Source organism: Python bivittatus, unplaced genomic scaffold (genome assembly GCF_059951505.1).
Source record: "Python bivittatus isolate LINGU-HERP-01145 unplaced genomic scaffold, Pbiv_v1 ctg000390_np1212, whole genome shotgun sequence".
In the NCBI taxonomy this organism is placed as follows: domain Eukaryota; kingdom Metazoa; phylum Chordata; class Lepidosauria; order Squamata; family Pythonidae; genus Python; species Python bivittatus.
Genome location: NW_028277070.1, coordinates 3,126,020 through 3,267,641, shown reverse-complemented (window position 1 = coordinate 3,267,641; position 141,622 = coordinate 3,126,020). Strand labels below are relative to the sequence as shown.

General features: G+C 46.6%; 5 protein-coding genes across 5 annotated transcripts; 4 read left to right on the top strand and 1 right to left on the bottom strand.

Annotated features, from left to right (window-relative positions):
• The first annotated feature begins 3,593 nt into the window (after window positions 1–3,593).
• Window positions 3,594–15,369, top strand: LOC103053194 (2'-5'-oligoadenylate synthase 1A-like). Its single transcript, XM_088143846.1, has 6 exons — window positions 3,594–3,850; window positions 7,008–7,290; window positions 7,867–8,036; window positions 10,282–10,505; window positions 11,749–11,896; window positions 14,265–15,369. The coding sequence occupies exons 1-6, from the start codon at window positions 3,671–3,673 to the stop codon at window positions 14,310–14,312; spliced, it is 1,053 nt and encodes a 350-aa protein (XP_087999972.1). The 5' UTR covers window positions 3,594–3,670; the 3' UTR covers window positions 14,313–15,369.
• A 13,033-nt stretch (window positions 15,370–28,402) lies between these two features.
• ISG15 (ISG15 ubiquitin like modifier) lies at window positions 28,403–30,604 on the top strand. Its single transcript, XM_025173663.2, has 2 exons — window positions 28,403–28,539; window positions 29,603–30,604. The coding sequence occupies exons 1-2, from the start codon at window positions 28,537–28,539 to the stop codon at window positions 30,188–30,190; spliced, it is 591 nt and encodes a 196-aa protein (XP_025029431.1). The 5' UTR covers window positions 28,403–28,536; the 3' UTR covers window positions 30,191–30,604.
• Window positions 30,605–33,399: 2,795 nt separating this feature from the next.
• On the top strand, window positions 33,400–52,139 carry P2RX2 (purinergic receptor P2X 2). Its single transcript, XM_025173665.2, has 12 exons — window positions 33,400–33,637; window positions 37,811–37,946; window positions 38,939–39,010; window positions 43,654–43,720; window positions 43,873–43,966; window positions 44,584–44,664; window positions 45,674–45,812; window positions 47,698–47,828; window positions 48,917–49,007; window positions 49,162–49,227; window positions 49,303–49,380; window positions 51,336–52,139. The coding sequence occupies exons 1-12, from the start codon at window positions 33,507–33,509 to the stop codon at window positions 51,438–51,440; spliced, it is 1,191 nt and encodes a 396-aa protein (XP_025029433.1). The 5' UTR covers window positions 33,400–33,506; the 3' UTR covers window positions 51,441–52,139.
• A 6,861-nt stretch (window positions 52,140–59,000) lies between these two features.
• On the bottom strand, window positions 59,001–114,994 carry POLE (DNA polymerase epsilon, catalytic subunit). Its single transcript, XM_088143845.1, has 49 exons — window positions 114,872–114,994; window positions 113,079–113,214; window positions 112,473–112,553; window positions 111,739–111,783; window positions 111,148–111,240; window positions 109,974–110,128; window positions 108,180–108,321; window positions 107,564–107,644; window positions 107,192–107,299; window positions 106,346–106,456; window positions 104,041–104,126; window positions 103,448–103,567; window positions 102,369–102,501; window positions 99,823–99,936; window positions 98,208–98,420; window positions 97,240–97,347; window positions 96,557–96,685; window positions 95,020–95,122; window positions 94,772–94,918; window positions 93,794–93,939; window positions 92,910–93,058; window positions 91,780–91,872; window positions 89,312–89,456; window positions 88,589–88,746; window positions 88,171–88,366; window positions 87,322–87,536; window positions 86,999–87,101; window positions 86,733–86,813; window positions 85,802–85,924; window positions 84,614–84,832; window positions 82,875–83,084; window positions 80,700–80,843; window positions 78,877–79,017; window positions 76,342–76,495; window positions 76,149–76,255; window positions 74,782–74,958; window positions 73,860–74,083; window positions 70,582–70,802; window positions 69,593–69,797; window positions 69,329–69,502; window positions 67,965–68,090; window positions 65,786–65,918; window positions 65,376–65,562; window positions 63,680–63,811; window positions 62,388–62,581; window positions 61,649–61,849; window positions 60,940–61,065; window positions 59,708–59,797; window positions 59,001–59,541 (listed from the first exon to the last, which is right to left on the bottom strand). The coding sequence occupies exons 1-49, from the start codon at window positions 114,958–114,960 to the stop codon at window positions 59,428–59,430; spliced, it is 6,882 nt and encodes a 2,293-aa protein (XP_087999971.1). The 5' UTR covers window positions 114,961–114,994; the 3' UTR covers window positions 59,001–59,427.
• A 453-nt stretch (window positions 114,995–115,447) lies between these two features.
• On the top strand, window positions 115,448–125,618 carry PXMP2 (peroxisomal membrane protein 2). Its single transcript, XM_088143844.1, has 5 exons — window positions 115,448–115,644; window positions 121,241–121,345; window positions 122,344–122,506; window positions 124,063–124,182; window positions 125,142–125,618. Exons 1-5 carry the CDS (start codon window positions 115,535–115,537, stop codon window positions 125,208–125,210), a joined length of 567 nt encoding a protein of 188 aa, XP_087999970.1. The 5' UTR covers window positions 115,448–115,534; the 3' UTR covers window positions 125,211–125,618.
• Window positions 125,619–141,622: the final 16,004 nt, after the last annotated feature.

Genomic DNA, 141,622 nt, shown 5'->3' with positions numbered 1-141,622 from the left:
AGCACTGACCTTGGATACTGCAGGAATCGGGGGAAAGTATGACTTTGATATTTAAGGGTGACTAATGCCTGCTGCTTTCAGGGACTGGGAGTGAGCTGAAGGCAACATGATGGGGACATGGCAGAAGGAAAATGGGGAGCAGGGTACTTTGTACGACTGTAGTTAGGGGTGAGTGGAGATACAGCCCTGGGAGTGTGCAGCTTCACTGTCTTCTCTTGCATATCTGGGTCATGTCTGAATGGGGTTGTTGACAAACTGGAAAGAAAGTTGGGGCCTATCTTTCATATCTAGTCTTAACTCCAGCTTGTTTGTTTGCCTGCTTATTTATTTATCAGATTCGTAGACCACTGCAATGTCCAAGGAGTCCTTGATCATTCACAATAACAGCTGTGCAACTCACCTAACAACTTAATCCTAATAATAATAATCCTAATAATAATAATAATAATAATAATAATAATAATAATAAGCTTAATCCTTGCATCTGTTTCAGGCAGGAAGGATGAGAGGGAGAGAGAAAGTAGAAAACGTGCTCATGATAAAGATGAGGGTACGTGGCTTGGCCAAAGGGAGGGGGTGGCTCAAGGATACAGTTTTTCTAAGGGGTGGAGCTTAATTGCTCATTATGGCTCCCATTTTGACTTTTTTCATCTCTGTGCACCTAATTCAGACCTCGAACCACTATAAAATTTAAATGTGCCTAAAGGCTGGATTCACATGAGGCATCAACCTTGTGAGGTAGTCCAGACAAGAAGCACACTCAGGAGTACTAACTCTACCTTTATTGTAAGGTTACATTAAGAGAACCTTGCACGTCTGAAGGTACATTTCTCCCCCCTTGCCTTTATAGTCCAAGAAACTAGGGAAGTCTCTTCTGAGCCATTTGCTATGCCCCCATTCCTTCTGCGGGCTCAGCTGCCGCTTATCCGACCGTTGCCTAGTCTGTAGCTCTTCCTCCTGTCCCAAGGTCATTCATTCCCACAGACCATTACAGGAGGCATAAACCCAGCCAGCTGTAGTTTATTGAAAGCGATTGAACAAAACTGGTGTGGTGCAATGTGTGAACCCAGTGGAGGATCGCATAGCTTGTTTGGATGAAGCCATCTCTTCTGCTTGGCGAACTCGGACAGCCCGAGTGGTATAGTCGTTCCTGTTGGGTGGCGCAGGTTCTAGCTCACACTCAACCGCTGGGTGACGTAGAGCCGGTTACAATCTCTCTCAGCCCAACCTATCCTGCAGGGTTGTTGTTACGGAGGAAAAAAAGGGGAGGGGAACGCAGCGCACCCCACCTTGATCTCCTGGAGGAAAAGGGATATGAATAACAGAGGTGAATATGTGTAGCTCTGAAGATGTTACCTGGCTGGATAATGAAACGTTTGGAAGAAAAGAACCAAGCTCAGAGAGCCCCAAGAACTCCACGGATATGAATAAGTTTGATTTGTACTAATGTACGTGGTGAAATTCCTGCCAATTGTGATGCTTCTTAAAACCATGATTAAGCACACCATGATTTAGCATGACATATAGCCCAGCCAAGGGGTATGCACGTGGTATAAATTCCTATTAAATTATTTCTGGCAAATGTTCCCAAATACCATGTAACCTTTGCCCAACGTGCTTAACCAGCTCAGTGGAAAACCACACGCTAAATTTGATGTGTTTCAGCTTGGTGCTGGCCAAGCTGCCTTACTTCTGGGTGTTGCACGAACCTCCAAACGGGTGAATTCAGCCCTCCAGCTTAGGGCTGTCCTACCCAGGCCGCCACACTCCTGACAGCCACTCGAAGGGGCAACTCGCCCTCCTTCCAGCCCAGGTCGCCTCCCTCGCCAAGGTTAGCGGGAAGGCCCCCTCCCCTCCCCTCCCCGTCCCTTTTCCAGCTCCCGGGCACAGCTGCCTCCTGACTTCCTTTTTCTTTTGTTTATAACTTTATTAAATTTTAAAAGAAGAACAGTAAAAACTAAAAAGTACTAATATTAAGAAAAAGAATAAAAAGATTAGAAAAAAGGGACAGTAGAGATCAAGAGTGCAGAAAGGAAGAAAGAAAAGAAAAAGGTGACTTCTGACCCTTCTTGCAACAGATATAAGTAACAGTATACATCCAATTCTTATTCTAAGGTTAAAATGTTAACTTCCATTATTTCTATTACCCCATATTATTTCGAATCATCAAATCCATACAACATAATTTCATTTTTTTCTGTTTCCCACAAAAAGTCCAAAAAAGGTTTCCAGTTAGCATTAAAATTACACAATGTCTTATCGCGAATCAAAGCTGTCAGTTTCGCCATCTCAGCCAACTCCATCAGCTTCACCACCCATTCTTCCACTGTAGGTATATAAGAACAAAGTTCCATAAGTTTTTTCCAATTATTTATCCATCAAGTCCAAAAGGAAAGTCTCTGGTTTTGACTGAATATTAATCTTTAAAACGTCTCTATAAAAATATGTATCTCATTCCAATTTTTTTGTTTTTTTGTTTTTTTACAAGTCCACCAGAGGTGATAAAATGTCCCTTCTTGTTCACATTTCCAAATATGTTTGAAATACCTTTGTACATTTTAGATAATTTTTCTGGTGACAAGTACCAACGATATATCATTTCATAAAAGTTCTCTTTAAGATTACAGCACAATATGAATGTCAGTCCTTTCTGCCAGATATTTTCCCATTGTTCCATCTGTATGTTGTAGCCAAAGTTTTTAGCCCATTTTATCATGAAGTCCTTCTCTTCTTCATCTTCTGTCTCTGTTAGAAAGAAAGCTTACGAGGTTCATCTCCAAGCTGGGAATAAACACCAGGCGTTTGCTTGAAGGAGAGAGAAGACTTCATTTCCGAGAGCCAGATATCTGCGCAAGACGATCAGCTGTCGGGACGGCTGCATCGGGGCTTCCCAGGAATCCCCTTTTATAGGGGCAACCCTTAAAAGGTGCAAAGGGAAACCCGCCCTCTAGGATTCCTTAGATTTTGTAGAAAAGCCGGGCTTCCGAGAGAGAGCGCTCGCCGGTGAAATTGATCGGGGAGCAATTGACTAGGGAGCATCCTAAGGTCGGGCACCCTGCTGCGCTGGGGTTTCCTGCGTTTGCCTTATCTGGTGTGGTCTAACTGGAATGTAGGAAGAAATCTTTTTATGATCCGATTTTGGGGTTTAAGGAATGTTGGCCCTTCCTGCCAGGTCTTTAGTTATTTAATTTTGGGATGAGGGGAAGGACTCTTGATTCTTTCTGTTATGTCTTAATCTTTTTAGGCGAGCCCATTCTTACTACAATTTAGCCATAGGCTTTGATTGCTGTTTAAGATAAGTGATGATGGCATGAGACAAATGGAAAGCTCTGAGTTTCTGCTAACATGGGCGAGGGGGAGAATTTGATTTCCTTCTCACATCTAGCTTCAGTAAAAGTTTATACATCTTTGCAATAACATGTTCATCGTTAGTACATCATTCGCCTTCAAATTCAGTCTTACCATATTCAAAACTACAGGTCCTTTTATCTGTTTTAAATCTTTCTTGGACCGTCCATAGGAAAACCACTGGCACATGTCTCCTTCTGATACCGCCTCCTGACGTCCTCTGGGCGTACCAGCTCCGCCCTCCTGCCTGGAGGGAGAAACGAAACCAGAGTGAAGGGCTCCACCCGGCTGGCTGGCTGTCCACGGCACCCACTGCCTGGCCATGGAGACTCTCCGCAACGTCGAAGCAAGGAAGCTGGACACCTTCCACGCCAGGTACCTGCAACCCGAGGAGGAATTCCTCAGAAAGGCACAGGGGGCCATCCATAGAATCTGCGAGTTCCTCAAGGTGCGCTGCTTCCACGACAGGCCCCGGCTCGCGAAGGTGCAAAAGATCGTCAAGGTGAGCGGCTTGGCGCTGGGAGGGGGAGGGGGAGGGGGACCCGGGCTGGCCGGATGGGGAAGGCAGATGTTGGGGGAGGGCGACCCCACCCAGGGAGAAGAGACGGAGGGGCCTCCTCTGACCGCTAGGCAAGCTTTCCTGATTTTTTGTTTTTTGTCTGGAAAAATCCGGCGCGAAGGTGCTACCACACACTGGGCTGGAGGCAGCCTCCGAGGAAGCCAGCCCGCCCCCCCCCCCCCCGCCTCAGCTTTGCTTGGGTAGTTCATGAAGTCCGGGAAGAGAACTCCCACCAGCCCCTCTGCTTTCCAGTGGACCTGATATCTATGTGGCCAATCTCCCTTCTCCCACATTTTGTGAATAGGGAGAAGCAGCCCCTGACTTCTGGAGATGTGAGCGTCAGAGTCTGCAAGGCTCAGTTCCCAATCCCAGTAAATCCTCTGGAGACCGATTCGTCCCAGTAAAGGCTTCTTTATTGAGAAGAAGCACACAGCGTTCCATGGATTGCTGGAACGGAGAACCCCACGCTCGGAGGCTCCCTTTTAACCCCCGTCTCTGCTTTCAACTTCCACGTCTACTTTATGGCCGGAGTAAGCAAACATTCTAACTAGGTTAACAGCTCTAATAACTCTACTAGTTGGCTCCAATTGACAGTGGATTGATTGCAACATGCCGCCCTCCAAAAAGAGATGTATCTTCACACAGAGAACATGGTCAGCAAAATTCCATTTTCCCTGTTTCCCAACCCACCACGGACGCCCATCGTTTTATCCACGTCGCCCCCAAGATCAGCGGGTGGGCGGCAAGAGGAGCAACTAAGCATTTAAGCCTCTCCCGGTGCGTCCCTAATTCCAGTTCGAATTCCTCCGTGCCGTATTGCACGGCTCCCCCTCCCGCCGGGGACCCATCCAGCTGGTTGAACACCATGAGGGTTTTAAGTCTTTTCACCCGCAGTCCTAGCCCATTCACCGACGCCGGGCTGATTAAGCCGTGCGAACGGCCGGTGCCCATCAGGGCAGTCAGCTGGGCTTTGCGCCCCGTCCCGAGAGCCCTTCTCTTCACTTCCACGGCTATAACGCTCACCCCGTCCTCTGCCTCGTCCTCATCGTCACGCCCCCCCCGCCCCCCGCCCAGCTGCGCGCTTTGGATTCCGTGCGCGAGGGGCTTTCCCCAGCGGCGCCTCTTCTCCCGGGGATCCTTCCTCGCAGGTCGCTGGATCCGCGAACTGCGCTTCAGCCCCCGCGGTGGCGGTGCCTCTTTTCCTTTGACTTGGCGGTTTGGCGGCTTTCGCGGGGGGGGGGGGCGGCGGCGGGGGGGCGGGTTCTTCGCCTGGGCCGGGCGCGAGGGGCTGGGCTTGGGGCAGCCGGCTGCAAAATGCCCCCTCTCTCCGCAGCGGAAGCAGGCGCGCTGTCTTGGACGGGCTGGGCAGGCGTCCTCTCCGGGTCTCGCGATCGGTCTACCGGGCGCTGTTGAACAGGTGGCCACATTCCTCCATGCAGATGGTTACGTGGGCCAAGAAGCTTGCCAGCTCCTTTGGGTCTCCTCCGTATCTCACCATCAACCCCCATCGCTTCAGGAGGCCCTCTTGGGGGGTGCCAGCTGCGCGGATTGAGGCTGAGCAGCTGGCACAGCTGGGGCTGGTGGGGCGGGTTGGCCCGACGGAGCGGGTTGGGCTGCGGCTCCTGCTGGGGTAGGGGGGATGCCCACCCCATGCCCCCCGGCATCTCGTCGCCGTAGGGTGCCACCGCTACCCCCGGCTCCTGGTCTCAAGGCCCCGCTGATCTGTGGAGCAGGTCGCTCATCCACCACAACTCTCCCCTTACGGTGGTGACATCTGCTTGCAGCATATTCACGGATCCCTCCAGGGGGGTCATCCGGGTAGGCTCCCCTCGTCCCGTGGCCGGGGACCAGCGCTCATCGGGCTCCATCCCCAGGAACGACATCTCCCCGAAATCTTCTTCCCTGCGCCACACTTGGGCTTTCCTCCTTTCGCGGTCTGACACCAGCGTGAGTCGGCCTGGGGGTCGGGAGAGCGTCTCCAGTTCCTCCTCAACCTCCCTGGTGGCTCCACATTCCACGTTCTCCTCCTCCATCCCGGGCAGCCGCTGCTCGCCCGGGGTGCTTTGGGTTTGGGATTTCCGTGATGGTTGCCCTCGGCTGAAAGAAACCCCCTTGGTGGTGAGGGAGTTTCAGCAACATGCCAGAGTCTGCAAGGCTCAATTCCCAATCCCAGTAAATCCTCTGCAGACCGATTCGTTCCAGTAAAGATTTCTTTATTGAGAAGAAACACGCAGCGTTCCACAGATTGCTGGAACTGAAAACCCCGCGCTCGGAGGCTCCCTTTTAACACCCCTCTCTGCTTTCAAGTTTGTCCTTTTCGCGCCTTTCCTCGGATCTCTTCTTGATCTCACCCTGCATGGCCTTGTAAATTCCTGAGAACCCGATAACATCCCATCTGTCTCCGCTGTCTACCTAACTCCCCCCACCCCTTGTTTTATGGCAGGAACGAGCAAGCGGCTTGTATAAACTGACAATCCTAATAAAATAACAATTCTACTTTATGGCCGGAATAAGCAACCATTCTAACTAGGTTAGCAGCTCTAATAACTCTATTAGTTGGCTCCAACTGACAATTGATTGATTGCAAGGATCCTGACAGTGAGCCTGCTAGCACCGGCAGGGTTGACACAGCAGCCGCCAGTCTAACTTATCAGTGTGAGAATTCACTCTAACAAAATCCTTTCAACTCCTGGTGACTTCATGAATGCATCCATACTGCGGAGGGGGTGTCACTATAGTGTAGAAGTGGTTTGTCACTGGTTTCTTCAAAACATTTTTGCAACTTCTCTGTCTATCCTGCAATCTTAGGATTTCCTAGTGGCCTCCTATCCAAGTAGAGCAAATAGATTCTGGGGGCCATCAGCTGGCTTATCCAGTGGGCAAGGATGGCCCTGATGCCAAGACCCCTGGAAAAAATGCCAGGCTTTATATTAGGGAAGTTGTTTTTGGTGGGGTGCTAGATAAAAAAATCATCGTCATCGTCGTCATCATCATGATGATGATGTCAAATAGCTGATTGAATCTGCATATATTGTGCATATCTTTTGGTGCAAATGCCCAGGAGACTCAGTGTGTGAAACCGCCCGTTTGTCTTTCCCAGGGAGGGTCGCTGGGAAAAGGCACAGCAATGAAACAGGGTTCAGATGTCGACCTGGTGGTGTTTCTGGATGTCTTCAGAAGTTACGGAGATCTGGAAGAGAAGCGAAAGTGGATCATTGAGGAGATTGAAAGGCGGCTCACAGAATGCCAGACAGAGCTGAATCTGGACGTCCACTTTGAGAAGTCCAAGTGGCCCAAGCCTCGTGTGCTTCAATTCAGGTTGCGTTCAAAGAACTCAGAGGATTGGATTGAATTTGATGTCCTGCCGGCCTTGGACATCCTAGGTGGGTTTTCTTGAGAGCAGTGAAAGCCACTCCCCAGCTAGAGTTGGCGAGGGAGCACCAGGCGGGTGGAGAATATTTAAGCCTGCTTTTCCTTTAAAGTAAATGGGAGTCGCTCAAGTAAGTGATTCAGAAAGCCCTCAAGACCCATTCTCTACTGTGGTTCTCACAAACAAGCTGGCACTTAAGAGCAAGCAGAAAAATTCTGCATCCTGCAATCTGTTCTTGTTCAATTATAGAGCAAAACCTTTCTTCCTTCAAAGGAAGAGTGAAGGTTGGTGACATTTTTCTGGGTGGAAAGGGCTGTCTTTACACACATTTTGTGACAAGGTGCCCCAGGAGGGGGTGTCATCCTGGCTTCTACAGTTTTCCAGCAGTCCCAGCAGGGGGGTCACTTCCCTGGGCCTCTTCGGGAGCAAAGCTGTTCTCATTGCTAGTCCTGCCTTTCAGAAATGGTTGAAGAGTTCCTTTTTCCACTGGAAAAACTGGGTGAAATTCTCTGCCCCATTTGTCTGTCCACAAAGGTAGTGGAGTATTTCGAGAAGGCTTTTGAGGCCTAACTGTACTTTCTCTTGACAGGCCAATATGATGGCTCCAGGCCTGACCCTCAGAAATACATCAACCTGATCCCTGCCAGCAAGCATGGCTATTATGCTCCCTGCTTCACCGAGCTGCAAAAGCATTTCATCGTTGATTGTCCAACCAAGCTAAAGAACCTCATCCGCCTGGTGAAATACTGGTACAAAGAGGTCTGTGGCTCAGGGTCCCAATACGTGGAACCTGGTTTCCCCACGAGTAACAGTTTCTAGGAGAGTAGCTGAGTCAGTAAAAAAAAATCCCAGCCCTTTGTGGTCCTATAAACAATGTTATTGCATTTTGATAATCGTCACAGCAACCCTTGGCCGAAATTGAAGAGCAAAGAGGGGGATTAGTAATTGGGTGGGAGACCATCCCAGGGCTGCAGGCTAGCAAACTACTTCCATTATTGTTACCATTACTTTTCTTCTAGGATGTTTTTTTCAATTTTCCGTTTAGCCAACAGCTCTGGAATTCCCAGATCACCCAAGGTCACTTGCTGGAAATCCAGTTTAAAATTCAGTGCTGTACGTCTGTTAAACACAGTTGGAACCCAGCACTACAGAACGCAGTCTAAAAAGCCTACCTTTTAACCCCTTACGCTAACAAAATGGGACCACCCTCCATTCCAGCAGCATCTTAATGTCAGAGTCTGCACAGCTCAATTCCCAATCCCAGTAAATCCTCTGGAGACCGGTTTGTTCCAGTAAAGATTTCTTTATCGAGAAGAAGCACACAGCGTTCCATAGATCGCTGAAACTGAATTCCCCATGGCCAGAGGCTTCCCTTTTAACTGCCCTTCCTGCCGGTTTCCCGCTTGATTCCTTTCGCACCCTTTCTCCGATCTCACGGTCATCCGACCTTGCTCTCACCTCAGACCTTGATAACGGGCCATCTGGCTTTTGTGGCTTATCCCGTGCTCCGCTCCCTTGTTTTATGGCAGGAACATTCCTGCAAACTAACATCTAATTTATAGCTATCCTGAATAAACATTTGATATATATCAATTTCTAACAACTCTGCTCTTTGGCCTCTTGACGATTGATTGATTGATTGATTGAGAGGATCCTGACACTTATAGTCCAGCCCACGGGAAAAGCCCACCCTTCTCTGTGGCCGTAACAAGATGGTTTCAGTGGCAGCTCCTGGATGTGTTGGGGGGCTGCACCCAAGATTGTGAAGACATCTAGGGAGCTCTGGGGCTGGAGGTGAGGAAATCCGATTGCTGAGCCCAGGAACCAAGGAGAGCTTGATGATGTCACATACTGTCCTTATAATGTCAGAGATGTTTGAACTGAAAGGAGAAAAATGTAAGAGAATTGAAGAAGTCTGGGCATTTACAAGGAAGACGTTAACCCTAACCTCTGCTTCAATGATTTCTTTCATTTGTTCAGTGTGAGTCCACCAAGTTGAGGAGAATAATGAACTGTAACTTAAACTCTGTTCCTTTACCAAAATAGAAAGGGGATGTGATTATTGTGCTCCTCTTTTAATTGGGGGGGGGGCTTTTATTTAATTAAGCAGAAAAGAGTCGCAACTCAAATTTCAGGGAATCCTTTTTGAACGGAATTTGGTTTTGAGTTCATACAAGCAAGAAATCTCAGATTGGACCTTGCTGGAGTCCCTCCACCTTGCTCCTGGTCATCCTCCTTTCTCTTTCCTTCCGTAATCCCCAGTGTTAAAGACTTTTCAAGGGAGCTGGGTCTTTGCTTAATATGATCATTTGACCCTGGTCATCTGTGCCTGGAGTGAGCACTCCGGATTGATTTCTTCTGTTGATTTTTTCTTTTGTTTATCTTCTTGGCTGTCCACGGTATTCTCGGGAGTCTTCTCCAACACCAAGAGTGTCAGTACTCTTCCTTTCCTGCTTCTTCAAAGTCCAGCTTTCACTTCAGTAGAGTGCCATTGAGAAAACCATTGCCTGCACCATTCTTGATCTTCGTAGGTATGGACCCATCATGGCATTTGAATATCTCTTCCACGGCCTTCATGGCTGCTCTACCGAGTGCTGGTCTGCAGCATAGTTCTTCGTGACTTGTTCTTTCACTGCTGATAGCTGATGCTAAAAAGCAGAAACTCTTCCACCCCTTCAATACCTTCACTGTCAATTCTAAGGCTGGTTGCTGGACCTGTTGTCATTAGTTTGATCTGCTTTATATTTAATCTTAGTCCTGTCTCTTCACTTTGCTTCTTGACTTTCAGTATTAGAACTTCTAGATCAATTGCATCCATTTTGCTTCTCACTTACTGTTTTATGTTTTGGGAAAAATGATTAGCACCGTTTTAAGACAGATACATCTGTCTTTAAATGATGCTAATTAGTTATAAGATAGCCATAGATGGATTGTCTTTCCTGTTGCTTCACCATTCAAATACTGCAGTGGGTTTTTATCTAAAATGCTTTTCTATATAAACTAGTTGCCTGAGCAGTCACTACCCCCAAAGTATGCGCTTGAGCTACTGACTGTCTACGCCTGGGAGAAAGGAAGTGGAGGAACCAAGTTCAGCATGGCGGAGGGTTTCCGGACAGTCCTATGGCTCATTGAGAGACATAAGCAGATCTGCATATACTGGACAAAATACTATGATTTTGAGGATGAGACCATCAAGCGGCACTTACAGACCCAGCTCCGTAAAAACAGGTCAGTCTCCCACCTTGGATTCCAAATAAAAAATCAGTGATGAGATCTGTCACGTGGAGAAACTCCTGCAACAGCTCTTAGCTAGTTTCAAATTGGAGTAAAAGGCAAAAAACTCATTGAGCTGTTGCTTCCTTTGGCTGGCTTATGCATCAATGTTTCTTCCTTTGTGGGGTGGGGAGAGCAAAGCAGTTGTGATACAAAACCTGCAGAGCAATGGGAAGAGAGATTGGGGTTTCCCCCCCCTAGCTTCCCCTCTCTCCCTGCAAAGATGTCTTCAAGGATAATCATGAAGTTCTAGTCACAGTTTGACTTTCATCTGATACCGTTTCTGGACCTGGTGGCCATTAGAAGACAGCAAAGAGACACAGCAAGCTAAGCCACAAAATAACAAAATAAATTTCCCATGTTATATGGAGGCTGTCATTAAGGATTTGACTGGCCTGGTAGGATGTGTTGGGTGAACACCTAGCCTTAGTGATGTTCCATTTAGGAGCTCGGTTGTAAAGGCTCCCTGGAGAGGCTCAACATAGGAACAGATCACAGACCCAGGTGTGTAATTTGGGGGGTGGGGACAACAGATAACATGGTGCAACATGGTGCATGATGGCAAACGCTATGACATGTCTGTTTGTCACAGTTGTGGGATATAATGGCAGCGCTCGCAACACGTGATGGAAGTGGGAGCAGAGTCGTCATAATGGAGATTCCTCAGTCCAAGGGAGGGGGAAAGCATGAGAAAGAAACCCAGAGTAACTCTGCCTTGAGTATGCTAGGTGTAAGCTGGAGAGTTGGTTCAACAGCCTTTCAAGATTCTGTTCTATTGCCTTTAGCAGTCAAGAGCATTTCAGAAATTCAAGTGGTTCCTGTTTCCCGGCCTTGAAGGGCCAATGTTGCCTGACAATGTCATGGCAAACAGGTCATCATTTTGGCTCAGATTGTGGATTTTAGCAAGGACTTCTTTTTAATTCCCTCCAGAATCCAAGAACTGGGATATTTCTTGAGTGGGCACTGCTATGACTGCCCACTCAAATCAGCACAAAAATTAAATCTGATTTCATTCGATTGACATTTAATCTGCCTATTCTCTAATGAAGTATTTAATATGGTTTTCCACTTCTTTCATGTTAAAATCTAAATATGTTAACAAACTTGGGAAATTTCCAAGGGCCTCCAGTCACGAGCAGGTGTCACCCATCTGTTCTGGTTGTGCACCATGGGTATAACTTTGTTTATTGGACTTTAGGCCAGTCATCCTTGATCCAGCGGATCCGACTGCAAACATTGGAGAGGGAAAACGCTGGGATCTGCTTGCACAACACGCGATCTACTATGCTTCTCTGCGATGCTGTCGGAACCTAGATGGTTCTTTTGTTGAACCCTGGATTATGCCGGTGAGGGGAAAAAATGTGAAGTTGCTTATTTGCTGGGTTTCTCTGGGATAAACCTAGAGCAGGGTAGGGTCTACACAGAGGTAGGTACTTCCTTCCTGACTTACTGTACTGGTTTTTCCCCAGGTAGAAGGGAAGAAACATTTCATAAATTGGCATCTTGCTTGAATGCCATCCAGTTCCACATCAGAGATTCAGTCGTGTTGCAGTCATGGGATAAGGAGTAGAGTGAAACCAAAAAGCTGATGTCAAGGACATCTGGAGGGGGAGGCAAAAAAGTCAAGATGGTGGTTGTGACCATGTGATTAAAACCCTGCCCATTTTTTACACGCAATGCCCATAAAAAGGGCATGAGACTGACTGCATTGTGCTGCATTATACTGTATCAGTAATTCAGCTGCAGAATAAGTGGGCGTGCACATTGCTTTAGCTCCAAGATTTATATACGTTTGAGTATCGCCAGCAAAAACACATATTTTCTGTCCTTTGCAAATCAACCACTGACGAAAAAGGTGCTGATTTATTTAAAAAAGGGTTGAGACCCACATACCTGTACCAGTTTTTTGTTTTTTGTTTTAACATCCTGGGGAGTCTCCCTAAACACAAAGTAGATTTTGCAAATAGAAGGTGTGTGAGCAGTTTCTACTGGCAAGTTGTAGTATTGCTTGGTGACTTTGGTTCAAGTACTGTCATCTTGGGCCTTTATCCCCTTAAGTAAGCACCCCTCCCAGGGTTGCCATGGCCCTGAGACCATTCTGCCCACAAGTGTGTCTTTGCACTCTTTCCTCCCCAAATTTTATCCGCGGTGTCCATGCACAGCTTCATTTACAAAGTTCACTGCTGCTTCACTTCCCTGGGCACCCTGAAGGCAAAGTGAAAAGGTGAGTGAAAACTCAGCTCACCTTGGACAGTGAAGCACGGCCTGCTCAGGCGGCCATCCAACCCACCTGGAAGGTTGTGGGCTACTGGCAAGAGGGGAAAAAGTCACAGAAGGTGGTGATGGCCACCTACTCCCTCACTCCCAGAGGAATTGAGCTCAGTTTGAAGGAGAGAATATGTTTACCTATGTTGCTCCCCCACCAAAAAAACCCTAAAGTCTTGGGAAATATCCATTAATGAGGAACTGGAGGATGACCTTAATTTTCCCGTCCAGAAATTATTTTCCCCCAAAAAAAGTTCCAAGGTGAAAGTTCACTTCCAGGAATAAACTGATTTAAAGCTACAGTATATGACTTGGATTCGTACAAGCAGCTAAACCAAAAGCAATCAAACGACATTATTCTCCCTCAAATTCAAAGATAGAGGTTCACTTTCTGTCGGCTGCAATACTGCATGATGAAATGCACAGACCGCGAGAGGGGAAGATAGCAAAGCTCTTTCTCCCGAGGGAAGCCAATTTCCCCCAGAGAGCGGGAGGGTTCACACACACAAGCGGACTCTGCAGAAAAGCAAATGGAATTTGCCTGAATGCATTTGAAAAAAAATTAAAATTAAAAAAGGGAGAATGGATGCATTTGAGATGGAAAGTTAAAAGCATCAAGATAACTGCCATACAAGTTGCAAGGTGGCCTGGGGTTGACTGTTGCGGGGGACGGGGGGACTGGGCACAAATTAGCTAAGATACAAACTGAACTTCCCTTCCTGTGGTCAAATTCGGTAAGCTGTACTTAGCCTCAGCTGAGTTTGATGTATTAATCCAAGCACTGTAATTCTGGAATCAGGTTTTCCTACCTTAGTGTTCCGTGTGACGATTAGGGTTAGTTGACAAACCACCGTGAAAGCAAGCCATGGTAAACTTACCCAACTTCCAGCACGGGGGTGGAACTTCCAAGGGAGACTCCTGAGATTTCTCTGTGGTGCTTTTTCCCTCACTTCAGGGTCTGGCCAGTTTGCAGTTTCCCACTGTAAAACATTTGAACAGCATGTGGCTTGTGCTCTGAAATGGGATGTGGGTTTGTTTTATGGTGTCTCCCCAGAGCAGAGCTGGGCTTTTCTGTCAGGTTCAGCCCAAAGAACTCCAAGAGACAATGCAAATACAATTCTGTTGCGTTTATTAGCTACAACCTCCAGACAGAAATCTCCCCAGACTGAACCCCAGTTCCCAAGCCAGCCAGCCCCAACACCGTGAATTCCTCAGGGAGGTGCCAGCCTCATCTTCTTGAACTTCCCACGCTCCTGCTGTGGACTAAGAACACGCTTATCTCCCTGACCATGGCCTTCATAAGTCCATTCCATCACATTTTCCTACATTAGAATTGTTGAAATCCAAAGCTTAGCTCTCCAGGTGCAGGGTGGTGATAAAGGGATAGATCTCTCGCAGAGTTCCAGACATCACCGAATAACAACTGCTCGACTTTTGTGTCTTTTCCAGCTGGAAGTGCCTTGGGAGCAAGAACACTGGAACTGCATTCTACTCTGAAGAGGCTCCACGTGGATCTAAAACACTGGGATGGGAAACAACCGAATGGCACTCTACGTTCCCTTTGGCATTAAAGCACTTCAGGAGCTCAAACGTAAGGGGAAAATCAGAAAATACACACCAAGCTAAAGAGACTACCTGAAACTGATGAAGGCATGATTTTAAAAACCGTCTTAGTTTGAGGAGTTCAAGATATGGAAGATACCACCGTTGGTGGGACATGTCGGGGGAATCCAACAATGAAATTCGTCATTGCCATCCAACTTAGATTTGCATTTGGTTACTTTGCTTCTTACAGTTGTAATGCTCATGTTTATATTAGTGCATATTTTATATATTCATGTTAAGAAATTGCATGTAAAGGTGCTTACTTTAAAGACACGTATCAGGATGTTACTATATCTGAGGAAAATTGCAAGGAGTGGAGTTTGGTGGAATCATGATAGACAGACCAGGAGCTTGTGAAATCCACGCTGGGCAAGATTTTTCTCTTTTAGATGTGTTGGGTGTCCAGATAGGCCATAGATCAATGCTATATGGGTCGATTTATTCAAATATATTCAATAATATATTCAAATATATTATTCAAATAAAAGAATATTCATTCTTTTACCTTTAGGATTAATTTCAATCATGCTTTAATCTCAAGGTTAGCTGCCTGGCATCACAAGAGAGATTGTTTAAAGTACTGAAGAAATTCTCAACAAAGGCCAATTACCATCTGAATGGATTACAGAGAAAGATTGTTCTGTGTAGAAAAAAGGAATATAAAATTGGCTTATTCGACCAGGGATAAAAGGGGACATGTTGTTATTCTGGCTGGTTCTTTTTGGATTTGCAGATATCTTAACTGGGGAAAAAAAGTGGTGCTTAGGTTCTTTTCTTTATTGTTATTTTATGTATCTTAATTTCATAGTACTTAAACTGGCTTTGTATTTAGTTGACTTTTTACTTTAAGGAAGTTTGATCTTGTTTTTTTCCAAAGGAGAAACTATTTGCCTTTATCATGCTAAATTTCTTTTGCTATGCTTTGTTTAATAAACCTTTTCCGCTTTTACCTCATTTATGCATTTATTGCTTTTGAATCCACCAACGTCCTGCGCATGTTTTAACAGCAAAACATTCTTCAAGCCATCTTGCAAGCATTTGTGCATGAGTTTAAGTGGGGGAAACTTGTCTTTTCTGTCCGGCTGTTTCTGCTCAAGCCCAGAAAATGAAAATCCTTCTCTTTTCCTCGGTCCACTTCTTAATTTCCTACAAGAGTATGGAAGGTTATTAGAAACCTGCAAAAATCAGCTAAAGTGGTTTGTATGTAGGCCTTGTTGTACAACGGAGTACGCAGGTCTGCAGTTAATCACATCATCGTTTCTCAGCTTTTCTATCTGACTTTTCAACTGGCATTTAGCAGATCCTGCGCTGAGCAGGGGTTGAACTGGCTGGATCTCCAACTCTGGTTGTATTTCTGAGAACGCATGACTATTTTGGCTAGTTTATGGGACCATCCCTTCTGCAAAAACAGCGACACGTGGTATCTTTTGAGGCTGCCCTAATGATTATAAGGGGCTCATTAGAGTTAAGGGACCCAGAATTCATGCTGCCAACAGCAATGGAAATGTCCAACAGTGCATATTTTACTGAGGTCAGCTTCTTTGGGCGTAAAATGGGTTATCTGTGAGACTGCCTTTGTCTGCCCGTCAAACAGCTGAAATATGATCAGCTCCCTGCAGGTCCCAACTGCACGAGAAGGCCGTCCGATGCCTTCGATCGATCGCTGCTCTCCTACCCCAGGCTTCCCTCCCCTTGGAGATCCACTCTGCTCCTTCCCTCCGGGAATTCAGGAGAGCAGTTAAGACCTGGTTAAGGGCACGCTGGGCTCTGGATTTCGTGGGTGGGAGTTTCTGTTTATTTTCCCTCTGCATAATTGTGTATTTAGTATATTTTATGGGTGAGAGTTTATTACATTCCAAGTTTCTTTCCCCCTCTCCGATGTCTTTTGAATGTGAGCTGTCCAGAGCCTTCAGGACTTGGTAGCATATAAATAAAGTGGATAAATAAATACGTAAACTAACAAACTCTAGAGCTCTGTAGAACTTGAATAGAGACGGCATTTCTTCCTGCCTTCATTTACTTCTCTCCTGGGGCTTCATCCAGCCCTTTCAATAGTCCAGGAACTACCGGCAGACCAGAGGGGGCTCCTGGACAAAACCTGAGCCTTTCAGTGTACCCACAGAGGACCTCCAAAAATTGCCATCAAATTATTTCTATTTTCATTGAAATGTTCAATTTTTTTTAACTTGCGTCCATATACAGATACATTTTTATCTTCCCATCAAGGAAAAAACAAAACAAAATCAAAATGAGAGAAGTAAAACATGTCACAAAGCAACATAGAAGGCAGCCCAGTTTTTAAAGACAGCGTTAAATCTCAACCGCACCGTAATATCGGTTAGTCACTCCATTATGGCCATTATGTTAAGGGCCAATTTATAATCAGAAAGTAAACACACATCGTTGGTCCAACTTTCTAAGTCTTGGAGATGCTGACTTTCCATCGTAACCACATAAAAACATCCACCCAAACTTGCTTTTCTTCTGTGAATTATCTATCTAACTAAATCCAGCTGGGTGACCTTGGATCAGTTCTTCCCTCTCAGCCCTAGGAAGAAGGCAAACTACCTCTGAAATTGCTGCTTAGAAAATTTCAGGGCCTTGTTCCACATTCACCATCAGCCTATCTAGCTACCAGTCATCTACCTGCCTACCTTCTCAACTGGCTAGCCGGCCTTGGCTGATTTTGGAAAGCTAACCAAGTTTGGATGGGGTTATGGAAGGGAGACAACCAGGAAACCCCAGGGATGTAGGCTAAACTGAAATGTTGATTGGAAGAAGGCAATGTTAAATAATTTCCGTAAGTTTGCAAGAAAACTGCACGGCTGCGTCCACAGACTCCCCAGGAGCCAAGCTCAGTTCAAAGCAAACTTTCCCCTTAGTTATACATTGCATGCCTTCACGTAGACCAGACTCACCCAGCGGATTGTGCAGTTCAACGATTGAACTGTTTTTCTTTATCCACACTGCAGCTTTAGTCAAAACGGCGAATTCAAGGCCACGCTGGCTGAGATTTAAGTTGTCATTGTGAGAGAAATGGTTGTGTTATATGCCTTGCTGGGAAAGTTAGTGCAGAGCTAGAATTCTGTCCTATGACCCAGGGGTATTGTATAATTTACTGATTTATTGATTTATTCGATTTATATGGCCGCCCATCTCAAACAAGTGACTCTGGATGGCCAACGATCATAAAATCAGTTAAAACCAAATTACAAACACAATACACTACCAAAACAAATGGAATATATACAGCAGCTGAGAAAGTTATAATCCATAGATATCAACGTAACGAGGAAACAGGGCCCTTCAGCATGCTTGGTACCCGGGCCCAGGCACATAACCAGGTCTTCAAGGCCTTATGAAAGACCAGCAGGGTTGGGGCCATCCTAACCTCTGGAGACAGAGGGCAGGCGCCACAGCAGAAAAGGCACATCTCCTAGTCCCCACCAGCTGACATTCCTTGGCTGATGGGACCTGGAACATGCCGGACTGAATTGGGCAGGTAGAAACAGCCTGGGAGAAGGTAATCCAGTCCCAAGCCATGAAGGGCTTTAAAGGTGACCATCAGCACCTTGAATTTGCACCCAGAAACACACTGGCAACCAACGCAGCTCACGAAGCAGCGGTGTTACATGTGCCGAGTGGCTGACTCAGCCCCCGTAACCTCCACTGACCCTGGCCCAAGACTGGAGTCCAACGCAGAGCAAATCCAACTGACTTTATCCACTGGATGGGCAGCATTTTCCTCACAGAGACCCTGTAGGTGTATCCCAGAATTACTCCCTCCAAGGAGGGTCCAAGTCACCCAAAACAGGGCTGCAGGGTGGCAATAAGGACGGAGAAATAATTATGTTTCGCCACCCTGACCTCCACGAGATGGGCCCTAATAGTGGCTCCAGCTCGTGTTCCATTGTCTTCGCTCTGTAGTTTGCCAGCAGCGCTCTAGGTGTCTCTTTGCCCTCTTCAACTCCCTTAGTTCTTCCATAAACCATGGGATCCATGGGTGTGAAGAGGCCACTCATCCAGTCCAAAGCCGCAGCCATTCTTCCATTCCAGGTGGCCACCAAGGCTTTGGCCAGACCATGCAGCAGACCTTGCAGAACAACCCAAGCTCCCTCTGGAACCCAGTCAGCTCCATCAGTTGCCTGGGTGGGCCGATCTTGTAGGCCCAGCCTCCTTGTGGTGGCACCGGAGAACTGGAGGCTCCCCAGGGAGTGATCTAACCATGATAGGAGAGAAACCAGTATTTCTTCTAAATCCAGAACACCCTGCCACTGCCCCAACCGAAAAACCAGATCAGGTACATGACCACTGTTACGTGTGGGGCCCTGGATGACCTGGGACAGGCCCATGGCTGTCATGGTGGTCATGAACTCCTGAATTACCTCAGATTCTGCCCCCAGAGAAGGCAAGCTGAGGCCCCCCAAGACCATAAGCCTGGGGAACTCCACCGCCAACTCAGCCACAGAGTCAAGAAGCTCAGGCAGGGAGGTTGCTACACAGCAGGGAGGTTGGTACAATAGCAACAGTCCCAACTGATCCCTGTTAGAGCCCAACTTAACAAATAGGGTCTTGCACCCAGCAATCTGAGGAGCAGCGCCCCTGGATGCCTTCCAACTATCTCGGATGACCACTGCCACCCCACCGCCCCTACCCTGGGGTCTTGGCTGGTGCCACACCCAGAACCCAGCTGGGCACATCTCAGAAAAGGGACCCTCCCCCCTTCCTGTCCCAGCCAGGTCTCAATAATACACGCCAGGTCAGCCTTCTCATCGACAGTCAAGCCATGAATGAGGGTGGCCTTATTACAAACTGACCTGGTGTTCAGCAGCAGCAGCCAACACCGTGATATGATGCATGTAAAAAGGAGGTAGAGCTTTAATCATGTGATTGCAGTCACCATCTTGAATTTTTTTGGGCACTCCCTCCCCCGCAGCCATACCTGATGGCAAGGAGTCTTTTTCCTCCAAAACACAGAACTTAGCGAGGACCTTAGACCCTAGACTCTGTAAGGTTCACAGCTACCCAGAAAACTTGAAATCAATCAATCAGCACAAAACAAAAGATTTCAAGCAGGGACTTCTCTAAACAGCGTTTTATTTGGCCAAGCAAAAGTCTGGGTGCTCACACCATGCACCAAGAGAGAGCAGGGTGGCACCCCCTTGCAGACAAAAACACAGTCTTTTATAGTATTCTTAAAAGGGCAGAACTAATTAACATTATAATGAAGATGAGTTTTTTTCTTGTGCCCTTATATGGTTTGGTTCTCCTTTTCTGGTCAGTCACCTACTAAACATTCCTGGCATTCCTTTCCCCCTGACCTCTCCTCAGCAGGTATCAGTTTACACAAAGCCCTTCACCTCCAAAGCTGGAAAGGTTAAATTGAACTGTCAGCTCCGTTCCTCTGCTTCTAGGGCAAGACACGCATCGAAGCACACCCACCCTCTGCCTGAGTCCAGCCAGCAAAAGGTGGCTTATCAGCTCTGTGGGTCACGGTTTGCACTTTCAAACGGCTATCATCACAAGGAAAGTGCCTTGTTTTTTAGATAATTCTTTTGGACATATGTGATATCCAACAGAATTAACAGGGTATATGAAGCCAGCCCTTCTGGTTTGCCAGCCACGCTTTCAAGCTCAGCACGCTGTGTGCACCGAATTGCCATGGCTTTCTTAGCATGCAAGTTTCTCTAGCACACTGTGGCTTTGTCAATCAAAGCACGAGAGAGTATTTTATAGTCTACCGAGTCCCTGCTCTCCCAACCTGCTTAATCTGAGAAACAGACAGTGGCGTGTGTACTATTTCCCACACCAGCTTAGTCAAACCGGATTTAAAAACTACTGTACATCTGAGCCAAGGCAGGGCTGTCTGATTAACAGCTACCAACAAACCGAAACTAAAATCAACTGCAAGTAAATTAAGCATTTTGGGGGGGGGGGGTCTGGGAAGGGCTATGCCAATGTTCCTAAACTCTACAGCCTGGGAATTGCTGCAAATTTCTAGATAATGTCAGAGTCTGCCCGCTCAGTTCCCAAGTCCAGTAAATCTCCTGGAGCCCGGGTTGTTTCCAGTAAAGATTTCTTTCTTGAGAAGCACCATACAGCGTTCCATAGACTGCTGAGACTGACCCTCCCCAGCCAGGGCTCTCCTTTTAACCCCCCTCTATCCTATTTTCCCGCTTGATTTCTTCACGCCTCTTCTTTGGTCTCACGGTTGCTCGGCCTTGCCGGTGCCCCGAGGCTAGATAACACCGCATCTGGCCTTTGTTGTTTATTCCCCATCTCCCCTCTTCCTTTTTATGGCAGGAACAAGCGAGCAACTACATAACTTATGATTCCTTCCTAAACTAACATTTGTACTTACGAGCTAATTAGCACGTGCCTGTTAAAATGACAAATTTTCTAATAACTTTCTCATAGCCCTTTGACAGTCGATTGCGCAGATCCTGACATACAGCCAATATGTTGTTCATTGCTATTGTTGTAGAGCAAAAGCAGAAAGAGCTGAATGGGAATCTGATGGACAGCGCAGGGCTTCTTGACTGCTGGCGCCTTCCAGCTGTGCCACACTACAACCCCCATCATTCTCAGCTAGCACGGACGCTGTAATAAAACACATCAGAAAGCTGGAGGGGGGGGGCTAAAGCAGGCTCAGAGTGAAGTAGCATAAAATCTATAATAGTGCTGAACTTTTAAAGTGTGTTTTAAGCACTTTTTTCATATGAGAACTAAAAAGCTGAAGGAATGAGAAATGATAGAAAGATACAGTAGGCAGGAGTGGGGACGATTTGGGTGGCATTTAAGGCTCTTTTGGGGGAGAGGAGAGTCACTGCAGAGAGTTGACGCCACATCGTCTGCATAGGCACGAACCACCTCCCTTTTTTCTTTAGAAAAGGAGATTTTTCTGTTTTGAGCTGCATTAGATCTCCCTCGTTTGCCTATTTCCAGTCTCAGAATAACAGGGATCCAATTCTTTTACTGAAATTCTGCACGGTAGCAGGGAATTTCCAGAGACCCCTGTCCGCACCGGTGACAGAAGGAGTATTCTGCATGTCAGGTTCGGTCAGCACGGGGCTTCAGGGAAGCTCGCAGCCAGACCACGCGGAATCCACCGGCGGCAGCTAGCGGGGAAAAGAGGAACTGAAAGCGCCGCTAATTAACGGGCCACCTGCGCCCAGCCAAACAGGAAAACCGCAGCGGAAGTTTTAACTATGAACTGATAACGGCGCGAGCCAGCAATGAACGGGGCCGCAGGCAGCGAAACAAGATCGCAACGCAGCACAGAACCCGCGGGCTTGCACGTAACGGGGAGGGGCCAACCCAGCCGGAGGGGGACTGGCAATCAAGGACAATGGACCCTGACCGAACCTGCCATCATGGACAATCAAGGGGGATTATTGGGGGGCCGATAATCCACAGCAGCAACGTGATCGCGGGGCGGGAAAAAAGCGCGGGAAGGGGGGAATATAACAAGCGATGCAATTGTACCAAGCCAGTCCTGGCTTTGCTTGTGACTACTACGTTACGCATGAGTAAACCTTCTTTGTGAACCACACGTGTCACGAGAGTTTCTCTGTCGAACGGGGCAAACCTTACATAAAGCCAGGACTCACCGTTAGCGCTACCCGGTACCACCGAGGAGCGTTTCCTTTTCCAATACAGGCATGACCAGCGACGAGGAATCCGTGGGTCAGCTGGAGCACGAGGAACCCAGGCTCGAGGAGGGACGGTCGGAGCCACCCGGGAGCGACGGGACAGCGGCCAGGACCGGGCGCCCTCCAGCCGAGCGGTGGTCGATGTGCGTGAACCAAGGGCCAGACGGTTCAGGCGTCACGATGACCCGAGGTTCAGGGTCCCGGAACCGCGAGTGGGACGAGAAGTTCGCCCGACTAGAGGAGAGAGTTGAGCGGCGCCTAGACGCCATGGAGGCGATGCTCCAGACCCTGCTACAGAGAGTGGGACCACCTGCGGTGAGCGATGGGGGGAGCAACGGGGGTGGCGGTCCGGCACCCCAGCCGGCACCGCCCACGATGCCCCGGTCGGTGGACCGACGGGCGGCAGACGCCCTGAGACTTCGAGGCATCACTGGGAAGTTCTCAGGGGACCCTGAACAGCTGCCGCATTTTTTGACGCACGTTAGGGGGTTCATGCAGAGGGGTGGTCACCTATTCGCTAGGGACGAGGATAGAGTATCCTACGTGGCCGAGCTGCTAGATGGCCAAGCAGCTAGCTGGGTGATCGGACTATATGACGCCAACGCGGCGGAACTGCGGAGTTTCCCGGACTTCATGCAGGCGCTCCGGGACAGATTCGAGGACACATTGAGCGCCAAGCGGGCGGAGGACGACATCCTGCAGTTCAGACAGCGGGGCAAGTCGGTATCGGAGTACGCCCTGGAGTTCCGGAGGTTGGCAGAGAAGCTCACGGACTGGCCGGAGTCCCTGAGGGTGAAGTATTTTAAGAGGGGGCTCAATCCAGAGACCCTGGAGCGGGCACTGGGACGGGACGACCTGTCCACAGTGAAAGATTGGATCTGGCTGGCCGGAACGGCGGAATCGGCATGGCGGCAGATCCAACAAAGCGCGAGGCGACGGGACCAGACGAGGGACCAGCCGAGGGAGAGAACCCCCGAGGAAAGGCGGAGCAGTCGGCGGCAGTCCACTGGGGGGCGAGAGGCGACCAGAGCCCCGAACCTGTGCTTCCGGTGCGGAGGCAGAGGCCACCGAGCAGCGCAGTGCCCGACGGAGCGGGAAGGAGCCCCACCACGGCCTGAAGTCAAGCCCCCGCGTGCGACCGGGAAAAGGGCCGGCGACCGACCGCGGAAGGGGGCAGTGGCGGCGGTGACCGAAAAAGGACGCAGGGGGTGGTTGACCCCGGAGACGGCGTCCTCCGGAGAGGACTCGGAGCCGGCGGGAAACGAGGCGCGCTCGCACTGAACGGCGTCCCAGTGCGAGCAGGGGAGTCGAGGCGCGCGGACCCAATCGGAGATGAGGACTGCCCTCCGTTCCGGGTGAGAATACACATCCGGGGGGGTGAGATCCGGAGGGGAGGCACAGCTGCGGGCGCTACTGGATTCAGGCTGCACCCACTGCTTGATGCACCCAGCTGTGGTCTCGGGGCTCGGACTACAGCTGAGGCGCCTCCGGGAGCCCATTGCATTCAGCCAGCTAGACGGCACGCTGGCAGGGGGGGGGCCAGCTCAGTATTACACCGAGCCGGTCCAGATGACGATCGGGAGTCACCGGGAAGAACTAAGATTTGTGGTGGTCCCGGTGGCCGACTACGCGGTGGTACTCGGCTTGGCGTGGCTGCGGCGACGGAACCCACGGGTCGACTGGACGGCGGAGGCAGTGCGGTTCGGGGTCGACAGACCGGCGAAGTGCGAGAGCAGAGGGGACCGAGCCGTGGAGACGGGTGCGGCCGCAACCACAGACGGGCAAGTGGAGGATCCGAGACACCGGGAGACGGGGCGAGAGCAGACGGAGCCTGAGACCCGGGCGGCAACAGCAGCAGCAGCAGCGCCGGGACCCCGGAGACTCGCAACGATCCCGAGGCATGGGGAGGCAGCGGCGACTGGCGAGACAACTGCAAAGCGAGAGGCAGGGTCCGGGGAACCCATGACGGGCGGCGGAATCCCGAGGCAGTATCGAGACCTGGCGGCAGCGTTCGGGGAGAAGGAGTCCGACCAGCTCCCTCCACACCGGCCCAGTGATTGCGCCATCGAGTTAGAGCCAGGGGCGACTCTGCCTAAGCCGAAAATGTACTCCCTGTCAAGGAGGGAGATGGGGGCTCTGCGGGAGTTCATAGACAAGAACCTAGCGCGGGGATTCATCCAACCCGCGAAGTCACCATTAGCGGCCCCGGTACTATTCCGGGAGAAGAAGGATGGCTCGCTTCGAATGTGCGTGGACTACCGGGGGCTGAACGCAATCAGCACCGAGTACAAATACCCCCTCCCCCTGATGAAGGACTTGATGTCGCATCTGTCTAAGGGGAGGGTGTTCACAAAACTGGACTTGCGCGAAGCCTACTTCAGAGTCAGGATCCGCACAAAAGATGAGTGGAAGACGGCGTTCAACACGCCGCTCAGAAGCTACCAATTTTCCGTGATGCCGTTCGGATTAAAAGGGGCCCCGGGGGTATTTATGCAGCTAATAAATGAGGTGCTACACGACCTACTCTACCGGGGCGTCCTGGTCTACCTGGACGACATCCTCATCTACACCGAAACCCTGGCGGAGCACGTGAGCCTGGTGCGCACGGTGCTCCAGAGACTGCTGAAGGCACAGCTGTACGCAAAGCTCTCGAAATGCGAGTTCCATCGAGAGCAACTAGACTACCTCGGCTACCGAATATCCAGCCGGGGAATTGAGATGGACCCGGCGAAGGTAAAGGATGTCCTGGGCTGGGAAGCGCCGCGAACCCGGAGGCAACTCCAAAGCTTCCTAGGGTTTGCGAACTTCTATAGACAGTTTATCCCGAACTTCGTCCAAATTGCCCTTCCCCTAACCGACCTGCTAAAGACCAAGGGCACTGGGAAACCCCCCAAGCCCAGCATGGCACTCGCGTGGACTGCAGAATGCCAGGGGGCGTTTGAGGAACTAAAACGGCGGTTCACAGCGGAGCCGATCCTGCGCCATCCCGACCCAGACCGGCGGTTTATAATCCAAGTGGATGCATCAGACGTGGCAACGGGGGCAGTCCTGCTCCAACCCAGCCTGGAGGGGGCCATCCACCCGTGCGCCTACGCCTCCCGCAAATTCACCGAGACGGAGAGGAGGTGGATGGTGTGGGAGAAAGAGGCGTACGCGGTCAAGTGGGCGCTGGCCACGTGGAGGCATCTACTGGAGGGGGCAACTGAACCGTTCGAGGTGTGGACGGACCATAAGAACCTCGAGGCCCTGAAGACCCCGCGTAAGCTATCCCCCAAACAGGCACGGTGGTCCCAATACTTCGGGAGGTTCAGGTTCACACTGAAACACATCCCCGGGAAGCGCAACTTCCTAGCAGATGGACTGTCTCGCATGCCCCAGCACGCCAGCCTACGGGAGGAGATCGTGGACTCCATCATCCCTGCCAGCAGACTGGCTGCAAAGGCGGTGACCCGAAGCCAGACCAAGGGGGAGCGACGGGACGCGGCGCCTGAAGTAAGGCAAGGGTTCGCGGAGGCGGTGGAGCGGGACGCTTGGCTCAAGCAGAACCGAGAGGCGCTAACCAGCCAAGAGGGGTTGTGGTGGCACGAAGGAAAGCTGTACGTGCCCGAGGGTTGCCGACGGGAGGTCATGGAAAGAGCCCACGACAGCCGGAGCGCGGGGCATTACGGCTTCGTAAAGACGCTCCACTTAATCCGGCGGCAATTTTGGTGGCCCACGCTCCGTAAGGACGTGGAGGCGTACTCGGGGGGTTGCCCGGTGTGCGCGACGGCGAAAGGGGCCAAAGGCAAACCTAGAGGGCTACTCCAGTCGGTAGCGGAACCCGACGGCCCATGGCAAGAGGTCGCCATGGACTTCATAGTAGAGCTCCCGGAGAGTAAGGGGAAGACCGCCATTTGGGTGGTTACGGACTTATTCTCTAAACAAGCGCACTTTGTAGCGTGCCGGCGAGTCCCCACGGCAGAGGGGTTGGCGAGACTGTTCGTGCAACATGTTTACCGGCTCCACGGCGCGCCCCGATGGGTCGTCAGCGATCGGGGCGGCAACTTCATCGCGCGGTTCTGGAGGGAGTTCCTGAAGCGGGTGGGGACGAAACAAGCCCTTTCTTCCGCGGCGCATCCGCAGACGGACGGAGCCACGGAACGCCTGAACGGGGGGCTCGAACAGTACCTGCGCTGCTACGTGGGGCACCAACAGGACGATTGGGCGGAGCTACTACCATTCGCGGAGGTGGCATACAACAACGCCGTCCACAAGAGTACCGGGTTCTCTCCGTTCAAAGTAGCCACCGGGAGAGATTTCGTCCCCATGCCGGAGCTGCCTCAGCCGGAATCCCAGATCAACTCCCTAGACGCCTGGTTCGCCCAAATCGACGAGACCCGGCGAGCGGCGCACGCGGCATTGCAAAGAGCCAAAGCCGACTACAAGAAACACGCGGACCACAAGAGGCTCCCCGAGGAGCCGTGGAAAGTGGGGGACCAGGTGTATCTGTCAACCAAAAACCTAAAGACGCACCAGGCATCAAAAAAACTCAGCCCGAGGTTTGTGGGGCCGTTCCCCATTGCAGAGGTCATCAATCCGGTGACCGTCAGGCTGACGCTCCCGAAAAGCCTCGGAAGGATCCACCCGGTGTTTCATTGCAGCCTGCTAAAGCTGCACCAGCCGGGGAACGCCTGGCACAAGACAGAGGGAGTGCCACCACCCATCATGGTCGGGGGGGAGCAGCATTTCGAGATCAACCAGATACTGGACGCCCGGAGGCGCAAGGGGCAGACCCAGCTCCTAGTGCAATGGAAACATTTTCCCAAGTCCCACAGCGAATGGGTGAGTAAAACCCACATAAGGGCGCCGGACCTAGTGCGGGACTTTTACAATAAATACCCCGGGAAACCGAAATAGAGCCGGGGGGGCGGAGTTGTCTTCAGGGGGGCGGCATGTCAGGTTCGGCCAGCACGGGGCTTCAGGGAAGCTCGCAGCCAGACCACGCGGAATCCACCGGCGGTAGCTAGCGGGGAAAAGAGGAACTGAAAGCGCCGCTAATTACCGGGCCACCTGCGCCCAGCCAAACCGGAAAACCGCAGCGGAAGCTTTTAACTATGAACTGATAACGGCGCGAGCAAGCAAGGAACGGGGCCGCAGGGCAGCGAAACAAGATCGCAACGCAGCACAGAACCCGCGGGCTTGCACGTAACGGGGAGGGACCAACCCAGCCGGAGGGGGACTGTCAATCAAGGACAATGGACCCTGACCGAACCTGCCATCATGAACAATCAAGGGGGACATTGGGGGGCCTAATAGTCCACAGCTGCAACGCGATCACGAGGCGGGAAAAAGCGCGGGAAGGGGGGAATATAACAAGTGATGCAATTGTACCAAGCCAGTCCTGGCTTTGCTTGTGACTACTACGTTACGCATGAGTAAACCTTCTTTGTGAACCACACGTGTCACGAGAGTTTCTCTGTCGAACGGGGCAAACCTTACACTGCAAAGGTACGCTTTTCACGGGGAAGGCATTTTGCATCTCACTTCCTCTATGGGGCAACGTCTTTTGCACATAAATAGGGGAACACAATGACTCTGGTGGAAATCACCGTAAAGGAGGCTCATCCAGACTTCTGAAATGTGGCTTTCTTTTCTTGCTAGCCAGCTGATCAGCATCCAAAGCTAGCTGGCAGGAAGAGGACCACCACCCAGATGGAGGACAACTGGCCTGCTCTGTCCCACTTAAAGGAAAGGCAAAGAATGATCTGCAGCGGCTTCGCTCCTGTGACCCAGCAGCTGCGGAATCCTCGAGGATCAAGTTTGCCCACCCAAATCGAGGGACCAGTCTGGCCTTGAGGGAGAATGCTGCACGTTGGCCTCTCGCTCTGGAGGAAACCGGACTGAGGAAGGCTTGGCAGGAATAAAATGACATTGAATTGACTCTTGCACGGCCAGCAAGGAAAGTGGGTTGATGGACTGAGTTCACTTCAATTCCAATTCCAATTCCGTCAGGTTTGGGTGTGGGTCGCCTACAGTCCACGCGCCCCACGCCTACAACCCGTTTTGCACTCGCTCGCTTTTTTTGGGGGGGGCAGGCCCTAACTCCCCCTCCTAAACAGGTGGGACTCCAACCTCCATCATCCCCTGTCAGCCGGAGCGTAACGCCCCGGGCGGCCTTAGAGAACCCCCACTGGCTACCTCTCCTGACCGCCTAAGACGCCGGCGCTCGCCCCTTCGCCCCCGGCCGGGAAAATCCCCTCACTCGCTCGGCCGCCCGGCCGCTCTCGCTTTCGCTTTCGCTTTCGAGTTTCGTTTTCGCCGCGGAGGAAGGCCGCGCGGCGCCGGGCGGTTTTGTTTTCCGGCCACGCTCCGCCCCGCCGGGACGCCTCGAAAGCCGGGCGGGCGCTATAAAAGGAGGCGGGAGCGGCGCCGCCAGCGCTTCGTGCGGGGCGGACTCGGGCGGTTGAGGCTGCGGCGCGCTGGAGATGGTAAGCGGGGCTGCCGGTGGGTTTGGCGATCGCTTGTGGGAGGGTTTTGGCGTTGGGGGTTGCGGTTCTTCGGGCTCCTTTGAAGGGCGCGTAGAGTCCCGGGGCGATGAACGATGACTGCAAAGTGCCTCGCAGGGACGCAAATCACCCCGGCTCGCTGAGCGGGTCGGCCGGCTAACTCCCCTCTCGCTGCGCCCCCACCCCTCGTTCCCCAACTGCGTCTGCTTCTTTCTCGCCCCCCCTTCCCACCGCCTCTCCCGAGGACCCCTTTGCAGAACTAGAGGGGGCTCACGTCCAGCAGCCTCCGGCACCCTCCCCTTAATATCGGGATTCCTCCACATCTTCTGAGCTCTTGACACCCTGATGCCAAAGCCTCCGCCACCACTTTGTCCTCCCCCCATCCTCCCCCGCCCCGCCTTTGGGGGTGGCTCCTGCTGCCGCTGCCACCTGGGCCAGCGCACCCCCGGATCGCCTGCTCTCCTGCGCCCGCCCCGAGACGAGCCCCGGGCCACCGTCCCCGCAAGCAGAGACCCCGCGCTGCAGGCGGGGAGGCCCCCGCGCCTCTCTCTCCCTCTCTGTCCCCCTCTCCCCCCCCCCCCGTGGCGGAGCAGCACAATCCCACCTGTTGCTCCACTCCTCGCTCGGGCTTTGCACGCCTCTCCGCTTCCACAGGTGCACGCAGTCCCCGCTCCGGCCGGGGTCCGCGCGGGCACTCCGACGGGCCAATCCAGTGTTGCAGGTTGGAGGGTTAGGAGCTTCGGAGATCAGTTGCGGGTTGTGGTTTTTTGACCTACTTTTAAGGGTGAGTTGGGCTATAAAAATTTTGAGCCTCTGGCAACACGGATGATAAGGACATGGGGTGAGTTGCCCACTGGCTGTGGAAGCCGGCTGCGCAGCTCTGGCTGGAGGATGTGGGAGGAGCTGCGGTGGAAATCCTTGGGGCTTCTCTAAGCTGGGCTGGGGCTCTTGAGCTGCAGGTCCTCCTGAGGAGGGCTGGCGGGGCGGGCAGTCGCACACACAACCCCAGCCAGGATGAATCTGATAGCCTGTGGTTGTTTTCCAGGCACAGCAACTGAGCGTGAAACTTCTGACGGGCGAGATTCACTCTGTGGATTCCTCAGCCTGCAGAACCGTCTGGGATTTCAAAATCCAAGTAGGGCGCAAGACTGGGGTGCCGCCCTATCAGCAGAAGCTGGCTTGCCAGAACAGCACCCACCTTAACCTCCAGGATAGCTCCGCGCTCTCCCAATATGGGCTGCAGACAGGAGACACCCTCCTGCTCATGGTGAAGAATGAGGAGTCCATCTGCATTTTCCTGAGAAACCCCAACGGCAGGACCAGCACCTACCAAGTCCTGCCTTCTGATACGGTGTCACAATTCCGGGCCCGAATTCGAGGGCAGGAGAGAGTCGAAGATAACCAGTTCTGGCTTACCTACGAAGGACAAACGTTGGATGATCACCACAAACTCTCCTATTACAACATTGTCCCGAATGGCATCGTTTCTATGAATCTGCGCTTACGGGGTGGGGCGCTGAAGCTTGGTGGATGGTCGCCCCTGGAGTCCTCAGTGGTCCTTCACGACTGCTCGCTCTGGTCCTCTGCTCCCCATCTAATCTGTGCCACTGCCAAGCAGCCTCCCTTGCTTTAGGGCTCAGTTCCTGGTGACTGTAGAGAAGTGTTCCCTACCTTGACCTGATCTGGGTAATCACTGGCAACCCTTACAGCTTTTGTCCCTTCCCCCTGTCCATTGACCTTTGCTTTGCTCAACCACGCCAAGCATTAACTTCAAAATATATGAGCCTGCTTTAAGTTGCTTCAAGAATTCTCTAATGTCAATATCTGGTGGGAACAAATTTGCTTGTCTCCCACCCCCCCAGCCCAGTTTTTTTGTGTGTTAGCCCGAGGGCAAGGAGTGCCCCTGTTCTTGCCTCCTGTACCTCGATTGAGAGTTTTCTCCATCTTTACTGTAGAAGAAAAGAATTGTACTATGTAGTCATTCTTAGCTCTGCATTTACAGTGACGCAGCTGCAAAATGCAATTTGACAAATAAAACATTAAATGTTCAAATAACAGATGCTGTTCTTTTTTATCAAGGTGTTTGGGAGTTCAGTGGTATCTATTTCTGTAATGCAGAATTCGACCTTGGTGCCTTGGATATGGAGTTGGGGAGTGATAGAACTTGACCTGGTGGGTGGTTGACTCGGTAACATTTTCTGGGCAATGGTGTCCCCCATCCAGTGTATCCCAAAGAGGTTTGGACTTTGATCCTAAGCTTCTTGATTGACTTTGGGCCCATAACTGGCTCAGTCAAGCTTGCCTTGTAGGGTCGTTTTGAAGCATCTTTCCAATGTTTTAGACTCAGGGATGGAGGGGTAATAAAACATTACGGTGGGGAGGAAGGGTACCATTTTGCTTCTGAATGGAGTGTTGAATTACTGAAGATGAGCAGTGGGGGAAGTGGGAGGAGTCCCTATTTATGGAAGTCTGGAGTGTATTTATTTATTAAATTTATCCCCGCCCATCTCCCCCAACTGGGGGACTCTGGGTGGCTTACAGCTCATTAAAGCAATAAATAAATGCATAGATTTTTTCTTTTGCATTTAGATCTGTTTCTGGAACTAGATTAGGGGCCATCTAAATTTGACCCAGCACGTTTTCTGAGCATTCTCAGGAATTCAGTTCCACAAATAGGAAGGAAATAGCCGCTCGGTTAGATGGCTCAGGCTAGAATCACGTTGAAGGGAGTCACATTAAACTGCCTAGTGGGTTATTTGGACAGAACACATCATGTGAGCTCAGCAATTGTGTTCCATTATCCTGGGTTGTGCAAATGCAGCTGGGCAACTATTCTAACTACCTTGAAGCTGCCTTCTGGTTTTGTGGGGATGATAAATGGCAAGTGATCGCACGGAGATCACTTTCTGTTCCACTACAGAATAGAAAGTTAAATCTGGGAATTGGAGAAATTGCACATTTCTGGGCCAGCCAATATCGTGTTTCTCACCAAGGAGTTAGCAGGACTTCTTCAGCTACTTCATGGAACCCCTTTATGGCTTCCTGAGCTGACCATGGGATCCAAGAGGAAATGTTGGCAGATTAATCCTCAGTCATCACAATCCCTAGATTCTTAAATCAGAAGGAGCCTGGTACAAATTTTATTAAAAGGCATAAGCTTCATAAATTGGTGAGCATAATGAATAAATTCAATAAAACAAATCTAATAAAATGGTTTAGTCTGAGAAGGTGGTACCAGACTCCTGATTTTTAGCTACCATAGGCTAACATGGCTTGCATTTTACCATGCCTAGAGTTTTCAACAACAATCACTAAATAACTTAAGTCCTTTTTTTTACATGCATCAATGCACATAAAATGGGGGTGGGTCTTCAATGCATGGTCATGACTGCCACCTTGACTTTGTACATTCCCAATGACCATGATGACAACCCTAGGTTGTCAATCTAGTTCAGTGTTTCTCGACCTTGGCAGCTTTAAGTTGTGTGGACTTCAACTTCCAGAATTCACCAGCCAGCAAACCGGCTGGGGAATTCTGGGAGTTGAAGTCCACACAGCTTAAAGCTGCCAAGGTTGAAAAACACTGATCTAGTTGACCTTCAGTATTTGCTATGACTGTAGGCCAGGCTTCCTCAACCTTGGCAACTTTAAGATGGGTGGACTTCAACTTCCAGAATTCCCCAGCCAGCAAACCGGCTGGGGAATTCTGGGAGTTGAAGTCCACACAGCTTAAAGCTGCCAAGGTTGAAAAACACTGATCTAGTTGACCTTCAGCATTTGCTATGACCATAGGCCAGGCTTCCTCAACCTTGGCAACTTTAAGACGGGTGGACTTCAACTTCCAGAATTCCCCAGCCAGCAAGGGGAGTTGAAGTCCACCCATCTTAAAGTTGCCAAGGTTGAGGAACCCTGCCATAGGCCAAAGTTGAAGTAGGTGGGAAAATCCATAATGGGTGGAAGCTTACAGGGAAAGATCCAAACTTGAAATGGGAATTTCCTGACTGTGAGAGCTATGAAGCAACGGGAGAGCCTGCCTCCTGTAGCCATGTTTGTTCCATCACTGACGGTTTTGAAGAAAAGATTGGACAGCCGCTTGTCTGGAATGGTCTGAGGATTCCTGTCTGGGCAGGGGCTGAACTAGATACCTTCTGGTCCTAGATACCTAGATACCTATCCTAGATACCTTCCAACCCCAGGATTCTATCATTCAACGCATTCAGATATGGTCTTTCTCCAGGTATTGATGAAATCTCTCCATTGTATGCCTGCTCCATTGATGGATTGGATGCAGGGGAAAAGAGAGGCATTAAAGCAAGTTTTAATTTTAGTTTGTATCCCATTGATTTGTTTACTTCCTTACTTCCTTTAGTTGCCAAAGCTAAACCAATACATTCATTCTGGGTTTGCTTATTTAGCTTTAAAGTTTCTATGAGACAGAAAAATGAATAAATGTTACTGAATGGAATCAGACAACGCGAACAATGAGGTTTTGCTCATTAAAAATGAAAAAAGAACACTGTTCCAGATGGTCTTGGGAAGGGAATATGGCCATATGGGTGCGTACTGACACCGACTTGGCGCATAATCATTGCAGGTATCTGTGCAGATTATGGAGGGTGAGTCGTGGACGGGTGATGTGCTGCTCTTCTGTGGCAACAGAGGGCACTCCTGCCCCAGGGATCAACTGATTGCAGGAGACAAAGGCACGGGATATGTAAATCCGACAGCTTCCCATTGAAAGAACCCTTCCCTTGGGTGGGCCAGTATGTAAAGCGAAGGGCGGAGAGCCTCTTGCTCGTACATCAGCTCCCTGTGAAGTTGTAGCCCTGCAAAATCCTCAGAACGACTTGTGGGAAATGTGGCCTCCTCACCCTTAAAAGGAAAGACATCAAGAGTGGCCAGAGGTTTGAATTTGCCTGTCGTCTGCCTACTCCAGCACAGGAAGGGTCATGACGGGCTTTGGAAGTTTTTGGAGGGACTTCTGGAATTATGAGACCCCCAAAATGATTGTGGTGAAGAACCATAACCTAGGCATCATTTACAGGCTGATCCAGCTCCTGATCCTGGTTTACTTCATCTGGTAAGTGTTCCCAGCATCCTGGGGGAGATGGGGGTGGTATTCAAAGATGCTCTTGGCAGCTACTGTGGTGTGCAACTCAGCAGGCAGCTTGACCCAGGTGCATAAGCAACATTTAGCCAAGGAAGCACATGGGAATGTGCGACTTACGTATGTGTGTAGTTATTTAATATCACAAGAAATAATTCCAGCAATATAGCGCTGCGGATTTTCCGGACATTGTTCTGCAGAATGTTGGAAAACCACTGTCTAGCTGAGAGATCCTATAAAAATTGGGAGCTATTATTTTGATTAATTAAAAGATTCATCATATTTTGATAGAGAATTTTCCAAGTGAGTCACTGCTTTCCATGTAACTGGGCTGAACCTGAAAAACTTTAGAGGCGACCTAAAGTTTCCTACCTAGACCCTACATATCAAGAACAAAAATTCATCTTGATCTGTTTATTGTCGTTGTATTTTGCCTTTTCTCTGTGCAATTATGAGCGGAAAGGGGGGGAGTTGTCCCTCCTTATTTGTTCCCACCCACCACCTTGCTGATGCTCTTCACACAACATGTTTCACCTGATTACTAAACGAATTCACGTTCTGGATTTGCACACTGCATACAAATTTTTTCCTAAACAAAATGAGCTGGCTCCGTCTAGCACACCCAGTCACTGCAAACGTTTAACCAAAATTAAAACTAAGCAAGCGTGCAAGTGGTACGAATGCAGCTTGAACTGACCTGGGTAAGCAGGTGTGTGAATGCAGCCACTGAAGGAGAGAGAGAGAGGGACTGGCCCAGAGTCACGCAGAGAGCATCAGGACAGGGGTAACTTGAACCTGAGTCTCTGCAAGGGCTAAATGCCACATGAACCAAGGTGGGTGTGAGAGATAATGGGGAGGCTGGGAAGGGAGGGGAAGGGAAAGCAGACAGACAATTCCCACATACAAACCTGGGAAGAAGCAGTTCTATGGGACCTAGGAGAAATACCTGCTCTGTTGCTGCACCTGCTCTTTGGACAAAGCTCCCCCAAGATGCAGGGGGCCTGGACCCTTTCTTCTGGGCATTGGGCCAGGATGGTACTCAAGCCTGCTGGGTTAGGAAAGGGAGCGACTGTTATGTCCAGCCTTGGCTATGTATGTATGGTTGTGGTTTTATATATTGCTTTTATGCCACCCAAAATCATAAATTACAAGCTGAGTGCTCTTACAAATCCAATAAGCAAACACATAGATTACTGCTCAGCCCAGGTAGAGAGGAAGCTGGGAAGAAGCATTGCATAACATTAAAGCCTTAATGAATCCACTGAATGAGGGAGGGGAAATTTCTCCTGCAATTTCCAAGATTCTGTGTTTACCCCAGATCAGCATGAAAGATTCCTTCCTGAACTCCGTGTAGGCCTTGCTTCCTTGATCTTGCTGTGCTACCTAGGCCTTGATACGGGGCACCACCAGCCAGTCAATCAGGAAATCCTGCTTCTGGTGAAAGGAAAACTAGCATGCCTCCCACTTCTTGGCTCCTATGGAAGTCAGCATTGAGTGCCGCACAACAAAAGGACGGGCACAACAAAAGGACGGATCAGGCACCGGAAGAGTCTTGTTCCATCTCAGGCTGAGTCACTTGGAATAGACAGCTCAAAACTCAACGGGCCAAACTCAGTACCAGGTGCTACAAGTGACATCTTGATTTCCTGCATAAACACGTTCGATCCAGCATTCAGTGGGGAAAGTGATGTAACTGTGGCGTCCTTGGGGTTCTCTGAGCTTGGTTGTTTTCTTGCAAACGTTTCGTTACCCAGCTAGGTCACATCTTCAGTGCCAGAATGGAACGGGGTTTGCTGTCTGTTTATATACAGTGGCATGCCCTGCCAGTGCTGGTGGGGGTGGGGGTTTGGTTTTATTTTATTTCCCCCCCCCCTCCAGTAGTTCCTTGATTAAGATACTGCTTACTGCTTGGATGTCTGGTGGTAATCTTGGTGTTAATCTCTGCTTATCTGGGTGATGATTGCTGGCAAGGAGATGCTCTGGTCTTTTGTTTCCTTTCTATTGTCTCCTTTGAATAGTGTGTAGATGTTGTTTATCTCTATGTGCCTGTTGATGGCTGCCTTGTCTGAATACCAGGCTTCCAAGAATTCTCTCGCACATTTGGATTTAGCTTGGTCTAAGTTGCTGACCGTTTCCCAGTCAAAACTATGGTTGAGTCTGTCCAAGTGTTGTGAGATGGAGTTTTCATCGTGTCTTCTGACTGCCAGTTGGTGTTCATGGACGCGCTCTGCCCGCCTTCTGCCTGTCTGTCCTACATAGTGTTTGTTGCAGTCCTTACACTGTATGTTGTAGATGACCCCTGCTTTTAATTCTTGGGCTACGGGTTCTTTTGGTTTGCTTAAGATGTTTTGGAGGGCTTTAGTTGGTTTGTGTGCTACGGAGATGCCATGTGGTTGTAGTAGTCTGTTGGTAGTTTCTGAGACACTTCTGATGTATGGCAGTGTGATCCTTTTCATAGCTTGTGTGGGTTGTGTTGTAGTAGGTTGAATGGTCAGGCACTTTTTGATAGAGTTGCGTGGATATCCATTTTGTTGGAAGATGTTGTATAGGTGGTCTGTTTCCTTTTTCTGCTGTTCTGAGTTGCTGCAATGCATTTGTTTGTGCTCGCTTGAATAATGTTCTTACACAGCTCCTCTTGTGGGAGGTTCAGTTGTTACTTTGGTAATGGAGTACTGGGTTAGTGTGGGTTGTCTTCCGATAGACTTGGGTTTCTAGTTTGCTGTTGCTTCCTCTGCTGATGAGGATATCCAGGAAGGGTAGCGTGTTGTCATTTAATTCCTCTCTGGAGAATTTTATTCCTTTGAAGATGTGGTTGATAGTTTCATGTGTCTTCTCTAGTTGTTCCTTTTTTATTATAACAAAGGTGTCATCTACATACCGGATCCATATTTGAGGTTGTATGTGTGGAAGTGCTATAGTTTCTAGGCGTTGCGTTACAATCTCTGCTATGAGTCCTGAGAGTGGTAATCCCATGGGTGAGCCTCTGATTTGTTGGTATATTTGTCCATCAAACTGAAAATAGGTAGTGAGGCAGAGGTTGAGGAGGTCCATGATTCTGGGTAATTCGATCTGGATGTATTTGGTTAATTAGGTTAATTAGGTTGTTAATAAAACCAAACCCCCACCCCCACCCACACTGGCAGGGCATCCACTGTAGATAAACAGACAGCAAACCCCATCCCATTCTAGTACTGAAGATGTGACCTAGCCGGGTAACGAAACGTTTGCAAGAAAACAACCAAGCTCAGAGAACCCCGAGGACGCCACAGCTCAACCCTGAGCTACACATATTCTCTTCTAAAGCGATTAAGTTGCATTGGGAGCAATTCAGCCTTACTTCCCAAATCTGGGATGTTTGGATTCCTAGAACGTACAAGCCTACTAAAGAAATTTCATCCTACAGGAGAAGTCAATTGCCCCAAAGGCAAGGTACGCCTCACCTACAGAAATACAATATTCTCTGTCAGCAGCACACAAAAGCCAAGTTTTCTATGCAATTTTCCAGCTCAGGGTCCTTTTGAGGAGTTGGCACTGATCACTCTTCTTCACCTCAGATATTAGTTCAGATTCCTTTCCCCCTCCATGCCAGCTAAAATGTTTGCACAGTATGTTTACCATGGTTAATGAGCCATGGTTTATAGAATTAATCCAACTTATTGACAGCTGCTATAAATATATTTTTATCTCTCTCTGAGGTTACATCGTAATTTCCTTCTTCCATAAGAAGTGTTGGGTTGGTGTGACATATTGACTGAAATATTAACCACCCATTAATGGGTTCACTTGATTTCATTGGCTGGTAAAATCCCCAGGAGTGAAACCGACGAAGGCTCCCTTTTTGAGGTTATGGTTCAGCGCAAATGCACCCAACAGAGTTAACTGGGGTCTTGATGGGATGAGGCATGCTGTGTGAACACAGCCACTGGGTCTCCTCCTCTGCTTAGCTTGAGTGATCACCACTCACCTCCACAGTTTTGAGATAGTTAGAATAACTCCAAGGTGAAAGGCACTCTTTCAATTGGGTAAAAAAAGTTGATGGTAGTGGGACATCTCTTCCCCCTGGTCTTGTTGGATGAAGCAGGCTGTCCTTTAGGACATGGTCAATGAGTTGTTCATGTGCTACCAATGTCCTTGTTTTTACTACAGGTATGTGTTTAGCAACCAGAAGGGCTATCAGGAGTGTGAATCCGGTCCGGAGAGCTCTGTCGTTACCAAAGTCAAGGGGGTCACCCCCTCACAGCACAAGGTGTGGGATGTGGAGGAATATGTGAAGCCCCCAGAGGTGAGACCATGAGAGCAACTTCTCCAGGCAGTCAAAGGATGGGCATCTGAAAAAAATGGGCTTAACCTGTCAGGACCTGCACAAGCTATTATTCAAAGTCAGTAGAAAGCATGTTAAGAATGTAGAATAGTGATGTATAGTTAATCCATCTTGCCTTGCAGGCTTGACATAACCCACCTTGGCTTGCAGGGTTGATCTCAGATTTGTTGCCAAAGGATGGGAGAACATTGATTGCAACTCTGCAGACCCTGGAGAGCTTCTGCAAGTCGCTTCTTAGAGCCCAGGCATTTGGACTCAGGGACTGGGTTTACGTGTTGCACTAAGCCATGCTTTTAAAATGTGGCTTCTTAAGCCCACAATGCTAAACTATAAATCATGGTTTGCAAACCATAATTGTTCAGTTCACACACTGTGCTCACCCATGAATGGTTTTAATTACTGGTTTGTTGAACAAGCCACAATTTATGCCTTGTGCTAAGCCAAAGCCACGTTATAGCAGACTGTAATGAGGGAATCCAGATGTGGGAGTGCTTCCTTGAAAATGAATCTCATTATGTTCAAATAAAAGTGTACATACAAAATAGAGGCAGCAATATGGGCAATGTGATGCCCTCCAGATGTTGTGCTTCAGTTGTTATGTTAGGATTAGGGGGGTTAAGGCCAAACCAGTCTGGATACTACCAGTTTGGGGAAGGCTGTACCACAACTACCTGGGAACATTTGACCGACAAATGTTCTTTCCTCCCTTCCTTACCGTGGAAGGAACTTGAATCTATGACAACTATGAAGATATGATATCAGCAGACATCTGAAAGTATGTGTCAGTTCCCTGGGAAACTTTAGCAGAGGCAATGGCCTGTTTTTAAGACTTGCTTATGGCTGCATAATGTTGATTTCAACAAATCTATGTCATGGCACCTACTCAGGAAAATGTGACTTACAAGGGGAGGCTTTGAGTGCCGCCCCCTCTCACCCACTGTCTTTCTCTGCAGGGAGGCAGCGTCTTCAGTATCATCACCCGTGTTGAAGCTACTCCCTCGCAGACACAGAAGACCTGCCCCGAGGTAGGAAAAGTTGAGGCAAAGCAAGGAACCATCATGAACACAAGCAGGGAGGGTTTCTGAATATCAAGCTCCACCCTTTCCATTGGACGTTAGAAAAATTGCTATGGGTGCCCTGGCTGCACGTTTGAGTGAACCCCATCAAACGTTCATGGGACCTTAGGGTTTCACAAACTACAGTGGGGCTGTTCAGGTTCTGTCCCAGTCCCTGGAGGCTGTGGGGGTTTGGAGGGGGAGGAACCATCGGCTCAATCCTACCAAGACCCAGTGGCTGTGTTTGGGCCACCTAGATCTGGGGATGTTCCACCTTTAATCTTGGATGGGGTAGCACTTCCCCATTCAAGAGAGGTCCTCAATGAGCAGGTGGCAGCTGTGGTCAGGAAGGCCTTTGCATAGCACCAGTTGTGCCCTTTCCTAGATTGGGAGGCCTTTCAGACAGCCACTCATGCCCTTTTCACCTTGCTCCTTGACTACTGCAATGTGCTTTACATAGGCTGCCCTTGAAGACCACCTGGAAGCCTCTACTGGTCCAGGATGAAGCAGCATGGGCAGTGATGGGCATGCCTTGGTATATCCATGTAATGCCTCTGCTTCACGAGCTGCACTAGTTGCTGGTTTCCTCACAGGTGTGATTCAAGGTGCTACTCATCACCTATAAAGCCCTACATGGCATAAGGGCCTTCACTTGGGGGACCACCTATCTCCCGTAGTATCTGCCTGGCTGATTCAATCCAACAGGGTTGGTGTTTTCTGGGTTCAATGCCAGTTTTTGGGAGAAGTGCATCTTCTCTGCCGTGGTGCTTGCCCTCTGGAATGAGGTTCCAGAGATCCGGGTGGCTTCCACCCTATTGGTGTTCTAAGGGCCTTGAAGACCTGGCTCTTCACCCAGGCCTTTGGCAAGGGTGACTGAAGCCCCCGTTGAGACTGTTTTCTTGCTGTCTGGTTGGGCAATCATCTTTTTGCTCCTTGTCTTTAGTGTTATCTAGATGATACCTAGCCGGGTAATGAAACGTTTGCAAGAAAAGAACCAAGCTCAGAGAACCCCAAGGATGCCACACTTTAGTGTTATATTGTTTTATTGCTGTCTCTCTCCTGTTCTTTTCCTTTGTGAACTACTCAAAGTTGCTGGGAGCCAGGCAGTGCCATAATAATATGGAAAACCCTGGGCTAGGTTACCAGCTTTAATCACACTTGTGCCATGTGTACCATTCCCTGTTAATAGCAAAGTCGGTGCCAGTCGTTCGGGCACATTTGAGCCCTCATGCTCCAAGCACAATGGAAATCCTGTTTTGCCCCAGGTATGCTCACTCTCTTCTTTACAAATCAGGACTTTCATCTAGAAGCTACTTTACAAGGGCAACACCATCTTCCCGACCTCCCACCAACTCAGAAAGGCATGCCATAGACTATCATGGTAATGATTAGGCAGATAGCATAACTGGACAAATATTAAAATGTGGACATAGTTTGCAACTGGTTTAAAGTGTATGTGAAACATGCCTGATGAGCAAATAAGTGTATAAAGAATGTTTGTGAGGATGTTAGAGATGTGTTATTTGGGGCTAGGTACGTGGGTGTAATTTTGAATGCAGGTGATGCTAAGCCATTGAGAACCAAGTGATTTACAGCAAATTGTAGATGCAGTAAGGCATTTGGTCCTGAAAATTAACATATCAAAGAACAAAGGTAGTTGTGTTTGACAGGGAAATGGTGTGAATGATTGCAAATTATACAAAAATAGCACAGGACAAGAGCAGGTAGATTAATTGACATACCTTGGTAGAATGTTACTAAAGATGGGAGAATGGATGGAGAACTTTTATGATGTACAGATGCTGATAGAAAGGGAGTGAGGAAGATGCATCAAAAAAAGCACAGATGGTTGCGTGTAAAAGCTTGTTTCTGCCCACTTTGTTCTGTGAAGGTTGTGTCTATCAGGAGAAACATAAAATCAAGTTGCCTGTACTTAAGAATGTGTGTTGTGAAACTAGAGGAGATGGAAATGAACGGGGTGCTGAATACACGTGGCTCAGCTACAAATATGAGGAGTTGAGGTAGGTCTTGATTAGTGTGCTTAATGAATTCCACAAAATGGTTACATTATTCCAATTTGCACTTTTTGAAGTGATCTTTCTATGGAGAATATGGTGATTGGTTCCAGCTCGACAGAAATAGGCAATTGAATTTTTTAAGCCTAAATTTGGATATGTATATTAATGAAATAATACAGTAAAGGATAACAAGAATACACTTATAATTTAAATATATGGTTAACAAAGCCACAGAGTAGTTACAGAAAGCAAAATGAAAGCAAAAAAATTCTACTGTCGATTCAGGCATTCCAGCATCTCGTCCTATTTTAGTGTTGCTATGACCACCTTGATGTTGTTCGATTACATCTTTTTAAAGCTTGTACTGCTTTCCTCTGACAAAATCTTCCTTTTCTCCCCTTCGCACACACAAAGATTAGCCGCGTCTAAAACCACAACTGCTCGTGTGCTAGCCTCGCGTTGACTGAATTTTGGGTCGCATTAAATGTGACCTGGTATTAATTTACAACTTACACAAAATCGAATATTGCATTATTGAACTCACACTAACTGTGGCCTTCCTGTACATTGAAGACGTTTGGTCATATAAAAACAATTGGGAGCATCTGTCAATATCAGAAAGGGTTTGGCCGGAGGATGAAAGCCCACACCTTTTAAACATTCATCCCGCTCACTGCATGCACTTCAAAGGGAGGGGGCTGCCATTGCCCAGCTGTGCCTACCGTCTGGACTTTGCTGGATGTCCCCCTGCAGATGCTGCTGGAAATAATGAGTGAGGATGCGAATCACAAGTTGAATGCAAGAAGGGAGCGTGAAGGGTCAAGAGGAAGGGGAAGACCAAGTCAGGTGTGGTTGGGTGGAGTTGAGGAGATCCAGAAAAGGGGAGAAGGGAGAAGCTTGAAGAAGGAAAAGCAACATAGGAGGTGGTCTGGGGAGTGGCAGAAGCGAGGACGGTTTGCAAGGATAGAAAAGCATGAAGAGGCGAAGCGAATGGTGCCGGGGAAAGTGAGATTTAGTTTATCCAAAAGCATGCACCGTCCTGCGATTTATTTGGGTAACTTGATCACAACATGCTTTCACTCCGTTCCTTTTTTTTTACCACCAAAGTTACATATTTGTGAGGTACAGAAAATGAAGCGCTAAACGTACTTCTTATTCAGTTTGATGGCAGAAAAATTGTCTTTAGAAGTTTACTTCAAGGCAGAAGAGCATCTTGGTGACATTCTCACAGTGATGCATTTGTGTGAGGTATTTCATACTGTTTAGCATGTTGATTTGGTACGCACGTATCTAAGTGCGCTGCAAGGCCTATTTTTGCCCACAACAATAACTCTGTGAGGCTTGGTTGTAAGAGAGAGTGATTGCCCAAAGTCACCTATGGAGCTTCAGTTGACTTGAAACTGGGTTCCCCCCTCTGATCCAACAGCCAGGGGAGGCTGCTTTTGCCCAATGGGGAGGATCTCAAAGTGGCATCTTGAGGTGGGGCAGGAGGGAGCCGGAGCAGTGGAAGCCACTGAAGGTCTGAGGTTGCTCTGGTGCGTTGGCCCCCAACGTCGCTCTGGGCACCAGCCTCTCAGGACCATGTTTGGGATTGTGACAATAAAGGCAATGAGATATGGTTACTTCTCTGCCTTAGTTGCTTCTGCCAGTCCCTGTCTGGTGGCCCTGTTTAAGGTGACTTGTTCCTTGCTGGGAAGAAATGGGCCACAGGATCACCTGCGGGGCCTCTGTGAGGTATGTTCTAGTGCATAAAGTTTCTCAGATTGGCTTGGAATTGGGCTGTGATTGGGCAAGTTTGGGTGAGCTGCCTGAGCCCCAGTCCTGTGGGTTTACCTGGGAAGGGTGTTAGCCTGTGGCTCTGGATCACAGGTCCTTCAGGCTGTGACCCAGCTCTCTGCTTTTAGGTCCACGTCCCTCCTGGGTTGTTAAGTGACATGTGACTGGTTCCATGCAAGTGGTGTCAGATTCTTTGAGGGAGGGGGTGGCCCCTCCAGCCTTAAGGAAGGCAGTGGTATACCCCTTCCTCAGGTGGCCATTGCTGGACCCAAGAACTGTTTTAGATCAATCTCCAACCATTCTTTCTTAGGGAGGATTGCTGAGAAGGTGGTTGGACAGCACCATTGAGTGATTCTCCTCCTTTGTGTATGGCTGGTTCCAGCTGGTGTTGACAGGGGGAACAGAAGCGGAGCCCATGGCCCCTCACTTGTGGGGTGTATCAGGGTTCAATATTCTTGTCTCTTCTGTTTATGGAACTGCTGGGTAAGGTCATCTGTTGGTCCAGCATCTGGTATCATCAGTGGGGCTGCTGCAAGTTGCTGAGATAGATTCCTGCCCTTGAGAAATGGTGGGTGAATTTCTTCTTCTTCTCAAGAAATTTGGAGAAATTGTCCACCTATTTTCTTCGCCTGCCAATTTGGAGGAGAAGTTCCAAACTGGTGGTCATTTTTAATTTTAAGTCAAGAAAAGCCCTGGCATCAGGCAATCAACAATGAAGGAAGCAAAATTCTCTGCTGGGCATGCATGCATGCATCCATGCAGCTGGAGCCTCACATCTTTACTGACCACTAACCCCTCTCCTGTGTCTATCTTCTGCAGAACTTGAGGGCCTCCTGCAGTTCTGACAGTGAGTGTGCTGTGGGTGAGGTTGAGATGCTGGGGAATGGTGAGTAATGGATAACCTCTGATGCAGATGACACTAAGCAGCCACTGGTCTCTGGGTGTCCATCCCGCATGCCAGTATGGAGGTCACAATACTCTGAGCTCAACAGAAGATGTAAAGGGGAGAATTGTGCATCTTTCTTTGCTTTTCTGCAGGAATGAAGACAGGGCGCTGTGTCCCCTACAACATCACCAAGAAAACCTGTGAGGTTATGGCCTGGTGTCCTGTGGAGAACGGGGCAACTTTCAGGTAATAAGGGACATGGAGACAAGCTGCTCTCCACCCCACCCCACCCCACCCCTGCCCTGATCCATGTCTTAGGCTGGAGTAAGAAGCTGGGCTCACACATTACATCAAGCCACAGATTATTTTAACTTGGTGGTTGGTGGAATACGATGCAATGGGCTGGGCTCATATTTTGTATTAAGTCATAATCTCTGGCTTGCAAACCATAATGGCTGGATTCACACAACAAAATGTACTCAGATCAAAGGAACCACACGATAGTTTAGAATGAATGTGAGTCTCTCCTGCATTTCCCTCAAGCAGATGGACATTTCACAAACGAGAAGGATCTTATCCCACTTTCCAAAACCAGCAGAGCTCATCTGGCAAGGATAGCAAGGAAGCAAAAAGTGATCCTGGGCATTTGCTTGGCATTTCCCATGGTCTTCTTCCTTCTGTTTCTACTTCTAGGTGCAGCCTGAGCCTAAGATTAAGCCTGGTTGTAATAATTGTAGAGAGTTGGGAAGGAAAGAATCTGTGCACTTCTGCTTCACAAACCCAGAAGAATGCAGATATTTGGTCCCTGCTAGCTTGGCCTCCATCTTAATATGATTATTATTTTTTTTTTTTTTGCTTCATAGTGAGAGTTTGGCAAAGATGGCTCCAGAGTTCACCATTCTGATCAAGAACAGCATCCATTTCCCTCGCTTTCACTTTTCCAAGTAAGGATTCTCGGTTGCCCAGGCGCCAGATTGTGGTGGCGGGTCATGCCAGGCAGATAAATTCTTGGGCATTTTTTCCTACCAGTTCTCATTTGATTTGGTGAAAGAGAATTTGCTTTGCTCTCAACATTGCTGCAAATTTTGAAGGTTTCAGTAACTTAATGACTTCCAGTTAAGCACTAAAAAAAAAAGGCTGGCAAACTCTAAAATTGAAGGGACTGTTTGACCCAACGCTGCTGATGGACCAGAAGGTGTGAATGGAGTGGAACAATCACCGAAGGAACCCTGCAGAGGGAAGAAAAGAAACGTTTAAATGTCAGCAGCAAAAGGAACAAGACAGGAAAAGGAACAGGAACATCAGAAGCAGTTCCAAAATGTCAACAGGTGTTAAGACGCACACCTGGTGGGCAGAACTCAGACAGAGGTCCAGCTTGCATTTCTTCTCTACCAGTTCTCATTCGGTTTGATGAAAGCAAATATTCTTTGGAAATTCTTTCAGGGAAGAGAATTTCAGTGAGGTCTTCCTGGGTGGAATATGGTGCTTTTGCCCTCACCTTCTTTGCAAGAGGGAGGGCTGAACGGTGTGCAAATAGTCTGTGTTTGTGGCTCTCCAGCAGCTTCTGGCCCTCCCATTCAGCCCCAGGGGCAAACATGAAGGGGAACCCTTCCCGGGGGCATTTTCCGTAATGGCACTCCCGATTCTACTAAGGGAGAGGGCTGCTCTTGAGAAACCGTTAGCTTTTCTTCTGATTAAATAAATAAATGGACATTTAATGAACATTTTAAGAACATTTGAGTCCAGATGTTCCTGGCCAAAAGTCCTATCATGAGGAAAACTCTAAACACAGCTTGAAACCCTTGATGTGGCTGGTAATGAATTGGTTGGCCAGTGTTGACTTGGACTTATATTGAGGAACCCACAGCCAAAGAAGACGTTGGCGCCTCTCTTTCACCATAGCAATCTGCATGTGGTTTCTGGTTAATCATCCTGGTTTTGTCATTGCTTTAGAGAGAACATTAAGGACAACAGGGATGGCTATCTGAGGAAGTGCACTTTCAATGAGACCACAGATCTTTACTGCCCCATCTTCAAGCTGGGCTTCATTGTGGAACAGGCAGGCGAGAACTTTTCTGAACTGGCTGAAAAGGTAACAATCTTATCTTGGGCACTGTCATTTTTTTTCATTACTATGAGACGTAGGGACACCACTATGTTTGGGATATTTGTGGTGGGGGAGAAAGAGAGGTGTAGTGGTTTAAGGTGCTAGTCTAGAAGTGGCAAAACCCAGATTCTAGTTCTCATTCACAGAAGCCACCTGAATGACCTTGAGCCAGTGCTAGGCCCTCAGCCCATGAGCCAGTCTGGCGTAGTGGTGAAGGTGTTGGAGGAGCCCTGGGTTCAAGTCCCCGCTCAGCTGGGAACCTACCCTTCCAACAAGCTCACTACAAATACTCATTTTAGGAAGAAAGCTGTGTTAGTCTTATAGTAGCCAAAATCAGAAGTCTAGTAGCACCTTTTCAGAGGAACACATTTTATTAAAAGCATACAAATACCTTATCAATCAGAAACTGTAATGTGTTAAAAACTCATTGTGTTTGTTGAGAATTTCTGAGATTGCCTGAAACCTTTTGATGTACAGAATGTGGTTCAGCAATTTCTCACTTGATGGTGCTGTTAAATTCCCACTTTTCCAGTTGCTTTGAAGTCTACCGTGGAGTTTGCTGGGAGGTTGAAATGCTCTGATATTACTTTGTTCTTATTTTGGGTCCTAGTGTCAAACTTGTGTCTGTTAATTTGTTTGCCCAAAGTTTGTGCCAGTTGTTCTACATAGAATCCAGAGGGACATTGCTGGCAAATGATAGCATGTATCACATTAGAGAAAGAGCATGTGAAGGTGCCTCTATATTGTGGCATGTACTTTGTTGAGGCCTGTGATGGTGCTGTTGGTGTAGATGTGAGGGAGAGTAGGCATCTGGGTTTGTTGCAGGGTCTGGATTCCATGTTAGCATCATTACCCTGTTGTACCTTGGTTCTTGTGAGAATCTGCTTTGGGTTGGGTGGTTGTCTGTATACAGATAAGGACCTGCCACCCAGGGCCTGAAGAAATGCAAGGCAATTGTCCACTACAGGCTGCAGCTTATTAATAATGCATTGAGTAGTTTGAGGTGAGCTGTAGGTGACAACAGCTATCATGTTCTATAGTCTGTCTTTTAACAGGTCTTCTCTGGGAATTGATCTCGCTCCATGGATTTGTCTCTTGATCTCATTGGGTGGGTAGTTCAGTCCCCTGAATGCTTAGTTTAATTCCATCAGTTGAGCATCTCTGTTAAGTAGGTCAGAACAAAGGTGGTTGTAGTATAGATGGGGAAATAAAAGGAATTGTGGAAGAAGGCAATGGCAAATCCCTTTGGTGTTCTCTCCAGAATGACAGATGGACAGGTCGGTGAAGTCTGAAGGAGCCAAGCTTGACTTGAAGGAGACTACCTTTAATTCAGGATATTTCCCAACAGTTGCACAAGTTGTTTTGTTAATGCTGCTGATGAACTAATCTTTATTTTACCTATCAAAAGAGGGTAGGTTCCCTAGAGGCAATGGGTTTCTTCTCACACTACACTACCCCATCAACTCTACCATTCTGTGATAAACTGACCCAGGGTTTACCCCATGTATTGGTGTGTGTGAAACACTGAACCCTAAACTAGCTACCCAGGCTGGGCTGGCAGAGCACATTAAGCTAAAATGTGGCTGGCTGCAAGGGCATGGAGGGAGGGGGGGTATCAAAAAAGACAAGCTGGTGGCTGCCACCCCACCATCGAAGTCCCTCCCCACCCCCTATTTATGTTGCATGTGTGATGCATGTAAAAAAGTGGCAGGACTAAAGTCACCATCTTGACTTTTTTGGCCCCTACCCATGGATGCCCCGACTGACTAGTCTGTAGATGTGTAAACCAGGGTGCTATGCAAACACTGGCACCCATCATTCCATCTGGGTTTGGGTCTGGAAATCTTCTGGCTCTACTTTTGCTTGGTAGGGTGGGGTGATCGGTGTGATCATTGACTGGAATTGCAACCTCGACCTGCCGGATTCTGAGTGCAACCCCAGATACTCTTTCCGCAGGCTGGACCCCAAATGGACTCAAGTCTCCTCTGGCTACAATTACAGGTAATGTCCTATCTTGCATTGGCAAAAAAAACTTGAAGCAATTTTGCTGCTCTTTCTGGGGAAAAAAAAAATCCAAGCCCTTCTGGGTTTCTTCTTTGGTCTGTGGGTGTACACAACAGAGAGAATCAAACCAGAAGTGTGATCTTGTTCTTGTATCATGGCTGGCAATAGTTTATTGAATGAACTGGAATTACAAGCCACCATGACTGGGTTTATACAATATGTTAAGCAAGAGTCAACAAAACCTCAGACTTTGGATGGAGGTGAAATGGCACTAACCCTAATAAGATAAATTGAGAGCATCACAATGAGAGAAGCAGTGTTGTGCTACTGTGATGCAAGCTCCGCCCCCTTCATATCTGCAGTGTCACAACTCACACACCAAAGGAGTGGGCCTTGTGTAGCCATGGCACATCGCTGCTCTCATATCCCCCCCCAACTCTCCCCGTGGATGCCTCTGTGAAGGGGGGGTTACTGGATGCCACGGCTGGAATCTTTCCTTGTAGTGGCCCTCTTGCTCCGACTTGGCAGGGCTGTAGAGATCCACCCTCAGTGCTCCTGCTCCACCCTGCAGCTCATGGAGAGGGTGGCGTACTCCCCTGAGCAAGCCACTTGGCACTCCTGGCCAGGCTGCCCAGAAGATACGATCTGGCTCTTCCATTTCACCTTCCTGAACTGGGTAACTTGTAATCAAAACTTCTGTCTAGTTATTCTTGCTTCAGCCCTCTTCCCCACCTTGTGTCCTAGGTGAGGAACAAGGGCATCTCTCTTGGTCTCCCTGACTGCTGGCTTTCCCTGTTTCCTCAGTTTCCTGCTTGTTTATCCTCCCAAGATCTTCTCTCCAGGACAAGTAAATCTAGCCAGATTGAATGACTAGTAGACTAGTTTCGTAGAACACCTGGAAGGCCACATATTTTTATCAGGCGGTGCACACATTTTCAGGTGAAAAATATTCCCAGTCCAGATCGTCTTCTGGGCATCACAGCCAACCTGGAAAAGGTGTTCTCTGTTGAGGACTGCAGGGCAGCACCAATAACAGCTAAGCAACCAAACCTGGAAGACCAAAGTGTTCTGCTTTGCTCTTCCAGATTTGCAAAGTATTATCAGTATGGTGGAAGAAGCACACGCACCTTGATAAAAGCCTACGGAATCCGCATTGATGTCATAGTGCATGGGCAGGTAAGGGACACGCACCTGCTATTACCTCCTTCCCTTTGCAAACTGAGCATCTGTTTATACTTATTGGACCTTTGGCCTTGTGGGAAGAGTGTCCAGGTTGCAGAGATCATGGTTGAATGGCTGATGTGAGTTTTGTTTGATCTCCCTTCTTTAGGCTGGGAAATTTAGCCTCATCCCTACCATCATCAACCTGGCCACAGCCCTGACGTCCATCGGAGTGGTGAGTAGCAGCACTGTGGTGCCCCTGCACAGCCCTCTTCCTGTACTGATCATCTCTTCCCCCTTTCTTTGGCAGGCATCTTTCCTCTGTGACTGGATATTGCTGACTTTCATGAATAAGAACAAGGTGTACAGCGCCCGAAAGTTTGACCAGGTATGGGAGCGGATCAGAGTCTCCATGCTTTGGTGTTTGGGACAGGATCCCATGTACTAGACTGGCTCATGGGCACAATCCAATAGGAAGGACGGGGTCATAGCTGTCCAAGAACACAACCACAGCCCCATCATCCCGGCGCTGCCAGACTGGGAAGGAACATTTTTCGCAGCAGCTGGCTGGCCAGGGAGGGCTCGCAAAATGAGTAGGGAGGTCTTATTTATGATGTAACCCAGTTCACAGCACAAAAAGGAGCAGGAAGGTTGTGGGGTAACTCTCCTCTCAGAAAGCCGCTCTACCCACTGGGAAGACAAATCACATTTGAAGGAAAAACCAGTTATCCACTTTGGGACCTCCTTGGCTTTAGATCTGTTCTACTCATTCAACTGAATGAGATGATAGAATGGGCCCAACAGATACTTCCACCTAGAAAAACCTCTTTTTTGGATGCACAGGAGTCCGTCAGGGATACCGTTCTGTATCCAGCCCATTCTGAGTGCTAGTTTCCATTTAATGCCTTTCTTTTCTTTGCATTAATTACAATATTGAGAGCATGCTTTTTCCATTTTGAAGGAGATTCCCCCATAAGATCTTTTTACTGCTGCTGCCATCTCATTCTCTTGCAAATACAGGCCAGGCTTCCATCCTGGAAGATGGAGGAACGGATCTGCTGTTATGCCAATGTTTAAGATTTCTGTATTTTTTTCATGGTCAGAAGCCACCTAGAACCTCTGGAAGATCTGCAGGATAGCACACAGGAGGGGGTCATAAACAACGGACATTTTCCTGCAGTGGCCTTTCAGTCTGCTTTCCACAACTCATTTTTTTTTTCTTTTGGGGTTGGAACTCCATCCCTTTGCCAATTTGTGGGTACTAATTGGTACTAAGCAGAAGACTTCTGCATTTTTTCTGACCCGCTTTAGAAAAAATCACAGGAGTGAAAGGATAGTGGTCATTTCATTAGCCGTGGAAAAGCTAAGGATGAAAAGTGAATGTCCTGCTTTTCTGGTTTCCCACACTTCCAGGGAAAGAGATATGAATTGGCCTTTTCACATTGGAAAGTCTGGGCAGCTAGGGAGGCTGCAGAGGGGTGAGAAGCTCTGGAACATCCCTCCAGCCCTCTGCAGCCTCCCTGGCTGCTCAGACTTTCATTCAACCCCAAGGGGAGGCCTCCAGGGGGAAACCCTTCCGGGGGCTTTTCTGATTGGAAGGTACGGGCAGCCAGGGAGGCTGCAGAGGGATGGAAGTACTTCGAACAGGATATCCTTGGTCAGAGGTCCACAGCCTTCCTGGCTTCCCACCCTTTCATTCAGGCCTAAGGGGGCACCTGTCAGCCCTAGGAGGTAGACCAGTTCAGGAAGCTGACTTTACAGGAAGACTAGGGCTTTGTTGAGATAGGCTATCATAATAGAATTGTGCAAGTCTAATGGCTTTTCCTCCCACCCTCACCCCCCAGGAGGAGCCAACCTGACTTTCGTCCTAGTACTAACTCCTTTCCCAGGGCTTACGGGGTGCTTCTGCACTTTCTGTTTTGTAAAGGCTTCTGAACATTCCCCTCTAGGCCATCTCCATGGCTGTCTATAGGCCCTCCAGAGGGAAGCCCTTCCAGGAGCCTTTCATAAACGGAGAAGTAAGGGCAGCCACAGGGAGAATACGTGGAAGAGGAAATCCTCTCCCCAGCGGTCTGCAGCATCCCTGGCTTCCCACCCTTCCATTCAGTCCCAGGAGGAGGCCGCAGGAGGGAAATTCTCCCAAGGGCCCTTTTCAGGAGAGGGGCTACTGTCCCCACCAGGGAGAAGCCCTGCCCTTGAAAAACCCTTGACAAATCTCGGAGAGGATCAGCTAAATCATCCGCTCGGTTTCTCTGCCCACAAATGTGATGAATTGTTTCAAAAAGCCATCGCTGCTCAGCATTCATGTTCATTGTTTTTTCTTTCTCTCCCACTTCTGGCCAGATACCAAAGAGTGCCGAGGCCTCTGTGAAAATGGAATTCAATACCACCAATTCCGGCCCCCAAACTTTCTCCTTGGTAGACCCCAAAGCCCCCATCCCCCTCTGAGGCTCCAGGCTGCAGCTTCCAGCCAACCTGCCTGGAATATGTTTGCGCCTGATGACACAGGCTCTTCCCAGGAAAAGCTCACACCACAAAGCCTGCTCGTGGAGCTGCCAGGGGACTCATCCTGTTCTCACCGAAGACTTCCAGAACCCATTTGCACTCATGTGCCCCCTGTGAGTTACACCAGGGAGGAGAAAAATCAGAAGGAGCCTGGTAGCCCCTTTTCAGACCAGCTCATTTTATTAAAAGGTGTAAGCCTTTGTGAGCTGCATAAAAACGTAGCCTGAATAGGGGCTACCAGGTTCCTTCTGATTTTTGGCCAACCTGGACTAACGCAGCTAGCCTACAGAAGAGAGGAACCTGGACATTTTTCACTCTGGCTAAAGACAAATTCCTTTTTATCTCTGTTGAAATTTGAGAAGGAAAAAGGGCACGGTGACGGAGTAGCAGACTGCATGGGAAAATAAAAACCGCTGAAGTGACCAGATGTCTTTCTAGGGAGGCTCCCTGAATGCCACCATAGCATGAACAGCCAGCCTGGGGTGCGTGCCAAGGTCACACTTCAGGCATCCTCCTTTCCCGTCGGGCTGTTTCGTCTTCAACCTTAAAGTCTCGACGAGGAAAGCAGCCGTCTGTCTGAGACCTCACGGCAAAACTTCTTTGGGGCAGCCCTTGGAAAACTCCCAAACCGTAATTTTAAGGACACAGAAGGGGAAAATGATTCCATATGTGACTCTTAACTCTATTTGGTGTCATTTCTATTCAAATATACATGAAATCCAATCAAGTTTATTTTTTGGCTTCGCTCACAATCTGAGGGAATGCAGCCTCTCCGCCTGGAAACTAACACCGATCTCCTGGATGCCGAGAGTCTCAAGAGTCTCCCCGCCAATGGGTTATTCGCTGTAGATGGGGCGGGGGGGAGGTTGGCAGAGGGTAATGCCTGCCTGGTCCTGTTTGGGCTTGGAAACCAAGCAGGGTTGGACTTGCTTGGAACTTGGAGGGTGACCACGAAGGAATCCCACACCAGGAACGCAGCAGCCATCCCACAAAGTGGCAGTTTGGAGGCGGTTGTTTCCGAGAAAGCCACGTGGCGGTGTCCGTGGAGTGACCACCAGTCAGGCTCAACTCGGTTTATAGCACTTTCAGCAGGGCATGCCTTTCAGTATTAAAGTTTATACGGCTATGCTCCCAATAGATTGCTGAGGGTAGGGCACCGACTGAGGGGTTCCCCTTGTGCTGGCAGAGCCAGAGGGATGCTTGCCAGGCCACCTCTGGAGGGGGCCCTTCCATGCACTGGCCATGCCAGCCTGCACGTGTCTTGGGATAAAGGGAAAGAGGGAGGCCCTTTCACTCCCATTTGCTACAGGCACGCTTCGTTCGTTCGTTTGACTATGGAAGTGGTTTGTTTTCTGCTAGGATGCTCTTTTTTTAAATTCCCCAGCCTGGCCTACATCTCTGAGATTTCTTGGTGGCCACCCATCAAAGCACTCACCTGGCTCGACTCTGCATAAACTTCCTTTAAAATCAATCAAGGTTTGCTGTATGCCAGGGATGAGGGTGATATTCACATGCTGAAGGCAAGGAGAGGTAACGAGGTGCCAGCCCCACTAGGTAGACCAGGTCAGGAAATCAACTTCACAGAAATACCAGAACTACTCTTGGCTGTACCTGGGCTGTCATGACAGAACCTTGCAAGACTGACTGTGCTGTAGCTCCTTGTTATACCCCAGTGAATCAGGGAGGCGTCTGTCTCCAGATGTGATCTTGCTTCCCAGGACTTAAAGACTGCTTCAGCCCTCTTTGCTTAGATGGTGGTTCTTGCATATTTCTGTCAAGGTCACCTCCCTTACTTTCTACACCAGAAGAGACAGAGAGAGGATACAGATCTGCACATCAATTTTATGGTGTTTCTAAAATATCAGTTTAGTTGACTAGGTTCACACGTTGAGTTAAACCATGGTTTACAGGCTAGGCTTCGATTGGATAGATCAACACAACATGTATCAATCTAACACTTAGATAGAAATTAGCACTTTGATAGGAATTCATTAATTTACAGGAGCCGACATGGATTAATGCTGAACAAGGCGTGCCAGATTGTCTCCTTTTATGATAGTTCCTAGTCTGGTTGATCAGAGAAATGCTGTGAATATAGTATATTTTCATTTTAGCAAGGCCTTTGACGAAGTATGGCATTAAGAAAAAGGCCAAATATGAGTTTGACAACAAAACTGTTGGGTGGATCTACGGTTGGCTCAAGGATTGTACTCAAAGGATTATAAAATGGCATCAAATCTTGGAGAGATATCCTGAATGGGGATTTGCGGATGATACAAAGTTGGGAGGGGAGGGAAAAAATTAAAAAAGACTTAGGCTAGAACAGTGGGTGGAAACAAATAGAATGAAATTTAACAGGGAGAAATGTAAAGTCATGCATCTAGATAAGAAAAACGAAAGAAGCATGTACAAAAAGGGGAAAATCTGGCTCAAGAGCAGCACATGTGAGAGGAACTTGAGTGTACTACTGGATCACATGCTCAACATGTCCCAACAGTGTAACGCAGCTGCAAAGAAGGAGGAGCATCAAGATGTTGATGTAGAGTCCAGAGCATGGGAAGTAATTACCCTGCTCTACTCGGTGTTGGTCAGGCCTCACTTGGAGTGTTGTGTTCAGTTCTGCACACCCCAGTGTAAAAAAGACACTGATAAATGAGCAAGTCTAGAGAAGGGACGGCAAGAGGGTTGAAACCAAGTTTTACAAGGAATGGTTAAAAAGCTGTCAGGTTCAGCCCAAGAATCACACGAGACAGTCCAGAAATCAGCTCGGCTTCTTTATTAGCTTGCACCTAAGAGACAGAATCTCGCCAGACTAACTCTAATCCCCCAATGACAGTGTCTATAACCATCATGCCCTTAGGGAGGGGCCAGTCTCTTCCTCTTGACCTTCACACAGTCCAGTTGGGGGCTGAGGAGAGGCTTTCCTCCGAATGTCTCTCCCCCTTCCCTGTAACCTTGAAGCTCCATTCCAGGATCCTCCTCACTCATGCTTTCCATCACAAAAGCCTAGATATGTTTAGCTTGCAGGGGAGAAGGTTGAGAGGGACATGATAGCTGTCTTCAAATATCTGAAGGGCTGTCAGATTGTAGAGGGTTCAGACTTATTCTCACGTGCTCTGTAGGTTAAGACTAGAAGCAATGGGATGAAACTTCAAGGATGTAGATACAGATTAGATGAAGAACTTGACAGTAAGAGCTGTCAGTCAGTGGAATATGTCTCCGCATGGAGCAGATGGTTAGAAAGCATCACCGAAGCAATGAGCATGAAATTGAGCAAACTCCATGAGGCAGTGAAGGACAGGAAGGCCTGGCGCGATGTGGTTCATGGGGTCACGAAGAGTCGGACACGGCTTAACGACTGAACTACAACGAAAAGTGAATCCTTCAGTGTGCAGGGGGTTGGATTTGATGGCCTCTTAAGTCCCTTCCAACTTTATAATTCTATAGCTCGACATTAAATCATGATGCGTAGTCCCAACAGCTGGCTGTACACAACACATTGTGATATTATGGGTTGTTTGATTTTGGCTCAGTATGTTTTTGCTTAATTAATAGGGTTGTGAAAAATGTTCCATGCACAGAACACCCATTTCCATGTGGCTTTTACAGGAGGGAGACTCGCATTTGGTTCAGATGTAGACCAAAATACACATGTTCCACAAATAAATATTATTTCTAGGGGAAGGGAAGAAAACAAAGAAAACAAACAAACAAACAAACAAACAAATAATAATAATAATAAAAAAACTGGTGGCATTGTTTCCTAGCCCTGCTCTCAGCATTTTCATTTTCTTATCTCCACTTAGCCACTGTCACCAGTGTCCTCGGCTTCAAGCATGACATATCCAACTGACTCACAAGCCCCTGTTCCTCCCTAAATTATGGGGGGGGGGAGGAAGACACTAGAAAGAGGCAGGACAATTGAATATAAGGCACTTGAGGCTGAGGACACTGATGGAAAAGAAAGAAAGGTGGTGGAAAGATTGGTGCCCAGGCCACACGGAGGAGAGGGCAGAGACAGGTAAGGTGCACCTGGCTTGTCCTGCTAGCTCCACGAGATTCTCTGGATTTTGTCCTGCTAAAACTCCAAACAACCCAAACGCTCTGGGTTTTGGGTCTGCCAAACTGTCGCCTGCCCAGAAAGGTTTAGTGGAACCTGCAAGACACAATGTCTGGACTGAACATTTTCCATTACATGCTCACTCATACACTAGAGTGAAACAAATCATGACTTCACGTGTATTGGTTTGGCTTGTAAACCCAACCATGGATACTGAGCACCTTTGTTTTGAAGCAGATTGAAAATAAGGTGGAAAATGTCTTTAAGGCGAAGGTGTGCCATGATGTTGCATCTGCCTGCCTCATCTCTGGTCCATCTGGGAACTGTGACGTAGGAAGAAGAGCCAGTACCACCAGCCTTCCTTCTAAGCTCCCAGAGTGTCTGGGCCCCAAAACCTTGGCTCTTTCTTGCATTGGGGGAGGTGGGGAGTTTAAAGGGCGAAATGGGAGTGGTACGACTTGGAGATGCCTAAAGCTCTCATTTCACCCACCAATCTCTTGAGTCCTCCCTCACTGAATTGGCTCTGTCTCCATCTCCTTTGGAATTGTGGCCTTAACGTGTCACGCAAAGGCTGGTCTGGTCCTTGTGATGATGAATGATCTTTAATTTCCATTGGCTTGTTGCACAGAGGACAAGGTCTGCCCAGTTCTGTTAAGTGCCTCTTCAGTCAATTAAGAAAAAACAGAAACAAAACCCAACAATTTCAGTGGCAATTGAAGCAGGATAGAGCACATTTTTTTCCTCCTAATCAGGTGGCCCAACAGTTCTGCTCCTGGAAATGCTGCACCTCCCCATTTCTCCAACCCACCACGGTGGGGGTCCAGTCACAGCCATTGATTCCTCCTCCCCGAAAGTTGCAGGAGCAAGGAAGCTGCAGGGTCTTTCGAGGAGGTCAGCCTTATCCTGGAGGCAGGAAACCAGAACTGCGAGATTCTGGATTTCCAGCTGTGGCACCCTGGAAGTGTCTTATAAGTTACTGTGAATGCAAAGCAGAGTCCATTTTCACTTGGAACCAAGAGCAAGGCAGCAGCTTTGGCGGCTTTTTCAAGCTCTGCAGTGAACAGCTCCTTTTCTGATGCACTCTAAGGCAGAAGAGGGCAAACTATTTCTTCTCTCGAGGGCTGCGTCCTCACAAGGACAGTCCGTTGAGGATCAAAGTAGGCAGGGCTAAAACAAGAGGGGGACAGGACAAGACTCATTCTCTCTCTCTTCTTTTTCTCCTCTTGCAGACACCCTTTTTCCTCTGCCTTTCTTGGGACCCCTCCTCTTTCTCCCCCAAGGAGAAGGAAATACAGCTCTCTGCAAAGAGCCAACTTGATTGCTTGATTTTGAAACCAGCTGCTTCTCCCTCTCTGATACGAGGCCCTTCAGTGAATAATGGTAAGAAGAAGTAAAAGATGCAGCAAGGGAATTTGGGTAGCTGGGACTCCATTCTGTAGTGGACACCAATGGCCCTTTATGTACCAGCTTCTGGCCATTTTTAATCTTCTTTAAATTGGATATTGTGAAAAAATGAATCGAGCCTATGCTGGTGCCACATGATGCTACATGAAGGTTAATGGCCCTGAGACAGTGTCGGGAAGAACAAGAGGCATGTTGGGGGTCCTCTCCCCACGATAAGAGTCGTTAAGCAATGGAGAGCTCTGCTTTGCCAGAAATCTTCTGTGGGAGCAGGATGGCCACAGTTGGGGTTGGTATGGTGGATTAGGGAGTTGGACTAATTGACCTCAAGGATACCTTCTCTGTATTCAAAGATTCCACAAACACCTAAAACAGGTTGCAAGTTTCATCCCTTCTGCACAAAGCCCTCTTCTTTGATCTGCTTCCTGAGTGAAAAAGCACGGCAGACCAAGTGAGTAGAAGTTAATTGAATCAGGCAATTTACACAATCCAATTAGATGCATGGGGTATGGCCAGCTTCGGGGAAGCTCAAACACTTGAGATTTGCCTTTATCTAGAGGAGGGTTATTGTTTCAAAAGGGTCAATAGCGGGGCCACTGTGGAGCCATGCTGACTGGGTTTTGGGTTGGCTAGGCCCCAACTGTTAAGTGTTGACTGATGCAAGCTGATGGCACTTTGGAGAAAACTGATGCTTCCACCACAGGAAAGAGTGCGCTATTTTTCAGGTCAAGGGCTTCATCCTGTCTTTAAGTGACATGCAGCAAAGGATGTGCGATTAGGCCCCAAAATTGGTCACAGCTGGGGCAAAAACTAGCTAGCTTGTATGATTGCTTCCCATTTATTCTATATGGTTATTTTTGCCACATTAAAATCATAATTCAATGACAAATTTCATGGGGATCTGGAGGCTGGACCCAAAGTTGTCAGGAGACATGTGGACTCTGAAGCTTTGGGTGCGCTAGAATGATGTCAAACTTCTGTCTCCTAGCCAACTTTGCTCCTAGCCAAGAGCGTCCAACCTTCGCAGTTTCCAAACTCTGAACTCTTCCTGCAAAATGAAATTTGCTTTTTTGTATACTCCAATTTTCCAGCCCGTCTGTTCAGGTCTGCTCAGCCAGGCAGCCAAAGCAGGCACTTTATCGTGCCCAAACATGCTGCTATAAATGAATGATGCGTTGTATGGGGGAGGTCAGAATGCTTGCTTCTCTTCCTATTTTCTACTCTCCCCCACCCCACTTCAGATAATGGCAGTGGCGCCACTGGTGTCTTTCTCTGTGTCAAGATAGATGCTGCCGTTGGTCACGCTGAGGGGCTGAGACAGTCCAGGAGGAATTGTGTTTTCTTCCATTCCTTGACTAGCCGGACTTCATTAGGATCCCCATTAGGAGCAATAATGACTTCTTGACTTATTTATGTACTGTCAGAAATGCACTGTACTCAGCTAGTCTTCAAAGAAGTACAGGCGGGATGAAAAAGCAGGTTAGACACTCCCATCCAAGAGAGGGGTGGAGGTAAGGAATAGTAATGATAATGCTAGACCTACGACTTTTCAAAGGAACTACTAAAGTTGGGAAATCTGCCAAGCAAATGGTGCAAAGCTGTTTGGCCCCCTGACAGAGTCCACAGGGCTGAAGCTTGTAGACGTCTACCTTTGTACAGCTCCTACAGGTATCTTTGTTCACAAACACCTTGCTGGAAAGCATAGCTTACAGGGGGAATTCCCTGTTGACTAACGGCCAAATAAGGGTTCTGTGAGTCTCTAAAGCAAAACATCCCAGAACATGTCATAGTCCCTACATTGAGAGCAAGAAAGAACATGGCTGAGTTCACAGGCCTTGCTATTCCAGGCTAAAACCAGGCTGGGGCTCAGCACATTGTTGGGAACCCCAACCATTGTCTTAGCAGGTGGTAAGAACCCGCCCATCACGTTAAGTCATCAGGTAGTTTATTTCTTCAGGCATTGCATATTATGTGTTTCATTAACCTGGATTTAGGCCGTATGAACTCAGCCTATTTATTAAATATATTGGCAAATGCTGGTTTGAAGAAAAAAAATTTATTTACAGCACAGACTTTAAAAAAACCGAAGCCAAAATAAAAACAGCAGAAAATCTGGGCAGAAAAATGCCCTATAATCCAAAGTTTGTCTGCTCCCAGTCTGCAAAAGCGGGGCAAGAGGCAGCTGAAGTCTCCTCATGTTTCCTCGCTGCTGGGTTTCATGGGACAGATCCACCTGATTCTGACTGTGATACCACATCTCTTCTTCTTCACAAGGCCTTTGTTCTCCTCCTGATGCTTCCATGCAGGATGGGACAACCTCGAGGCTTGCAACGTTTTTGCTCTCAGGGCAAAGTGTGCCTTGCAAGCTGCCTGTACAAGCAATTCTGGCCCCAGGACTTCATAGCCAGCCAGAGAATGAGACCTGTGCACTACAGTGTCATTTCTGCCTGGCAGGGGGAGGTGCTCCTCTCACGAAAAAAGCTGAGGATTCATGTGAAGCAGCCACTCCACATTCTCCAGCAGGTATGCCATTCCATAATGCCGAGCAATGCCCTGGAAAACCTTCAAATGATCTAGGAAGCTCTGCGTACAAGAGGAAAGAGAGACAATGAAGGGAAGATGGGCAATCCTCAAGCAAGGAACTGAGAGGTGAAAGGGAGGGGGAAGGTGCTTCATCCATCGGGGAGAGCAAAGGCCAAGCACCTCAGGGAGGAAGGCTGGGAAGAGCTATAAGTAGGGTTGAACATACCTTGGTGCGTAGTAAGAGATCGAAGTCTCCAGCACAATTACAGTATACAGGCATATGAGTATCCTTGATACCTTTGCATTTCAAGCACACCTGAAACACTCAAGACACAATAAATTAGGCTCTGCTTTAGATCCCCCAGGTGACGGTCAGCCCTGCACAGTTTGCAGCAAGCTCAACACCCATCCTCAGCACAGACCAGAGGGCTATGGTCCACACCCTGTACTCAAGGGCATAATGCCCAGCCGCTGGAACCCCCTCCCCAGTCTCTGGGCTCAAACAGCTAGAAACACTGTGGCTGCAGAGCACTGTGGCCTTCCTCACTCACAGCACCTCTTTGCTCTTCTTTAAAGCAGCTTGGCTTCTTTCAAGTTTGAGCCTGAAAAATTTGTGACTGGTTTAAGGGTTACATTGATTTTAACGGGATGATTCTTAGCAATAGTTATCTTGTTCCTTCCTGTGGAAGCCTGAAAAATGTCAGGCTGCATTAAGAGAGGGAGATAGTATTTCCCACCATCTTCCAGGATCCCTCACTTAAAAGTGGAACAGGAAGAGCTGCAAGGAAGTAAACCGCATGGATAAAGCAGGTAGGATGAAGGAGAGCAGCCCAGACGGTCTCATTCATGTCTTTCCTCTTCACTGCATGAGTCCCTGTATTACAAGCCCAGGCTTGGGTTGTAAAAACTACTCCATTTCCATCTGTGGGCAGGTGGGTCACGTAATGGGGTAGTAGTTATTTTTTTAAACAATGTTTATGATTGCCCATCTCATGACACTGACTCACTTTTTTATGATTGCGTGTTGTAATCCTTTCTACAAAGGATTACAACAAGCAGCCAGCCTGAAGGCTGCTGGGACCCCATTTGTGCCCCCTACAAGCATTTGGAAATGTGCCCCCAAATCTGTTGGTCAAACGGCTGAATGTTGGTCAACGTAATTTGGTTTTGATTTTGCTTAAGCAAAACAAGGGAGAATGGGAATAGTAGGCCCACCTGCAAATTCTCCCCCCTATCCTGAAAACAAGCCAATTTTGAGGAGGTTTAAGGGTGGAAAGAGGTGTGGTTTGGCTATTAAAGAATGTCTGCCATTCCACCTCATAGGACTGCTTGCTCAGCATGAGTTTTGTTCAGTGATAGCAGACAGGGCGAGTCATGTTTCAGAGCCATCCATGTGGGTGGGCCTCCCGTCGGCCAGAAACCCTCTACAGGGGAGCAGTGACCCCCTCCCCTCCTTACCAGATCTTGCAAGGTGAAAGCCATCAGCTTCTTCTGCAGCGCTTCCACCAGAGCCATCTCAATGGCATCCGAATCGTACTGGGATTGGCAATTGGAGCATAGCCAGCTGGGCGGCAGAGAGCCGTCCTGGAAGAGAGGAAGCAGGACTACAGGTGGGCTCTGAAGGAGAAAGTGGGAGTAGGGACTTGCAAGAGAATGGTTTCAGATGCAACTGGAGGCACTGCAGTGGAAGAAGGGCCAGGGAACCAGTGTTCCTTCCTGGATGGATGAGATCAGGACCAGGCAATCCACACCCCATGTTTATTGCAGGGCCCAGAATCTCCCTCCCAGAAATGTGCAGGATTTGGAGAACAAGTTTATTCCTGGACCCCTCCCCCGTTTCTTTGAGACAGTAGCTGCTTCCATGCATATTTTCACTCTTCCTAATTCTTTTTTGCAGCTGCCTGAGCTTCCTCTGACTCCACTAGGTGAATTTTGCTTTCTAGCTATTTTGGAGCATGAAATACATGAGGAAAAAAAAAGAAAGAAATTAAGTAGAAAATCCTGGAGGAGTCCAGGTCTAGGATGTGGCTTCATCTGCTTTTTGAAAACTCCCCACTCCTCTCTCCTCCCCGAAACTGCAAACCCCATAGGGAGGAAGGAGAGACTCCTCCCGGAGAAGCAGGTGAGACCAGCAGTGGACTCTGTAGGCTTCGGAGCCAGCCAGTACCTGAAAGAGAGCAGGATCCTTGCAAAGGTCCAGGTCTCTGCAAAAGTTGCAGTTTCTGCAGATCACCTCTGGGAGTATGTAGGAGCGGCAGGGGTCCTGGAAGTTGGCCTCCTCAGAGAATTCACCCACATCAATGAGACGAAGGAGGTCCCGCTTCAGCTTCTGCACTTGGTTGGTGATGTTCGTATCCAGGGACAGTACCTGGGGGAAGAGAGAAAAGGGGAGGGCTTCAGGGGCGGCCATTTTTATCTTGCACTGAGGATGCAAGCAGGATCAGCAAATACAACCCAGGGGGTGCAGTTCTCCTGCCTTCAAAGACTGCAGGCAACTTCCGCTGCTGAATTTCTGTCTGCCACTTAGCAGGGCTCCAGAAGTGGTGAAGAAAGTAAGCTTTTGACAATAAACATTTCAATGCAGAAGAAATAATTTATGCAGCTGATGAAATTCGTACCCCTCATTTCCAGCAACATATATAGCACTCCCTCCTCCAGTTTTTACCACAACAGTCCAATTATATAGTGAGAAAGAGCAAATGGCTCAAAGCCACCCAGTAGCCTTCCTTGGTTTAAGGGAGGGCTTGAATCTGGGTCTCCCCAGTTCTATCCCAATACTATAACCTGTTCCACCCACCTGCTTGGACCCCGAGGAGTTCCTGGGACATCACTTTTTCCGCTGTTCACCCCATCCCAGCCCCTTCTCCTTTTGTACACAGGCCAGAGCTCCCGGGGGACTCCCTCACCTGACAGACGTATTTGATGAACTCCAGTGCAGGATTGTTGAGTGTCAGATGTGAGCCAGGCAGGGACGGAAACATTTCTGAGGGCTCCGTGGTGTGGCGAGAACCAGTCACTTTCTTTTGGATCTTCTGAGTGATGGTGAAAAAGCTCTGGGTGAGCTCGTTGGAGACATACTCCTGCGAGAAAGCAATGGAGCCTGGAGGGGAGGAAGCAGGCAGAAGCAGCCATCACTGATGGGGAGGCAGCTGCTGTAGAGAAAGGCACCCCCAAACGGCACACAGTTCATGCTTCCTTCGGTGTACGAAGGACACTTCACCCTTCTGTCCATGTGAGAGAGGGTCTTAAGTTTCCCACTCCACATATGCAAACCTAGCTATAGTGGTTTATGGCTTAGTTTCTTGTATTAATATGGCACCTGAGAGCTATTTCATAAGCCATAGTTAAAATTAATCATGGTTTGGCACAATGGGTGAACCCTGCCATTGAGTGGTATACTCTTTGAAGACCCTTCCCTTTTACTGTATTTTTCCGACTATAAGACGATACTTTTTTCCGAAATCCTTATCCTAAAAACTGAAGGGCGTCTTATTCAAGGAAGTCAGCCGAGAATCGCGCGGTTCCAAACTGCCCATACTTTGTTTCTGCAGAGAGGCTTCCTCCTATTGCTAGCCTCCAATCACGAGTGAATTAGCTTGTCTCCCAAACAGACTTCCTCCAATCACGAGCCTGATGTAACTGACGTCAGCTGATGCTGAACAAACCAATTGGAGGAAGGCTGTTTGCAGAGACAAGCTATCTGCAGTTCCACTCGTGCTTGAATGGAATCAGTTAAGCAAAAGAGCCTGGAAATAGAGCTGCAGAGAGACGGTTTGGACCTCCTCCCACCGAGTGTATCAGGTCAATGTTAACTAATTACTAAATAAAAATGTGTTCTGCACTATCTTTAAAATATTGATTTCTTAATTTTGGGCTGGAAAAGTGGGGGTTGTCTTGTACATGGGGGTGTCTTATTGTCGGAAAAATACGGTAATTTGTGTGGGCTACTTTTAAGTTTTGCATAAGAGGAAGGAAATGAATGAATGAATTAATTGAAATCATTCAAACAATTAAGCCTATATGTAGCCCTTTGGTGCTGCTGGTGCTAGGCGTGAAGTTGAGAAAACAGCACTTGCTGAAGACTCCTTGGGGAGACAGGATCGGAATTGGGGCTTCCACACTTCTGCCACTGCCCGGCCCAGTTCTTCATTGGAGGTGTCTGAAGGCGGAAGTGGGGAGCCTGTGAGCGCTCACTCACCTGGCGTGGTGCCTGTTTCCCCTAGAGCCCCCTGGGAGGTCTGGCTGCTTGCTTGCCTCCTGACAGCAACGCTTCTGGGGATGTTTCGCTGCATTTCCTCCTTCATGCTGTGGTGAACAGCAACAATGTATGCTGGAAAGAAGTGGCCAGAATGGTGAAAAACCAGGCCAAGATTTGACCCCCTTCCTCAGACTGACTGCATCTTCTGGAAGTTGGAGCATATTATATTCAGCACACATTTCTTCAAATACATGTCAAATCAATGAGGGCCTACAGATTCGAAGTCGGTAATTTTCTACTGCTTTTGCATGGTCTCAGCAAGAAATCTACCCCTGAATTTTTTCCCCTAACATTAATAATAATAAATAAATAATACACGCTTTCTGGCAGCATTTTCTATCATGTGCTTTTGTAGAATTCATTTATTATATTTCAGGGAAACTTCAAGAGAGATAACCTTAAAGAAAAGAAAGTGATGTTGGGAAGAGCAGAAACAACAGAACCCAGCAGTAATATACAGATCCACAACAGATCTATAACAAATGTTGTTTACGAGTGAACGTGAGAGCCAGTTTGGCGTAGCGGTTAAGACACCAGGCTAGAAACCAGGAGACTGTGAGTTCTAGTCCTGCCTTAGGCTCAAAGCCATCTGGGTGACCTTGAGCCAGTCACTCCCTCTCAGCTCTAGGAAGGAGGAGGCAAGGGCAAACCACTTCTGAAATCTTGCCAAGAAAATTGCAGGGACTTGTCCAGGAAGTCACCAGGAGTCAACACTGATTCAAAGCCCCCTCCCCACCAAACCCTAGTGAACTGCCCAGAATTATTGAGAATTGAGTGTATACACATTTAATAACAACTACGAGGAGGAGAGCCTTTTCTGCCGCGGCACCCACCCTTTGGAACATCATTCCCCCTGAGATCGGTTTGGCCCCCACCTCGTCGGCCTCCCAGAAGAGCCTGAAGACACGGCTTTGCCATCTGGCCTGGGGATCCGGTAACGTGGGCACGGAACCTGCAAAGTGGCTGTATGGCTAGGGAAACCGAGTGTGCTTATAATAACAACATAATCCTGCAGATTATGGTTTTTAAAAAGGATTTTAATTTTTTTAATTTTTTAAAATTTTTTACAATTATTTTGCTTGTTTTTGGTGATTTTGTTGCATTGTTTTTGCATTTTGAACTTTGTATACTGCTCAGACTCATGTATGTGAGATGGGCGGCTATATAAATTTACCAAATAAATAAATAAATAAATAAATAAACAAACATTTATGCCCAAAGCATCATCTGCACTGCTTTCTCCCAGCCGGATTTCACAGGTCTGACTGACTATATGGAAAAGAACTAGCTACCTACCTGAACAGCTGTTCTCTGGGAATTCACACACCTGCATTCCGCACCCTGTTCAGAACATTGCAGAGACCTGGCAGGAGCCTTGCACGGTGCATGTTGCAAACCCACAAGGACAAACCCTTGTGCTCTAAATGTTCCTAACCTGCTCTGTACAGGCACAGAAGCCATTCTAGGAATCACACGCTGGAGTAATGGGGTCCAAGAACCGTTGGGAGCATGTGTGGCAGAACTGAAGCGAGGACCCTGGAAAGGACTCTGGACCTTTCCTTGGCCTCTTCAGAAGTGGACATTTGGCCAGGGCCCAGCTGCTGAGACTCTGAAGCAAAACATCTGCAGAACTTACCAGACACAATCATGAGGAAGTAATTCTGGCAGGAAGCTGCCTGGGGCAAATACTGCATGATGTTCCAGTTGTTCTCCAGCAGGTCCTCTACACCATCTTCTTCTAAGCCTTCTTCTTCTTCTTTTTCTTCCTCCTCCTCATCTTCCTCACTGTTGGCTACATCTGTTATCTGTTTACTCCTTATCTCCTGAATTTAAGTTATTCAGAATCAAGAGTTCCACCTGAACAACTGCTTCTTCCCCATTTTAAAGCACCTGGCACCTCTTTTGTTCCTTTTCTTCCACGTGCCCTAAAAGAGGGCCGTCATCTCCCTTTGGTGCAGCTGAGCCGAAAAGCCCATCCAGTTCCCTGTATGAAGAGCTCGGCCCCCCACAGGATCACCAGTGCCCCTCTCTTTGCTGGCCTTTTACCTCTGCAAGGTGAATCCGGGACGGCACTTTGCCCTTGATCCCACCGTAATTGGTGGGGTCCATCCACAGCAAAAACTCCCAGCAGCAGGAAAAGGAAATGGCCAGCGAGTGGAAGAGTTCTTTTGAATGGATGCTGGAAGAGAAAAGATGAGTACTACTGAGCGAGCTGCGAGCTGCTTTCAAAAGGAGGAGTTTTCTCCTTCCTGGTGTTGGGAGAAGGTTAGAATAACTGGCGAGCCAACCCTATCCGCCCACTTCCCTAAGGGGAAGCTTTATCACAATGCCTAGGAACATTATTTTCATTGGTCCATGCATTGCAAAAGAGACTCTGAGATCTTCATGAGATGACTAAGCCATCAAGGGCCAAGCAGCCCCTCTTGGGGGACAGAGTTCTACAGCAGGGCATAAAAAATGATGAGGCCCTGCCCCATATACCTATCAGCCTCAGCTCTGCCAGGACAAAGCATCTATCTCTGAGTACGCCAGCAGGCAGAGCAATGAAGGAGCAGGAGCCCTTTGTGCGTGTACCCAAATGGCCCAAGATAGTCACAGCTGGTTTGGGGGGAAGCCCATGTTTTGCAAAATTGTAAGAAAAGAATGTGGGAAGGAGAATCTTAAACTGCCCAAGGAGTTCAGGGACTGTGGAGGACTTGTGACTTGAAAAAACTCAGGTGGGAAAAGATTGTGCAGTATTTTGTTGGAAGTTCAATTTTAATGATGATGATGATGATAATCTGCAATGGCATGACAAATTAGCAACAATGGTGCATAGGAATATCTGCAAGAAATACCGTTTGCCTGCAAGCAAGAACTGGTGGGACCACAAAACAGACAAAGTAATGGAAAATGAAGAAGCTGAAGTGCTCTGGGATGTTAGAATTCAAACAGACAATCACCTGCCACACAACACCCCAGGCTTAACAATTGTTGATAAGAAAGACAAAAAAGTCTGGATATTGGACACTGCAATGCCTGGAGACAGCAAAATAGAAGAGAAAGAACCGGAGAAAATCACAAAATATAAAGACCTGCAAATAGAAGTAGAACGACTATGGCAAAAGAAAGCAAAGATAGTCCCAGTAGTCATAGGTCCCTTGGGGGCAATCCAAAAACATCTGGAGCACCACTTGAACACCATCGGCATGGACAAAATCACCATCAGTCCATTGCAAAAGGCAGCTGTACTTGGAACAGCTCACATCCTGCGACGATACCTTTAACACCATCCAACAACTAGAACTGCCTATCCCAGGTCCTTGGGAAGGACTCGATAGGTGGACAAAGATACCAAATCCAGTCTAAACATCTGGCTGACTGTGCGACCAACCATAATAGTGTAAATTTTGATATAAATGGATGTCCATTTAATGGACTTCAGATGCAACAGACAAATTTGAGTTGAGACATCCCCCAGAGATATTAGATCAAGTCGATTAAATCACAATTTCACTAATGCTTCTGGCAAGGCACTGGGAAGATGGGAGTTGTATGTTATACTGTGACATTGATAGGAAAAACGGGCTTGACCAAGAAGGAAGGGACAAGCAGCTGGAGGCAGCAAAGAAGGTAGAATGGCGCTCTTGGCTGCTCTCAGAAAGCTGCAGCCAAGAGAGGCAGAGGCGGTAACTGGAGAAGCTGTCAGCTATAGCCCGAGCCCCAATGGCCCAAAAGACTTGGAAGCCTGATACATCCTTTTATGAATGCACATAAAGGTGGATGGGCTTTTTATGTACCCACAGAAGTACCTTTGGGACTTAATAGATGTTCAGGATTAGCAGACACCCCTTCCCTGAATGGTCCACTAAATCAAGGCTTTACTACCATGCCTTATCTTACCTGTGGGGATTATTTTAGGGATAAATAATTTATTTAGGGATGCAGTGCTCTGTGCATACCAAAGCCCAGGAATTATTTTCTTAAATTCAACAGCTGTTCCATCCTAGAAAACACAAGACTAATGCAGGATGCAGTCTAAACTAAACCTTCTATGCTCTCCAGAATGGCAAGATGGGGAAGCAAATTCCAGGGCTGTCCTGAAATTCCCAGAATTGCCTCTTTTAGTTAATTCCATGATGGGGCACAAATCATTAACTTTTTTCACGCAGCCATTTAACAATCTCCCTTCCTAACTATGGAAATGGGTCCGAGCTGTGGCAGCCTCCTTCCACGATGGGCATACCTGTTGGTGATATACTCCACGTAGGCGAGGGCATCTTCGATACGGCGCTTCTTGGTGCACAGGATGATGCGGTTGAAATTAGCGTAAATGACTGAGGAGCCGAGGCGCTTGAATTCTGCCACCAACCTGAGGAAGAGAGGCAGGAGGTAAAAGAGGGGAGTGGGTTTAGTCCTGTGTAACCGGGGACTATTGTGGACATTTTATATACTTGTATCTTTTCTCTCTTACATTTTATTGCTTTCAAGGTACTTCAGCTTTAAGAAGAACAGCCTCATGGACACCTTGAGTCTTCGAGAACAACAGCTCCCTCCACACATTCTTCTTGATTGTCTATCCTTGAATTTTCCTCCCTGGCCTGCTTTTCCACTGTTCTTCCAATGCATCCTCAGCATGACTGGATTTTTCACCAACCGCTGAAGAGGCGGAGCTCAGCTAAGATTGATCTGTACCTGACCACAAGCCTACAATGTTGAAACTGTTCCTGTTTACTCCTTTCAAGGCTTCTACTAACTGCCTAGATCTCAATGAGTACTGGGACTAGTTCTATCTGGCCCTCTTCTTAATCACTTAATTAATCTTAATCAACTTCCTGATCCCTAAATCTCATCAGGATATTCCTTCCATTGTTACTCCTAGGATTTCCTCTCCTCTTGGTTTAGAGTTTACCTGTGCACAAGAAACGTATACAAACTTGTAACAATATGCTGCAGGGAGGAGGACGTAGCAAGGTAAAGAAAGAGGTGCCTGTGCTACGATTCTAATTACCTTTCGCCCTGTTGCAGATTTTCCTAACAGGCTTCCAAGGAAACAGGCCAGAAATCCTACAGAGGACACCTCCTCTCAAGATCCGGGCAGAATGGGAAGAGGACTTTGTGCAGAACAGAGGCAACTGGGGTCTGTCTGGACGTGCACTGAGACAAAGCTTTGGACCGAGTCTATGGAGCTGGTTGCAACCAACCAGGCAGGACTGCAGACCCTCCACATGCTGAGTCATGGACAAAGCTATGGAATTGCTCAAGATTTGGCTTTATTCGAGGTACCTGCCCCCCAGTGGAAAGCCTTCCTTTCCCCCACTAAACCCAGGTGACTCAAACCAACAGGTTTTTCAACAGTTAGAGTGAGTTCTCTGGCTGGGCCTGGGTGAAAGTCAAGAGCTGTAGGTAGAACTCAGCCTAATCCAGACAAGCAAATTTTGCATAGAGGATAACGAGGCAGTTCCAGTGCTGCAAAACAGAGGCCAGTATAGGGGAGGCTACCTGTACCCCAGTGATATGCCCTATAGCTGTATTTCCCCGATGCACGCCCAGTGTGTGTCTCTCTCCCTCCCAGTTCCACTACTTTGGCTCTCTAGAGGAAAGACTCACTGCAGAAAGAGCTTCTTCATCATGCTGTGGAGCATACGATGCAGGGCAGGATCATAGAGCAAGGAGGTTGGGGAACGCAGCCAGCGGTAGAAATGGATCACTTGGTTGTCAGCATAGACATTGTGGTACTGTGTGATCTCCTTCACCCAGCCCACCACCACACTCTTCAAGATTCTGCATAGGAATAGAAAGGATACCCCTCATTCAACTTCCAAAATGAGCTCCTTCTCTGGACATGGAGGGCTGAAGGGGGCAAAGACACACCTGAAAGTGTTGGAGCAAAGGGCGGTCTCATCATAGCTGGCAGGGACACTGGCTGCCTGGTTCCCTGTGACCATGTCCTCTAGCGATGCCTGCTGGATCACATCAAAGCTGATGCACATGCTGGATGCTCCCTCCATGTCGTTGATACGATGGGACTGCAAGATGGTGTTTACAGCAAGGTTCTGGATGTCCAGTTCCACACACACTGCAGGAATAGGAAAGAGAAAGTCTTCATCTTTCCTGAAGTTCCACTTCCCTCCTGCTGTCCAGCCAACAGAAGAGTGGCCACACTCTTTATTCCTCATAGTAATTGAGGAAAGAGTTACTTGTGGGAGAGGGGAGGGATGAACTGCTAGGGTAGCTGAAAAGAACCAGGACCATTCATCCTACCAGTATTAAACAGGGAAGGAAAGATAGCAAAAGGTGGCATAGTCAGAATGACATACAGCCTTCAAGCCATTCTGCCTTGACCTTTCTGCTTCAGTTTTCTCCCACACAGTTCTAACTTGGCCTTACAGGATGCCAGCAAAGAACCCTTTGAAAAACACATTTACCCAACATGCACAGTCATGGAGTTGGGTAAATATGTGGACTGGGGGTACTGTGCTAGGCCAATTGCACCAACCCCTGGAATAGCTCTTCAGTGACTTTTTAAGACACCTGTGTACCAATGGCGGCCAAATCTTTCAGACAAGATCCTCTATGTGCTTACTCAGGTCCAGTACAACTTTCTTGGGGCAGTGGCAAAGCCTAGGCCAAGGGATGGACAAAGTCCATGCTCAATATGCCTAAGTGGGGGGATTTAGCCAAGAAGACTGCTAAATCAAAGTTGCGCTAAATCCTGTGCCTCAGAGAAAGGGCTTGGCTCTGATATCAGAGGGCACGATCCTTCCTCGATTCCTTTTCCACCTGAGAGAATTGGCAAGATTGCCATTTGGCTGCTGCAACAGGCAGAAACAAAGCAGGATCTCCATCCCTCCATTACTCACCTGTTGAGTAACAGCCTGGGTGGTTGATCTCAACAGAGGCCCTTTCATCAAATTCCATGACCAGGCGACTATCATCTGCCTCCTTGCCCCCCAAGTCTGGGCGGGAGGTGGGAGAGAGCCACAGGAGATGATTGTGGTGGTGGAGGTGGCGAGAGAAGAACAGGTCCGTGCCAAAGGTGGAGATGTCATCTGGGAGGTTCCCAATAGGGAGGTGATAATACCTAGAGCAAAGGGAGGAACGTTCACCATGCAGCTGAAAGCGAAATGGCTTGCTAAAGCTTGTACTGTGTCAGGGGGGCCCCCACTAAAAGAGTCCTGAGATTTCAGACATCTGTCCACGCGAGACCTCTGGAATGGTGACGCTGGATGCCAACACCAGCCTTAGCTTGCTGTTTTCCAGCTCCAACTTCAACCACTGAGGCCTAAGTATAAGAACAAAGTCTCCAGGGCTAGATTCAGGACAGGTGAGCCACACAAACATTCCGCTACCTTCCCAAAAGCCTATTTCTGTCTGGAAAGAATAGACAGTTATTTAAAACTGCAAAATTTACCATGGCTTATAGACACACAAAGGCAAGTAATGAATGGGCCTATAACAATAATGGAACTTTTGGAAGCTATAAAAAAGATTAAATTACGAAAAGCACCTGGGCCAGATGGATTACCAGGGCCTTCTTATAAATGAAATTTTACAGCCACTTCAAAATACAATGAATTTGATTTTACAAGGAGATGGGATGCCACAGTCTTGGAAAGAAGCTAATATTGCTTTAATACCTAAAGAGGGACAGGATTTAAACTTAACAAAAAATTATAGACCAATATCATTATTAAACAGTGACTATAAGTTATTTACAACGATTTTGGCAAGTAGATTAAGAATAGTTTTACAAGATTTTGTTCATGAAGACCAACGTGGATTTTTGCCTAGAAGACAATTAGACAATGTTAGAACAGTACTGGATATTATAGAATGCCTGTTATAGCATAAATGAAAAACAAGCTGCACTGATTTTTTTGGATGCAGAGAAAGCTTTTGACAGTCTTAATTGGCCTTTCCTGTTTAAAGTTTTAGAAGATATGGATTTTGGTGAGAACTTTATAAAGTCGGTCAAATCGATATATACATCACAGAAAGCACAAATTGTTGCTAATGGAGATTTAATGAAACCATGTGAAATTCAAAGAGGAACAAGACAAGGATGTCCATTATCTGCACCTTTGTTTATCTTGGTTTTGGAAGTTTTAAATAGAGATATAAGACAAGAGGAGGGGATAATGGGAGTAAAAATCAAGAAAGAGACATATAAATTGAGAGCTTTTGCAGATGATTTGGTGCTGAATAACCCATTGAAAGGGATAGAGATACTAATAAGAAAACTAAAATAATTTGGTGCATTAGCTGGTTTTAAAATTAATAAACAAAAGACAAAGATGTTAACAAAAATATGAAGATACAAGATCAAACAGAATTGATGAACAAAATAGGTTTTAAGATTGAGAAAAAGGTAAAACATTTAGGTGTTAATCTGACAAATATGAATTGTATGTGGTTTCAAAATAATTATGTTAAGACATGGAATGAAATTAAGAAAGGTATGTTAAGATGGGAGAAATTACAATTGTTATTGTTGGAAAGAATTTCTGTGTTAAAAATGAATATTTTACCTAGGATGCTATTTTTGTTTCAGACAATACTGATTGTGACTACTGATCTACCATTTAGACGATGGCAGAAGGATATAACTAAATTTATCTGGCAAGGCAAAAAACCACAAGGTAAATATAAGGTGTTGCAAGATGCTAAAGAAAGAGGAGGTTTAGCCTTGCCTGATCTGAAATTGTATTTTGCTGCTTGTTGCTTCGTTTGGTTGAAAGAATGGTGTTGCTGAGAAATAGCAGACTATTGAATTTGAAAGGACACGAATTGAGATTTGGGTGGCACGGCTATTTATGGTATGATAAAGTTAAGGTTAACGTAGATTTTAAAAATCATTTTTAAATGCACCATTTTGAGAATCTGGAATAGATATAAACTTAGACTGTGTCTGAAAATACCGTTATGGTCATCTCCACAATAAGCATTTTATAAGAAAGAAATGGTAACTAAGCAAAAATGGTTAACTTATGGTGATATCCTTGATATTCATCAGGGAGAATTTAAAATAAACTCAAGAGAGGATTTGGTATCAGAAGGACATGTATGTCAATGGTTTTCATACGTACAACTTGTAGAAAGATTTAAAGTTGATCAAAAGACATATGGCTTTGAATGAAATAAAACTGTTTTTGAAACTAAATTGTGCACTAATGATGAACATCTCATCGCTAAAGTGTATAAGCTTTTGTTGAGATTTGAAACAGGAGATGAACAAGTTAAAGATTGTATGATAAAATGGGCTAAAATTTTTGGATATAATATCCAAATAGAACAATGGGAAAATATGTGGATGAAAGGGTTAAAATTTACATTGTGTTACAATCTGAAAGAGAATTTTTATAAAATGATATATCGCTGGTATTTGTCACCGGAAAGACTATCAAAACTGACTTCAAATATATGTTGGAAACGCGAACAGCAAAAAGGGACTTTCTATCATCTTTGGTGGACATGTAATAAAGCTAAAAAAATTTGGACTTAAGTACATATATTAATTCAGAAGATTTTGAAGGTTAATATACAATTGAAACCAGAGACATTTTGGGGGGGACTGATGGACAAACAATTGGAAAAAGCTCATGGAGTTTTGTTTTTATACATGATAACTGCAGCCAGATTTTTATACACTCAAAAGTGGAAAGATTCAACACTATCTACAATGGAAGAGTGGGTGGTGAAGTTGATGGAGTTAACTGAGATGGCAAAATTGACAGCTTTGCTTAGAGAAAAAACATTGACTAACTTTAATGCTAATTGGAAGCCCCTTTTGGACTTTTTGTGGCAAACAGAAACAAACGAAATTATGATACATGGATTTGATATTAGACAAATTAATAGACTATGCAAAACATGCATGTTAAGATGTAGTTTTAGAGTAAGAAGTTATTTTATGTTTCATTTATATCTGCTGTACAAGAAGTCATTAGTCATTCTTTTTGTATTTGTTTTTCTTCTCCTTTTCTTTTTAGCACTTTTGCTTTCTTTCTTTAACTCTAGCTTTCTTTCTTTCTATTCTCTTTCTTATTAGTTTGTGTTAGTTCTTATCTTTCTGCTTTTTAAAATTTAATAAAGTTATTATATATATACATAAAAGCCATTGCTGTTTCCCAAGGTTCACCTGCTCATGTCAAAGGCCTGAGACAGGCACGTGTCCAACTTGAGATAGTGGCGGATCATGTGCCGGGCACCGTGGCGCTGCCAGTCCAATATGCTGTAGTTGGTGTCATCTGTGACCTGGATAGGAACCAGCGGGAACTCCTCGAGAACAGGCATGCCACTCACCAGCCTCTTCAGATCCCAATTAGACTGCACAGCGATGAGGGTGGGGCCCCTGCGCTCGTCCTGAGATAGACAACACAGATTACTCAGAGAGGACGGGGAAGGGGGAATTTATGTGAGGCAGACATTTCTTACAGGAGCGGAAAAGTAACAATCAGTGTGGCAACTTCCTCAATCACAGGTGGTTCTTCTTGACTTCTAGCAGCCTAGATAACCCCTTCTAGTCTGACCAACAATCTTGCCTTCTGAACGATCAGAACCAAACCACAAGATATGCAAGAGGTTAGTCAAAAAGGTAACTGGACCTTGGACTCTCTTCTAACCCAGGAAGGAAACCTTGCCAATTTGGGGCAAGCAGTGGAAGAATTTATAACATCCTCAACTTCTAGATATTGCTTTCCCAATTGAAATAAATATATTGGTCTGCACTGAATTGGGGTGGGGGGCAAAGAACACCTAGAAGTGGGGATTTGGCGTGGGCATGTAGTGCAGACCCTCACCCTGCGTAGCTGCTGTCACAGACCTCTGAGCAAATGTGATTTATTTTCTCCTCCTTAATAGGTTTTTGTATGAATCCTCCAAAGAACTAAAACAAAGCCCCAGAAGATCAGAGAAGCTTCCATTCAAGAAGTTCTACAAATAGCAAGAGAGCCAGATGCTCAGGACAGCAGAGCCCACCCCAACGGCCAAACTTCCAGAGTCTTTCCTTGGAGGTGCTGGGTTGGAAGTGGACGACTGCAAGGCGTGTGCTCAGGTCTTACCTTGTACCCCATCAGAAGCCGCTGGACTGCCCTGCAGACACTCTTGAGATCTGTTTCAGCTCGAACTTCAAAGATGTGCTTGTCTGGGGGGAGCAGCTCTTGGCCCACCTTCTCCACCATGGCAGCATGCTCAGCAGAGTACAAGTTGCTAAGGTTTGGCATCTGGTTACTGCGCACCTAAGCCAAACATATTGCATTACACAGGAGAGGGAGCTGACCTGCAGGAAGGGCCCTAGGCAAGAAGTCTAAGGAGCAGCGAGGCCTGATGTGAATCTGGTTTTCAAAACACAGTTGGGGTGTGTGTGCGTACGCGCAACTTTCAGGATTTTTCAGGACTGATTTACTTTTATGGCTTGTATCCTCCTTTGCCGCCCACGGCAGGAGCACAGATCTATTTTTGCCATCCTTCAGTTATCCAAATGAAGGCTATTTATTTTATGTATTTATTTTACATTTATATACTGTTACAATCCCAAGATCTTTATTGTAGATAAATAATTCCACAGCCTGCAGAACCACTGCACCCACACCTCCTTAAAATACCCACAATTTTGACCACAAAGCCATAGCAGAATTGGACCATGACTTTGATTCTCAATATAGAAGAGCTGATGCATGACAGCACTTAGAGCATCAGAGCAGAAGCTGTGATAGAATAAAGCCTGACTTGGTATGAAATTTGCTAGGTGGCCTTGGTCACCAGTTCTTCTCCTAGCTAATCCCTCAGGGTTGTTGCTAAGAAAAAATCAAGGGTAGGACTACAGATGCCTCTAGAACTCCTTGGAGACAAATTGGAATATGAGTAAAATACATGAGAGCCAAAAAACATGCCTACATGTCCTTTGGCAAAGTTCACTACAAAGTTCTGCACAAACCATGAAATAATTGAGAATGCATTCTTGTACATCTCTTGCTTGTTTCTATGTGGCTTGAAAAAGAGAAGATTCCTGCTCAGCAGCCTGGCTGTCCACCCCAGAAAATGAACCCCTGAATCTCTTGTTATCACTTTCTCAACGTCCATATACTGTGATCTTCTGTTTTCCCCCAAGGTTGCTAGGTGTTTTTGCAGTTTTGTACAAACTGTGTCTAGATTGATTTAAGAATTTTCTACAAATGGAAACAAAAACCAATCCTCTTTGAAAGCAACATGAGACATTTTATTGTAAATATCTAACTGGGGCAGAGAGATTAGGAGAAAGACACAGGACCCTGTATCGTTGGTTTTCTTCTACCTTGCGGAACTTTCCAGCAACAACAGGAGGAAGGAAGAACAATATCTGGTCTGAATTCAATAATAGTTCCAGATTGATCCCAATATGGGAAGGAAATTACTTAGTTCTCCCGTTTTTCCCTGCCTCAAAACTTACTGTATCAAGTACAAAGATTGATGCTTTGCGCTGGGAGGGGATGAAGAGGCCAAGCAATGCCTTGCTGCCATGAGAGTGGTGGTAGAGGTAGATGTATCGGATGCTCCCTGGACACAGAAAGGAGCCTTGTATTAGAGGGAAGTCAACACCTCCATTGCTGCAGTACAGATCAGCCTCCCACAAGCTTTCCTACCTGGCTCTAGGTAGCTGAACTGTGCCAGAGACCGGCGCTCTAGGTGCTCCAGGTCAAAGGTCTCGGCCTCTCGGCCAGTCAGATGTCTCACCAAATGCCTATTCACCATGCAGACACAGCCCAGGTGAATCAGGGCCCGCAGGAGTAATGGCACCTGGGAAAAGAGGAACCAGTTGGTAAAGATGTATATAGCATACAAACATCAGCCTCAAGTGCTAACCCTTGTGGAGCGGATCTCATGGACCAGGTAGGCAGAGAGTGGAGATAAATAACTGCTGAAGAAAGAAGAGCAGAGTGTGACTAGAGTGAGGAATTCTCCATCTGTGGAACCAGTGCAAATAGCTTCTCCCATCCACTACTACAACATTAATTCTGATGCAAATTAATGTCAGAATTATCCTCTCCCAGTCTCTGCGCTGCCTCCTGCCTGTCAAGGGAGTTTACCTAAAGAGCCAAACATCACCCAACACTCAGTATGGAGCTTCTGCAATTCTGAAATTGGAAACCTGAGAGCAATCCTCCAAGATCTGCTTAACACAGAAGTTAATCTTCTCAACTGAAATGCTCGACAACTGCATCAGACCACTAACTGGCAGCTGCAAATTCTGGAGACGCTTCTGTAGATCCTGACTTGCTTAACTCCCTCTTCTGTTCCCCTTCCTGAAAGGGCTTCTGTATTTTCCAGTTTTTGCCAATAAGGCAATTATACCCAAGGCAGCTGCAAAGGACATCATGCTGGCCTTGACAGCAAAGCATAGCTCCTGTGCATCTTATTGCTTCCAGAAATGCCTTAAAAAAAAAAAAGCTTTAAGATGATTTACAGGGGCAAAGGTCAAAGGAGTAGGAAAGGTTCCTGAAGATGATCTCCCACAAAAGGAAGAAAATAGAGAAAAAAGTAGAAACAACACAAAAACAACAACACAGAAATGGCCCGTGTCACCACCTTGTCAACTGAAGGCTGCTACCTCCAGATGATCTGAATCTTGGAAATGTGATAAGTTTGTGTACGTGCCTGTATATGAGTATAGATACTTGCCAGAAGCCACACTTCATAAAAGACAGGGGTAGGAAAAGTCAATTGATTGAATAACTATGGATTTAAATTAAATATCTAATTTCAATTAAATGAGGGACCTCTTTTATAAAATTGAAATCCCACAAACAAACCACTGTCATATCCAGAACCTACCGTGGAAACAGCAGAGTAGTGAAAGGAGAAGGGAAGGGAAGGAAAGTGGAGAGAAACAAAATTGGATTGAGATCCAGCAAAAAAGAGGTATCTGGACAGGGAAGGAAATTCGAGGGAAAAAGACTCTGTTCAGACATTATGAGAGTCCAGATTCATTAGCCAAGCCACAGGAATGAAGTTTCTTCCCCCATGTACTACTGGAGGGGAATCATCATTAAAGGCAATCATACTTTCAGCAGTGAAGATACTGTTGCAGAAAAGCTGGGTGCCTCTGAAGATTAGATTGCCAAAACCAGAAGGGAGGGCACAGCTCATCCTTGTTGCTTGCCTGGTGCATTTTAACCCTTTCTTTTTTGTTTGGGTCAATAGAATTTGATTGTCCTTCATATGTAGAGAGGAAGTGTCTGCAGGGAGGCAGGTGGAGAAGAGAAAGTGGTGCCATCGTTTTGGCTTCTCCATCTAGGGCCCCACACCCCTTTTTCTACTGTCCTCAATCCTGAGGCAGAAGTGGCTTCTTCCACACCATAGGATCTGCCTTTACATGATTCTACCATCCACCAAGATAATTGCATGGGGAGAAACCTGTCTTCCTTTTGGGTAAAAAGAGTTGCCTCCTTGCCCTGCTGAACCTTCTCCTGTTAGTCTTTCCCCACCCCTAGCTTTGCTCCACCTCTTCCTCTACTCTTATTTTTCCTAATCCCTAAACTCAATTTTTTCACTCTCTTCCCCAGCTTCTTCCCTGAGGACAGCTCAAAATGGTACTAGGAGATCAGGACCAAAAGAAATAAAGGGAAAACCAAAAATCAGTAGAAAGCAGGGGAGAATCCTTTCTCCCCACCTTTTTGCCTGGAGCAGCTGTCCTTTCTTCCTGGGTTCAGAAATATAGAAGGAAAAGTGCTGTAGGTAGCAATCTACGCTCAAGTTAGCCTCCTTGAGCAGTATGTCTGATTAAATTCCAATAAGCATGTATTAGCCCAGGTTGGTGGCTGCTCCTTGGCAACTTAGATTATTTTGAAAAGCTAATGCTTGAGCTGGAGACCACCGGACAATCCTGCAACTGTGGGCCAGACCTGGAAGTAGAAAAACCATCCTGGAAGAAAGAAGTGGCTTGAACTGAATGAGACTGTGCATGCCAAATATAGTTGTTAGACAGGAAGAGGGCATGAGCATCTGTGTGTGTCTGTAGAGGGGACAGTGATGGGTTAGGCACAGTTTCCTCTGGCAAAAAAACGTTACTGAAATCACATAAATATTGCAAGGTGTGGCAGTGGAAGAAGCCTGCTTATCACCTGTGCGTCCATGCTCACCTTGGCTTTCCCCATTTTCTATCTCAATGAAGACATTACCTGGGTCTCATAAACCCCCTCAATGTCTGGGGCAGAGAGACTGGCATTGATTTCATTGATGCGCTCTAGATACATATCTTCAGGCACTGAGTACTCATACAAGTTGAAGACCATGTTGGAACGAGGAAGAATTCGGTTCACCTGCAAAGAGAACGGGAAGAGCTCAGAAGGAGGCCTCTTCTGTTACTGGCCTGAATGTACTGACGGGTTCAGGGAGCTTAATCAATGTATCCCTTTAGGAAAATCAACTGGCCTTTGCCTGCATGAAGCTCCTACCTATGGAACACACCCACTCAGTATCCACACACTTTCGGTTCTTAGGAACGGAGTTAAGCTCTTCCTTTTTACCTAGGCCTCTTCAGTTTGAATCAGTTAATTTGTTAAGTGTGATTTTACTATGGAGAGATTTATCCGATTTTAACTATTTTTCATGTTTTATCTTTTTGCTGCCGAGAGCATCCTTTGTGTAGAAATGGAGGATATTGAGATAATCCTCCTCCATAAATTCAGAAGCCTAGCAAAATGAAATGGAAGAAAGGAGGGGCAGTCTTACACAGGCCAATGCACTGGAGGTAAACTTCAAAGGAATGTTTTTGATGACCTGGGAAAGAGCAACCTGAATTACCAAACGAGAGAGTTTAAAGTGGAACAGAGAAAGGTGAATGGAATTCCAAAGGAGTGATAGTCACTGAAAAATCCTAACACCATGGACGTGGAAGAAAGCAGTTCTAATGACCAGCCAAGTCTGTGCTATGTCTATCTTCCTGACAGAGAACAGCATTAATTACATCTAATAGCCTCTGAACCCTCTGATTTATCAAGAGTAAAAGGTTTTGAGGTAAGAGACATGGAGGCCCATAAGAAAGGTTACTGGAGAAGGAAGGTCTTCAAGAAGCAGAAAAAAGAAAAATGCAAGAGGTTGGAGAGTAGAAGCATGTACAAGTGAGGGCATTCCAAGAAATCGAGAGAGATTTGTGCTGCCTACACAAGAGGCAACAAGACAAAACTACGTGTCTGCAGAATATAAAATAATATATTTAGGTCCAAAGGGAAAGTAGGGGCTTTATCACTCACTGGAGGAGGAACAAACACTACTATTAACTCCTGGGCCCAAATGTAAAAAACAAAAACATGAGTGACAAAGGAAGAAGCTGACAGGCTTAGTGGTGGGGTGCCCAGTAATCTGCAGACAAATGCAGCAGGGAAGCTGGAAGTCTCGGCAACCAGAGGCTCCACTGTTCATATGCATTAAGGCCCAGGGCACGGGCGATGAAACTGAATGTTTCATATTATCAGGACTGTACAAAATAGTTTACCCAGAAGAAAAAGATGGGTGGCAGTTCCCTGGAAAAGATAACAAAATATTCACAGAGGCAAGCCATGATAACAATTCTGGATAACTACTGGAATCTATGCTAGGAAATTGATTTCTGATCATTTAGAAAAGGTTGATAGATGTGAAAGTGGAAGGAACTTTGAGGAAAAAGTGGCCATCCCTTCTTGAAAACTGTGACAATGAGAACTGGATCTGCTCAGGGTTAGGAGAAAGAGACAGGAAACTAAATTAGTTTAATTTGCTCAGGACTCTAGGGCCAAATAGATTGTAATGCGAAGTGCTAAAACAGATTGTGGATGTTACTTCAGAGATATCTCCAAGAGCTGATGAAGGGCTGGGCAAGTGTTACCCTTGTCTCCAAAGAGGAGAAAAAAATAGAGTGTGAAATCTGCTGGCCAGCCAGACTGACGTCAAAACTAGGCACAATTCTAGAAGAGATGGGAAATTACATGCCATTCACTAGGAACCAACATTAAGTTTAACATACCTTTTTATAGACTGTGCTCTCTTCAGGTTTAGGGACACGCTGATTGATGTAGAAGATACGTGGGACATTCAGTTTAAGGCAGTACAGATCGCTCCCAATCACAGCCCACAGCCTGAAGAGACCTGGCTGGCTGGTCTCAGCAATCTAGGGAAAAAAAAAGTGATAAGAACCAAAGAAAGGCCAGGTCTGCAATCAAGAGGAAAATCTTAATCTTGTCAGCCGTGGGGAATTTTTGGAGAAAAGGCATGAGGCAAATGTAAATTTATACTTGGTATTATTAAAAAAATACTGTTCAAATAAACACAACACTGTTATGATCAGCATTCCATGTATTTGGTAACAAACTAAAATAAACAAACAAAAGTTATTGGCCATAGTTGATGGATGACATCTTAAAGAAGAGCAGTTTGTGTTCCTGAAGGTTATTCCTTCCACTGTTAGGGCTGCCCCAATGCCCTGTGATTTGAAGAATGGTGCTCTGTCTAGTCCAGCTTGAATGTTGCTATTTCCAACCACACAGTTGCTCTTCTCTGCTCCTAACTTTTCTTGTTCAAGTCCCCCCTGCTTTCTACCAATCCCGTCTCCTTTTTTTCATGCCCTCCTGCTTCCTTGATCTCTCCTCTTGCTGCCTTTCCATCATATGTAGGCGTTGTTTCAATGATTTGCAGATCTTACTGCCTATATGCTGTTGCCGCCAACTACAAGAGAAAAATCTTGGGCTGATGCTGTCCTGCTGAACATGAGAGAGAGGTATTTCATGAGCCAAGTGCCCTTTGAGTTCTAAACAAAACAGCCTTCCTTCTCCATAGGGAATTTCACCTCTCCTCAAAAAGCAGGACTATTTGGTGATTATTTTTAGAGCACAAGAGCCTCTAAGCTCTTGTTTGCCATACATAGTGTCTTTTCTGAGCGGGATGAAACATCTCAGGAAGCAACCTTTACACGTATTCCCACAGAGTGAAAGAAGAAGCTGAAACAATGCTGAAATAGATTACATATCTCTACTTTGGATTCTGGTTTGACCAGACTGCCTTGTCTTTTTAGTTACACAGCAGAGGGCAACTTTGTGACCACCTAGAGGCTACAGAAGTGAAAGAGAAGGTAGCCCTGGCTGACTCAGCCTTCTCAACTTGCCAGATCATGCAATGATATTCTCCTGATGATGGTGCTGCTATGATGCTCCATGCATGACAAAGCAGGTGTCAGGAAGAGAGTCATCCAGCCAAGGGCTTGTTCATGCAGTCCCAAGTTCCAGAGAAAGAAGGCTCAGAGGAGAAGCTGCAGAGAAGCTGAGAGGACAGACAGCCTGGCCTCTTGGGAGCAAAGTGATATAATGCCACATCATAACCTTTGGGTGCAGGACCTCCATGGAGCAGTTTCCCATACATATGGTGGAAAGAGTATCTGGAGCAGCTCAGTCACCAGGCATGTTATTATTAAAGCTATTGGGCGGTGCCAGTTTTAGGACATACATTTGGACAAATGTTGTCTTTACTACTATTGTTATGCATTTTATATAGCGATCTGAGCCTTCCAACCTCTTCTGAATACTGGAGTAACCTTAAATTTTAAGATGATGATCTCCATATTGCAAACAGGAGACAGTTTATCAAAAGAGCTTATGGCCAGGGAATTTCTGTCCCATCTTTACAGCTTAACTTCAGGCTCTGTCTGCCAGATGCGATGACAAGATGCTGGATTTGCAGAAGGTAGATACCTGCACTGTGTGCATGACCAAGTACAACGAAATGGCAGGAGTACCCACTGAAGGTGAGCAGATGTTTGGATTATTTTTCCAAGATGCTACAAATGCAAGCAAGGAAAAGAAATGAGAGCAGCTTAAGGTTCCCTAATAAAGGGCAACAGACTCTAAGGAGGAATAATCTGAATTTTGCATTGAAGTAGAAACAGTAGCAAAGAAAAGGCACAGAGAACCATCTAAGGAATCAGAAATCAAGAATGGACTCCTGCTCCACAAACTGTTGGCCCCTCCATTACAGGACGCCTCCCATTACGATGGGGCAGACAGGAATCCCTCCTGCTTTCTCCAGCAAGGGATTCTGGGAGTTGAAGTGCAACACAGTTGGAGGATATCAGGTTACCGTACAGACAGTTGTGCCCACATTTAATGTTGTATCTTGCCCATGGTCCTCAGCAAAGGGGATGCTTTCCTACCTGTACTATCTGCCAGGGCATGTCAAGGATGCTGCGTGCTGTCTTGCGCAGATAGTCGCTCAGTCCCTTGGAGGGCCCGGCCCGAATCAGTCCGCCACCTGCCACTGCCTCTCCATCTGCCAGCCTCCGCTTCTTCCGGCGCTCCTGGCGCTGACGAGCCTGCAGCTCCCACTTTTTCTTATGGTAGCAGAGCCAGAGCAGGCGCTCCTCCTGTGGCAGAACCAACAAGGTGGATGCAACTGTTGGGAGGGACTACAGACTGCTGCAAAACAAGCTCAAGTGCTTTAGCTCTGGGACGAGAATTCTGAAATATTTCATCTAGACCAGGGGTGAGCAGCCTTTTCTGGCATGGGCGCTACGCTTTTTCTCCGCGCTGAGAAAAGCCCATCTGAGTTGAAGGCTCAGAGGAAGCAGCCAATTAGTTTGGGGCTTTAAGGGACAAAATGGGCGTCTTAAGTTTTTGCAGAGGTTTAAGGCACTTCCGAAATGGGGAAAGCAGCCTGATTTGGCAGGAGAAGGGTTCAAGGAGTACCATGGGGACCTTAAGGCTCTGCAAAGCTTAAGGCACTCATTTCACCCCTTAAGTCCCCAACTTTCCCCAAGGAAGAAAGCTGAGTTTGAAAGTGTTACCCCTTCCCATCTTGATCTTGCATCTCTCATTACTTCTTCTAATCTTTTCACAGCTTCAACAGCAGGAGTGACAACTAATCTAAAATAAAGGGCTCCATACCAGGCAGGGTAATTTATTGGTAAAACATAGCAGTATTAGAAAATAAATCATCTGAAAGCTTTCCTAGTCTGTCAGGGAGAATGGGAGCCATGAAAGAAAGGATAAGTGAAGGGTAAAATGAAAAGAATTGAAGGAAAAAAGTAAATAAACAAGTTTAGCTGGAAGCTTCTGCAGCAGTTTGCTTACAGGAATGGCAGGACAGAAAAACCTGTTGGGAGACTGCTTTCTTCTGCACACAAGGGGTTACCAAAGTTTTTGTTCCACCAGAACTAAGGACGATGGCAACTCAGCTAACAAGATAAACTCAGATTGGTTTATTTTTGCAGCACCTTGAGATCCATTTCTAATTGGACCTCAGATCATCAGGCACTCTGTCTTATGGCCCTGAAGCTTGATCTGTTCTCAACCCAAAGTCAGAAATGATGTTCCAGTATGCAAAGGGTTCCTAGAAGATAAATCCAGACAGTCAGGGGAGGTGGCAGTAGACTATATTTGGTAACACTGGGGGGGGGGGCGGGGGGGAGGGAGGAGGGTCTCTGCCCACCCTGCGAAAAGAGGACTGTAAAGGCAACCTGAACAAGAGACAGGCGAGGGGAGACTCCAGGATAAAGGCATCGATTCACTTAGAGTTTAACTGACAAAGGTGGTTCTGTAGATTCCGTTAACAGCATTACCCATTTGTTAGGCGGCAGCAACCACACCGTACACAGGCTCATTTGATGCTATAAATACAGCTTTTAAAACAGAAGCCAGAAACACGTCAAATGCAAGCCCATGCCTGACTCTCCTTGAATGGGAACAGTGGCTCTTCACGGTGCTAGCCAAGCCCATCTGAGCAATGGTCAAAAACGTCCAACAACTTCCTTTTTCTGAGGCTGTCTCGGGGGTGAGGAGCCAACAGCTTTCCCACCGGCCAGCCCCAGCCCCAGAGCAATCCCTGCTGCTAATTTGCTGAGAAGATTTTGGCCTGTTCTCTGAGGCAGTTGCAGTCCCGAGAAGGCTGACTTACCTTAGTGGTACCGGAGGGTGGTGGGGGTCCCAAGATCTCCCTCCAGGACTGGGTGAGCTCCAGAGCTTGGGACTGCTGCTGGCTCTCCTCTGCTGTGGGAATCCGTTTACGCTTGCTTGATAGAGGGAGCACTGGGTGTGGAGGCTTGGTGGCTCCAAAATCCTCCATATCGGCCACCTGAATATTTGGGGTATTCTCCTGGGGTATGTTAGTGAAGACCTATGGGGAAAGTCCAGCAGATGGCTACATAAAGGAAATGTTTGAGTTATGGCAGAGCTCTCAAATAACTGAATCATATTCCCACTGCATTAACAGCTGTGGACTTGAATTACACAGCATTCTCCAATACCTCTAACAAAACCCGTGACTTCTTAAGAAGAAAAACACATTAGACAATCATATGGCGTTTGTCCTTGTCCTGCCCATAAGCCCCAGATGTCAGAGGCTATGGCAGGGAAGTGCAAGTTTGTTATCCAAGGTACAACCCACTCCTACAAAGTAAGGAGAACCCCCCAACCCCATGTAGTCCTGAGCCAATCATAGGAGGGCTGTATCAATCTATCATTGGTCCCAATAGAAGAGAATGTCCATAGCTCAGGGTTGAGCTGTGGAGTCCTTGGGGTTCTCTGAGCTTGGTTCTTTTCTTGCAAACGTTTCATTACCTGGGTAGGTAACATCTTCAGTGCTAGGCTAGCACTGAAGATGTTACATAGCCAGGTAATGAAACATTTGCAAGAAAAGAACCAAGCTCAGAGAACCCCAAGGACTATCACTGGTCCTTTTAATCTACCTGGCAGCCAACATGATCCTCTCCCACCATGCTGCCCTACCAAGTAGTGCTTTTACCCATCTCCAAGTGTTAAGCCTGCTCAGCCACCCTTCTCTGTCCAACTGGCTGCCTTAGAGCCCTGGGCAGCTGGTTTCCCCATCTGCACACACCCATAAGCTTGTTCCTTGAAACAGGAAGGAATTGGTGGTTACTAGAGACAGATCGCTTACCAATCCTGAACCCACTCTTATCCAAAGGCCAGCTGAAATCTAGATCACATTAGGGAGAGGGACAGCGATTCTGACATGCCAACCTTGCCTTTTAAATTTACGATGACAAAAAACTGATAAAAGCTTATGAAACCATAGGGTTATTTTTTAAAAGTTCTTTATTCACCCTGTGTAATCTGCCACTCTTACCTGTCTTTTGCCTTCGCTGACAAAGAGCTCACTGATTTTTTTCTGCTTGTACACATCATTCTTCTCCAGCAGCTTCTTGTGCAGCCAATCAGGGTGACGGACACGGGGAACCGGATTCTTCACCTGCCAAGACATCTCATGTTTACCGCTTGCTTGTTTTCATTTCCTTCCCCTGCTCCAGTGAGGATGCTACTATTTTGTTTGTCATAAGCAAGCAAATGACGACAGCAGCGACACTGGATTTAGAGTCATCTTCTGCCAGAGAGCCAATGTTTCATGCCTCAAATCCATTTGGATGGCAGTATGGACTTGGGTTTGGGGTGTGTGGAATTTTGTGCAGAATCTCTAGATCGTTCCTCTGTATGGCAAAGGATTCATCTTTTACACATTTGCTCTAAAATCTTATGGTTGTTCTTGCAGAATTCTTTTATTTGATATGGTTAAAGATCTTGTTGTCACTGGTTTTAGATTATGCTATAAGGCTGGATACATTATAGAACAATAAAACAGCAAGATTCAGACAAGACTGGAAAAGTAAACTCTACAAAAGAAGTTTACAGAACATGTTCTTCTGAACGTAGAATTTGGATATATTAAAACAATAGGCAATTTACTAGCAGCCTAAATTGATTATGGGGAACTAGTTTGGGAATGACGGTGCCTGAAGATTGGGAATCTTTCTCTTTAAACTCCACCCCCCCCCCCATTTTAAAAGTCCACTCTCTCCATACATCACCATCACCACCATCTCTCAATCTGATCCCAGTTTCAAGCAGCAGTGCACACAGCTAAGATGTTTATCAGCAGTGTGACAGCTTACAGCTCGTGATGAGATCAGAACAACACTACAGGAAAGGATGACCTCTTGTGCCTTCAGAGGGCATGGAAGAGTCCAGACTCTCACTAAGGATTCACTCCCAAGTGTAATTACCTGCTGCAGTGCTGCTGGGATGGTGATGATCTTTTGGATGGTGCTGCCCAGTCGTTCAGTATAATAGTCCCAGTCTAGGATCTGCAGAGAAACAGACAACTCTGATTAAGTCCAAGGGGATAAAATTGAGTTACCTGAGCTAAGGCTTGGGGGATTAAAGTCGGTAACCACAGGTACATTCCAGTAATCCTGGGAAGCTACGGCCTCTCAAGAGCCATGAATCTGAACAAGAACCAGATCAATTCAATTCACCCTAGTCGGCTCACCGTTCGGATGTCAAAATCCTGTAGTGAAGGACTTTTCAGCCACTTCCGGAGATAATGCCTGCGCACAGAGAGCTCAGCCTGGAAGATGGCAAGTGGGATGGCTCTGGATGGAAGATAGAACAGATTAGTTCTCCTCAAAGCCAGTTGGGAGATGAGCATAAAATCACCTGAAAACTTTTTCTGCCCGCAAGTCTGAGCTTGTGCCAATCTCTTGAGCCTGTCTCAGGAAGAACACTGACCGTATCCCTTTAGGATCTGTCCTGTGTTCCATTCCATCCTGAAAATGAGAATAAAAGCCCCCACTCAAAAAAGCTTGGATATACCTCTCTGTAACTGGGGAGCCTTCTGGTTTCTTTGAGATGATAAATCGACAGCTCAGACCTGCATCCTTCACCATCTGGTCCCCAAGAAACTCAGCTAAGCGCTTGGCTGTGCTGATAGAAGTGGATTTTTGTTCTCCATAGTCCTCCAGCTTCCGAGACATGGATCTGTTCTCCGAGATCAACTCAAACAACTCAGAATCAGGCATACTGGCTGCCTGGAAGGGAAAAGACACATTTCTTTTCTGTAGCTGTAGATCTAGGCATTGTTAACTATGGATTCACATGTATGGGTTCAGTGCCCGTATCAAGCTACGTACAGCTCCATCCTTCATGGCTCCTGGTCCTCTCGCTGTACTACACTTGAACACCCAACATATTCAACCATGGATGCAAAAAGAAGCAGCACTATACCAACAGTAGCAGAACAGTAAAGTGGGCTCTGTAATCCAGATTAATTTATTCTCCTTATTTTGGTCTCTGAGCAGTCCCATTTATGGGTAGAATAGCAATTGTATTTATTAGCTGAAGAGGCAAATAGTAACTTTAAAAATCCTAAACAGTTCTGAAGGACTGTTTTTCACTACAAACCTAATTATGCATTAAGAGCTGCAGGAAATGCCCTTTTGAAAATGCCTCTCCTTTCCCAACTGTTCCAGGAGATAGAGGTCTCTTTCCAGAAGTGAATTTTCCAGAGCAAGAAGTGATTTGCAATGTTCCAAAGACCACGAAGCTATATGAGGACTGACTGCCCATATGCAGTCATCTCATCTCCATCCCAGATGCACAAAAGCACTGTAGGGATAAACCTGGCCATCTGCTACAGGAAGAAATCCGAGTCCTAACTCCCACCTTACTGTACAGCACATCGAGCCAGTAATCAGCTACTTTGGCGACCGAAGCGTAGACCTCCTCCAAAGTTGTGCCCTTCAGGAAGGCCTCAAAGACCGATGACTGGAAGATTTTCACCAGCTGTAGCTCTCCCCGTCGCTTCACCTCAAACCCCTTCAGCTCAGCCAGGGAACCGTCTTCATTAAACACAGCATATCTGAGGGACAGCAATCATCAGCAGGGCCGAGACAAACTTCCTCCCTCCTACCCACGGCTAGTTTTTTGGGGGCAATATCCGATTCCAACTTCCCTGCAGAATCCAGGCACACAAGCATGCTTGGCCACCAGGTTTCAGTACCTTCCAGCCTCCACTGTCCCACCTGCCCTATCTAAGGACACTCCTTCCTAAAACTCTGTCTTCCCAGTCCTAGTCTCTTACCTTTTCTTCAGCTTCTTGCCCTCCTCCTTGGAGGCTGGAAGAATCATAGCCAGGTAGGGCCCATCTACTTCAAAAAAGATACTGTTCTCCGAGCGGGAAACGTACTTGAGGGATGCTGGGTCCACAAGCTCCTGGTACTGATTGTTTGTAAAACCCTCCTGTACAGAAAGTGGAGACACAAACAGCCTTTGGCACCATTTATGTTATTTCTGCTAAAGAAAGAGAAGGCACATATACATACACGCAGTATTCAAGCTTCGTTCCAGTCATTTGTTGTATATTTTGTGAACCAGGCCATCATGGTAGCCATTACACAGTTTATTTTTTCAAGCATGCATATTATGTGAACACAAGAATTGCATTTTGTTAACCATACTTTAGGCCGAGGTGCTCTAAGGAACCAGTCTATCAGTTTCCTGTCTGGTCTTACATGGTCCCAAACTATGAATATTTTACATTTGCCTTCCATTGATTTTGTCTAGCTGAGATTGTCTATTCTGATCAGCAGCAAGTTTCTAGACAAGAACCTTTCCCAATTTATGCAATATAGAATACTGTAAATGTTCTAAGAATCTCATAATTATAATTAAGTGTTGTGCCCAGAGTAATGAGACTTTCTTGATGGGCCCTTAATATGGATGCTGGATACTGAACCACGACAACTGACTGTATCCTGTGCCTCCATCTCTTGTGGAGAAAAGGAAGCAGCATGAAGCTCCTTACCTTCACCATAATGTTCAGCATTGCCCCTGGATAGGAGATGGTCACCTTGGGTTTCTTGGCACTGACTGACTTGATGACAAAGTTCTCTGGAAAGCTATTTGGAAGTACACACCATATCCCATCTGTGTCAAGCTCCAAGGGTCTCCTGGAAAGGAGAAAACAGGAGACCATGTTCAGATGACAGGTCACAGAATGTCATACAAAGGCCAAACACTACCAACACCATGGTGGCTAACAGGTGTATTCTGAAACCTCTGTGTTCTGCCTGAATAGCTGAAAAGACTTCCCTAACTAGAACAAAGCAAAAACTGGATCAAAGGGAGGATGCCCTTGGGTTCCACTCAGCTCCAGGGAATAGCATCCGTGCAGTTTTCCTGGCATATTACAGAAGTGGCTTGCCATTGCCTCCTTCCGAGATGCTTCTTTTATTTCTTTCCTGAAAACAACAAGAATTACACATGCTAGAAGGGCTGGTTGTTTGCTCTTCAGGAAACTCTACTCCCCAGTTTATCATGGAAGATGGGGAATTCTTGAATTGGACACAGGGAATATGGGAGGAGCAGCACCACCAAGAAGCCTCCCAAAGGAGAGAAGGAGACCAAGTGGAGGGGAAAAATATATGGAGGAGAATGACGCAAAGAACTGTCAAGAACTGTTCCGCTCAGGAGCTTCAGAATAGACTCCAGGGCCTCACTGACGATGATCTCACTGGACAGGTGGTTGAACAGCAGCTGCCACAAGCCTTGGGGGCTGAGGAAGAGGACTCTACAAGCTTTACAAGGGAAGGGTTCCTGCCTCTGCCTTGACAAAGAGGAAATGATGGGTGGTGGAAACTGAAGACTCTACTAAGAGGGACAATCTGCTGGCTGGACAGGCTATGAGGAGAACCGAGCTGCGTTTGGGGCACACATGGGATGTGAAGGGAAGATTCCCAGGGTCCACTGACAAACACCTCATCCTACTAACTCACCTAGGAACAAATGACCTGGCCGGACACAGCCGTGAAGGCACTACAAAGGGCTATGAAGCCCTGGGCAGAATGATGGAGCTGGAGGCACAGGAGATGTTTTCTTTCTTTCTCTCTTGTCAAAGGACACAACCGAGGGAGAAGAAAGGAATAATGGAAGAGAATAACTAGCTATGCAGATGGACCCAATGTGAATGGCCTGGAAAATGGGATGTATTTTCAAGATGAGGGACTGCTGGGAACTGGGAAGTTTGTTTGGAAACCATACTGTAAACATGATCTGGAGGGATTTAAACTGAATTCTGTGAAGGAGGGAGAAGAGAGCTCAGAAAATAGTGTGGTCCAAGTACTGGCAATGGGACTGGGAGGGGTCTGCAGGATGTGATGGTGACCAATAAGTATTGCATAAAAACATAAGGGAGTAGGTCAGGTTATGTGACTCACATATGTCTTATTACAAATGCAGGGGAAAGAGAAGAAGGACTTTAAGTCCTAATGCAGAAAGGTAAATGACATTTAATAGGTGTTACTGAAACGAGGTGGAATGAAACCCAAGTGGAATACAAGGACTGAAAGCTAGAACTTATGGTAAAAGAACAGTAGAGAAGTGGTATTATGTATGAAGGAAATGCACACATCTTGGTATCCAGGAATTTGAGCATAAGAGACTACTCATGAATAGAATGCAAGGAAGGGAAAATAACAATATTTTTGCGCAGGTGTGCTATAGACCTCCAAGCCAGGCAGAAGATTTGGATAAAGGGAGGAGAGGCTAATTGCTTAGACACCTGTTAGAAAATCAACTTGGCCAAGGAGAGCAAGATCCCCCACAATTCCTCAGTGGTCTTTCTGCCTTATTTCTCAGATTGAAGAGGAGACAAGGGGACCACGGAGCATGTATAGAGGGAAGGAAGAGAGATAAGGCGCTTGGAAGGAAAAATGATTATGAGGAACAGCTGGAAGCACTGGACCTGTTTAGCCTGGAGAACAGAAAATTACAGGGAGAAAGGGATCTGAAAGGTGTCATGTAAAAGACAAGGTAGGGTTGTTCCAGGACAAGAAACAAGAGGTTTAAATTACAAGGAAGTTCCCTAATGGTAAGAGCTACTCAACAGTGGAATTCCTGACTGCCTCGGGAGTTGGTGGATTCTCCTTTGCTAGATGTGTTCAGTGAGGTTGGATGGCCCTCTGTTGATTCTTCCACTGAACTGGATTAGGTGAAGCCTAAGGCCCCTCCAACCCTTGAACTGTGTGATTCTATGATTTCCATTCTAGTCCCTGAGCAAAGGCAAGAGGCCGGACTTGTTCCAAATGATATCTTCCAACTGGAAAGAGCAGACAGTCGGAACTGGGCTCTTCCTGCTGAATCTATCAGGTAAACAGAAGGAGAAAAGCTTTCTGGGGCTTTTCTGGGGCAAGATAATGACTCCACTCTCAGAATTTCCTCCTGTTTATCTGCTAACCTTCGCAGCCGCTACAAGCAGCTCGTTCAAGGACTCACCCAATCTGTTCAATTAGTTCTCTGGCCTGGGTAATGATATTTGCACCAGTGAAGCAGACAATGCCAGCCATTTCCATCGAATACCACCGGGCCCTGTGCAAGGGAGAGAAAATGCTGGGTAAGAATGGGTCCCAGGTTCCATGCCTGGAGTTGCAACACTGCCTCCGTGAGTAGGTTTCAATGATCTGCGCCGTGAAAGTTAATCTGATCCAAAGATGCCTGGAGGCTTGATACAAGACAGCCGCTCAGAACACAACCTGGGAAGTTGGAAATTCAAATGAAAAAGCCTTTTCGGTGGTAGCGCTGTTTGTGGAATGCTTTCCTGAGAGAGTTGGACAGCAAACAACATTCAGGTCTTTCTGCTGCTAGGCGAAAAGCTTCCAATTTCCCCAGGCTTTGTAGAAAATGATTCAGAGTTACTAAATGTTGATTAGCTACTGGTTTTATGGTTAGAATAGCTGGTTTTTTCTCTACGATGTTGCCTTTTTTATACTGGTTTTAGAACTTTATATAAGGCAGGGTTCCTCAACCTCAGCAACTTTAAGATGGGTGGACTTCAACTCCCAGAATTCCCCAGCCAGCTATGCTGGGTTGAGTTGAAGTCCACCCATCTTAAAGTTGCTGAGGTTGAGGAACCCTGATATAAGGAGATCCTATTAATAGATTTACACACTGTCCAGGGAAATGTGCTTATCGGATAACCTTAAAGTGCAGTAAATAAAATGTCACTACAGGTATGCTAGCAACGAAGCATTCTTTTAGCCTCACCTGCTCCATCTGCATATTCCTGACATTTTATTCAGCACAGCCAAGGACAGAGTCTACTGGTGACCATCACACCAAGGATAAACCCAAGGAGAAGTAAAAGGGTGTACTGCAGATGGCTTCCCTCTTCTCTTTTGGTTCCCATTATAAAAATAAGCATTCTGCTAATAAAAATAGTATTAGTTTACCTTACAAGGGAGTTGTAAAAATAGAGCTAACCTAAGTGAAAAGCTTAGACATGGAAGAGGGAGCTATAATGTCCTCCAACTTAATCTGAAAGCAACTGTAGGATTGGGAGAAAAGCAGCCCCTCTTCAAGGCCTTTTATAATTCGTTTAGAGCTGCCTAGTTTAGTTTCACACTCACCCTTTGCGCATGACGTATCCGTAGAAGGAGTTGAGGATACACTTGTGCGCCAGCTGCAAGGAATCATACAAGATCTCCATGTTCTTGCAGCGCTTCACTTCGGAGGCATCGCCCATTTCAGTGGCAGCTGCCAGCTTCTTCTTCCATACCTGGAACAGGGAGATATGAAAGACCTGTGGTCCTTACGGGTCAGCAAGCCCCACTCAAAAAGCTTCATCTTTGAAGGTTTAGAGATGTATTTCTTGAGGCATAAAGCAACAGGGCTGAACTTAGGTACACATAGTTATTTTATTCAACTTGTATAGCTGACCATCTTGCACAGCCTGGGACTTCAAATTTCCAAAAAGGCAGCAAATTCAAAAAGATGTTTTCTGCCTTGATAGCCATTATGGTAATTTTAACTTTATACAGTTGCATGAATCAATAGAAAAACAAATGCTTTTAAGGAGTACTATTGTGAATTAGACTAAACAAATTAAATGCATTGAGCTTGATTTGTGGTTACTTCATGGTCATGTCCATGCAGTTTTCTGGAAACAGTATGGAAACAGTTTGCTATCAACTTCTTCTGGGATATTTTGATGATTCCCCTATCAAGTCCATTACCCTGGGATCTCCAGGTGGTCCTCTGTCCAACTATTAACCAGGTCTAACCCTGTTGAACTGCTGCTGCTAGACAAGATTCAGCAGCTGCTCCCATCCATTAAGACTTGACATAGAAATTAAAATATTCTTAATTAAAAAATTAAAAATATTGCTTGGCCTTTGTTCCTCTGCAGCTTGGATGGTGGGAGTCAGTCCACATATCTAAAGAGCACCCAGTTGGAGAAAGAGGCAGGTATATTTGGGCTATGACCGGCTTGGCCAAATAACCCCAATCGCACCTTATGTAACCCTTTGAACTCATAGCGACGATCCCGAAAAGCCCGGACAGTGTCCACATAGAAGGAGTTTTCTCGCTGACAAACAGTGGTGACGCGCTCCTCCACTTTTGTCACGTGGATCTTCTTGTAAGCTTTGCGACAATAATCTACTCAAAAGATAGAGCAGAGGTATTTTACCCCAAACACAGGATGTTTCCAGAAAATAATTCCAGATTTTCTACATCAATGTTGCCTTTCTCTTTACATTGAAGGAATTTCTGAGCATGGCAGAACTTTGCATGAACGTATGAAAAGGAAAAGGAATTATGCCCTTGGGGAGGTCAGGCCTCTAGTTGCTTAAATAAATCTGGATTGGAATAGCATTCGTCGTTGCCTATGTGTCCCCAAATTCCAAGCCAGACTAGAAAAGGCTGCTCAGGCCGGTTTCCACTGAAATTATCTGCTGCTTCCTACTGATCACACTGCAGCTGAGAATAAGCAGGAATTTCCTCCCACGCCAGAGCTTGATATTTGGGCTGTGAAGCACTTTGGATTGAAAGGGAAAATGCTTAAAAGTCATGGAGGAGAGTTGTGTAATCCTGGGAAAAGACACAGCTCCGTTACCATAGGTACTATACATTTGCCCAGGTGCCCTCTGAAGCACTGCGCATCTTTACTCATCTTCCTGCTTGTTTTGGGCCAGAACAGAATATGTCCAAGCCAAAGAAAGTACCAGTCTGGCAGAACATCCTGGCTCTGAGGTCTAAAGTCAGACAGAGGATTACAACTGCCATGATAAAAGCCTGCACCTCCAAACTACGTGACAAAAAAACTAGAAAACCTGGGAATTCCCTACAGTTCTGGCTGCATCACTCGCATTACAAGGTGCCCCCTTCACTGCTCATCTGGGATGACAGTCTGCATATCAGCCTTCTTTTAGATCCTGAAACAAGGTTCAGGTAGATTTCAAGCCTGGAGCCAAGTACGTTTTATTCTCACCAGCCAAGCGCTTCTTTTCATATTTGGCTTGATCTTCTCGGGACAGCTCGTGGAAGGCCCGAGGTGGCCCCTCTGGGAAAACAGCAGGAAACTTCTCTGACTCCAGTTGTTGTTGGATACGGTGGAATTCGCTGCGGCTTGCTGGCACTGCCAATGGGGGGGAAATTAGCTAAAATTAGCTTCTGAATAGTGAGGTCTGGAGAATACAGACTAGGAGAGTTAAGTTTGAGCCAGCTTATAAGACTCACTGAATTCTCCCCTCCACTGCCAAGTCATTTTCCGTTGACAGCTGGCCCCTGGCTTGTTGAAGTCACAGGAAGCGCATGTTGCCTCATCCACTATCGCTGAGGGCTGAGGAGGGAGACAGCACGGATGAGAAAGGCAATGTAAGTTAACAGAAGAAGGAGAACAGAAGGGCCAAGTTATGCCCTGGGCAAGCTGGATTTTATATTCAAGAGATGATCTTGACAGTTCCTTAGTTCATAAATATTAGACCTCTGTGGTTAAAGGAACACACAGGATGAAATTCAATATGTGACCTAGACATAAAGAGAAAAGAATGAAGATGAGATTGTTTTCTAGAGCATCTTTTTAACGCACTGACCTGTAGTGAAAACCCAAAGAACAAATAGCTTTGAAATAAATACTAAGTAAACACATTCTTACCCGTTACTTGCACAATGCAGAGAGGATAATATTACAGGTAGCCCTCATTTAACAATTCGTTTAGTGGCCGTTTGAAGTTACAACGGTGCTAAACAAAGGGACTTACAACCGGTCCTTGCGCTTACAACCGTTGCAGCATCCCCGTGGTCACATGATTGTGATCCGGGCGCTTGGCAACCAGCTCGCAATTACGATGGTTGCAGCGTCCTGCGGTCACATGATCGCCATTTGCGACCTTCCCAGCTGGCTTCCAGCAAGCAAAATCTATGGGGAACCACGTGATTCACTTAACGGCCATGGTGATTTGCTTAATGACCACTGCAAAAGATTGTAAAATTGGGTGCGACTCACTTAACAACTGCCCCACTTAACAACACATTTTCTGGTCCCTATTGTGGTTGTTAAGTGAGGACTACCTGTTTTGTATAGCATGGACTTTTTAGCATAGTAACTCTTTACTCAATTGTCCTTTTATTCTCTGTATGTGCTGCACTTAGTTGTAAGCCCACAAATAAAATACTATCATTACTGCTACTAAGATCACAAGGTGGCTTACATTATGTTCAATAATATATACTGCCATTTCAGTCTGTGTGGAAGCTCTTCTCTAACTATAATGACTACTGTTAGAAGAAGCACCATATACTTCACCACCTTGATGGATCCCTTTCCTCCTGCACTGCATGTTCTAAACAAAGGAAACTGTTGGTGGCCAACTAAGAGCTTCTTCAGCTCTTTGAAAGAACAAGGACCTTACACAGGAGGATTAGGTGTTTTCCATTTGCATCCTTCCTCTGAGACAGCAACTCCTTTGCTGTTGAGAAGGGAAAGAGACTACTGTAGTGTACTTGCCCCTAAGGGCCATCCAAGGACATTCAGGAATCAGAATGTCTACATCATCAATTACAAAATGGATTCAACTGCTATTTTGAATTTTAAAATCCTGTTCTGACCTTGAATTCCAAGATTATACCTAGTTGCTAGAACCCCATTTCCTGGGCAGAATGCCCCCCAGCACCAAAATGGGCACTCCATCCAAGAGCAGAGAATTAAATTCTTAGTACCCAACATCCACAGCTACCAAAAACAAAAACAAAAATAAAAAAAAACATGCCTCACCTGCAGCCTATTGGTCAAGATGATGTTTGGATACATGGCTCCCACATCTAGATGGTAGATGAGAGGACATTCAATTCTGTTGGGAACATCCTTCAGGGAATTCAGCTTAACTTTGATTTCTTCACAAATCTGAAAATAATACATATCACTCAAGAACAGAACAAGCAAAATGTACACTGGGAGCTATGCTGTTTGTCATGGACCATGTTTGTCTCTGAGAAGGCAGCTGTCAAGGCTGGCAAAAAAAGGAATGGCACACCCTTCCTCATCACACATCTACTAACCAACATCCAGATAAGCAGGAACAACAATCAAGAAAGAAACAATGTATCAATCAGAGCTGATAGGACAAGCTACCATATCTAAAAAGCAAGCAGACTTTTCTCTTCTGTGCACTGGCAATGTTAGCTAGCCTGGTAATGAAACATCTGCAAAAAGAAAATCAAGCTCTGAGAACACGAAAAACCCAACAATTCAACCATGAGTGACTTATATTCTTCACTATTGCAAAAAAGAAAAGAACATCTAAGAAGCAAGAGGACAGACACAAGAATCAGCAACAGCTTCGATAAGAAGAGACAAGTTCAACTGTGAATGCAACCAAAAGATAGGACATTCCAAGCAGGCCAGTGTTGTTGCCTATTGAAGATCAGATTCTCCTAGGCGTGGAAAGGCAAAGTTACCTCTTGGAAATTGGTGACCTGCTCTAAGGGAATCCCCTCCTCTTCCTCAATGGCATGGCGGAGTGTCTTCTCCACACGGTGCAGAAGGAAGTCAAAGGCAGCAGGATTCTGAAAAATACCCAGGAGAGGAACTTAGTCTTCCAACTCTCTCTGTAAAACCCACAGTGGCCAAAAACAATGGGTGAAAAACTATGCAACACGAGGCAAGCAGAAATGTAATTTGCTGCTTGAGAGAACTCCTGGTCCACCCAATGCACAACAAAGCCCAGTTATGAGGAATGAGTCCAAACTGAGAACAGACTATATTTAAAGTCTTTCACTTAAAAAAAGTTAAAATTGGCTATTTCCATTTAATACTATATACAGTGGTACCTCGGGTCACGAATGCTTCTGTTCACGACCAATTTGGGTCACGAACAGCTCCGTTCGCAAAATTTTGCCTCCGTTCGCGAACGCTGGATCGGGTGACGAACAAGATCTGCGGCCATTTTCCCTCCCGTGACACGTGGTCGCGGCTTCCTGTAGGGAGGGGGACTCTCCCTCCAGGCAATAACCGCCTCCCCACCCGCCTTCCTGTCCTCCATGCCAGAAGTCGCATCGAGCAAGGTTAGCGTTCTCTCTCTTCGTGCTGTATTTTGTGTCATATTTTTGTGGTTTAAAAAAAAAAAAACATATGGTTTAGAACGGATTAACTGTAATTACATTGAACTTTATGGGAAAATTTGATTTGGGACGTGACCAAAATCGGGTCGCGACCAAATTCAGAGGGGTCAGAATGGATTAACCGTATTTACACTGAACCTTATGGGAAAATTTGATTTGGGTCACGATCAATTCAGGTCGCGACCAGAGTCACGGAACGAATTAAGTTCGTGAACCGAGGTACCACTGTATTCGCAGAATCCATCAGTTCCTCACTACCAAGATGGCCAGGCTCTTGGTTACTGCCTTTCCACTGACGTCTGTACCATTTTAAAGCGGCAGGGGATATCACTACGAAAGACCCCAGACTCCAGTGCCTCCACATGGCCCCCAATGTAGGTCTCCGAGTCTAGCACGTGCCCATCCTCCGTAAGCTTGTTGAACTCCTGCTCTTGCTTGTTGGGGAAGATGATGTTTGCGTGATAGGCCTGGACCATGAGCAGCGCCTCACACAAGGTTCCTGAGCCTTTTCGGAGTACCTGCAGAAGGAAAAAAGTTGACATACTGGAAACAAGGCGAATCTGCAATCAATAGAATCCGGCCAGAATATGCTGACGGTGGTTCCCTAATCCCTTTTTTGAGATTTATCTTCTCAGTGCAAGTAACTGAGCACATATAACTTTGAGCATGCAAAATCATTGTTTTGACACCAAACTGCAGTCTGTACAACATGCAGTTTTAGAATGAACAGATTCTTTGCTTAGCAGGCATGTGACAAGCTCTTGATTCTTAAAAGTCCTACTGCCAGGAGTCACGTAACCTCAGCATTACACAGCTTCCAAAGGACCTTATGTTAGACAGGTGAGAAACGTGTCTGGGAGACCCAATTTCCCATTTTGAGTAGAAAGATCTTAAGAGCACTACATTGGTAAACAGTTGAAGCCACATCATAATGCTCAGCCTCTACAAACCTCACATTTTGCTGCTAAAAGATGAGCACGTCCACTGCGGAAGGTGCTGGAGGACTAAGGCAGGCATCCTGAAAATTCATGTGGCAGATGTGACCTGTGCTTGACTGTTTGACCCACCTTCTTCTTTCTCCCTTCAAGGAACTTCCCCCCTCGCAGAGCGGACGTATCGCTGGAACAAGCTCTCTCTTCCCCAACTGCTTTCCTCCCCAGCCCAGCTTCCCTAAAAGGTACTAGCCACAAGTCAATTAGCACCCTCTGGCTGGCTAGTGCTGCTGTCTGAAATTGGCAAGATCCTAATCAGCTTCAGCCTAAAGGCTTTCTTCTACCTCCTAAAGGGCCGCTCAGGCATTCCTTTCCATGTGTGTTCCCCACTGTGTGCCAGCTCACTCTCTCCTAATCTCTTCCTCCCCAATGAATGTAAATACAAACATTAATTTCCCCTTATTAATTATCCCAGAACCAATGTGAGGATTCCAAAGGGTGGGGGAGTGGGGAAAAAGGGCTATAAGATTTACCCCTTTTTCCCAGCTTCCTTGGGAGTCGTGTTCTGGAAACTTCCCTGCCATTTGGGCTCACCCGGCTGTTAGGGGTCGTATCCTTCTGATACTGTAAGTATATTCAGGGGCAACTCTTAATAAATCTTTTTCAACATTATTACAGTCTTGGTGTCTCCTGTAGCATTCTCGTCCTTTGGTGCCTGTCCTGCAAATTCTAAATTAAGCATTGATGCCCAGATTAAAGGCAACAAGATGTTACTAGAGAGATAAGAGTAAGATATTTTGCTGTTCAGGAGCAAAGCAGTCTGAGTACATCATACCGAGGACTGGGTTCACACAATGCAATAAACTTGAAATAACAATACACGCAACATGCTATGCCCCAAAAACTATTATGGCTTAATGTGATGGCCTGGCTGGACAAGGATAAATTGAGGCCCATCAAGGCAAAACAGAGGTGCTATCATGCTCACCTCATCCGGCTCCATGGGAATGATAGTGCACAAGGCGAAGATGAAAGGGTGCACATACTTCATGTACATGTAGTAGGTGGCAACAGCATCTGACACTGAATAGGTGGCCAAAGTCTGGAAGAGTCAAGAGACCAGTTTAGTACTCTGGCACTAGAAGCCAGCGCCCTGATCTGCATTTGTTAATGGTTAACTGAGTAACCTACTGTTAGCTGGGCAGAACTGTAAATACATAGAATCATAGGGTTGGAAGGGGCCTTCTAGCCCAACCTCTGGCTAGGGCAGGAGTTCTCTGATCATCCCAGCAAATGGCTGCCTAACTTTTGCTTGAAAACCTCCCATGATTCAGGAGGCAGCTGTTCCTCTGCTTCATAGATCTCCCGGTCAGGAAATTCCTCCTGATTTTGAGTTTGGATCTCCCTCTGCAAAGCTTCTGCTTGTTGGTTCTTGTTTCGCCCTTGATAACTATGGAGATAAATCCACACCCTCTGCCCTGTGACAGACCTTCAAGTATTGGACGTATGCCGTCATGTCTCCCCTGAACCTTCTCTTCTTTAGACTATACACGGTCAGCTCTTCCTAGGATTTGGCCTCCAAGCCCCTGACCATCTTTGTTTTTGTTCTGTGCTCTTTCCAGTTCCTTAGCACCCTTCTTGTATTGTGGCGGCCAGAACTAGACACTGTATCCCAGGCGTGGTCTGACCCATGGTACTATCACTTCCCATATTCTTGAAACTACACATCTATTGATGCAGCCCAAAATGGTATTCACTCATGCTTAATCTCCAGACCACCAAGACTCCCAGATCCTTCTCACAAGTACTCCTTCAAAAGGATCTTGATAGACTTGAACACTGGGTCCTATCAAATAAAAGGTGCTCCTTGTAACTGTGTATCTGGTTCCTTCTGCCTAAGTGCAGACCCTTACATTTCTCACCACTTAATAACACTTTAATTGGATAGGACCCAATGTTCAAGTCTATCAAGATCCTTTTGAATCTTGAGCTTGGGGTGTTAGCACTTAAGTAGGATTTCAATTTAAATCTGAGCTTTGCAATTATTTATTTATCCCATTTTTATACCACCAAATCAAGTGGACCTATTCCTCCATCTGTTATAATTATGTAATTAATTATGCAATTCCAGAAGGGCTTCTCCAATCCAAGGTCTGTTCAAGACTACTTTCACGCTAGAGCTTCCAAAGTTACAGGGGCTGGCTTCCGGGTGAGGAATGGCGAGCTGTCTCTGAATGAGCAGAAGACTGAAGGAGACCGGTCCCACGGAACCTCTCTGGATAAGGAAAGGACAGATCACCCGCTTATGCTCTGGATGGCTGCTCCTCATGAGGAAACCACAAGACAGTGGTTTCCTGTGGGTTTGAGCACTGGGAGATGAAGGGAACCATCATGCTCTTAACTGCAGCAGAGCCTTTTAAAGGACACTGAGTTTGCTAATACACTTTCTAATCACTTTTGGAAATTACCTATTCAATTAACTTTAAGGTTAGATATCTATTAGAGATCTCCAAAATGACAGTTTTGAAAGCCACCTGGTGAGTTTACCTTTATTCTTGAATAAAAAAAATTATAAGCTTAAGAACTTAAAGAATGAGAAATAAACAGCTAAATAAGAATCTGATAAGAATGTTATAAACAAATTAAGAGGCCAGACAAACTTGGAACAATGAACTATTAGGACTTCTGCTACAGAATTTTGGAAATAATTATATAAATAAACAACATGGGAGCCAACATGTTTAGTCTATCTTAACTCAGAACAGAAACTTGAGACTTTATAATTTCAGAAACCGAACACTAGAGGGTACTAAAGATTCCAGGCAGAAAAAGAAAAGGGGAAAAAAAGTGAAAAGCCTGCCTGTCTCTTGTCTTTAGTCAGCTTTGGAACTTGCAAAATGACAGAAAACGCTTTGATACTTGAAATACTTCAGGAGATTTTTGAAGAATGGGGTCAAAAAACAGCAGCTTCAATCTCAGCAATGATGAATGAATAGATTATGTCCCAAAGATATTAAAAAAGAAATTATTGATGTGAAAGAGAACACCTTGGCAAATGAAACAAATTTGGCCTGATGCAGAAATATCAGAACATAAAGAATTTGCAGAAGTACTAGAAAAAAAAATGGACTATAAAACAGAGAAAACAACTGAGGTGGAAATATAAATGACAAGCCAAGAAATTGATCTGAATAAGGACTTTTTACTGGACTTACAAACAGAAATTTGTAAATTTAAAGTCTTGAAGAAATCTTCAAGATGAGAAAAAGAAAAAGAGAGATCAAATCCTACAACAGCATCTGAATGAACTAAAGATTAAGATTCTTAGAAGCAAAAGGAAGAAGTACAAAGTTGGTTTGTTTGATCAAGGTTAAAAAATTTTTTTCTATATACCTTTTATTCTCTTTTTTATTTACCTTCTTTCTGAGTTTAGTTTGTATTTTCTTTTATTGTTGTTATTAAAACTTTTAATAAAAATATATTTTAAAAAGATCAAAGTTACAGTCAGGGAAAATTGCCTTGGAATGGGAATACCTGAGGCTCTTCAGTTGCCATTCGGCACATCTCTTCAGGGTCTAGCTCCACGGGGTCATAACCCAACTTTGCTTTGGCTGCTGCTTTTAAGTTGTGGCTGCCCACCGGAAGGTAACTGTCTCTCTTCACCCACCTGCCAAGAGAAATCATGGTACCAGAGGTGACTGGTTAATAAATCAGGGGAGATGACACAGCTGGCATAGAAAAAGGGGTTCTCCAGAGTGGAATGAGATGGACCAAGACAAGCTTTACTTGGCATTAAAATACAAGGTTATGCCAGTCTCTCCACCCATCCGCCACAGACTGTTGCTGAAGAAGTCCTATAGGCTTGCAGTGGGTTATAAGGAATTCTGGGGACCAGGGAAGACAGTCATGGTAGCCCCACTGTTTCCAAGAGCAATGTGAAAGTGCACCTTAAAACCATTTCCAACACCTGCATTGGAAAGGAAGATGGGCAGTAAGTGAATAAGCTGTCTTTTGGGAAGCTCATGTATTGTCACTTGATTGTCTCCTTAAGAACCCCATGGTATTTCTGTTAGTGCTTCTACAGTATTATTCTGGGAGGTTGCTCTGGAAGACTTGCAGGCTGAAGAGAGGGACCCATCAGCTTCAAACAAAATTAAACACCTCTTGATCAAGTCAGTGCCTTTTAGAGCAGCTAACAAGTTGAGAAAAAGCAAAAGAACAACATACAATAGTTGAAAACAAAGTAGACATTTTTGCCTGGCATTTTGGGGGGAAGGTGTCTAGGGTCAAAAGGACCTTAGGGTGATGTGCTATCACTGAATGGCCCTCACCCGCCTCATTTTTGAAGAAGAGAGAATCCAAAGCAGGTTTTTTGGCAACTATCCCCAAAACATCATATGGAAACATTTGGGTCAGAAGAGCAACATTCAGGTGTTCACCAGCTGATTGCAAAATGAAACACAGTCCAAAGGATGGAGGTGAATACTGATTGTAACAAGTTTTTTTTTCTGTAAAAGCAACCATGCCAGAGGACAGGGCCTTTTCCCCACCGGCTGACATCATCAGGCAGGCCTCAAGAGCCAGAAACTCAACTGAGAAGCCACGACCCTTACCGAAGACAATCCATGTGGATGCACTGCGAGGATTTGTATTCCCCCTGGCTGTCCTTTTGGAACCCAATCTCCTGCTGCATATTCATCCCATGAACCGCTGCTCTGGCTTCCACAAAAGGCCTGGAGACAGACAGACAGTTTAGCCAAAGAATCAGGGGGGGTCTATGGCTCTTGCCACTTCAGCTTTATAATAAAAATTTTATCCCCAAGCAAAAAAAGAGAGACCCGAGACCAGTCTTCCAGACCGCTCAGTTTCTCTATGCCTTAAAGTTCAATTCCCATAATTCCCCAATATTCCATTTCCTTTCCCTCAAGCACTAAGTGGTCAAGAAGCATTCCAGGTTAACTGTTCTGGATGTTCTCTCTATCCTCAAGATTTTTTTTTTTTTAATATTTAACAGGCTAATCTGTTCCTTTTGTGCAAGGATGATGCCCTTTTAAGTCAATAAGAATGGATGAGTTCACAGGCTGGATTCCACTTGGCTTTTAAAACATATTTCTTTCTTTTGGCCAAAGGATTGTTCAGGATACGTATATCTCCATGTTTGGTTGTGTATGTACAGATAGTAGAATTTACAAGAGGTGGTTCTCACCAGTCAAAGAAGTCTCCGTTGTATGTCACCATGATGGCTGGCTTGGTTTCTTGAACATGTTCAAACCACCGCTGGATAAGATGAGCCTGATTTTAAAGGAAGGAAGGAAGGAAGGAAGGAAGGAAGGAAGGAAGGAAGGAAGGAAGGAAGGAAGGAAGGAAGGAAGGAAGGAAGGAAGGAAGGAAGGAAGGAAGGAAGGAAGGGTGCCATTTAGAGACAATTATGATTAATGAGGCTCTGTAAGCAACCATACCTGGCTGTGTCTGGGCTTGGAAAGTGAGCAGAGTCAGAAACCATCAATACTTGGACGGAAATCCACTAGGGCTTTCCAGGGATAGACAAGTCAGGGAAATTAAAAAAAAACACTGCAGAGGAAAACTGACAAATAACACTCCCATATCACTGCCAAGAAAAGTGCACAGAAACATCTATGAAGTCATCCAGAGATGAGCTTAACTTGAAAAAGATTTACTGAATAACAATAATGAATAACAATTCAATAATGAATACAGGTAGTCCTTGACCTACGACCATTTGTTCAGCGACCATTTGAAATTATGATGGCGCTGGACAAAAGTTGTTTATGACCAGTCCTTGGAGTTTCAGATGTCCCATCACCCCCCCCGGTCACAGTCCTTGGAGTTTCAGATGTCCCATCACCCCCCCCGGTCACATGATCACAATCTGGGTGCTTGGTAACCAGTTCGCACTTACTGCTGGTTGCAGTGCCCCTCAATCACGTGATCACCATTTACAACCTTCCCTGCTGGTTTCCCCAGAAAGTCAGTGAGGAAGCCAGCAGGGAACATCGCAAGTCACTGGGGTAAGTCTCCCCAACCCGCACACCCTCCCCAAGCCCCTTTGGACTTGCGCCACGCCAACCACTCATGCAACCTCCTCAACCCTTGCCACACCTCCCTTGCAGCCTCACACGCCCCCGTGCACCCTCCCTGACCACCACTGTGCCTCCCTTGCACCCTCATGCATCCTCCCTGACCCTCGCCACACCTCTTGTACCCTCATGCACTCTCAACCCATGCTTGCACACCCCTTCGCACCTTCCCTGACATGTGCCTCTTGAGCGCCCCCTCGCACCTTCTGCGACCCATGACACGCCTCTCATGCATCCCCTCGCACCCTCCTTGACCCACCCCCATACCCCCTTGCTCCCTATTGTGGGAAGCCAACAGTAGGAAGTTGCGTCGTCCAATGACTGTGGGATTCAGTTAACAATGGCAACCGGGACTGCAGGGATTGCTGTTGTTAAGTGATGCAAATGCACTTTAAGACCACATCGCTTAGCAACGGAAATTCCAGTCCCAATTGCTGTCATAAATTGAGGACCACCTGTACTACTTGTTATGACCGGTCCTCGAAGCTCCAGTTGTCGCAGCACCCCCGCGGCCACATGATTGCAATTCGGGTGCTTGGCAACCGGCTCGCACTTAGCCCACAGCACCCCTACCTGGAACCTCCGCCTCTTCCCACTTAACAACCCGCATGGTCCTGGGGTTACAATGGCAAACAGGACTGCTGGGATTGCCGGTGCTAAGCAATGTGGTCATGTGACATTGCGCTTTACAACTGCATCGTTTAGCGACAGAAATTCTGGACCCAATTGCCATCATAACCCAAGGACTACTTGTAACAATAATAATGTGTTTGCAGTACTCTTGCTATGAGCAGAAGCTGTTTTGCCAATAAAACATGGGTACTCTACACCAAATGCAAATATAAATACCCCATACTTTGTAAAGGAATTACACATTTATTGTGTATCTATTTTTGCATCAATCATTACACTATCAAAACAAGCTTTGTTTAAGAGGCAGGGAACTGATGGGGATATGATGAGATTGGCAAAGAAGCTCCAGACCCAGAGTGATGTTTTTATTTCAAACAGTAGCAATATTGAAAACTGATGTATCTTTTAAACAAGGGCAAAGGGATTTATCAAGTTCTATATCGTAGGGGGGAAAAACGAGAGTAAAATATAATGGATGCAACAGAAAGAGGAGTTTCTGATTTCAGAAATTTCATCCAAAATTACTTCAACTGCTTTTTCATCCTTTGTAGCTATAAAGACAAGAAACTTGCTTTAAAATGTCCCTATTTTTATTTCTGCATTGGATAAGTTTTGAACTTGCAGGCAAACTATGTATATGAAGTGCACGTACATAGCCAAATAGAGAACAGTATTTCATCAAAACTTAACTACAGAGTAGCCATCTGATTTTCTTTAATTTGTGGGTTTAGGAATAAGAGAAAAAAGTGGGGGATATTACTTCAACTATTGTCTGCTTACCTCATCTGGTTCATTGAACACACAGAATGGACCCTCGTACTCTGGTTTGGGAGTAAATTCAAAATCTTCAATGTCTTCTGAAACAATCTCCCGGTTTGTGATCAAGTATCCCTGAACCACGCAATATGAGAAAGAAATACAGCTGAATGTTTGCTGGTCAAGCAGCAGCCATTGCACTATGAACCAATAATTCTCTCAAGGTATTCATTTGGAACAGAGCAAGCCCCCAGTCCGAGTTATCTCTCTGTTCCCCCTTCCTCTCATCCACATTTGACCCATACATCACCATCTAAGCAAGGAAGGGGGCTGAGCCTTCAGTGAACAGCTAAAGCAAACAAGCCTGAGGAAGAGGGGAGTGAGAACAGAATCAGCTGCTCAAGTGGATCATGAAACGATCACAGGTAAAGCAGTGAAGGGACTCCCTCTCCAAATTTCAAACCCCTCTGGTCAGAAAAGACTGCACACCCTCCTTCCCCAACATGGCTTCTTTCAGAGCAGAGTTAGTGGCGGTCCTGTTCTTATTCTCCTTTTCTGTGGGATTCTAGTTATTATACCTGAACAAATACTGGGCCACATAAGAGAATGGGGTTTAAACAAACGTCATATACAAGTGCATTTCTAGCACTATAAACACCTTCCATCCGCGGTGCAATTTGCAAACTTTCTTGCACAAACACAGAATATCACGAGGGCCAATTGTACACTGGCTTCACACTCCCTGCGTTCTTTATTATTGTACCAGCCTAGAGATCTCAGTGTATCAATCTGGAGCTGTTCATGTTCTAAACAGCACTTTTTTGGCACGACATGGAACCTCATGAGTAAATTACAGGGACAACAAATTACCTGGCCATCAATCATGTAGGAGATCATCATGATCTGGTCTGTTTCTGCATCAGGAAATTTTAAAGGGAGCTTGGTAGTCTCGATGTCAAAGGCAAGAACAACAGGATCCTAGAAGGAAAAAAAACATGTCACAGGTGCTAGAATGAGGCAGAGACTCAATGTGAGCTGAAATATAGCAGTAAGGAGTTTTCCTTCCTCCAAGCAATTTCCTCTCAGTCCACTAGCCCACTATGGACTAGTTTCTAGGATTCCATAGGCTCACCCAATGCCCAGGAATTTGAGAGAATTTTCATTCTGTGCCAAAAGAGGCCATATTTAAAGGGCCGGGAATTTCAGGAAGATCCCTGGAGCAGCCTCTGCAGAAATACTCACAGGCCGTTCCACCAAGTCATCTCGGCGAGTAATCTCAGGAGGAAAACTGACACCCCGGTGGCGAACGTTGTACCAGTGAGCCTGTCACAGGATGAGAGGATCCAGTAGAATTAAGCTGAGATGGAATTTGATCCTAGCCTCTCTCCATCACTCTATACTAATGAAGCCATTCTAAACTTATCTTCAAAGCACTGGAAGTACTACAGAAAAAAGGAGGAAGACACAATGGCAGTTCGTTCCAGCTAGTGGAAACGAACCAAACTTGCTTTATGTGGGAAAAGACCTCATGTTCTATCTCCACAAACCCCGACTTATGTATTTGCAATAAAATAACACATTTCAGGAATGTTCGTAATAATCGTTTCCTTCCAAGCGTATCACAATATCAGTACAAGATTTTTATATCCAACTGTAAACCCACCTTGCCCCAACCCAGCATTTGAAGATGGGGGCCTACAACACCTCAAATTTTCAGCTGATGTTCAGGCAGGAGTTCTGGAACTGCAGTCCAACCCATCTGAAGTGTCAGCTTGGGGAAGACTGCTGCACCTGCCTGTGATGTTGGTTGCTAGGAATTGAACAAGATGAGAAGGCCGATCTTGCCTCTGCCACTCACCACGTGAATCTTCAGATCGATGGACAGACGGATATGGTAAGGAACATCATACTCCCGCATGTCTACTATGTTGTCCATCTGGTCTGCAGTCTTCTTTGAGGGCTCCTCCTCCTTATGGGTCAGGCTATGCCCAGTGAGAGCACTAGAAAAAAAACAGCCAGTTTGTTTTACAAGACTTGTCTGCACACTGGCAAAGCATGGTTGCAACAGGGAAGAAACTGTGACTCTGTGGTCTCATCTTCATGTCTAACTGCAATACAAAGATACTTTGTTTTTAAAGGATGTTTCCTGAGCATGTTGTCTCCAATTCATCCCTGACTGACTGTGAAGGCAGCCTAAGGCCATATTTAATTGTTCCACTGTTATGGTCTTCTCCCTCTTTTCCCAGTACAAACCTTCCTCTCTGAACGGCCTGTGATGCCCTGGCAACCATATTGGCAATGGGGCCTGCCAAGCTTCTGCTGGCTGCCTGAGGCCATTGTGGGCATGCATTCTCCCCTACGGTGATTTTAACTTGAACTGCCAGCAACACTGGACACCTAGCTTGCCCAGTGCTATCTGTCTGGCTATTGCTTTACCTGCACTTTGGAAAGGGATCCCACAGGCTATATGGTATTTCTGTGGGTCTACTGTTCTTTTTCTAAACCAGTCTTATGAAAGAACAGCTGATCTACCCTTCGGCACTTTCTATTTAATCTGGAAAAGAAACAAGTCCTTGCTGCTTCAGTTCCATGAGGGCAGCAAATTTTCAGCTGCTTCTGCCAACAATGAATTCAGTGTAGCTTTATTTTGCACTGTTTAAATGACTTGAGGGGAGTGCCCTTTTTTCTACATACTTTTCTACCAACTCAAGGATGGAAGGAATGTAGATTAACGTGGCTGTGTGGAAGAGCCCTGTGACTCCTTCTCTCATCATTCTGGATGCTTCAATGCAGGAGTTACATACATGGGACAAATGATAACCTTTCTTCTACCTAAACACTACCTTCCATTATTGCTTGGGTAAAGAAATCTGACAGAACCTGTCACTTGCTGGCTTCTTGTAAAACTGCTCCCCAGTTGGGAAGTTGATTCTTGAATCTACACTATACCAGAACAGCAAGAACATACCAGAAGCTCCATGAACACGGTTCTTGTGTTACTGTGATAACATCTGTCTCCACCTTTAACCCTTTTTAGTCTGAAATGGACAAACGGTGGATTTACCACGAGAGCTCTTTCTGTCCAGGAGGAAGGGGACAGTAAAGGAAGGACAAAAACTGAGAGAGGATCCCCCACAGAAGCAGCAAACGGAGCTTCTACAAATGAATGGGACAAGTCACCCGTCATGGGAGGATCTTCTTTCTCCAAACAAAAGTAATAGAAGTAATAATTATGTGAAAGGACAAATCAAACATTATCAGAGGCGGGTAAGTTATATTACTGCATCAACCAAATGCATCCAGGAAAAGGCAAAGGCACTGAGAGTCAGGGAAAGAGCTAGGTAACCCTCTCTCACAGAGGAATTTGGAGACAACAGATCCCCATTCAATGTTATCTTGTGTGTGTTTAATATGCCCAGAAAACTTTGAGCTCAGGGACATTTCCATATTTGTTTTAGATAGTATATACTAGAAAGATGGAAGTTTGTTTCTATGAGCGAATGAAGGTTCTCTGGCAACACTGTATAATCTATGTTCTATAGCTCCTTTCAACACAAGCAACACAGCTATAGTCAAGTGACTGTCTGGAGCAGCTCAGCTCAACCAAAATGGAATTCCTCCAGGATCTGGAATTATTCTTTGACTACCCTACCTAGTCAGCAAGGTGGTGTACGTGTCCAAAACTTGGTCCCGTTCTCTATTCTTCTTTACAGCAGGGGTGATCTCCTTGCGCACTTTTACCAGGTCATCTACTGTGTTGAAAGTAAGCTTGATGTAACTTTGTTTCAGGCCAACCAGGTGATTGGGCTAAAAGAAACAAAAACAAAACAGAACCAAAACAAAACACCAGAGTCAAGCTTTGAGAGATTCACTGAGACGCATTGAGACATGGGATCAAAGCAATTTACACTACCATTTGGAGTACAGAGGAATTTTTAAAAACAGCTAAAGCAAACCAGGCTGACTGTGGCAACTTTGAGTCTTGAGAATCATTACAGCCCTGTCAGATCAGGCCAAACAGACAGGAAAGCACTCTGCATTCCATGGCGGCCATTCATTTGCGTCTAGGAATCCCATAAGCATGGGAGCTCATAGAAAAGACATGCTGTCCGTGATTCTGGAAGAAGCAAAGAGCCATCTAGGCTCATAGCTACTTAGTCTGATCTTCTGTGAATTTGTCCAACCCCTTAAATACCTTCAGCGATGGCAAAGAATTCCACTTTACGCTGTTAAAAATGTCCTTTTTATGACCAGTAAGTCATAAATCTGTCTACATTTAGTTTTAACAAATATTTAAATTAAAGTTAGCTTTATTAAGAGTACGATATGAGGCAAAACTAAAAGAGCTAAGGCTCACCGAGCAAAGACAGACAATATAATAAAAGCAAAGTATCAAAAATAATATGCATTACTATTTTGTTACATTGTCATACATATTACAGCCCCTTTTCCATTCTTTTTGCTAATCAAAAGCCATTCCCTTATCTCTGTGGTACAAGTTTTTTTCCCAACATTGGCCACATGACTTTTGGTATTTTGACTGGTGATGCCAAGAACAGCTTTGGTCCTTCTGCAAGGAAAGCAGATGCTGTATTCACGATCAGTAGATCCACCCATATGCAAAGTGGTGGAGGAGAGGAAAGCAGCAAAAGAGCGAGGTATAGGGACAACAACAGTTTCTCAGGAATATTCTAATTTCCTGTCCATGTCCCTCAAAAATATTAGGAAGGAACAGCTTGCAAACAAAATGGATCAGGATTTTTGCACTACATCTTTAAGTAAAGTAGCCATAATGTTAAAATAATATTATTGAATCCATTTCTCACCAGGTCCAGATCCTCTTTGGGTACACTTTCCAATTTTGCTATTTTCCCCTGGAATTTCTTGGAAAGGAAGGATGATACTTCTCGGTCACTACCCTAAAAAGACACCTTATATTAAATGGATTAAGCAGAACTTGTTTCTACATCCATCCAAATTCTACCTGAGCAGACGGGCCTAACAAAGTGTCTATGAACATTTGCAAAGGATACTGGGAACGATGAGCTGACCTTATCCAGCTGCTGCCTCCTTGAACTAAGAATACAGCTAAAACACAGCCATCACTCTGCTGCAATTGATGATGAGCAAATTTTCAGGAAAAGACAGTTTGTCATTGCTAATATGTTCCTGAAGAGCCTTAACATTTCTACACAAATCTCTCAGCGCACCAGGCGCTAGCACCTGTGATCACGTAATAACCACAGCAGTTATCAAGGAAGAACTTACTTACAACTTACTACTTTTAAGGCACATTCACAAATGAAATATTATAGTACAGTGCAATGTCTACTCAGGGGTAATATTACACTGGACTGAAGTCCAAATGGCTTAAGGCTTGAAATCAATCTGAGGTTGCAATTTTAGATTATACTAACCTTCTGGGCTGCAATGTAGAAGTATGGCCTATAGGGCAAAGCCACCTAGGAGAGAAAACAAACCAAGTAAGTTGAGTTTCCAGTAGGTTGTTTCTTTCTTTCTATCAGCTTAACACAAGCTACACTCTAGGGATCAGTTGTTCCTAGCCTACTCCATCTATAAAATAGGAGAAATTGCTAGACCCAATTCCAGTGAGAACCAGCAAGCATGATTAAATAATGAGATTTATAATGCAACAGTATTTGCATTATAATGCAAAATCCCCAATTCCTGTTGCAAGGGAATGATGAAAAACAAAGACTGAACTGAACTGCTGTGGGCTTCTTTCTCATATTACACTGAGAAGTTAGTGTCTGCACTGTTTTATTCAAATGAGTTAGAACACCTCTAAAAAGAACTCTCCTACACTCCAAATAGTATTGCTTCCTGCTTCCTTGCCAAAGTATTGTACGAGAGAAAGCGAGATAGCTGCCAGTTCAAAAAAGGAAAGCACGTTTACTCTTGTTTGTAACCACAGAATTCCTAAAAATGTAAATGGGAATCTTCAACAGTCACTTGATCAGGGAAGACACTTGATTCAACTTTTGTTATCTATTATTGTGTATCATGTATTAACATGTATGTGCTAAAATCCCATCCATGACATATCTTCCCCAAATTCCAGCAGTATTTTTAAAATGTACCCAAGGATAAATCTTACCTTTAAAGGTCCCCTTTTAAAGACACTACTGACCTTAAATCTACTTCCATCCTCCTGAATGAAGTAATAGTCCACAGCACTGACCAAGCGTTTATCCTCATCCAAAACCTCCGTCTAAAACAGACCAGGTCACCAAAGCCAATTAATTAGGAAATGGCATTCTCCTAACATATTTACTCTATAATTATGGGCAAGCAGATCAGTATTCTGAATTGCTTTTTTTCCCAAAGAACTGCTGATGAACTAAGCTGGGTATAAGAGAAAATGGAGGCTCCAGGCAAGGACAGTAATTCCTGGAGCTCTGAAACTGAAAGATAATGCTAACGTAATTTGAAGCCTTTTGTAATTTCATTGTGTCAGGTTCGGTAGTGGAGGAAGAAGGGGACAGAAACACTTTGAAAACAAAAAGTAATTTTCTGCCACTACTCTAGACAGTAGTAGTAGCAATTATACACACTGAATATTTAAAGGAAAACATCTTAAAATCAACTTATGCTCTGAATGTTAGTCCCCAAATATTTCAAAATATAGGGACAACATCCTTTACAGCAGCCATGATAACAAACTTTTCTGGCATGTTCACCCAAAGAGCCATGTCTGAGCTCTATTTCTGAAGATCATAAAAAAAAAGGTTCATACCGGGTGCATGTTGATCAACCAGCCTGTCCTTTCTGCAGGTTCCTTCATCCTCTCAAATCCAAACTGCGCATCAATTTTGTCTGTCCACTGGCTGCGCTCTAAACGCCTGAGTGCAGAAAGCGAGGAGCTGTCATCCCTGTGGCAAGAAAATGAAAATGGGTTTGGCCCGTTTGTCAAGTCTCAGAACAGAGAAGCCAACACTCAAACACTGAAAAAGGTCTTCTGACAAACCACTAGCAAAATGCCTGTAGCTAAAATCGTGTGCAATCAGAAAAAGCTGCAAAATGACACATCAGTCACAAAATGCCTCGAACAGCAGTTTACAGCCTATTTTAAATATATGTAAGTTGAAGGGAATATTGAGACGCAGGAAACAAAGCAAGAGTAAGCATTCAGTTACAAGAACACTGGCACAGTTGGAATATGGTATAAAAACTTAGGAGAAAAACTTCTTTTCAGCAAATGGAAGTGCTGAGGGGGAACTGATGAAACAGACTTTCTAGTACTAACAAGCAATAGATAAATTGACAGCCATGTCACGGAAGAGACAGCAGGGAGCAATGGGAATGCCTGAGCAAAAGGCACAGAAATAAAGGCATTTAACAAGCGGATGTCAGGCTAATGTGCAGGTGAATAAATTTGGGAAGAACTGATCAACTTTCATCAATGGATAAAGGTGAAGCAACACAAGAAAAGAGAGAAAATACTATAGTAGTTGAAGAGCTTTCAGTGATGGGCCAGGAAAAAGGTTTTTTTTAAGGGCTGGAAAGGCAGGAAATTTGGAGATGAACAACGAGGAAGAGAAAATCAAGATCCCACGCGGCCTAATAAGTAGAGCGGATCAAATTGGTGCCAAGGACGGTGACGGTAATGGATGTCCCCCATTGGGGGGAGATGAGCGGGGGAGAAATTAGATAAATAAATAAATAAAATGATGGTATGACAGCTGTACGGCACGGTGAAAGAATCAATATCAGGTGATTCCTAGCTGCCCTATGAAGGCAGCAAGCCCCTCGCCAACAATAGATCTGAGGCCTGGCTGCTTCCAGAAATGAACTTTGTACATGCTCAAGCGAGCTCTTTCACTTGTTGTCGAATAAAAGCTGCAGCTCCCTCAGCAAGCAAGAAAGGTTGAGAGCTCAGGTCTGTTCCCGGACTGAAGAGATTCTCTCTGCACATGTTCAGAAGCTTCCCTTGGACGGCTTCCAACGAAGCCTCACGTCCTTTCCAGCCAGGAGCTTCCGAGGCGGTGCGCAGTTCCCACAAGAAGCTTCTGCTGATCTCGGGATCCGCCTATTTCCAGGGTTCCCAGAACGCGCCCAACACGGGGACAGGCTGGCCAAACGCGCAAAGGCACAAACCAGCCAAGTCAATACGAAGCAGCCGGTCTTTGAGGGACCAGAGTCAGTGCGTGGGGTGCAAGCGCAGCTGCGTGTCACCGGCCGTGCCAGAAAGAAGGGAACGCTTTCTGCACATGCTCAGGGGCACTGCCTCACTCGTTGACCCCCCCAGTTGAAAGCTGATGCCGAACCTGAGTCAGTTTGGCCCCCAAAACGTGCTCCGCACTTGTCTAGGGCAGGGTTCCTCAACCATGGCCGCCTTAAGACGGGTGGACTTCAACTCCCAGAATTCCCCAGCCAGCAAGGCTGGCTGGGGAATTCTGGGAGTTGAAGTCCACCCGTCTTAAGGCGGCCAACGTTGAGGAACCCTGGTCTAGGGCCCTCTGGCAGGCGGGTTTTTGAGCACAAAGCCCTCTGCCCATGCTCAGAAGCCCGGCACGAGGCGCTCCTCACCGCGGCGTCTCTCTCTCGCTGTCTTCCGCCGCGGACTCCGCAGCCCACCGGCGTCGCCACCCGCCGCCGCCGCCCTTCCTCAGCGCCATCCCCGCCGGCAAGCCGACCGCGTCCCTTGCGCATTTCGCGCGCTGCAGGGAACCTCGCGAGATCCAGCCGCCTCGCGAGCGCTCGCCCCTCCCGCGCCCCAAAGATGCCGTACACCAATCGCACTTCGGCGCCTTGGTCTCGCTACTACGCTACGGCCAATAGAAGGGCAGAGCCGCACCCCTTTTCTCCAAAGACCCGCCCCCTGAGGTCCGTATTCTCCTCTCCAGTCGATGTGCCCGTTCGCTAGCTCCCCGGCCCGCCCTTGCCCTCTCTCCTCTGATTGGACGAGACGACTCCTTTCATGTTTGATTGCCACCGAGATTCTCTGCCCTCAACCCCCCCGGCAGCGGAGGCAGGCCCCCTCGCGGGCAGCCAATGGTAGGCGAGGCGGCCCCGCCCCCGCCCCCGCCCCCTCACCGCCCGAACTCCGCCCCGCCGCCCCGCCTTTCTTCTCCGCCCGGCCACGCTCTCTGCCGATTGGCTCAGCGGCGGGGCGCGGCCGTCGGGGGGCGGCGCCCCGGCCGCCGGGCGCGTGCGCAGCGGGCTTCCCGGGAAGCGGCGGCGCTCGGCGCGATGCCTGCGGCGCTCTCCAAGCTCGACTCGGGGCCGCTCCCGCGGCGGCTGCTCGCGCGCTACCTGCTGCTGCTCCGCCTCTACCCGGTGCTCACCAAGGCCGCCTCCAGGTGCGTGGCGCCCCCTCCGGGAGAGTCCGGCGCCGTCCCCGCGCGAGACCCCGGAGACCGCTGCCCCAGGCGAGGGTTCGACCCGCCCCGGACCGGGCCCGAGGCTGGCCCGCGCGCCGAAGCGCCTCCGTCGGGCCCGTCGGGTCTCCGCGCCGCGCGGCTGCGCGAGCTGCCCGGAGTGCCCGCGTGTCCGGGGGAAGGGGCGGCGGGCGCGCGTCCCTCCCTCGCCCTCCTCCCCCTCCTCTCGCGGGGCCCCGGGCTGCGCTTCCTTCCCCCCCGGGGCCCCGACGCCGGCGCCTCGGCCTGGTTGGTTCGTCGCAGTCCCGGGCCCCGAGGCAGGGTCCCCGGTCCGCGCGGGGGACGGCGGGGCTGGCCGGGGCGGCGTCGGTCGGGTTCCCCGTGCGAGCAGCCCTCCGGCACCGGAGTGGGCCCCGAGGGCAGTTCGCCTGGGGAGGGCCGGGGGCGGTGCTGGGGGAGCCCAGGCGCGCCGAATCCTACACCTACCCCCGTCCCCGCGCCGCCCCTCCCGCCTCTCCGGCCGTCTGCGGCGATCCTTCTCCCGCTTCTCCGGCGCTCTTGCGCCCGCCCCCGAGGGTCTCTCGGTCTCCCGCCGAGCACGAAAGCAGAGTCCACGGCGTCTACCAGCTCTCCCCCCCCCCCAGCATTTAAACGGCAGAAACGAAGCCGTCGAGCTGGCAGGGGGGGTCGCCGGGCGGCGGAGTCTTCTGGGCTGCCGCTGCAACCGCCCGAGGCAGATGCCCGGTCCGCGCGGGGCTCCGCGGGAACGGCAGGGCTGATCGGGGCTGCCCGGTCCCTCCTCCTGTTCCGCAGCTGCAGTCCAGTTTATTTAGACCCGTTCCCTGGGTGGCAATAAGGAGCTTGGCCGGCCTGGCTGTGCACGGAGTTTCTTTTATCTATTGATGTACTATTAAATGCGCACGCCGCCCGTCTCCCGCAAGGGGCGACCCTGGGCGGCTCAGAGTTGCAGTATTCGGGCTGCTTGAGTGCATCGCCGAGATCCAGAGCGATTCCTTCAAAGCAACCAGTGGGGTCAAAGCCGGTCCCCCTAATTTCTCCCAGACTTTAGGTGACTTGCATTCAGAGCGGCTGTTTCTGCCTTGGCAGGCCCCCATGTTGCAGCCCATGGTCCACCAGCTGGGAGTTATTCAGCGTGCTGGTGCATACTCAGGATGCTTGGAAGTTTTAGGAAGTTTGTTCCTAAGGACGTGTGAACTGAGCTGTGAGTCTGCTGACGTTTGTTCCGTGTAGGCAGCTCCGATGCCGGAGCAAAGTCCCTGGGAGGCAAGCGAATGCCGCCTGCCGGCCTCTTTCTCATCCAGCGAACTGCTGAGTCTGGGGCTGAACCTGGATCTCCACACTCCCAGCCCAACGTCTTCATCACTGGTTCTCTTACTTTAAAATCTTCAGATCTCTTATTTTTGCCTTTCTTCTCCATCGGATTTTTTATATTCCTCCCCCTCATGAAAAATTTGTGATCTTTCTTGCTTTTTACCTGGCTTGTTAGTGATTGGTTGATGGGTTTTGTGCCGTCGAGTTGGTATCGACTCTTAGTGACCGCAGAGATAGGCCTTCTCCAGGACCATCTGTCCCCAGCCTGTTCTTTCAAGTCTCTCAACAGTGCCCTCATCGCCACTGTAACTGAACCCATCCCCCTTGCTGCTGGTTGTCCTCTCCTTCTCTTTCCTCCCTTCCACCTTTCCCAGCATCAGCGCCTTCTCCAGGGAACTGGGTCTTCACATAAGGCGTCCGAAGTAGGATCATCTGAGCCTCAAGTGAGAACTCTGGGTTGATTTGTTCAGTGATCCATCGGTTTGCTTTCTTGCCCATCCACGGATTTCTCAGGAGTCTTCTCCAACCCCAAAGTCCAAAGGTGGCAATACTCTTTTTTTTTTTTTTTAATCTGTGCTCAGTCGTTACCGACTCTGCAGTGACTGCTTGGACGAGTCCTTGCAGTTTTCAAGGCAAGGTGTTTCGGAAGTGGTTTGCCAGAGCCTCCTTCCTAGAGCAGAGCCCAGCTGGCGAGCGCAGGAGGAGGGGTTTCCCCATATATGGGACCTGCTTACAGCGCCCTTGTACATTTGCAGCAAGTTGAACTGACCTTGGGTGGCAACGAGAGAAGCATTGGTCAGGCACCTGAGGCCCAGGACTGACCAATCTCAGAGATGGTATAGTAGCATGCTGACCCAGTAGGAAGGGATAAATAACAAGAAGGCCATCCAGATGGGTTGATCAAAAAATTCCAGCGTCATGCTGTACTTTACCCTGTGTCTGCCTTTTCCTTTGTCTTGTTTTTGCAACGTAGTAGGCCAAGGGTATAGAAGCAATGGGTCTGCCTTTGCTCGGGGCTGAAAGTGCCACAGCTTTGCTGGGAGACAGATTGTAGATAGATAGATAGATACTGTTTAATGATTGCATGCTAATAAAATTATGTTGCATCTTTAAAGCAGTCTGGTTGCTTTTGGCGAGCTGGGTTTTGGCCATAACAGTTTGGTGCCATGGCTCGGATTGGAAGGATGAGGGGGAGGCAGTCCATCGCTTCTGTGGCGCTCCTGCCCCTTTGCAGGCTTAGGGTTTCCGCCAGCTCCCTTTTCCTCTCCGATCCCGAACCCGTTTGAAGGTGCCTTGGGGAATTTTAATTTGGCCAGGGAGGTGTTCACTCTGGGAGAACCCTGCTTCTTTCAAGTATAACTTTTGCTTTCGTAGAGCGTTACGGGGAATACCGTGGCTTGTACTTTTTCGATCTTTGTAGGCATAGACGCATCACAGCATCTGAGCATCTTTTCCAAGGCCTTCTTGGCTGCTCGGCTGAGGGCTGATCCGCGGCATATTTCTTGACTGTATGTTCCTTATTGATGGTTCATCCTAAAAGGCAGAAGCTCTCCACCACTACATGTTATAGGGGGAAGGAAGGGTGAGCCACTAAAGAAGGACTTGAAGCGATTACACAGGAAATGTGAGAAACTCAAAATAACTTTGTCTAGTATAAGACAGGGCAGAGTCTAACTTGGATAGGCTTTCAGGGTTTGGTTAATATATTCTACAACAGGGTTTCTCAACCTCAGCGACTTTAAGACGGGTGGACTTCAACTCCCAGAATTCCCCAGCCAGCATGGCTGGCTGGGGAATTCTGGGAGTTGAAGTCCACCCGTCTTAAAGTCACTGAGGTTGAGGAACCCTGTTCTACAACACTAAAATAGTGTTCCCGGGATCCCTGCAGTGTCTGTCTCTTAGCCTCATATCCCTAATCCCCATATCCCTCACCACCGGCTATGCTGGTTAGGGAGGCTGGGAGCAATATCTGGAGGGCTTCAGGGTTCCCACTTCAGGTCTAAAATATTTGGGAGGATGGGTTGCCTGATCCCACAATAATAAAAAAAAAAAAATTCCCAGGAAAAAAGAGGCTTTGTGGAAGGAAATGAACCGAAGGGGCAGGTTGGGAGAGGGTTCTGGGTCTAGGGGGAAAGAAGGGAAGATGGACATTTCTTTAGAAAGCAGGACGCTGGTAGGGGGTTACAGTGATGCGAAAAAGTACATCCCACTGAAATTTTTGATTTTTTCCAGCATATTTCGACATATTTGATCTTCATTTCAACAATATTGGTAGATAAAAGGGACATCACATACGGGGAGTCCCCAGCTTAAGAACGAATTCCATCCCCAAGGTCTGTCCTTAAGCTGAATTTGTATGTAAGCCAGAACAGTATTATAGTAATAATACTGTGTAAGTAGTATTTTGTCATGAACTTGAACCGTTGTGGATTGAACTTGAATTTTGCCACAGTAGGCTCCGTTCTTAACTATGGGTCTGTAAACCGGGCGTTTTTAACCCGGGGACTACCTGTAACAAATATCACGTGCCATTTACATTTCGTAGTCCATTGTGTAATTTAAATAAATGCCCATTTCACCTGTGGACAATTAAGTACACCCCTACATTTATCACTCCCTCAAATGCCTAAACTTAGAATTAGATGCACCAGATCAGGTGCAAATGATTAGAACATTTTTAGGGAGGACCTGGGAGGAACCTGTCTTACTGAAACCTCAGACATTTACAGGTAGTCCTCACTTAGTGACCCAAATTGGGACCGGCAACTCTGTAGCTAGCTAAGTGGGAAATCATGTGACCACGAATTGCTTTCCGGTTGGAAAGAGAAGATGGCTCAGTTTCACACCTTCATTTGTTCGCCTCCTACCCTGCCCTTTGGAATGCTCAAGCGCCTCTACGCATTGAAAGCAATGCGATCACGCCACGTTATGCAAACCGCTTACTTGGAATCGCTCTTGAAATCCCTTCTCCAGTCTTACCTGCTGTGCGAGGGGGTGGGGAGAAGGAAAAAAGAAAGCAATTTCGGTAAGCAGTCTCTCCTTTGCCTGACCCTTTCCCGCTACCGGCCTGATCGCGTTGCTTTCCATGTATAGAAGAGCAAATGGCTTACAGGTAGTCCTCAGTTAACGACTACTCACTCAATGACCGTTCAGCGTTACAGCATCACTGAAGGAAGGGTGGTTACGACCAGTCCTTGAAGTTCTGGCCTCCCGCGGCCCTGTAATTGCATTCTAGGTGCTTGGCAATGGTGATCACAATTGGTGACCTTCCCTGCCAGCTTCCCGCAGGCAAAGTCAATGGGGAAGCCAGCAGGGGAGGTCGCAAGCGGCTTAGGTAAGTCTCCCCCACCTGTGCACCCTCCTGGAGCCTTGCTGCACCCGCACCGCACCTCCCCTGCCACTCACGCACCCTTTCCCACCCGGCAGCAGCCACATTCCTGCTTGCCGGCTTGCTTGCGAGCCGCCTGGGACTTGCAACTTCTTGCCAGCTTCCCCACTGACTTTTGGACTTTGAATTCTGGGAGTTGAAGCCCACTCATCTTAAAGTGGCCAGGTTTGGACAACACTGAGGTAGAGGGTTAAATAATATATTCCAGAATTCCTAGTTAGGTTAACTAGATACAGTTTTGAGGTTTTTGATTGCATTTCTTACAATTCTTTAAAATGTTGGTAGCAGCTGGGTTGGGGCAAGGGGAGAGAGAGAGAATTTGAGTTTAAAAAGTCATGCAGTAAGAATTTATTCCTCCCTGCCCTGTGACCACATCCCCCCGTCCCCCACGCCAACCCCAGCTTTGGCTGTTATTAACCATGATTAGAAGCACAGGAGACCCAGTTACGGATGTTGCAATGGTATATTTGTCTTGGACTGTAGGTCGTAGCCCCATCTGAAGGGGTGTTGGTACAGGAGCAAGCATTTCTCCCATGTAGCTGATACGGGCACAGTGCAGACTTCCGTGCCATTCCAGATTAAGTGGGAATTGCATTTTTGAATACCGCACATTCATTTTACAGTCTCGCGGCATGTAGAAACCTAGCAGTTCAAGGAGAAGGCTAACTTAGAACTATCTCCCTGACATGCTAGTTTTCAACGGCAGGCAAAGGACCGAGGGGCAGTTTTGCAGCCTGTGCTGAGTAAATTGCTCTGCCCAAGGTTGTGACTTTGTTGATGTGAACTCGGTCACTTGATGCCTCCTATGCCGGTATTCCAGATCCTGATATTATTCCAGTGCTTCCTTTGTTCCCACAGTGCCTTCCTGTCAGCTCTAGGGAGTCTCCTGGCCCAGGTGATTGAGAAGAGCCAGAAGAAGAGGAGCCTCGACTGGCGGGACCCCCTGCGCTTTGCTGTCTATGGGTAAGTTGGGACGGGTGGAAGATGCTCACTGGAGGTAGCAGCCAAGCGCCTTGCGTGGGTTGAAAAGTCAACTTCGGGGACACCTTGCCCAAAAGACGTTGCCTTTTGACAGGCATGTACATCACTGGCCCTCCAGCAAGCCTTTCGTTCTCGAAATCAGTGGGGCAAACCCCCCATCCTTTGGTATTTGCATTTTTGGAGCTTGGGGGCATTTCCAGGGCCAACTTGGATGATTCGTTTCTATTTTAGCCTTAAAACTCCTGGATCCATTTTGGGGAGTGTGGCCCTCAACATGCCATGCAAAGGAGGGCCCGCAAGCCGTGGGAGTTCTGCAACTCTGCTTCCTGGGAACAGAGGGACGTCTGCTTCATTGACTCTCCTGACTTGTAGCCAGAATTTAGGCTGGCTCGAGCCAACTGCTTTATGAAATCCACTTCCATTCTTGCTGTGGCTGCTGGAATTCCCTGCCTCTTTGCCTGTCTACATCCTATAACTTCTAGTCCTTTTTATTCCAAAGTCCAGGCTAAAGGCCTCCTTTTCTTCAGTTCCAGATTGCGATCCCCTTTGTTCTAGCTTTCCTTTAAACTCCTACTCTTTCTGCCTTCTGCCTGTTCCTTTGTCTCCCCTCCCTCTGGATTTCTCCCCATTTTGCCTGCTCGCTGCAGCTTCCTTGCTCTCCCTCCACCTGCATGCGCTCCTCTTTGTCTTTGGTTGGAGAGCCTTTCCTCCCTCTTTCCACCCAACCTCTCACTTACCTTGCAGAAGGTGCACTGTTTCTCGACAATCTATAGCTAGCAGCTAGAATCTTTCCCGAGGCTTGGATGATGTCACAGCAGTTCAGCCAATGATGGATGCAGAGGAGTGACTACAGGGCCCTTGGGGTTCTTTGCAGCCTATCACTAAACATTAAGCTGTTAGAGACTGAATTTTATAATTGGTTAATTTGGTAGGAGAGACTGTTGATAGCAGCACCGCTCACCATTTCGTTCCCTTTGCAGATTTTTATTCACTGGACCTCTCAGTCATTACTTCTACCTGTACTTGGAGCAACTGATTCCTTCAGATGAACCGTTGGCTCTCGTCAAACGTCTGCTGGTGGACCGTCTCATTGTCTCCCCAGCCTTTGTGGCCCTTTTTTTCCTGGTCATGAACTTTTTGGAGGTAGGATCTTGCTCGGGGACGATCCTACGAGGGTCCAGGATCCCTAGAAACGGAGGGCACCCCGTTGAACCCCTGCTCACTGCTGGAATTCAGATGGATGGCTGTCTGGCCTCTGCTTGGACACATCTAGGGGAGGGGAGTCCCCTCCTTTGGTGGTCATTGGTCCTACTCTTCTTCCTGGAAAGGGTGTTTTTTCCCCTGACAGTCAATCGTCTGTGCCTGGTGACCTGGATCCCATTATTTTTGTCTCCAATGCTAGGTTGTTAGACAGCAGAGTTTAATCATTTTTTGTGTGTCACCTTTTCAGGGATTTGAACAGGGCAATCATATTCCCGCCCCCCCCCAACTTGCAAAACATGCCCAGAACTTTGCCCCCTTCCTCACTCTGGATCCCTGGTTCTGTTGTCAAACAGCTCATACCTTTAGGAAGTTTTTTCTCCTGTTTGGCCGGATTCTTTTCTGTAACTTAAAGCCCTTATCCTGTATCCTGTGCTCGGGAACGCTAGAGGCTCACCCTTCTTCTTGTGACATGGTTCCAGGGATTTGAAAAGGGCAGCCACATTTTTCCTGCCGTCTTCTCTTCTAAAAGGAGTGCCTGATGGCAGCCAAAGGAGAACATAAAGAGAACCGTTGTGTCACAGTCGCAAGAAGACAGGACGTTGCTGCTGTCCGTTGCAAGCAGACCATTGCTGGAGCTTTGTTCTAACTGGGGCTTGGAAGTTTACAAACAGATTTTTTTTTTATTTGTTGTACAGTGTTTGCAAACCAGCCCAGTCAGAAAAGACTTTGGCAGTGCACAACGAAGAACGACATTATTAACAGAACAGTCTAATAAGGATTGTAACAATCTAATAACATTAGGAAAAACATCAGTCCATAATCACATTGTGAGAGCCGGTTTGGTGGGGTGACTAAGGACCGGGCTAGAAACCAGCAGAACGTGAGTTCTAGTCCTGCCTTGGACACAAAGCCCGCTGGGTGACCTTTGGCCAGTCATGCGCTCTCAGCCCTAGGACGCAGGCAATGGCAACCCACTTTGGAAAAACTTTGCCAAGAAAACTTTAGGGACTTGACCAGGCAGTTGCCAGGAGTCAAAAAACTGATTAGGAGGCACCCAAAAAAAAAAAAAAGTTTAACATGGGCCAAAAAGTTACACTGAGATAAAATGCTTTCCAAGTCCGTGTGGAATGCAGGCAGCGTGTCTGTGGTTGCCGGACAACATCCAGAACAGTGGAGAGAGAACTGGAGACCAAGGCGCGTGAGGATCTTTCAGAACTGTGACCCCAAATTCACAGATTTGGGGTTCCCCTTTCACTTGCTTCCAAGCACTCCTCATTTGTAGAAAAACGGGCTCCAAAGTTGGGCCACTTTCCAAAGAAAACATGGGTGAAAGTCTATTCACTTGCTGTGTGCCTCTGATCTCCTACCTTACTGGATTCTTGTGGTGCTTCTTTACTGCACTAGCAAAGTCTTTCTCTCTGGGGGCTTTTGGTATCTCCTGGATGGGGGGCAGTTTCATTTCCCTTTGCACGTCACTGATCAGAGTTTCCTTTCAGGGGAAGGACATGTCTGCGTTCTCCAGAAAGATGAAGTCTGGTTACTGGGCAACCCTAAAGATGAACTGGAAAGTGTGGACTCCTGTCCAGGTTATTAATTTCGCCTATGTTCCTCTGCAGGTAAGGTCCTTACTTTCTTTGCTCTAATTTCATTTTCACTGATTACTTAATTGGGTTGTGCAGGGTAGAAGGTCAGAACTATTCATGATGAGGGCTAAGTCCACTTTCACTGGCTAAGTCAAGCATAGCGATGAGATTGAGGTTGAGATGGCCCAATCTTCTTGGCTTTCTGGAAGGTTGTGAAAACCCCAGGAGCTTGGCCAACCCAACATACACTTGACTGTTTGCATGGAGTTGTTATATACTGCCTTGATCTTCCCTTCCCTTCCCTTCCCTTCCCTTCCCTTCCCTTCCCTTCCCTTCCCTTCCCTTCCCTTCCCTTCCCTGCCCTGCCCTGCCCTGCCCTGCCCTGCCCTGCCCTGCCCTGCCCTGCCCTGCCCCCTGCCCCCTGCCCCCTTTCCTTTTTTGGATTATTTTAATTGGCTATGGGATTTTATGTTGTTACTATATGGATTGTTTAGCATGCAGAGTTATGTAGTTAAGATGGGCGGCTATATAAATGTTGTATACGAATAAATAATAAATCAATAGATAGCGACATCTAGGCAACCTTGGCTGATTTTGAAATATTAAGCAGGATCAGGCCCAATGAGCACTTGGATGGGAGACCACCAGAAAACCAAGTGCTTATGCTAGACTGAGATTTATTTGTCCTTTAAAACAAAAACCAGAACAGATGGGGATATCCGGGGGAAATGGGTGTTCTTTTGTGCATGGCCTGTAATTTGCCCCTTAATTCACTCTCTCCCTAAATACCTAATTTATACGTTTTGGCCCTGACAAATAGGGGGCCCAAAAGGCACTTTGGAAGGAGGTTGCCCATCAGTGTCACATTCTAAGGTTGGTTCTATTCTCAAGGGCCCATTACATTATCATTTACTTTATTTTTATACCGTTCTTCTGCCGTGGAGTCCTGCTCCCCCCTCCCCATTGTTAGTGCCCTTTTCTTCTCTTGGCAGTTCCAGGTGCTCTTTGGAAACCTCGTTGCGCTCTTGTGGTTCGCATACTTGGCATCCATCAGGAAGTGATGGCGCAGAATCCGCGGAGCTGGATGGCGAAGGAGGCGGCTGTGGTGGTCCCGCAAGGCGGGGAAGGAAGGAGCAGAGGGGGCTGGCTGGGGAGGCAGATGGGCATTTCTCTCTTGCTTCCATCCTGCACTTCTGGGGCTGGGAGAAGGGGCTTCCTTTGGCACTCCCACCCACCTAACTGTCATGACTAACAAGGACATTGTATTCTCTTCTGTCTTCTTCCTGGGGCAACCGCAGGCAAGATTTTTCTCTCTTTCCTCATATGGGTCTTAATGGTAATGGTTAATCTGTGGACTGCGATCAGAACAGGCCATAGATGTGTGGACGCGTGGTTTTCTGAGCAATAAACGTAAGGAGAACAATCCTTTGAATTAAAAAACCCTACACAATGGTCGTGTGGTTGATTTTTGTAATATTTATTTGTTTTGCCTTCTGCTTTTCTGCCCAGACACTTGAGGGGGTTTAGAGTGGAAGTGAACAGTGAAAATGAGATAAGTTTAATTTGAAAGGGTCTGGCTAAAGAGGAAGACAACTTTTCTAAAAGCAGAAAGAGTGGGGTCCTGAGGGTGTGCCTTCCACTGCTTAGGAATATTGCACGAGAAGGCTCTTAGGTGCCTACAGATGGTCCTCTCAATCAGAGCATCTTTAACAGGGCCTGTCCTGCTCACTTTAATGCAGGGTTCCTCAAGCTTGGCCACTTGAAGATGTGTGGACCTCAACTCCCAGAATTCCCCGGCCAGCATGGCTGGCCGGGGAACTCTGGGAGTTGAGGTCCACACATCTTCAAATGGCCAAGCTTGAGGAACCCTGCTTTAATGTCTAGACAAGTTCATTCTGAGATAGGTGGTCCCTCAAACAGCAATGGCTCAAGCTGTTTAGGGTTTTAAAGATCGCGTTAATAGCTTAAATTATGCCAAGGGAGCAACTTGCCAAGTGCTGGCCTTTCAAAGCTGGTGTGTGCTCCTGCTACTGTTACTGTTCACCAATCTGGCTATCAAATTTGGCCCCCATGGGAGTTGCCAGATTGGCCTCAGGGGAGTCCCAAGTATAGTGCATAGCAGTAGTCAAGCTAGGATGTAACTAAGGTAAGAGTAGCTATTGCTTGATCTGACCACCTCAGGAATGGTTGCACTGATGCACTAAATGTAAGTACAAATACAACCCTCACTACTGTTTTTTTGTGGGAAACTAGAGATAGTGAATGACAGCACTCCCGGATTGTACACCTGCCATTTTAGAAGACTAACTTCATTCAGGACAGCCTGATCTTCAGTCCCAGAATCCAGTTCCGGTTCCGGTTTCTTTTCTTTTTTTCCCCCTCCCTCCCTCCCTCTCTCCCTCGCATTAATTTAATTTAATTTAATTTAATTTAATTTAATTTAATTTAATTTAATTTAATTCAATTCAATTCAATTCAATTCAATTCAATTCAATTTTTATTCTTTTATTTCATTATATATATATATAAATAAAAGTTTATGTATATTAAAACTAATACAAAACTAAAAAACCTACAAACAAAATGAAAAGAACAAAAGAAAAAAAAAGAATTGTAAAAGGTGATTTCCCCTCCCTCTAAACAAGTATATGTATTAACAGTAACTTAACACCTTCGCTATTATTATTAAAAAATATCCCTCTTTATCCCCTTTCTCATCCCTAAACAATAACCGAATTATAAAAAAGTATTCAATCAAAGAAGGATTAAGAGTGCTAATAATAATAAACTCTGTATTTTAAGCTTAAATAGTCAATTTTGCATTTTAGCTTGTAAGTTTTTTCTGAGAAGTGAAATCTAAAAGACCTCTCCCCTTAAGCATACAAAAGACTAACTATAATCACATATGTGTTTTAAACTAAACCAAATAAATCACTTTTACAGGTATAAATCATCATCCTGGTCAGAAAAAGGAAATTCAATATTAACAATCCAAGATCTAAACATGGACAATTTAACCTTGATCTGATAAATCCACTTTGAATTCCTTTCTCTTCTTTTTGAAAAGCTCAGTCTTCAGTCTCTTCTCCAAATAAAACCCCAGATAACAATCTCTTATCATTCTCTTCCTATCTATTTTCAGAAAAGGTTTCAGAGACTTGGTATTTCCCTTCTCTATGTCGAAAACAGAATAATTCTCAAAGTCATTCTTCCGGTCCATTACAGCTTCTTTCTCCATATCGTTCTCATAATCAAGCAACTCTGAGTCCATCTTCAGATCCACAGCATCTTTTTCCATATCTTCCACGTCTCTCTTATAATCTGGCATTTCTTTAAAGTCCATTTTAGAATCCTTATTCAAGTCATCCTCCACTGCTATTTTGTCCAGTAAAATCTTTTCTTCTACAACCTCTGTTAGCCCCAATTTTACAAATAGTTCCTAGACACACTGATTCCAAACAGCTAAAAATTCTTCTTTGGAAGAAGGATGCTCCTCCATTATGTTAAAAGAGATATATTGTTAGTCTCCGTTCCTTCTGACCTTGAGCTCTGTCATATCTTATGTTTATTTTCAGAAGCAAAACTTTCCCAGGGCAGATTTTCTTGCAATTAAATCCAAATTCACTTACGTATTTTCTTAAACATTTAAAACAATCCTTAAAAAAGCTGTTTCAAATCCATCTAGCCTCTTAATTGTCCCCAATCAACAATCTTAATTCTCTTTTGCTGTTTGTTTGTTTATTTATTTATTTATCAATATATCAAATTTATATCACTGCCCAACTCCCCCACAAGGAGGGACTCTGGGCAGTTCACAACAAAACAATTCAAAATCAGTAAAAACATAAATAATACAAATATAAAATACAATGATTAAATACAATAAAATCCAAGAGATGGTGATATTATTTCAGCCCGTGACCAGATAATATCGGTCAACGGTAAGACTCGGGAACCAGCCAACCCCAAAACTGACTACTACCATCCCCACCCCATGTGTGATGACAAAACCAGGTCTTCAGTTTTTTTTCTGAAATCTAAAAGGGAGGGGGCCAAATATTTCCAAATATTAAAATATTTCTTTTTGACCTTTAAACTTACTTTGGTCTTCTTTCTCCCAGGATAGTAGGAAATTCTCCCGGTGTACTGCAACTTGTCTTTCAGGAAGCTTTTATTTGCCAAATAAATCACAAATAGGCAGTTTAGTTAAAAGAGGAAGTAAAGCAAATTTAGTGTGCATCTGAAGGCTCTGCACCACAGCTTGGGCTCGATGTTTCCCTTGACTCCCAGAGCACTCCACCTGCTAGAGATTGCTAAATTGGAATCTCTTCACAGGGAATCTCTGTAAGGAGTACCTTTGGTTGATCTTGTCAATCTCTTTTATCTAGAGATGATTCCAAAGAGCGGGACCGAGGCCAACTCCTTTAATTGCTGTGGGTATCAGCTCCACAAAGAACGGAGCCGTGTTCAATCAGCCATTTCTTCCCCAGAAGCCAGAATCTGGTTTCTGTTGACCAAGACTGCCTCTGTTTTGTCTGGGATTAGTCTCAATTTGTTCTTCCTTATCCTATCCGTTAGTGAAGACAGGCACTGATCAGTAGGAGTTACTCTTTCCTTAGAGTTGGGTATCCTCAAGGTATTGATTTCATGTAGCTACTGACTACAGAAAGAATAAGCACCACTGCAAAACTGCCCCAAGATCCAATCACACCAAACTCTTTGGAAGGCTTCTCTGGTCTTTGGTACTGAAATCGGCGGAGAGATTCCACAGAAGGAGTAACCTTGTACTCCTCCATCTCAGCTCCTGGTGTACAGTAGGTCATCCTAATGGCACTCCAAACAGCTTCAGGCCCATACCTTTCTTGATAGCCTGATTGAACTGGGTTCAGATATTTGGAATCCTCCACATGTGCTTGTCATTTGGAAGCCATCACCCTTCTGATTGCCTTTCCTTCTGGCTCAAGGGAGGGCTTCTTTAAGGGTCACCTTAGGATTGACTCCTTGAGGCAGAGAGGGACACCCCCTTGCTGCAAGGAAATTTTGTCTCCCTTTATGAAGGAGTCTGGCTGAATGAACCAACCAGGAGAGGCCAGAGTCTAGCCAGTAGGTAGAAGACCTCACCACTCTAAACACTCGGCTCATGTCTTGAGATCCAGAGCCTCAAAAGAATCCCCAAAATCCCCAAAAACAGGATAAATGGTTGCTGAGGTCACATCCCTATGATTTGCCCCAATATTGAGGTAGATGGGAACAACTATCTGCAGAGCATTTTGCAAACCACTGATTGCTCCAGCTCCTGGTGAAAGAAATGCACCATTTCAGGAGATGAAGCTCTTCCTCTAGACAACACTGCTCCAGCTGTTTCCGGGGTCGTCCCGCAGTTTAATCTCTCAGTGTGGCCCAGAAGAAGAATAGAAGGATCCAGATTTCCCTGGAACATCTCACTTTGCTCCTTAAAATCATAAACACCAGTGATATGAAGCCCCGAATTTTATTTTATGGTGTTTAATTTTTTAAAATAAAAAAGTACTAAACTGAGGAGCTGGAGTACGGCAAAGTAAAGCACCAACCTCCCAATTCCAGGAAAGCCTCTAGACTTTGCTGGAGGTTAACAGCCTTCTCAGAAAACAAAATGGGCTGGTAAGCGCAGCCCAGTGACTTGCTGAGACTTGTTTCCATGTCCATGGAAACCCCCCCAAAAGACAGCTTAGCTGGCAGAGAGCAATCTGGACATCTGAGAGAGGTCTTGGGGAGCAGTCACATCACTTCTGAGTGTTTTGTGACTGGCCATCTCCACCATGAGAATCTCATGAATCCACAAGATCTTCCCTGGAAGCCACTCTGGGAGAGCATCTGGCCCCTGCTCTCAGCATTCCAGAAGACCTCCAGATGCATTGGGCCACATCACCCATGTGGAAGGCTGTTTTCCACCACACCCATCATCCCCTGCCAACAACTGCTGAACAGGTTGGAGACAGTGATAGCAGCAGACCCCCACCCAGCCAGTGTGTGTCTAGTATGGTCCTATCACAAGTCCAGAGAGGAGGGGAGAACCCCAGTTGCCTTGAGAAGAGGGGAAAGGAGCGATGTTGATGCAACCCCTCCCCTCAAGAAAAGAGGGCAGCAGTTATCCTTGTGCCCTGTGGGGCAGCCCCAGAAACATTTGCAGCACAGCAGCTTTTCTGTTCCTGTGGCTCTACCACGCATGCAAAACTGGCAGCTGATCAAGGATTTTGTTGACTGGTTAAACCACCGCTCCCCTTGGAAAACAGATTTGCATGCCTCCAGGCATCTTGCTGTTACCAGGAGCAGGTCCTGGGGTTTCATTTGTGCACATCTCTTCAAGCGATGAAACCAAAATGGTTACAGCTGATTTGGCACCATGCGGTCATCCTGAAAGCGGAGTGTCCCTCTTCCTCTCTCCCTACCTGGGCTCAGTGTGAGGGGCTTCACTTCTTCACAAGGAGCAAAATGAGCTGCTAGAATGAACCTCTCCTTTTCAGGCTGCAGGTGGAAGTCTGCATTTCTCTCCTATTCAAAAATTCACACCCACACCCGATGCCCAGTAGCTAGGAAAAGCAGAGTCGCAAGGAGGAAGCCTGCAACTCACTGGGAACCTTGGTGTTTGTGAGGAGGGACAGAGAGGTGATGAAGATAGGCTGGTGGATCATAGGGAAGGGACCCTGGGGATCTTCTAGTCCAACCCCCTGCCCAAAGTAGGAGTCCAAATCAGGGGGAGAGAGAGTGGAAAGGGAAGATGGAAGATCACTTCATGTTTCCAAATGGATAAGAATATTAGTTTGTTGCACAAGAATTGTAAAGACTCGTGATTCCTTAAGGATGTAAGATTTATTATGGCACAAGCTTTTATGGACAACTTTCTCTAACTATTTATCATTTGGGGCATCTTCCTTCCGCTACATGTATGGTCTTTGAATGTTAAAATAGTAAGTGATCTTTGGCTTTATTTATTGATCTGATTCCTACCTTAGTTTTCAACGCCAAACATCCTACAGATGTTTGGAGGAGGATCGTTGCAAGCAGAAAGTGGAGGCAGCTGGAACTGTTGACAGCTCTCAGATCCATCTGCAGTTGGTGGAGTTGGTTGATTCGTCTCCACTGGCATTGTGCGGGAGACCTTTCTTCCTGGAACATCATAAAACATCTAGCTGGGATTTAGCCTCAGATTTTTTTCCCCATCCCAGTGGGGGGAGAAATTCAATTTAATCAACTGTTGCAATGGGGATTAGAGCCAGGCGAGAAGCTGGCACCTTTAAGGAAAAAACAGGAATCCCTTCTGGAAGAAAGGTAGGCATCTCTTTCCCGTGTGCCAGGGCCTTTGCTTCCAGAACTGAGGGACGGGTATTGAGAAAACGAGGTCTTGTGAGAATAATTGCAAGAGTAAAGTTGCTCTCTTTCATTATTCACAAGCAAATGCAGGACAAGTGGGGGCCCAGCACACCCTGGCTGTTTTCACACAACATGCTCAAAGGTCAGGTAAAGTTTGACCAACTTATTTGAACCACAAGCTAAGCATGGTTGGTGATAATCTTGGCTAAGTTTTGAGTCTTGTGTGCATCTAGGCAGTTTGGCTATTTTATGGTTCAACGGGAGGCCAAAAAAGTCAAGAGCTCAACTTTTAGGGCCCCTCCTCGGATGCCTTTGCATATAATGGGGGGGCTGAAAAAAAAGGAGGGGGGAATAAATCCAGTATACAAGGATAATCACAGCTGATCAGAGGATTCTAAACATTGTCTTCTTCTTTTTTGCCCTCCAAAGTGAAGGAAAGCCAGCGAGGAAACTAAAATACAAATGTGAGGAAAATACATCTTTGGGTGAAGGAAGTAAGTTGTTAGAGGGCTCAGATGAACGGGATCGCCTTAATAAAATTGAAATATAAAGGAACGTGCAGGCTGGTTGTAGAGAATGCATCCAACTGGTGTGAACTGGGATGATTGTAAAAAAGCCTGATCACAAGCGTCCCATTGCACAAGGCACCTGCCTCGCAGTTCTTCCTGGCATTTGGCACCTTGAACTAACTTGTTCCTTCCTCTTAGGAAGGCTGTTGTTTTCCTTGAAGATAGCAGGTAAGCAGAGGGGCAGATCCACAAGACATCTGTCTCGAAGGAGGATGAGATCAGAAGGGGGGCAGAAAGTAACTTGAGATCTGTTGTTTACTGATGTATGCCTGGAGAATCGCATGAATATCTACGTGTATGCATTCTTTCCCCCTCCCCTTTCTTGCAAAAGTGTATAAATATCAGGGCACCCATTTTGCCTGCAGAGGAGTGTCTCCCACTAACCCTGGGTGGGTCCCCTCCAGTGTGCACTGTCTAGTAAGTGCTGCAGGGAAGCCCCGATTATTTTGCATTTGAGTCCTGCGTTTTGATTCCACACAAACTTTAGTTCTAATATGTTTCCAAAACTCCAGTCCATTGGGTCTAGAGCAGAGTGCCTACAAATTCTGCTTCCCAAGACCCTTTTTGCAATCTCCGGAGCTCCCTCAGAGATCAAATACGTTGGCAAACCGCCAAAACCTGGTAGCGTGATTTTCCTTGTTTATATTTTGGACAAAATTAATTAACAAGTCAGCGGCAGCATATAAGGCTCCAACAGGGCTTTACCTATCTTTTTATCAACAACTTCCTCCTGCCTGCCAAGAAGAAGAAGAAAAAAATCCACAGCTAAATAAAGATGGGAAAGGATATGGATTTTGTCTACCATAATTTGTATTTACAAAAAATGGGGACTCTAAAGAGCCAACTAGGGTTGAGCCTGGGTAGTTCTTGGGTAGAAGACACCAGAATAACTCAGGACTTTAAAGCTACTTCACCGTTGGAAGACCTGGAAGACCAGGTTAGGGGCAGATCCTCATGGAGAAAACCTATGTGATTGCTGAGAGTCAACAATAACTTGATGGTACATAATCAATCAATCAAGCTAGACCAGGAAGTCTAAAACGAAACTTAGGTTGGCCTAAGGCCATAATAAAAAAATTAGTCATCAGAACAAAATTCACCTCCTGGAGGAAGGCAATGAGAAACTACTTCTGTTCTGTTGCCAAGAAAACAGGGTTGTGACCATCTAGGAGTTGAGCTTACTCTAATGTTTTTCTATTTTCCCCCTCAAATTGGCAGACCGTGCTGCTGGTTTTCAGCAGCTGGGGCTAAAGGGGCCGGGGGGTGCAAAAGAGAGGGTTGGGGCCTTGCATGCAGCCCTGGTGGTCAACCTTGCTGGGCTAAAGAATATCCACACTGCATTTCTAGAGACTTTCTCCCGACACTTACAAGCGGGGCTGGAAGAGCAATGGCTTGCAACAATCCGACACAATTGTCCCCTCCTTTCTTCCTCATTTTTGACTAATTCACCTGATGAATTATGAAAATTTCCAGCTGTTACAATTTTTTGAGGGGGGTGGGTGGGCCGGCTGAGTTTCAGTTATTACCCAACCATGGATTTGGAGAGAAGCTGTGAGAACCCGCAATACTCAATTCCCAATAAAGATGATTCCCTTGAGACTCAGACGAGTCCAAAGAAAAGTTCACTTATTGAGAAGAAGTGTACAGTCTCGAAAGCATTGCTGGAACTAAAAAGCCCTTTTCTTAACCCCTTTTCCCTTACTCCCCGATTTTCATCCCATAGTCCTTGTCTTCTTTCACCGGTCTCTCCTGGTCTCACGCTGGTATGACCTTGGCATTCCTGGGAATAGATAACTGAGCATCTGCCTTAACGGTACTTTCCCTGTCTTTTACTCCCCACTCCTTTCTTAAAATAGCAGAGCCCAAGCAAGCAAGCTAGCAGCCATGATTAAGTAATTGCGAGGCTTCTGACAGAAGCAGTCTTCCTCCTCCTCCTTCCTCCTCCTCCTCCTTGGTGCAAAGAACGAGCTCTTGCCTCAGCTGAGCACCAGATGGTGCTCTTGTTTCAGTCATGAGCGGGCACGACTGCAGTGGTTTGGCGGGTTCGGCTCAGTGAAAGGGCTGCAGCACATCCTATGCCTTAGAGACTTAAAGGATTTCCAGCCTGAGAGAACAAGATGACCAGCCGTGTCTGCAGCATGCAGCATTAAGAGCAAAGCAGGGAAATGTTGCTGCAGAGCAATGGTCCAGCCTCCAGCTGTTGGACCCAAGATGGGGTTCTTGCCCGGAAACGGCTGCCAATACCTTCGCCGGACACGAGAAACCCTTTAGAGCAAAGTTCCTTTAATGGTGCACAGTAGTAAAGGGGATACCTCTTTGAAAAGAGGCTCCCTGAACACAAAGAGATCAGGGTTTTTATACATGTTGCTTCGAGGAGATATAACATCTAGAGATTGGTCAGGAAGTTCTTCATCACCTTCACTGGGATTTCCCTTTGATCTCTTCTGTGCTGTGGAACCATCCCCGTCTCTTTTGTTTTCTCAGGAGATGTCAACTACAGGTGAATACAGTTCATAGGTTACTAAGGTTAGATATAGGCTAACTGAGAAGGTTCAGCTATGGGTGAATACACCCTTGCTGTGATGGAATGGAATTATGAAGGCCAGGCTCAGAGAGATAAACATTTTCTTAGCTCCCCAGAAGAGCGTGGGAGCTACAAGAGGATGAGACTGGCACCTCCCTGAGGAATTCACACTGTTGTGGCTGGAGGGCTTTGGGAGGTGGGATTTTAGTCTGGGAAGATTCTTGCTAGAGGTTGTAGCTAATAAACATAGCTGGACTGAATTGGCATTGTCTCTTGGAGTTCCTTGGGCTAGGCCTGACACTTGCCCTGAGAAGGCTCACCAAGTTCAACTACAGGTTAATGGGGAAAGATTAACTACCGGTTAAAGCTAGGCAAGGAGTTAATCCTTGCTGTCCTGCAAGAATCACAGGTCCGGTACTTTTCCATTCCATGCTCCTCACAGCCCTTCTTCGTAGCACCAAAGGCTGCTGAGCCCCCTCTCTAAACAGCCACCATATTGAACTAGGACCCGGAGGCTCAAATTCCAGGCCTCACAGGTTTGTTGGGAATAAAACTGGAGAAGGGAGTCCGGCATGTGGAGATCCTAGACGAAGTTGTTGTTTTGTTGCTGTATGTTAGAAAAGAGAAATGGTGCATGGCTGGATAGCAATGACCAAGGTTTGCTTCGAAAACATGCCTGCCTTTCTTGAAAAAAACCTGTGTTGGAACGTTGCTATCCTTTGTTCGCCTTGCAAAATGAGCATGTTGTGAGAATGGCCCACCGTGGCTGCTGTTGGATAAGTAATCAAGCCCCTGCCATTTTGCGAGAGTGCTCACAAGACTCTTTTGACATTCCAAACATCTGCTTTCTCCTGATTTGACCTGTGTCTCCCAGCACCTCTGTAAGAAGGTGAACAACGTCAAGCTTGGCCTCCCTGCTTTGTGGGAAGAGGGGAAGCTGCTGGGAGGCGGGGTGCTTCTGCAGAAGACACTCTGGGGAAGAATGTTTCCCACGATGTCTCCTGTGGGTCGCTCTTCACCTCGTTTCCCATCAGCGAAAAGAAAATTTTATTCTGCAGGATTTTCAGTTGAAAAACACTCACGATTGTAATCGATCTGCGTACTATAAGACAGTCACCGCCAAGAGAAGGTTAGTGCTTATGAACCGACAGGACAAAGGCTCACGTGCAGAAGAAATCCAGACTTTTTTCAGACTTTACTATAGTGTGAACTATTTCCAGGGGTGATACAATCAAAAGCAGAACTTTCTAATGAAGTCCTGGGGGGGTGGAGGGGCTTGGAGTCCATGTTGACTCCTGGTGACTGTCTGGACTAGTCCCTGCAGTTTCCTTGGCAAGGTTTTTCAGAAGTGCCTTGTCACTGCCCTCTTCCTTGGGCTGAGAGGCAATGACTGGCCCAAAGTCCCCCAGGTGGCTTCATTCACAGAATTCAGAGTCTCCCGGTCTCTAGCCTGATGCCTTAACCACCACACCAAACCGGCTTTGTAATAAAGCCCTTAGTTTTCCAATAAAACCCACTCCTTCATTTTTTCATCGCCCTGGTTTTTCATATCCCAAACTGAAGTATTGCCTGGTGTCAGAAGCAAATCTTGAGTCACCTCCATTTCCATTTTCTTGTACTGATTATAGTGGAGAAGGAAAATTTAGAATAAAAAACTGACCTCTTCCTTCCCCAAAGGAAGCAAATTTCAGTTGCAGAAGAGGAAATGTCCTCTCATACACAACAAGAGCATTTCTTTTCAGGGCAGAAAATATATTAGCTTATCTAGGTGGGTTGGCAGCAAAAGAGGGTTTCCTGCCAGGCTTCTGGCAAGCCAAAAGCTAATCAGCCGTATCCTTGCTGTGATAAGAGCACAGTGTCCCTAATGGAGAAACAAGTCCTATTTCATGTTGTGTATCAAATGCCACATAGTGCTTTGGAGTGACATGGGACTACCTGGAGGAGGGAGCAATTGAATTAGAGCTGTCAGCACAAATCTGGGCTTTGCACACACAGAGAATGAGGAGCCCCAGGGCCAGTTTGAGGCTCAGCCGAGGAGATGCTGGCTTAGGGTGCCAAAGCTTAGGGTCACGATGCCTCCCCTCCTTCCGAATCATTCTGAAAATGCAAATCTCTGCATCGGCGGGAGGTGGCATTATCAGTCAAGGTTGCCTAGGGGTACCTAACAAGGGATGCAGGAAGCTAGATACAAACACATACGTTCATGCAGAAGATTTTAAAGATTAACGTACAACTGAAACCAGAGACTTTCCTTTTGGGACTGATGGACAAACAGTTGGAAAAAAGTCGTGGAACTTTCTTTTTATATATGACAACTGCAGCGAGATTATTATATGCTCACAAGTGGAAAGATTTGACACTACCCACAATGGAGGAATGGTTGGTGAAGATGAGGGAACTTGCAGAGATGGCTCAGTTGACTTCCTTGATCAGAGAAAAGACCATCTCTACATTTATGGTTGACCGGAAACCCCTTAAAGACTTTTTGCACGAAACGAAAACCCCCCCACTTCCAATTATGGTTTTGACAATTAGAAAAAAATTGGTTAATAGAAAAAAAGTGAGCTCTTTTTTGTAATCATAGAGTAAGAGTTAACTTTGTAATCATGTTTATATTTGCTGCAAAGGAAATCGGAAGCTTCTTTCTATTTCTTTTTATTCTCTCATCTTGCACTTTTGCTTTTCCTGTTTCCTTTCTCTTTTCCTTTCTTTGTTTTCTTTATTCGCTATTAGTTCGTGTTAGTTTCTATGTTCTCTTTAAAACTTTGAATAACGTTTAGACAAAAGAAAACTTTGGATACTATTTTTGCCTCTTTCAACTTGTCATGGAAGTGGGCGATAAGAAAATGAGGGGAAGACACGTTTTTGCCTTGGGGAATGATTTAAAGATAAATTTTGATAATGATTTAAAGATAAATGCTGCATGTCTGAGACCCAAGGAAGTTCGAGGTGTACTTAAAAGAGAGTAAATATGCCTGTAATTGCTAAATTGTGGCTTAGCTAACATGGAGGGACACAAAAAGCTTTTTGAATATATGGCAATAACTCACATTTCTCCTTCCTACATCCTGGGAAGTTGGGCTTTTAAGCTGTGGGGTATAGGAGAACATTTGGGGCAATGCAACTACTGTATCTTGGCCTGAGGATGGCAGAGGCTGCAGTCCAAAGCTTTTGTTCTGTGACACAATAAGAAGAGCCACTTCTGGTCAATCCAAGATGACCAGCAGCACATTGAGGAAGGGAACCACCAAGACCTTGGACAACAGACAATGTAAGGTGCTTATTCTTGGGGGGGGGGCTGTTATCCCACGAGGGGAGAGGGCTCTTGGGACGCCTACTCCATGACCACCCTTCAAATCTGTGGGGACTGCAATTCTCAGAATTCTTCACCCAGTATGAGGACTTTAAAAAAAAGCTCATATTGGTTGGTCAGGAATTCTAGAAGTTGCAAAGGAATCCAAAACGGCTGGAGGACACCTTCCTGTGGCAGTGCCTGCCTGCTCCCCGGACTTCTCCCTAACAACCACTTCTCTATCTCTATGGCCGGCAGCAAGAGAGGATATGCCACAGATTACTCTGTACATGCCCACCTCATTTAGAAAAATTATGCCCAGGAGACCCTGTTTCTGCCTATCTTGGTTGACGCTGACACGAGAGAGATGGACATGCTTTGAAAATGATTCAGAAGTGCTTTAGAGGTCCTGTGAGCACCCCAGCACCTTGGCTTAAACCAGCCAGGTCTTTGTTCATGCAAACCAGGTTCTAAGTCCACTCCCTGCTATTGCAGCCACCCCGCTTTCCAAAAGAGGCCCAAGAAACATCAGCAAATACATGTTGGGGCTGGACCAGCAAACTCGGAGCGAGGCGGTTAATCAACCTAAGATTCCCCTTGCAACTTTTTGTACAGATAGAACTAGTACCATATGCCATGGATTTGGAGCTTTAAATCAGCTTTGGTTTAGCAGGAAATCTGAAAGAGACCTTTTTGGGTTTGTCACGCATAAGAAGCTCTTGATGGTTAAGAATATGCAGGGCTCTAAAATGGGGCATAGGTGGGGGGGGGGCGAAAGGAGAAGATAAGCCTTAAAGATTTGAATGACAGCTGCAACATCTGTGCGGCCAAGACATCTCGGTTAAATTGCGGTTGGCTCAGTAGGGCAGAAGATATGACTGAATTGCATTATTTCTAATATATTTGTTTTCCAGTGATAAACAATTTATCTATGTATATAAACTTAGACTGGTTGTTTCCTGTTTAACCTCTCTCTTTCTCCCCCCATGTACACTTGTTCCTTTCTTTTTCAATCATATTAAAACCAGACGGCACCCTGTTGAAATCTATGAGGGCAGGAGGAAAAAAACCCAGGATTTTAACTATGGCCTGGGGAAAAAAGAGAGATACAGAGAGAGTTTGGGTTTCATTCCGGTGTTCTGCAGTATAGAGAACTGCTGCCTATCTATGACTTACCATAAAGCCATTATTCTAGCCATGTGAGGTCTGTAAATCTCCTGTTAGCTAATTCCTGAATGCAAGGTAGAATTTCTGGAGAGCTGAGATTTATTTATTATTTGTTTATTTATTTATCAAATTTATATGGCCACCCATCTCACAAGAAGTGGCTGGGCGGCATACAGCAAAGAAGTATAAAACAATAAACATGTCAAACATAGTCATATTAACAACACCACCACCACCAAGTGCACACAAGAGATTTGATCACCACCTCAAGGTCTTACCGATCCCCTGAGACCCCCAGGCCAGATGACATAGTCAGGTCTTGAGGGACTTCTGGAAAATAAGGATGGAGCTGACCTCACTTTAGGGGGGAGAATGTTCCATAAGGTGGGTGCCATGGCAGAGAAAGCCCACCTCCTCGGGCCCGCCAAGTGTAGTTCCCTGACTGGCAGGACCCAGTGTGCCTCTGTTGCCAGATCTGATGGGATGAACAGATGTAATCTGTCCCTCAAATAACCCAGCCCCATGCCATGAAGGGCTTTAGAAGTCAAAACCAGCACCTTGAACTGGACCCGGAAACAAACTGGCAGCCAATGCAACTCGTGGAGAAGAGGCATAACATGCTGTTCTAGAAGTAAACATAACCAGCTGAAGCTTCTGGATACTCCTCGAGGGCAGCCCCATGTAGAGCGCATTATAGTAATCCAGTCAGGAGGTGATTAAGGCATGTGTAAGTGTGAGCAGAGCCCCCTGATCCAGGAGCGGGCATAATTGGTGCACAACATGGTTGTGCAAAGGCCCTCCTAACCACAGCTGCCATCTGCTCTTTGAGCAGGAGTTGTGAGTCCAGGGGGACCCCCAGATTGCGCACCAGTACCACATCCAGTACCAAAGATGGCATAGTCCTAGAACTAGCAGGACTCAAAACCCAAAGGCACTTAGTCATGCCAGGGTTCAGCTGAAGTCTGCTGTTCCCCATCCAGACCGTCACAGCCTTGTCATTTATTGACATGCCTGGTACAAAACTGACAAAATCCTTCTGTTTTCATGGAAATAATGTTCTAAAAGCCCACTCTCATAATTTGGGGAATTGATTCTGCTGTGTCCCACCATACCTGTGTGATAGTTGGGCAAACCAGACAGGGCCGTGATTCCCTCCATGCCTTTGGCTCCTGGAAAAGATAACATTTTAAAAGACATCTTAAATTATTCACCATACTTATGTACCACCAAATCAAAGCACTGTCCACCGTGGTGGACAATGGTATATTCAGAAACATAACTACAACCCCCTCCCCAAAGCAAGGATATCAAATAAAAAGCAGTCATTGGTGCCAACTCCATCTGACTAAAGCAGCTAAAACCTGATGGACGGCTGTGCAAATAGCATGGAGATGTAGGTTGATGCCTGGACATTGACTTGTCATAGGCTGTGACATGGATATAGCCATGGTGACAGAAAAATGATGTTTGATGGTGATGATGACGGTGCAATCACATCATGATGCAAAGCCTGTCCTTTCATATTTGCGTCTTGAGAGGTGACATAAATAGGTAAGTCGTATGATCTTATGACATACATTTCATCGCTTACCCTCCTCTCTGCAGACACATATGTTCCCGAGAGTGCATGTTGCAGAGGGGACAAGCACACAGGGGAAGCCATTTTATACCTGGCTGTTCCAGAGGTGACTCTGGAAATGCCTGGGAGCCAAGCCACATCTGACTTAGAACCTGGAACCTACCAACAGCAAATGTAACACCTCCAAAGAGGTGTTATGTGGTTGAAGCTGCTTTGACCTGCTAACAAATGAGCATTTTTTACCAGTTGTAGTTTCCAAGTAGTCTACATAGTCTAGGCGAGTAGGTGAAGTGGTGGGTGTGAGTCACTGTTGCTAGGGTCACCTCCTCCGTGTATGGCCTCTTGTGCATCAGTTGGGTGAAGGTCCTCTGACCGTTGGCCTCTACACACACATTCTGTGGTTGCTGTGACTCTAGGAGGACTCAGAAGTTATGGACCAGCTTCTCCATGGAAGGGACTCTCAATCCATAGTTAAAAACACAAGAAGCCAGCCAGCCAGCAAGGGGGCTTCTAGGCAACGGGCAATGTTGCCTTCCAGGATTCAATTTCAGCTCGTTTTGTCCCATCCAGACCCCCATAGCCTCCAGGCACCAGGTCAAATGCTTTAGAAAATCCTTCTCATTTTCTAAAGTTGGGAAATCTTTCTGTGCCTGGGAAAGAACTGGAATTTTGAAAGTCAGTAGTGGGTGGCTCAGAAAATGGTTTCCACGGGAGACTTGCCTGCTTGCAAATGAGCTCCCAGCGTAGCCATCACAAAACACCGATTGATTAGGAAGCAACCTTGCCTCCCAGGTGCTCTCCACCACCTTATAATAAATACAATTCTTCCTATTTAATGTTTTAATTAAAATATTAAAAAAAACTCAGGCGGGGAAGAGAGCCCATTGGGATTTGGTAGCTGGTGCATGCGAGCTTCATGTTGCTTACCATACTATATGATTTGTGTTGGCTACTATTCTGCAGTTTTATCTCATCCTTTTAATTTGCTTTAT

Coding starts and splice junctions, on each gene's coding strand:
- LOC103053194 (XM_088143846.1), top strand. CDS start 3,671: ATGGAGACTCTCCGCAACGTCGAAGCAAGGAAGCTGGACACCTTCCAC. Junction 7,291..7,866: donor GCCGGCCTTGGACATCCTAG/GTGGGTTTTCTT, acceptor TTCTCTTGACAG/GCCAATATGATGGCTCCAGG. Junction 10,506..11,748: donor ACCCAGCTCCGTAAAAACAG/GTCAGTCTCCCA, acceptor ATTGGACTTTAG/GCCAGTCATCCTTGATCCAG.
- P2RX2 (XM_025173665.2), top strand. CDS start 33,507: ATGACGGGCTTTGGAAGTTTTTGGAGGGACTTCTGGAATTATGAGACC. Junction 39,011..43,653: donor CACAGAAGACCTGCCCCGAG/GTAGGAAAAGTT, acceptor TATCTTCTGCAG/AACTTGAGGGCCTCCTGCAG. Junction 49,008..49,161: donor ATGTCATAGTGCATGGGCAG/GTAAGGGACACG, acceptor TCCCTTCTTTAG/GCTGGGAAATTTAGCCTCAT.
- POLE (XM_088143845.1), bottom strand. CDS start 114,960: ATGGCGCTGAGGAAGGGCGGCGGCGGCGGGTGGCGACGCCGGTGGGCT. Junction 106,457..107,191: donor CCTACATGATTGATGGCCAG/GTAATTTGTTGT, acceptor TGCGTGGTTCAG/GGATACTTGATCACAAACCG. Junction 70,803..73,859: donor CAGGCCTTTGACATGAGCAG/GTGAACCTTGGG, acceptor CCTTTGCTCTAG/GTATTATCACCTCCCTATTG.
- PXMP2 (XM_088143844.1), top strand. CDS start 115,535: ATGCCTGCGGCGCTCTCCAAGCTCGACTCGGGGCCGCTCCCGCGGCGG. Junction 115,645..121,240: donor CTCACCAAGGCCGCCTCCAG/GTGCGTGGCGCC, acceptor TTGTTCCCACAG/TGCCTTCCTGTCAGCTCTAG. Junction 124,183..125,141: donor TCGCCTATGTTCCTCTGCAG/GTAAGGTCCTTA, acceptor TTCTCTTGGCAG/TTCCAGGTGCTCTTTGGAAA.